Source organism: Labrus mixtus, chromosome 5 (genome assembly GCF_963584025.1).
Source record: "Labrus mixtus chromosome 5, fLabMix1.1, whole genome shotgun sequence".
Lineage (NCBI taxonomy): Eukaryota > Metazoa > Chordata > Actinopteri > Labriformes > Labridae > Labrus > Labrus mixtus.
In genome coordinates, this window is record NC_083616.1 from 237,501 (window position 1) to 363,601 (window position 126,101).

Consider the following 126,101-nt stretch of genomic DNA (forward strand, 5'->3'; position numbering starts at 1 on the left):
CATCACTCAAGTGCTTCAAACATCACTAGTCACGTGACCAAACCACGCCTCAGCACAGTGGTTCCATACATTTGATTCATGAGCTACCACGCATGTGTCAGAGCCTCGGGTGTCAGAGGACCATCACTACAGATGCTCTGCTCATGGTCTTTACTAACTCACTTTTTAAAGAGTTGTTCTGTGAGTATCGATACAAAAAACATGCTCACAGATGAAAGCCATTAAAAACTGGTAACCAAACAAACATGTTAAGTAATAACAGTGAAGAAATATGTTCTGTGGTATGGAAGTGATTAGTGATCAGAATTCAAATGATAAAGCTAATTTGAAAATGAAAATACAGTAACAGAAACATGTTTTAATTTTCAGAATATAGGTGCATTATTTGACCTATATTTAAAATGAATATTCAGTCATCCAGTTTGCATTATACTTTTACTCTCTATGTATGCATATTGTATGACATCATTCAAATGAAAACAAAAAGGTCTTTGGCTTTTCGTTTTCAAACTTGCCGTGCTAAAAAGTGATCACAATTCAAACCAACTCGAAAACGAAATGGTAAAGTGAACGGCGCAGGAAAGTGACGTCAGACTCCAGTTCCCAGGCAGGTGAACGTAATATTTACAGTCTATGAGGCGAGCGGGCAGAACGCGCAGTACGATGAGTAGCGGGGTGAATCTTTAACACTAGGGCAGACTTTAGTTCACACTGTGATACAGGTGGCGATCGGAGTGTTTTTTTTAGCGCACACTGAACTTTCAGCGAGCATGACGCAGCAGCTTTATGACCCGAGCTGCCAAGTCTCACGCGTGACACCATGCCCACTATCTCTGACCGTGAGAGTCACTCAGCATCTGCACGCTGTGAAATTCACACAGACGTGTCCTAAGACCGGTTTATTGATAGATTATAGATCACTCTCTTCTCTGCTTAACTTAGTTACATTAAAAAAGATTATCGATTGAATTTTCTGTTTCAAATAATCTCTCCAGCTCTGTGCACAAAGTGTCTCTCATCCTCTGTGCGTAATGGCTCACACTCTCCCTCTCGACCGACTGTATGAGCTCTCTCTCCCTTTCAGAGGTTGTTTTGTAGTTATTAAAAGAATAATCAACTACAAGGCTAAAACTGAATCAAAATCAGGGCAACAACTAGTTTGGAGCTTGTACCAGCGTTAAAGATTCACCCTGCCACCCATCGTACTGCGCGTTCTGCCCGCTCGCCTCATAGACTGTAAATATTACATTAGCCTGCCTGGGAGCTGGAGTCTGACGTCACTTTCCTACGCCGTTCACTTTGCCATTTCGTTTTCGAGTTGGTTTGAATTGTGATCACTTTTTAGCACGGCAAGTTTGAAAACGAAAAGCCAAAGACCTTTTCGTTTTCATTTGAATTATGTCATACAACATGCATACATAGAGAGTAAAAGTATAATGCAAACTGGATGACTGAATATTCATTTTAAATATAGGTCAAATAATGCACCTATATTCTGAAAATTAAAACATGTTTCTGTTACTGTATTTTCATTTTAAAATGAGCTTTTTTATTTGAATTATGATACAGATTTAGCGGGGCATTTTTTGAAAATGAAAAAGCAAATGTCATTTTCTTCCTCATTTTAATTCAGTCAAAGAATGTGCATTTTTGAAGTTGAAAACTAAAATTCAAATTAGATAAATTAATCATGATTTTATTTTTGAGTCAAATAATACACTCATATTCTGAAAATTAAAAAGCATTTCTGTTAATGCATTTGAATTTTCAAATTAGCTTTATCACTTGAATTCTGATCACTAATCGCTTCCATACTGTGGAGCTCAAAGGTTAAAGAAAGCATATCTGAAGTTCATTTGGTAAGTAAGCAAAGTGTACTTTTGCGATAGAAGAACAGAAGAATGCACCTTTAATGCAAATGTACCAACATACTTTAATTTAAATGACATACACTTTGACCTATAAGATATTTACCCTTCACATTTACAGATAAAAATCAGTGCGAGTCTTGTTGTCTATAGTCTTATTATAAGTAACTTATGAATAGAGCTTTCTGTGGGGAAACACTTCCACACAGCTCCAGTGTCCACAAAGTGTGAACTTGTGTGAAGTAGTTCATTAACACATCTTAATCTTACAAGTATATTTATGGTTTTCACTCTTATTTAACAGAGAGTTTGATTATTTCAGTCCATCCACAAATCTCAGCTGGTCCAGATCTCTGGACTCCTCTCATTCAGCAGCTTTATCAGGTAAATATAGAATTTCTAGACTGTGCTCCTCACTCTCTCTATATTACACATCTCACTTATATTACTGGCCCTGGTCTCATATGTAGAGAAGTCCAATAAGACAACATGTCTCAGAGTGGGTTGCTGTCCAATCAGGGGATTGGCTTGTTTGTTATGCGCTGACTAACTAACCCCTAATGCTTCTTTATGAAGAATAGGCCGTCGACACAGTCCTGTTGCCAATGTTTCTGCAGCATCTAGGTTTTTTCACAGGTTAAGCCTGACCATCCACCATTTCAATCTTCTGCTGTGTTTTGTAGTGAGTTCGTCCTCTCCCCTGAACTGTTGTCTACCAGGTCATGGATTACAGTCTCATACCACATGAAGACAAACAGGTTTGGGGTTGTGTACCTATGTCTCAGCATGTCAAGTCAATAGCTTTTATAGCTTCATGTAGGGTGAATTAGCCTAATGTGGGACGAATGTTGCGTTTCAGACTTCTGGAATATATTGCAATATGAAGCAATACATTAAATCCACACCCAGTACCATTTTGAAAACCCCAAGATGTGCCCTAATCAAACCAAAAGAGAAAATCCAGTTATCACACTCATTAAAGAAATAGTAGACATATCATTGGTCTTAGTGTCTCTTCCAATCTGCATTTCCTAATGTGGGACAGTGCTGTTCTAAATGTGGGACACTTAAAAGTCTATGTTAAAAGGCCTAAATCATCTTAATGCAGGTAATAAAAACCTCTCAGGTCTGTCACACTCAAGTCTAAAATGTGCAATCCCATAATCCATCATTTTACCACTTACAATGTTATTGGTGTTACAAAACTCTAATAAAGGACTATAATAGTTTTGATGCATTTAGTAGAAAGACAACACGTAGCCTATATGATCATATCTGAAATGCAGAGAAGGCAGACCGTAACGAACATTTTATGAATATATTTATTCAAAGAATTGCAATTTAACAATGTTTAAAATTGTTCTATTTCATAAGCCTGTCCTGAACAAAATAAATTCTTAGCCAACTAACACTAATAATATTTTGTTGACCAAATGATTAGTTGATAGACAAATCTTTCAAACTGTGTTTTTCCACAGAGAAATATGCAACATAACCTTTTTAATATTTATTCTCATCTTTACCAAAAATGTGCTATTACATTTCTTAACAATTCAGCATGGAAAATAAACAAAACAACCAATTAGTCAACAAATTCCGGGGTAGCTCCACTAAACAGGAAAAGCATACAATCATAACAGGCAAACTTGAATGCATACATCAAACCTGGAGCAACAAGACACAGCAAGACTAAAAAAACTAACGTGGGTAAGACCATTGCTTACACACTGCTTCATGGATAGTTACTGAATAACCTGTAATGCATGGGCCTAGAAATAACAACCTGCAGAAGTATAGCTCATTACATTTCTGCAAACAAGCAATTCTTGCATGTCAAGGAGCCATCGTCGTCTATAACCCCATTATCCTCTACATAGCTTTCATGGAACCACTGGACACAGACTGCACAGGAAAGCCACTCCTCTGTGGACTTGGGGTCCTCTCTGTCCCCATATGAACACTTGCAGATTGCACAGAGTTCCTGGTCCACTTGTTTCCTTTGTCTTATTTTTTTGCTTCTTCCCCTTTCTCTTTAATGAAAGAAAGATGCTCATCGCTGGTCAGATTATAGGAAGGAGGTTTGGCCCTCTGGCGGCTGGTGGTTGGGCGTTCTCTCACTGGAATTTTGATTAGAGATTGGAATGAGACTTCTGGCTGTGTCACCACTTCAACCTCCTCTGCAAGAGGTGATGGGGTAACAATGGTGGACAGAAGAAGGTGGGGTTGAGAGTGCTGAGGAGCAAAGATTGTTGGCTGAACAGCATCATGCAGAGGGTGATATAGGGTCTGCTCCAAAAGATCCCATGTTTGTGGATGACAAAAATCATCATCATCAAGTGGAGGATGACATGGGGTTGCTGGTGCAGGTTCCACTGGGTCTAATGGAGTCTCTTGAAAGGATCTCTCAGTTATTAAGATTCTCATTGATCTTCTCGAAGTTGAATGGGTATATCCCTGACCCCCGAAAGCCAGCCTTGGCATTTGATGAGGTAGCGGCTTGCACCCAGGCCTTTTAAAACAGTGGCATGAACAATACCCTGTCAAGCTGTTTCCCTCCACTCTCCCTGGTGATCCTTCATCCCTCAAGCTTCCAGTAGTGTTTTAAGCTCTTGAACAGTGCTCTGTTTGCTGGCTGCAGGTAGTGTGTTGTGTGAGGGGGTAGGCTAAATACATGAACTCTGTTCTCTCTCAAGTCAATGTTGTAGACATGAGAGGTGTGACCATCAACAAGCAGCACATGTGGTCGTGGATCATCTTTCGGAAGACCTTGAAGAAACCGCCTCCCCCATTCTGTGAACAAGTCAGCGTTTATCCACCCATTATCTGACATCTTCACAAAAGTATTCTTTGGAGCCCCGAAGAGCCAATCTGCTTGCCTTTGAGTATTATCATTGTGGGTCCATACCCAACAGCAGCATTGATTGAGGTGGTGGTTTGCCCTTTCTCTCCACCAGTAACCTCAAAACAGGGTGCCCCAACTTTAGCAACCACCCTGGTGGACAGGAAGTGATCCTGGAGCCCCGTTTCGTCACAATTCCAGATGTGGTCTGGAACATTTTCCAAACCCAGGGTCTCAATCAGGACTTTATATGTGTCAAACCACTTATTCACTACAGTAGGATTGAATCCTGCTGCCCTTGCAGCTGAGAGTGCCTCTGGTTTGTGCATTCCCACGATGGGGTTTCGTCTTAGGAACCCCTGAAACCATTTATAGCCAGCCTTTTTTGTGTTTTCGCTGAAGCCTTTTATACCCTTTTTTCCAGCAAACTGGTAGGCCAGTATACGAATGTCCTCCATCCTCAAGGGGAACCCACGTTTTCCCAGGAATTAAATCAACTCCCCCAGCTCTGCTTCATCCTCCACAGAAATGAATGGCTTTCTGCCAATCATGTGATGACAGTAACCTTTTACCCTGCGCTGGAGAGTGGATTTAGGAACTGTCCAAGCCCTAGCCAACATCCTCAGCTGAGGAACCCCACCGTCCTCAACGATCTGTCTATACTCTTCTAAGCCCCCCCCCCCCCCCCCCCCCCCCCCCCCCGCAGTGGTGGGCAATATTACGATCCTCCGTGACTTTTATGACTCTCATGAGCTGGATGTAATGTTTTTAACAGAGACTTGGTTGCATGGCGGTGAATTAGCGCCCCTGGTGGAACTCTGTCCTCCTGATGCCAGTTTCTTCAGCTCTCCTAGACTGACAGGCAGAGGAGGGGGGGTGGCCTCATTTTTTAAGGATAATTTTAAATGCAAACAGATTCTTAATTTTCCTGTCTTCACTAGTTTTGAACTGCAGCTTTTCACTTTAAATAACCCCTCTGTTGTTTTAGTTGCTGTTATCTACCGTCCACCCAAATACAATGACACATTTATCTCTGAATTTGCAGTCCTTTTATCCAGCTTCTTTCTGCAATATGAGAGGATTTTAATTGTTGGTGATTTTAATATTCACATTTGTTGTGAGGACAAGTCTCTGGTTAAAGACTTTTTAAATATTATTGAGTCTTTTAATCTCACACAATTTGTGTCTGGTCCAACACATCAGCGTGGACATACACTTGATCTAGTGTTGGGCTATGGGTTGTCGGTCTCGGTAAATGAAATCTGCGTGTTACCTGTTTTAGATCACTCACTAATTTTATTTGAAATTTTAATTCCAAATTCACTTACCCATGGGGAAGAAACAAGGATCACAAGATCTTCTCGTTATATCAGCCCGATTGCTTTACATGATCTTACTATGGGGTTGCGCTGCTTTCGATACGGTGGACCATTCTACTGGATAGGCTTGAGAACTATTTTGGCATCTCAGGACAAGTTCTGGAGTGGTTAAGATCCTACCTGTCAGAAAGATCTCAATGTGTTTTATATAACAACATACTCTCTGAGCCATGTGCTGTTAGGCATGGGGTTCCACAGGGGTCTGTACTGGGTCCATTGCTGTTCTCACTTTACCTATCCCCACTGGGTCAGATATTGCGTTCTTTTGGGATTGCTTTTCATTGTTATGCGGATGATTTGCAGCTGTACATGCCATTAGGTGTAGGAAGTAAGTATGATACAGCTAAACTTGAGGCCTGTCTTGCAGCTGTTAAGAGCTGGTTATCAAAAAATGTCTTGTTGCTTAATTCTGCTAAGACAGAAATGATGTTTATCAGACCAGCGAAACTGGGTCATCTTTTTGATCCTATTACTTTGTCTCTCGATGATTGTGTAATCAATCGCAGAGACCGAGTTAAGAATCTTGGTGTGCTTTTCGATCAGACACTATCGTTTGAATTACACATAAAGGAAGTGACCAGAGTTGCTTTTTTCCACCTGAGAAACATCTCCAAGATCAGATCAATCTTGTCGTTTAAGGATGCTGAGGTCCTCATCCATGCCTTTGTGTCATCTAGGCTAGATTATTGTAATGTCCTTCTGTCAGGTCTGCCAAAGAAAAGTCTGCGAAGTCTGCAGATGGTTCAGAATGCTGCAGCTCGTGTTCTAACCGGAGCCTGCAGATATGAACACATTACCCCGGTGTTGGCCTCTCTTCATTGGCTCCCTATTCATGCCAGAGCAGACTTTAAGGTGCTGCTGCTAACTTTTAAAATATTAAATGGTAGCGCACCATTGTATCTTACCGACCTGGTTAACCCCTATGTGCCTGCCCGAGCCCTGCATTCTCAGGGGACGGGTCTTCTGAGTGTCCCAAAGGTCAGAAAGAAGACAGTTGGTGAGCGGGCTTTTTCTTTCCGTGCACTGACACTTTGGAACAGTTTACCTCTGGCCATTAGGCAGGCTTTTTCTGTTGAGGTTTTTAAAGCAAAGTTAAAGACCCATCTGTTTACTGTTGAGTATGAGTCATGATTTCTCTGTATGTTTTTTCCTGTATTTTAACTGTATTGTTTTGTACAGCACTTTGATTTAAAGCGCTTTATGAATAAATGTATTATTATTATTAGATCGTGAAGGATTTTAACTTGCTGACGATCTGCCAAAGCAGGGAGATCGTAGAACCGGGCTTATGTGTTTATTCTATCATGCTGCAGTTTATGCTCCGACACAGATGTGTCCTCTGTTTTTAAAAATTACTTATCAAGCCTCTCCACCCGAAGCTCACCTGTTGTGATAACGGAACCTATTGGGATTAGGCTAAATGATGTTACAAAGCAGCAGGCCGGTGAGAGTGAGTAACCATGGTGACTGTCTGTCTGTCAATCAACAATGTCCCGCCCCCTCTATGAATTAAACACTTCTGTCAGTAAAACATACTTTGATCATGTGTCACAGAATGAACAAATTCTGTATTATGTTTGATTATATATAAACCAAACTAAAGTTAGTCCAATGATGTCATAAAAAACAACAAAGGCTGCAGAGCCTGTATGAAGCTACAGCTGTAGGAACTCTGCAGGGCTAAAATAGAACAGAAACACAAGAACTCGAAGCCTACATGTTCTTAAATGAATGCATCACTGCGTGAAAATGTTCCTGATGAACATAAAAAGAGGACACATAACTCAATCATTATTTCAAAGTGGTGAGGAAAACCTTCAACTTGTGCATAAATATTGATCAAATTGAGGGAAAGACATTTTTGATGCTAAAGATCTTCTGGGTGAGAGACCTCCAGACCTCCTACAAAGATGTTTTTCAAATAGACTAAACTTGTCAGCATCGTTTTTGTGCATTTAAAAACATTATACAGGGAAATAAGTTTGGTTGAACTGGTCAGTAACTTACAGATTTGTCTAAAGATCAGTATGAAAAAAATCGTGATATGATATTTTTCCCATATCTGCCACCTCTACCCCCACCCCCCCAACACACATCCTGTCCTGCCTCTACTGATTCAGTTTCCTTCCCTGCTTCTTTGACTGCTTCTCTCTCCCTGTCTTATTTCTGTCCTTTGTCATTATGATCGGAAATGCATTCCATTTGATTATTCAATAACATGCACAGAATTAAGTGGAATAAATGTTTTTATGTTGTGAATATTTAAATCTTAACATTATCCCTGACTTTAAAAAGGCAAGGGTACTCTCTTCACACACAAAAACTCATCATCACTAATTTAACAGAGATGACACCACGCTAAATGATTGAATATAATGAGCCCTTCATCTTTTATATCTAAAACAATGCATTTAAAGACTGACATCCTGTAAATGATCATGCCACTTTTTGCCGGACTGAAGTAGGCTTACTTTTACAAGTGTCCCACATTAGGCAAATCACACTGTCAATGGAAAATTTGATTAAAAATAACAAATATAGAGCTTTTTTTTTTTTTACCACCTAATATATTTTGATGAACAAACATATCATAAACACATCCTGATAAAAAAAAAAAATCAGGATTGTTTTATTTTTAAGAAATGTATACCCTTAACATTAAGTTTGTCTAAACAGTATGTCACTGACCTGTGGGTGGTCTTCCCGCTGTCTACTTCCTGTTGGAAGATTGCACATCCTAATCTGTGAGAACTCATGAGATTTTGACGTCACAACTTGTGTTAATCCTTCGTTTTATTGACTTTCATGTGTTTGAGGAAGACCTACACCCACTGGAGCTTAGGTGTCCCACATTCGGCTAATTCACCCTAATTGTCATGTGTCAGAATGAAATGTAACAAGTATAACAGTTCAGCTAGAGGGTCTTATCTATGCCTAGTTCATACCTCTGTATAAGGGGGTCTTCATGAAATAACTCGGTCTCGGTTAGTGAACTAGCCTAATAGAAGTTCTCTTAGTAGAAACCTCTTAGTCCTTGTTGATCTTGGTACTCTGACCCCTTTGAAGAGGCATCTTGTTAAAAAAATAACAAAAGACATTTTGGGGTTTTAACTTCTTTGTTGAGGTAAGCACAGGAACAACACAACAGGATCCAATCATCCATCCATCATCTTCCTCGTATCTGAGGTCGGGTCGTAGTGGCAGCAGGAGCAGTAAGTCCACCCAGACTTCCACCCTCTCCCCAGAAACTTTTTCCAGATCCTCCTGGGGTAAACTGAGGCGTTCCCAGGCTAGACGGGCTATATAATCCCTCCAGTGAACTCTGGGTCCACCCCGGGGTCTCCTCCCAGTTGGGTGGGCCTGGAAAACCTCTAAAGGGAGGGGTCCAGGAGGATCCTGATCAGATGTTGAACCACCTCACCTGGATCCTTGCAAAGGAGCAACGGCTCTACTCCGAGCTCCCCCTGAATGTCTAAGCTCCTCCCCCTCTCTCTAAAGCTGAGACGCCCTCCAGAGGTAACTCACTTCAGCCGCTTGTATCCTCGATCTTATTCTTTCAGTCTCTACTCAAAGCTCATGACCTCAGGTGAGGGGTTGGAACGGAGATCGAGCGGTAAATCCAGAGCTTTGCTTTCAGGCTCAGGATCCAATCAACCTCTCCTTAACAGATCATGCTTTTGTACTGCTGATTTCTCTAAAATTAAACATCTCTGAGGAGAGTTGGTTGAATGGACAAAACTCCTCCAAACCAAGCACACACGCAGAGTTCACACATATCTGTCACATGCAGGAAACAGGCTACTGCCAAATCATATTCTAAAAACACAACAGAGAAGAAAGCTCATCATATTTAAAGCTTCAAAACACAAAATGTGTCACGATCCATGCTTACAAGTAAATCAGATCATCACATTAGAAGTAAAAGAAAAATGCAGCATTTAGCTTGAAGCTAAAGGCTAATATGGATTATCATTATTTAGTGTTTGTAATTTCTAGTGATTTTAAAACTGACATGAGTTATCTATTTGTACTGCTTTGATTTGTCTTCACCCCACACAACATTAGCTTTCTAAAGTGCACTGAGTTTAACATATAAAGGCACATATGTTCCCTCCCCTTCCCTTTACTACCAGTTTCAAGTTATATGGTTGAAAAGCAAACTACACAAAGCATTGTCAAACCTAGTTCATTCAATATAAAGCAGAAACTTATCCTATGGAAACAATAAAGTAAAAGAGTAATTCATTCTTTTTGGAGCACAATGAGGTATTTAAACACACGTGTGTGTCTGTCTGTGTGTGATAACCTGTCTTTCATTGTCAGTAGCGTAAAGTGCACTCTGACTCACTGCTGCTGCTTTGTCTTCTCTTCTGCCCTCCACCGTCTGACTTCCAGCTTTGTTTCTTTGGAGCATTGACGACCTCCAAACCTGTCTCCATGCCCAACACCTGCCTCTGCACCAACTTATAATACAGTTCCCCATTCTCCATCAGCTGACTGTGACAGCCCTGCTCAGCCACACGGCCCTTGTCGATCACAATGATGTTGTCTGCCTTCTCCACCGTGCTGAGCCGATGAGCAATCACCAGCATCGTGCACTCCTTCATGACTGCATTCAGAGCCTGCTGAACCTGCAGGAGAGAAGAAAACAATGAGTCAACCCAACACACATTTCAAAGTCCTATACTGTAGAGTGCATGATAGGACCATGTGACTGTACATCAGTTGGCTTTAGTAAATGTAGCTTTTCACTTACAGAGTGCTCACTTTCTGCATCCAGAGCACTGGTCGCCTCGTCAAGTATGAGGACACGAGGATTACGGATGAGAGCTCTTGCAATGGCCACCCTTTGCTTCTGCCCTCCAGACAAGTGGGTTCCTTTCTCACCAACAACTGTGGAAGGACAAATCATTAAGCATCATGATGCATCATGATCAGTAATGTATGGCTGTTGATGTCACAGCAATGGTACCAAAGTGTAGGATAGCGCTCTTTATCTCTATGAATTTTCTGTAGTGACTTAATAAGAAGTTGGAATCTAACGGGCCTTTTAAACATTTTGAGGGTACATTTGAAGTGTTTTTGAATACTTGACGATAGAGAGAAGGGAAGCAATGCAAACGAAGGTCCCTATAGGTGAACGTTCATTTTACTCAAAAGCCGTACAGGCTGTAGGGGAAAGAAATACTGTATTATGTCTGCTGTAATTACTGCTTTTCAGATTTAAAAAATATAATCAACGAGTGAATAATGCATTAGTATGGATAAAGATTATGAATCACATCTAACCCAACCTTTACCGGCTGAAGAGTATATCTGCTCTGATGTGTTCTTCTCTTTGTGGAAACAGACATCACTATTAGAAAACACAGCATGGGGGTAGAATCCTCTTCTTATTTCAATAAAGGAAAGTGTATTTACGTGTCTCATAGCCCTTAGGGAAGGAGGTGATGAACTCATGAGCATTAGCTTTGATAGCAGCCTCCACTACAGCCTCCATGGGGATGTCAGTCAGGCCATAGGTGATGTTCTCCTTCACTGTCCGGGCAAACAGCACAGGCTCCTGGCTCACGAGAGCTACCTGCAGAAAGAACAAGAAGGTCAACTCAAACAGTAGAGAAGAGTCCTGTGTATTTTAAATATCCAAAGTAGGAAATGACTGAGAAACATACTTAAACATGTGTCTTTTAAATATTTGTAGAAAATCACACAAATGAAGGATATGTAGCCGATATTAGCAGACAAGTTTCACAACCTCTCTTTCTGCAGGACTCAGGAAGGTGGCTTAACATCTGGGTTACTTTGTTTTACCAAGAAACAAAGGAACTGAACAATGATTTAAGTCTCCCTCTCAGACAGGATGTTATGAACTTTTACAACACCTTGAATAAACAACCGAGCGGAAACAGAACACTCTGCTATCTATGAATTGACCCCAAAGACATGAACTGTGACCGAAACCAGTCTCTGCAAAGTCGTAAAATTGACCATCTGTTGAAGGACTGCTGAAGAACTGAATTAAACCACAGCTTTCAATTCTGCATCAAATGAACATTTATGTCTTTCTTCATCTAGATATTTGTAATTGTCACATTGAATGTATTATAATCATCTTTTTAAACTCAAAATCTGATCTTCAGAACAGGAATAAGAGTTATATTATGTTTAATAGGAATTTGACGTGGAGCACTATTGCCATCTAGTGTTAGAATCCATGAATACGTAACCTTCATAATTATATATTTAGACGTGTTATAAAGCATACTCTTTGATATTAGCTATAGAAGGTGTTATTTAAAGACACCAACTTCTTTTCCTACTTTATTAATATGTCTTATTAAGAATGTTGACTGTATAACATGGTTTTGTTCACCTACAGGCTGGGATTAACTGAGGATGTTCCCAGATGGTGTGATTTTCATCTCAACATGAATCTGATAGAAATGTTTGTCTAAATATATGACGTGAACCTACATCAACGTGGATCTGATAGAAATAATATCAAATCAATGTATGGTGACGTATATATGTTTAGATTCTTATTCTTAATCTTACTGAGTAAACTCGGTTTAGTTTAAACAATTGTCCTCCAGTCAGAATGGGAGTAACCCTTCTCCTGCAGGGCCCCACCCATCTCTCCTGCAGCTGATAAGAGTTCACACTCAGCTTAGATCTCCAGTTTAGTTTTAAGGTTTTAGAGCTTCAGCTCTTGCTCTCTTCTCTTCGGACTTCGGTCCGAATCACTTCTTTTAAGTTTGTGCCGTAGAGACGAGTCTCTGCTGAACTTTCTTTTTCACGCACAATTTTTGGAACATCAATTCTTTCTGGCTCAAGCAAGGTTTTTGAACTTTCTTCTCCAAAGTCTATGCTCTTCAATTTTCAACGCCAATTTCTTAATTTGAATTAATTGGTTAGTCTGAATTGGAAATCGACGTCTCAAAAGACTCTTTAATATTTTTTCCTGTTGGATCCTCTTGGAGCTTCTGAGACGACGGCTGAACCGACGTACAATCTCCATCCCAGCTGCACACTCCGACCAAGGTGTCAAGGCATCTAATCTGGCCCGTGGACCTCTCTGGGCCTGAAAAGAACTGCTTGCCAGAGACTGAAACGTGGGACCAGCCGGCGGAGTTCAATTGAACACATCTCACAGTAAGACTGCTGGTGGCAAGGGGTGTTGGAAGATTAAGTCTTGAGTCGTGTCTATTCAGAGCCCTCCTTTAAATCCAAATAGAATCCCAAAAATTAATTTATCAACTTTTTCTTTTTGACCATTTTCTGATTAAGTCATTCAAACAATACCGCGTCTTATCTCATTACTAAATATATAATGTCACCATACATTATAATTGCATTATACCAATCATAATAATCATATTCTTTATCTGTTTCATCTATACATTATTGTTTACCCCTTTTTATATTCAATTTTACACATAAAATTCAGGACTTTGTCTGTGTGTTTTCTGGTTTAACATTTGTAGAATTGACTTCTTTCAAGATATGAAACTAACTGATTAATGAATTAACTTATACAGTTAAAGTTAATTTCTTCCAATAAAGGGAAGTGTGCCCTGAATTAAATAAAGTCTATAATGTCTTAATAAATTAAAATAAGAAGTAGAATTACGCTACAGATAAGACCAGTCTTGACCATCAACCGTTGATCAAAGTGCCTGATAGGACTGACCTTGGAGTGGAGATAGTCATGCTGTAAAATGTGAACAGGCTCTCCATCCAGCAGCACTTGGCCTTCCTGAGGAGGGTAGAAGTTTTCCAGGAGACTTACACAGGAACTTTTTCCACTGCCAGAAGGTCCCACAAGGGCCGTGACCTCGCCTGGCCGCAGAGTAAATGACACTTCCTGTAACACACATCAACCCAGGAAATTATTGAATTTACATACAAATGTACTGCTATGAAAAGTTACACTAAATTCAGCGTTCATTAAATATGATATCAGTAGTGAATGAATGGGGGGGGCATTGCAAACATAAATAAACAAGATGTATACATGTGACACGAACTCTGCCTCCTGGACTCTAACTGATCAGTTCCACTTGTTTAAGAATTTTAACCCTCATGCATCATTATGGACATTTTTGTCCATTTGGTCAAATGTTTCCTCTTCATCTGGCCATCATTTTGTCTCTGTTAGTGCATATGGTACCCACCATTTTGGAATGCACATTTTATTTTTTTTAATAGATCAATAGAACACTGAGAAACATGTTTACTACCCTCTGAAGTCACTAAGGACAAAAATGTCCACTTACAAAAAACTGATATATAAATAGAACAGATTGATATTTTTTTCTACTTCTTTCTGCATAAATCTCTTAAACAACTTCAGCCCTGCTCAAAACTATCAAATACTGAATAATTATCAGGAATTTAACCCTTTAAATGCCAGTTTGATTACTTGATGTCACTGTTGTTATTTATGAAAAAAAACACAAAAATTTGTTATTTTCCATAAAACAAATATTTGGTGGCCGGGGGATTTTTTTAAAAATCAGTCTTGGATATGTCAAAGATTATCCAAGATATTGACTTTGATGTATTGTTAGTTTTTGTGTAGCATCAGATTTAAAATGTAGTTCCCTGTTTGGACATTGGAGAGCGAAAATGTCCAGTTTACAAAAACTGATATAAAAATAGAACAGATTGATATTTTTTTCTACTTCTTTCTGCATAAATCTCTTAAACAACTCCAGCCCTGCTCAAAACTATCAAATACTGAATAATTATCAGGACTTTAACCCTTTAAATGCCAGTTTGATTACATGATTTTGGCATTTAAAGGGTTAAATTCCTGATAATTATTCAATATTTGATCATTTTGAGTAGGGCTGGAGTTGTTAAAGAGATTCATGCAAAAAAAAGTAGAAACAAATATCAATCTGTTCTATTTATATATCAGTTTTTTGGAAGTGGACATTTTTGTCCTTGGTGACTTCAGAGGGTCATAAATTAAACTGATGCCTGAGGGTTAAAACAGTCATCAACACAGTTACATCCCTCTTAGCAAACCTTGAGAATTTCCGTTTCCGGGCGTGTTGGGTAGGCAAATGTGATGTTTTTGAACTCCACCAGACCCGTGTATGTGTCTGGAGCCTCTGTGCCATCAGCTGGGTGTTTAGGTGTTCTATCCAGGTATTCAAAAACCTTCTCAGCTGCTCCCACTCCTTGCATCAGTCCCGTGTAAACAGATGCAATACTCTGTCAGACAGACCACAGGAGATATTTGTTAAGGAGGGTTACGATCTTGTATTTTCATAGTTAATAATAAAACTAGTGAAATACCTCAAGACATTCTCCCAACTCCAGCATATATATGAAGAATGATATCAAGGCACCACTACTCATCTGACCCGTTACTACAAGGTGACCGCCATAATAGAGAACAGCAACCTCTAAGGCCAGCTCTGAGATCTGAAACACACACGTAATGACTTCAAAACATTTCTTTGAAAAAATCCAAATTCCATCTTTCCATATATACTGGAAGGAGCTGCTGGTACCTACACAGCTGGACCACATGTAGCAGGAGTAGGCCAGGGCTTGTTTCTTGTTGAGTTGGAACATTACCAACAGCTTGCTGTAGTAGTTGTTGGCCTCCTCGCTCTCGTTGGCAAAGCTTCTTACCGTCCTCATGGAGGAAATGGTTTCTTCTGCCACCTTGTTGGCTTCTGCGAGGGTTGTCTGCACCTCTTTGGTCAATTTCTAAAATACCAAGAAGAAGTTATTACACATCTGTCTGCTAGTTGAATGATCAACAGGGGCACAGCAGTAGTTTACCTTGTAGTATTTTCCATACAGTTTGGAGATGAGAGCGATGAAGGGGAATCCCATGATGGTCACCAGTGTGAGCTTCCAGGACATCCCAAACATGAAGATGAAGAAGCCGGCACCCTTGATGGTGCTCCTCAGAAAGATGTTGACATTTACTGAGATGAGGTCACTCACCTGGGTGGTGTCAGCCGACAGACGAGAAATGATGTCACCTACAGGAAGGTCATGATATTAGAAAGACTTGTTATGTAAATGAAGGAAGTTATTTCACAGCTGAAGGATGGATGATAAGTGTTTGTATGTCACCTGTATGGTTTTCATCAAAGAAGGCGATTTCCTGCCTCATCAAAGTGGTAAAGAGATGGTTCCTCAGTCGAAGGTTTAATCTAGCAAAGGTCAGGGTGAAGACTCCTCCACGTACTCCCATCGCAAGTGAGCTGAGGAGAGGGTCAGGCTGTTATTTAAGTCCTGCACCTAATCCTTCTGAGCATCAATTTAAACAAATCTACATTTAAATCAATACATTGTTCTATAAATAGACCCAGATCATAAAAAAACACACACACACACACTGACCTGGCCAGAGCCAGTATAGACACTGTGATCACAGGTTTAGCAAAGTGCTGCATGCTCTTGTCCACCACGATGCTGTCGATTGCTTTCCCGTAGTAGTATGGTATGAAGGCTTCACCTGCACAGTGAGGACAGACAACGTTACTATAAGTTTGACTTCTGGTTTTATTTAATAAGCTTTCCTAAACGTGAGGAATTCACTAAGATGAGATAAATCTTTATTGATCCTCAGAGGGGAATCTCGAGGATAAGAAGTGAATTAAACTACAGCTCTCATATCAAACTGCCCAACAAAACACAAATATTAAGCTATTATGAATAACAAACATAAAAGTATCTTGGAGATTCTCCTGGTAACAACTGCCTGCTTTTCTTAGTTTTACGTGAGAATTTCAGTGTTTTGAGTATTTTTAAATGAAAATAAAAACATTCTGAAAGGACCATAAAGAGGCACATGTTCTCCACTTTCTGACATCTCGTCAATCAAATTATTAATTGAGCCAATCATTGGCAGGTTAATGAACTAAAAGTATAAAGTCCACACAAAAGGCAGTTGACTTTTGAAGCTTACTACAGAGTTAATATGAAAAATGTCCTAAAAACACCCTGCACACATGACTGCATAGAATCTCAGCCACTTCTAGATTCATATAGCTGATTTTAAACTTTCATTTTGTGTAAGACCAATAAAAAGGATTAAAGGCTTCCCTTTTTTAAATATCATCATTGTAGCAAGAAAAGACTGTTGAAGCCATGACATATATTTTTTTTTTAATTGCTGCTGCTATTTTATTATAAATCTGTACCGGTATATTTTATTTAGACATGTCTATTGCTGCTACTGTGTACAGTATATTATTTGTATATAACTTGTGTTTTTTATATCTGTGTGCTGTTCTATCCTTTGGTGTTACCTGATGCTGGAATCTGAATTTCCTGAGGGAACCTTCCCAAGGGATTAATAAAGTTCCTATCTATCTATCTATGACACATACTGTAAGTGTTGCCCTCTTTTGAAGTAGGAAAGATGAGTGTGTGCTACATGGAGGACACTCACACACAGCAGAGATGAGGAGAAAGAGGACAGCTACAGACAGCAGACCACCGTCCTTCCTGCAGTATGCCAGCAGACGTCCTAATGTTGCCTCAGTGCTGATCTTCTCCTTCTCCTCCTCCTCACCATCTGCCTCCACAAGCTTCTCTGTGTCCTCAGAGCCTCCTTCACCTCCCTTGTTGCACATGTTGTGATGGCTTGCTGAGTTTGACTCCACCCCCAGCAGCCTCCACAGCAGCATGACGCCCAGACAGGAGGCACACGTCCAACAAACGAGGCTCAGGAACCAGGGCTGATGCTCCAGAGGACCCAGCTCGTTCAGCATCAGCAGCTTGGCCAACGTATAAGTGATGACGACGAGGCAGATGAAGAGAACCAGGGTGGTGAGTTTGGCTACCCTCAATGGGCCGTCTCTTCTATTCAATGAGACCCCCAAAGAGGCTCCTAACAGAATGGAGGATCTCATCAGTGCAGTCCCCCAAAGGTCCAGTGTTGACCGAAAGATGTTAAAGTTCTGTGCATCTTCTTTGAATACGCTCAGGTGTGAGCCATGTGTGTACAGGACAGTGGTGACACACACATCCAGCAGAGTATACAACACTGTGCAACTCACAGCTACTTTCAGGCCCATGCTGACAAACAAAACAGTTCAATTGAGTTATAATTTGTACCGAACGGACCCTTTATAAAAATTTAATTAAAGTGGTGAGCAGCTAGATTATATAGGAAATATGAATATAGGAAATATATAGGAATATAGGAAATATAGGAAATATAGGAATATAGGAAATCTGGTGAAAAACTTGAATCAGGCTTACATTTAGTACACATGCAAAAAATCCTTTCAGAAATTGTCATGGCAGCCAGTTCAGATAATAAAGTTTTTCTCATTTTGTATGTTGACTGTGGTCTATATGCTACAGTCTGTCTACATGGATTATGGCTGCAGACATAAATGATGAGTAGTTCTGCCACACGAGTAGGCTATTGTTTGAAGTATTGTAAAATACTTTAAATGATCGACCAGCAACAAGGCGACAACAGGCTGATTCTACAATGCGTCTAGCTAGCTGTGTTTGATCAGCTGAAATAAAATACATGGTAGAAGAAATCTGGTCATCGGTGAGCCACTCTAACCTTGTCCCGAAGCTACGCGGGGTTAGAGATCTTCAGAACAACGAGTGGTCTTTCACCGCCAAACAACAGCGAACCCTAAGCAGGTTAAGTCTTATGAATCGGTACCTCTTGCCCTTTACAGCTGTGTCTCATTTAGGGGGGGAGCACTCTTCGAAGGACCCAGCAGCCTTTCAAATCTGCCCGGACCGGTTGACAGAAGATTCCGCGTTTGCGTCACTAACTGCGCCCGCCTCTTACCATTTCCTTACTAAGCGCCGCCCCCTGTCGCCTAGCAACCTTAACAGCTGCACCGGAACAACCTAACATAATGTCAAGTATTTGCAGTTTATGGTCACGTTTCCTATCACTCTATTGTTAAGTTCAAAGTGTTAAAGACACTTTTGTTTTATATAACATTAGAACTGGTAGCTAGTTTACTGAGTTAAGACAAAGTACTTACATTTGAAATCGTTTAACTCGGCGGGGACAGGGACTCTCCCAGCCTACCTCACTGCCTTGTGCTGCATTCACGTGCTGCCCGGTGCTCCGAGTTTCCGGGTAGGGACGTCGTTTTTCCGACTTCAGTGTGTTCACTTGACTTCAGTACGTAAAGTCTGAATGTTGTAACAATAGCAAAAAAAAACATTGATGCTACGAAGAGTTGATGTGCAATACGTGAATTAATACAAAGTATGTTAACATTAACATAACATATCCTCCCAATTTAATGACGGTTCTGACGTGAAGTCGGGCACCTAATTCTTTTCCGTGTTGTTGTTCCGACTTGAGCAGGTGTTCATGTGCATTTTACAACTAGGAAACTCGTTTTTCCGATGTGTCCGACACCACTTGAATGCATCAAAATATACGTTTTATGGCTCCTCCCACCAGGTGAGCTTAGAAAACGTGGTCAGGATTCCTCCGTTAAAAAGAGATAATGCTATGCTAACTATGTACCTTGTCAAAACCTTTTTTTCCACAATCTGATAATTTAACATAGGTTAAAAAAGTCAAAACGATCATCACTGTTATAAAATAGTTTGCAATAAACTCATAATTGTACATTTTAGTTTGTTTCTCTATGAAAAGCAAAACAATGATTAAAGATGATTGGGTGAAAAGGTTTCTGTAGGATTAAGAGGGAAATGCATTTGTTGGTATAGAAATTGGGAATGTAATGGAGCAAGCAAACTGACACATTAACTTACAAATCCACCTCACTTTGTCTGATGGTCTAGCACTGAGACATTGCAAATGGTGGCATATTAACACCTTTTCAAACGTGAAATTTTTTTTTAAGTTAATGAACACATTTAAATAATTTGCATCAGTTTTCTTAAGAAGTGGTGTTAACCACCAGGGTCACTGCAGAAACAGGAGGAAAACACAGCAGTTCATATGGGTCACTGTCGACTGCCTTTTCTTCTGACAGATGGTTGAACTGATGCTTGTAATATTTATTCCAACTATAACTTCAATAACAAGCAGGTTCCCATCTCCAGCCATTGCCATCAGGCAGATCATGCTCCTCTGTGGGTTCTTCAGTCGTTCCACATCGTCCTGCTCAGTGGGCTTCAGACTCTCTTAAGTGAAACACTAACTCATTCTTCATGTGTTCGGAGCTCTGCTCAGTGGCCAGCACTGTCTCAACAGGAAAAGACAAATACAAACTATCTTTTGATTTTTTGGGAGAGGGTGAATCTCCTGCACAAAAGAGAGGATCTTGGATTTTAAAGTTCATGGAAGGGGTACGTGTCCTGCGTTTGGTGTTCCTCTTCTTGTCTTGTTTGTAAGATGCATTCATATTGGCTATAACCTGGAAGAAGAGCAAATATATATTCAGACACATCAGAAGGAATGATGAAAAAATAAAAGACATCAAATACTAAATATCTGTTTGAACACCTTTAAAAACACATTATAGTGTTAAAAATGTGCTATGTTGTATCAGATCTGTGAAGAGTTCTGTACCCTGATGGGGAATCATAAAATACTCACAAATGAACGTTTAGTGGAACTAGTTTCACTTGAATGAGTTATCGGTTCCAGATCAGATGATTTGAGTTTGTTAAATCAACTCTGAGTAGACTCACTGTGTTCAATGCGCACGCTCCACAACCTTATTTTAATCATATTTGATTTGGTGTGTATTCTAGTACTCTGTGTATGATGCTTGGTGTGTAATCTAGTACTGTGTCTGATGCTTGGTGTGTAATCTAGCACTCTGTGTATGATGCTTGGTGTGTATTCTAGCACTCTGTGTATGATGCTTGGTGTGTAATCTAGTACTGTGTCTGATGCTTGGTGTGTAATCTAGTACTCTGTGTCTGATGCTTGGTGTGTAATCTAGTACTCTGTGTCTGATGGTTGGTGTGTATTCTAGTACTCTGTGTCTGATGGTTGGTGTGTATTCTAGTACTCTGTGTCTGATGCTTGGTGCGTAATCTAGTACTCTGCCCACGCAGTGTGATGGGTGTGTCAGAGATAAAATAACATGGTTGATCAAAGGCTATTGTCATAACAGGTTATATAAACTTGATATCATAAATAACAGCTCTGTTGAGCGAGCTCAAAGCTGCTGTTTAATATGTCATACAAGGAAAGAAATATCGGCCAACATAAAAGTAGCTCTAAGAAAGTAGTTGGACATCAATATTTCAGTTTTTCAATTTTATCAAATCAGTCATATTTGTGTTTAATTACCCAACTGTTGAGTGAATGATTGAAATGCAGATTGAAATACACTGATAGAATAGATCAGGTACACAGATGATTCAGACAGTCAGCTCATAGTCTGTACCACGTCGTGGATCTAGCTTTTGTTCCGCCCCTTTTGGGAGACTAAAGGCAGGGCGGCAGACTTCTCATTCAAAAGGGAGGAGTGAATTCAAGCACAGATTATGACAGATTCTCTCACATCGTTATTTAAGACAACTCTGGACCAACTTTTCACAAGACACTTTGTTAAATAAAGATATTATAGATCATTATTTTAACTCCACTGGTCCACCATTGCAATTTATTTTGTATATATTATGCAAAAAGAATGACCTACACAATAAGTTGAACAAAAAGAACTACAGAAAACTCAGGGCAGTACAGTCCAAAGTCTTGTGACCTACAAAGCCTTATGGTCCAAAAGAAGTGTAGCCGTTATCAGCAGTCATGTTTACAACCTCTCTTCCTGCAGGACTCAGGACTGGGGATTAACATTACTTTTACCAAGAAACAAAGGAACTGATCAATGATTTAAGTCTCCCTCTCAGACAGGATATTATGAACTTTTACAACACCTTGAATAAACAATCGAGCGGAAACAGAACACTCTGCTATCTACGAATTGACCCCAAAGACATGAACTGTGACCGAAACCAGTCTCTGCAAAGTCGTAAAATTGACCATCTGTTGAAGGACTGCTGAAGAACTGAATTAAACCACAGCTTTCAATTCTGCATCAAATGAACATTTATGTCTTTCTTCATCTAGATATTTGTAATTGTCACATTGAATGTATTATAATCATCTTTTTAAACTCAAAATCTGATCTTCAGAACAGGAATAAGAGTTATATTATGTTTAATAGGAATTTGACGTGGAGCACTATTGCCATCAAGTGTTAGAATATCCATGAATACGTAACCTTCATAATTATATATTTAGACGTGTTATAAAGCATACTCTTTGATATTAGCTATAGAAGGTGTTATTTAAAGACACCAACTTCTTTTCCTACTTTATTAATATGTCTTATTAAGAATGTTGACTGTATAACATGGTTTTGTTCACCTACAGGCTGGGATTAACTGAGGATGTTCCCAGATGGTGTGATTTTCATCTCAACATGAATCTGATAGAAATGTTTGTCTAAATATATGACGTGAACCTACATCAACGTGGATCTGATAGAAATAATATCAAAATGAATGTATGGTGAGGTATATATGTTTAGATTCTTATTCTTAATCTTATTGAGTAAACTCGGTTTAGTTTAAACAATTGTCCTCCAGTCAGAATGGGAGTCACCCGTGGGCGGCCCCCTCTTTGCCTGCAGACCCCCCTCCTCCCATCCAGGTGATAAGAGCTCACACTGAGCTCTGATCTTTGGTTCTTTTTAGTTTTGGTTTCTTGAAGTTTAGAGCTTCAGCTCTTGCTCGCTTCTCTTCGGACTTCGGTCCGAATCACTTCTTTTAAGTTTGTGCCGTAGAGACGAGTCTCTGCTGAACTTTCTTTTTCACGCACAATTTTTGGAACATCAATTCTTTCTGGCTCAAGCAAGGTTTTTGAACTTTCTTCTCCAAAGTCTATGCTCTTCAATTTTCAACGCCAATTCCTTAATTTGGATTCATCAAGATGGCCATCAGGTTAGTCTGAATTGGAAATCGACGTCTCAAAAGACTTTTTAATACTTTTCCTGTTGGATCCTCTTGGAGCTTCTGAGACGACGGCTGAACCGACGTACAATCTCCATCCCAGCTGCACACTCCGACCAAGGTGTCAAGGCATCTAATCTGGCCCGTGGACCTCTCTGGGCCTGAAAAGAACTGCTTGCCAGAGACTGAAACGTGGGACCAGCCAGCGGAGTTCAATTGAACACATCTCACAGTAAGACTGCTGGTGGCAAGGGGTGTTGGAAGATTGAGTCTTGAGTCGTGTCTATTCAGAGCCCTCCTTTAAATCCAAATAGAATCCCAAAAATTAATTTATCAACTTTTTCTTTTCGACCATTTTCTGATCAAGTCATTCAAACAATACCGCGTCTTATCTCATTACTAAATATATAATGTCACCATACATTATAATTGCATTATCCTGATCATAATCCTATTCTTTATCTGTTTCATCTATACATTATTGTTTACCCCTTTTTATATTCAATTTTACACATAAAATTCAGGACTTTGTCTGTGTGTTTTCTTGTTTAACATTTCCAGAACTTACTTCTTTCAAGATATCAAACTAACTGATTAATTAATTAACTTATACCATTAAAGTTATTTTCTTCCTTTAACAGGAAGTGGTGCCCCTTCTTAAGTTAAATAAAGATATAACATCTTAATAATTTAATTACGCTACAGAAGGATGGATTGGTGCTCTGTTCAGGACATTGACCTCTCCATGGAGACATGTATTTTTTGTGTGCCTATGTGATAGTAACAGAAAACTCCAAACCACAAGTTTAGCTAGCTTTAGACCTTAACAGAACAGCTTGAGAGTATCCCACAAACAAGAAGAAGCTTGACTAGCAGCATCTGTTCCCAGTCTCAATATGAATTACCAGTTGCTTCACAGAATTCTTCGGCTCCTGCGTTGAGATCTTGTCCTTCGGGGAGGACTTTTCCTTCTGGTGGTCCTCATAATTCAGCAGGCTTGATCTGGTCTAGAGGAAAGAAACGACATAAGTAGGTGATTTCATGTCTTGTGGATTGAGAAGGATTATGATCAAGTCCTACCTCATGAGTTAAGTTAACGGTCCTGTTGAACATGAGGGAGTAAGGGCTGAACTTGGTCGTAGGATTAGAAGACATCCTAAACACAAACTGCACATGGTCGAGGAAATCGTCCCATTGGGTCTGTTTCTCTGAAACCATCTGCACAATGGCTTCCTTTAACAAAGGACTGGTGCAGTCGTGGAGGGGGTTCAGCTGAGGTTGTTCCAGAGGTGAAACCTTCTGCATAATGCTCCACTTGTCAAACAGCAGCTTTGTGACCTGAAAAGGCACCAACATTAAGTATTGATTAAAAATGATCCAAGAGAAGGCTTTAATCATGTTGATCTGTTCATCTCACCTCATCACAGAAATGTGCATTCTGCATGCAGACTATCGTTTTAGGGGCTCCAAACCTGATCCAACAGAGAGCAGAAACACGTCAATCTCAAGGTACTAACAATGATAACACCAAAGTCAAATCTAATGACAATACAAGCATGGTGATGGTAGACTTTAAGAGTGATTTAACCCTCATGCATCATTATGGACATTTTTGTCCATTTGGTCAAATGTTTCCTCTTCATCTGGTCATCATTTTGTCTCTGTTAGTGCATATGGAACACATTTTTTGTAAGAAAGTCTCTCTCTTGACAAATTTTGGAATGCACATTTTATTTTTTTAATAGATCAATAGAACACTGAGAAACATGTTTACTACCCTCTGAAGTCACTAAGGACAAAAATGTCCACTTATCAGGAATTTAACCCTTTAAATGCCAGAATCATGTAATCAAACTGGCATTTAAAGGGTTAAATTCCTAAAAATGATTGAATGTTTGGTAAGTTTTGAGCAGGGCTGGAGTTGTTTAAGAGATTTATGCAGAAAAAAGTTTTTAAAAATATCAATCTGTTCTATTTTTATATCAGTTTTTGTAAACTGGACATTTTCGCTCTCCAATGTCCAAACAGGGAACTACATTTTAAATCTGATGCTACACAAAAACTAACAATGCATCAAAGTCAATATTTTGGATAATCTTTGACATATCCAAGACTGATTTTTAAAAAATCCCCCGGCCACCAAATATTTGTTTTATGGAAAATAACAAATTTTTGTGTTTTTTTTCATAAATAACAACAGTGACATCAAGTAATCAAACTGGCATTTAAAGGGTTAAATTCCTCAAAATGATTGAATAATTAATAGTTTTGAGCAGGGCTGAAGTTGTTAAAGAGATTTATGCAGAAAAAAGTAGAAAAAAATATCAATCTGTTCTATTTATATATCAGTTTTTTGGAAGTGGACATTTTTGTCCTTAGTGACTTCAGAGGGTCGTAAATTAAACTGATGCCTGAGGGTTAAAGAAAGAGATTGATTTTGATGAGCACATTCTGTCAAAAGCACAAATTATTCTGCTTTAGACACAAAAACAGCCTCATGCAGCACAAGAGCACTAAATACTACACTGGGAAACAATTTCTAAATACATCAACTAGTTATGCTGCTGGTTTAGTTCACCATGAATAATACTATATTAAACATGCAAAATCCTTTCACCTGTATATGCATGTAGAAATACACCTTGCAACAGAGAGCACATCCATCTTTTGTACTGGAAAAGCTTCTGGCCATTTAGTAAAGTAATCGATGACGACTATAGCGCTGGCGTTTCCTCGTTGGGTTACTGGAAAAGGCCCTTGTAACAAAAAGAAGAAGCAGGTCTTAAAGTGTGAAAATTATACTGCAGAAAATATATTATGTGATGATTTGAATAGAGGCTAAACCTATGAAATCAATCCCAAGAATCTCCCACGGTGCATCCACTTTGATAGGCCGGACAGTCCTTGCTAGGATTTTATTTCTCTCTGTGTGTTGACACGTTTCACACACTTTTATCTGAAACAGAAACATTTCAACTTCATGTTTTTGTTACATCCCAGTAATGTCCAAACTCTGAATAAATAAAGATTTCAATACCCAGTCCACTACATCCCTGATGATGCCCAGCCAGTAGTATTTGCTCTGAATCCTATGGACGGTCTTCTTCTGGCCCAGGTGATGTCCCATTTCATTAAAGTGGCAGTCGAGAAAGATCTGCCTCTTCCTCTCAGCCTCTATCACGACCTCCCTCTTGATTTCATTCTTTGATCCCACATAGTACAGCTTGCTCTCTTAAAAACAATGGGGACATGTTGTGTAACAGTATTTTGATTATTAGACCTTTAAGACTGACAACACAGAGAACATCACACTTAATTCAATGAAACAGTTTTTTTATTCATTCTTCACTTATCTTAAACTTAATCAGGATGCTAAGAAAAAAGAAAACACTTGAGTTCATTACTTCAACAGGCAAGACGCTGTTGACTACTATACAATGGTTTGAAATAAGGATAGGAGAATACTTTATTTATCCCCAGAGAGTAAATATCGGGCGTTGCAGCAGCACAAAGACAAGTAGAAAAGATCATACAAAATCAAAAATGTAAACACAATAGATAATATAAATATAGATACAAATAGGAGGTATAACATGTACTATATAAATGGTGATGTTATCAGATCAATCAGACACTGTGCAGTGATAAAGTGACAAGTGATGGTTAAAGTGACCTGGTTTATAGCAGCATGTTCTGTAAACAGCAGTATTGTATCAGTGTAATGAAGAGTGCAGTTAAATAATATATGATAATATGAAATAAACACTCACCATCAGTGATAAACTTCCGAGCGTATCGCTTGAGATTCTTCTTCCGTAAAGGATTCATCGTCTGAGGAAAGGAGCCTTTAGTCACAAAAGTGTAAATGTCAAAGAGTTTATTGGAGCCGGAATCAACCACCTCCTCCTCAGCTACCTGCAGCGACTCCATGCTCACCAACCCCCCTACACGCTACAAGCTAAGCTAACAGCGGCCTAACACTAAGGTAAACATACTTATGCTCGCTGATATTCCGCACATTGAACGGAAAAACCCCCAAAACTAAATAATAACAAAGGCACAAAGAGTTAACTTCTTCTTCGTCGCCTTTTTTTTCCCCCTTCTTCTTATTCTTTGGTGTTTACTGGCGGAACGCTAACGAGTTTTAAGGAGCACTACCGCCACTAACTGGACGGGAGTATGGAGCAAGAAAGACACAATAATAATAATAATAATAATAATAATAATAATAATAGAGAAGCGCTCCATATGATTTTAACCAAATTAATATATTTTAAAAGCCATCCATCTCACTGTATATTCTGTCTAAACCTGAGAGAAGTAGTCCCAGTTCTGTTTCTGTGTCGTCATCATGTAAGTCCTTTTGCCCATGAACACCTCTGGGTTAACCACTCCACATCCCGTACACAAATGTTTTAGCGCACTTAACTATTGTCATGTTGATTTAAGTGGCTACTTTTTAAAAAAAATCTTCGTAAAATTATTAGATGGTTATAACCAGTGTTGAACTTGAAATGCCGACTTTTATTTTGACGTTTACGAACCGGATGTGAAACGCCATGAATTTGTGCCAAACTTCTGGTGTAATGTTTAGCAAACAATATAACTTCAAACGGTTTGAAATGACGGACGAAGAAGACAGAGATGTTCAGTTTTGGACGTGTGATTGTTTCGCTGAAGATAATATTTTTCTAAAGGACTACAAGCTCCATGTTAGCTTTGTATCCGAGGTGCAGTTCAGATTGGACTATGAAGCTGTGAGTTTTCATTGATTAAATTTATTTCAGACATATCAAATAAAATCAAAGTTTATATATTACTAAAACTATAAACAAAGGAAGTGTCTTCAATGAGATAAACGACGTGTATTTGTTTATTTACATCTGCTATGCAGATACTCAGGAGGCTGGGCTGCGTTACGGAGCAACAGTTTAAGGACGTGCTCAACGAGGTAACAAAGTTATTCTCTATCTCTCTCTATAGCTATATCTATGTCTAACTCTATCTCTCTCTGTCTCTTATCTCTCTGTGTCTCTCTGTCTGTCTCTATCTCTCGATCTGTCCAACTCACCCACTCTCTCCCTCTTTCTCTCGCTCTCTCGATATCTATCTATCTGTCTATCTCTCTCTATCTCTCACTCTCTCTGTCTAACTCACCCACTCTCTCTCTCTCCCTCTTTCTCTCGCTCTCTCTCGATATCTATCTATCTGTCTATCTCTCTATCTGTCTAACTCACCCACTCTCTCCCTCTTTCTCTCTCTCTCTCTTTCTATCTAACTCACTCACTCACTCACTCACTCACTCACTCACTCACTCACTCACTCTCTCTATATATATATCTATCTATCTGTCTAACTCTCTCTCTGTCTCTATCTCTCTCTGTCTCTATCTCTCTCTTTCTATCTGTCTAACTCACTCACTCTCACTCACTCTCTCTCTCTCCCTCACTCTAACTCACTCACTCACTCTCTATCTTTCCCTCTCTGAGTTCTTCACGTCTCTTTTTAGATTTCACAGGAAGTGGACAGGCGAAGACATCTGAGCGAGACGTCTGTGAGGAGAGCTGCTGCTATAAAAGATGAGTACCAGCCTCTCCATCCTCATGTCTACCACCTGCAGGTATGCACTTCACCAGTCACTGCACATTTGAACTTTGAACTCATGTCATTCAAACTCTGCTCTGACATAACTGCCCACATCCTCTCCTCAGGAGTCCTACCTTGCACCAAAGTTCAAACAGATTGTTGAGTACTGTCGCAGCGCGGACACGAGTATAGAAGGTCTCCTAGACCTGGTAGTGGAGGAGGCAGGTGAGCTGGAAAGTGCTCTCCTTTCAGAATCAGAATCAGAATCTGGGTTTATTGCCAAGTACATTTACACATACAAGGAATTTGACTTGATGTATTGGTGCTAAACAATTAACAAGGAAATAAAGCAGAATTAGCAACAACTTAAATAATACAGTATAAGAAGCTATTACAATATATAAAATATAAAATATAAAAAAAAAATATAAAATGTACAAAAGGTGCAGTGTAGGAGCTGTGCAGTGGACTATGAGAAAAAATCTTATTGACTCTGACTAAGGTTCAAATGAGAAGTGAAAACTCACTTTCAATAGAAAGAGTTGACTAACTTTAGTCCAGTCACAGCAGATACAAAAAAAACACCTTCAAATCCTCATTAAAAAATCTATTGAAGGTTTAGTTTGCTGTGCTGTATACAATAACTAAACTCTTTATTTTGAGCTCATTTCATGAGACTACATACAGGTCTCTATATGTGGTTCACTTACTTTCAGCACTGCATCCATGTGATGTTTCTCTCATGCTGCTTCCATTGTTGAGGACTCTTCAGATCATTTCCTCGGTTGTCTCTGGGTCATGAAACTCCAATAATTAGTGTGACATGTCCCTGACAGCGTTCCAAACCTCCACCCTGACCTACAAGAGGTAGTACTTTCCTTTCACCACAGACATTGGAAGTATATGTTGATATCTGGGCAGCAAATAAGAGAGAGGGTGCTTGTTCATGAAATTTTCATTTTGGATAAAAGGTTATTTTTAAGACTTCTGATATGAAGCAGTTATTGTGACCTCAGACATGTACATGTCATAGATTTGTGTTGTGCTTTATTTATATGTATGTATTTATTATGTGTGTTTAATTAATTTAATGATGTAGGACATGCCTCATTAAGCATTTTATCTCCTCTTTCTGTTGAAGCAACAAGAGTGTATCGTTTCCCCGTGTTTGAAAAAGGCTTCTGTGAGGAGCTGCTGGAGGAGCTGGAGCACTTTGAGCAGTCTTCTTCCCCTAAAGGACGACCTAACACCATGAATCAATACGGGGTAATGTATCTGTTCTCACCATCAGTCATGAACTATGTGGATCTGAATATAGAAGGTGTTTATAAGAGGACTGTCACAGACACTGTAAGAAATAAAGAGCAATTCAGGGCTCACAATGTCAGGCATTGAATACATGAAGAGGAAATAAACCTTTCTTTGCAAGCAACAAGCCTTTGAGCTCAACCTTGAAGTAGGACAAACATTAGCAAGATTCATGTTAAAGCCACTTTAAAGGCAGAATATGTCCCACTGTCTGTGATGTTTTCCGAGTTTTCAGAGTCCTATCTTCACTTTGTTTACATCGCCCGGACAGCGGGCCGGCTGACTCCTCCCCTCGTGTATAAAAGTTGTTTAATTGAGGGACTAGAGAAAAGAAGAATAACATACTGTACTCACTGCTTAACTGTGTTTCTAGATCACGCTCATTTCAGGTAAATTTACATGCAGTGTGAAGATACAAGCATAATAAAGATCACTAGCATTAGCATGCTAACACAACAATGCAGCGCGAGTTGTTTTGGTTTCATGCTGGTGCTCAAGGGCGACATCTGCTGAATCAAAAAAAATCACATATAAAGCCTTTAACAGCCGTTAAATTGTGACTGCACATGATGTCAGAAAATGAAACAAGAGGGTTACAAACAGTAACTTCATTCACAATGTCCTTCTCTTTTTCATTTCTCATCAGATCCTCCTTAATGAGATGGGCTTTGATAAAGACTTCATCACACCCTTCCGTGAGCACTACATGAGTCCACTGACCTCCCTGCTGTACCCAGACTGTGGGGGGTGCTGTCTGGACAGCCACAAGGCCTTTGCTGTGAAGTATGACCTGAATGAAGACCTGGACCTGAGCTATCACTATGACAACGCAGAGGTCACGCTCAATGTTTCCCTCGGAAAGGACTTCACTGAGGGAAACCTTTATTTTGGGGATATGAGACAGGTCAGCATAGGGGAGAATATTATTATGAGTCAGCATACAGTTAACATGATTGACAGCGCACACACGCACACACACACTGAATACATTTTGTATTATTGAGAAATAATGTAACATTAAGCATGTTGAATTATAATCTCTCAAACCTACTTTTTTTACTCTTTAACTTTCAGGAAGGTCTATTGTTGTAGAAATAAACCTTTTTTGTTACTTGAAAAGTAAATACACTTGACGATATGAATTGTTTTAAGACATGATCATTTCAATTTAGAAACAAATATTTCATGTACCACCTGACTGATGCTGAGATCACTTGTGATGATCCACGTGTGTCCTTGGATGGTTAAACAAGTTATCAGGGTGACTCCATTTCCATGATGAGGGGAACAATCTTTACGATAAACACTTGCTGAGAGAATCATCCACAGTAGTAATTTGGACCAAATGATTCATGTTAAATCAATGTTAATTCCATCCCATAAATGCTACATAATGGTTTGAACGCCTCCTGCAGGTGCCTTTGGGTGAGACGGAGTGTTCAGAGGTGAAACACATGGTGACCGAGGGCCTCCTCCATCGGGGCCAACACATGCACGGAGCCCTCCCCATCTCCTCTGGTCAGCGCTGGAACCTGATCATCTGGATGAGAGCCTCGCAGGAACGCAACAAACTGTGCCCGATGTGCAACAGGAGGCCGACTTTAGTGGAAGGGGACGGCTTTGCTGACGGGTTCACCAAACAAAAGTAAAAACCTTAATGTGTCTGCTCGCTGTCAGTGCTTTTGTTTTGCCATTCTCTGTTGGATTTAAATCCAGCCAGCCTGGGGTCCTCAGATAGTGTCTGACAGCCGGGCATGTTACATTACAAATATATTTGAAAATCAATGACTGAAGCAGTTAGAATAATCAGTGCTAGAACTGTAGAAAGATGTCATTGAATTGTATTTAAGCAAAATCTATTTTGTATTTACTTTTTTTAACTGATGAGGTTACAACAAAAAAAAAAGAATGAACCTTGAATACTAACTTTAGTGTCAGTTAACGAGAGTCCTCTTTTAAAATCGTCCATTCTCTTCAGACTTTGTGATGGGTTTTTAAGTCAATCAACCTTTTCTATTTTCCATAGCAGATTGTACTAGTCCAAACTGAGTGGATTGGGGGGGTGGGGGGGTCCTCCTGACACCGCTTTCTTATAATATGGTACTTTTATATTTATGACACAATAGTCTAAAAACAAAGTCCCTGTCTATTGGTTTAGTATGTTTGTACTGTAGTTTTGTGTCACAGATATGCAATAAACCTTTCATTAACAAATCCAACATAAAAAATCAGGACACTTTTTATTCTGAGTACCACTCTCATACCTGTGCTGTTTTCCTCATACAGTTTGTGTGGTTATTATAAAAGGTAACATGTAGACGATTTGACCCATAGTAGAAAAAAAGAAGATATTTGGATGAATGGAAACTCATGAGTGTTTCGTTTGTATCACAGAGACTAACTATAACTGTCCCTAATGGCATCTAGCACCACTGTTAGGAATCTAGGAGTTCAATATGTCCTTTACACATAAAAACACATTTCAAGAACAGCCTATTTTCACCTTCAAAATATATCTAAAATCAGGCATATCCTGTCGCAAACAATGTACGACCTGTTCATGCATTTGTTACCTCCAGATTGGATTATTGTAACTCTCTTTTGTCAGGGTGCCTCTGTCAAGTCTCTAAAGACTCTTCAGCTAGTCCAGAATGCTGCAGCTCGTGTACTGACCAGAACTAGGAAAAGGGACCACATTACTCCTGTGTTGGCTTCTCTGCACTGGCTCCCTATACAGTCTAGAATAGAATTCAAGATCCTTCTTCTCACTTACAAAGCTGTGGTGCCTATTCCAAAGATCGCTAGTCCGAGGCAACTAAATCATTTTAGACCGGTTGCACTTACCTCATTAATTAAGACCTTTGAAGAAATGGTAAAGAACCTTGTTCTCTCAACAGTGGAGGGTAACCTTGATCCACTTCAGTTTGCCTACCAGGCAGGGAGAGGTGCGGAGGATGCAACACTTTTTATCTTGAATAGTTTGTATAAACATTTAGAAAAGCCAAAAGCTCACGCTCGGCTCTTGTTTGCTGATTTTTCATCAGTTTTTAATAGAAAGAATGATCCGTGATTTTAAACTGCCTCATCAGCTTGTTCTGTGGATTATGGACTTTCTGACTGACAGAACTCAGAGGGGGTCTGTAAATGACCATTTATCAGACTCCTTAACCATTTCCACTGGCTCACCACAAGGGTGTGTCCTTTCCTCCCTCCTCTTCATCATGTATACTGATGCTTGCAGGAGCTCTCAGGAGGGCAGATCATGTGTCATCAGAAAATGTAACCAGGTTCACATTTTCTGATGACACAGCCTTGTTGTCTCTCCTCCAGGGTCCAGAGTCCATTAAGACCACGGGAGAGCTCTCCCTGATTTTATTTTATAGTGTGACGTCAACTTTTTGCAATTGAATGTTTCAAAAACAATGAACTCGTCTTCGATTTTAGACGTAAGATGGAGGAAGCTACAGAGTGCATCATACATAGTAAAAATGTGGAGATTGTAAAGTCATACAAATACTTGGGCACATATTTGGACGAGCAAATGAAAATTTGATGCTAACACTGAGGCTGTTGTCAAGAGGGGGCAACAGAGAATTCACCTTTTAAGGAAACTGAACTCTTTCTCAGTCAGTCCTGTAATACCAGTCTTTTATTGAGAGTCTCCTTTGTTTTTCTTTTATCTGTTGGTTTCACAGCCTCTCGGTTAACAACAGAAATAGTCTTACAGGAATTGTTCAAATCCGTTCTAAGATAATAGGAGTGAAACAGAGAGATTTGAACTCTTTTTGTAACCAGCAGATCCTCAGGAAGGCTGAGAGTATTTTAGCTTCTTCTGGTCACGCACCCTTTAGTGAATTTAGTCTGCTGCCATCACGTCGCTGTTATGTTTTACCTGCCTGTAAAACTAACCGCTACTCAAAATCGTTCATCCAATCTGCGATCAGATTACTGAATGCTCCTTAATGATCTTATCTTTTGGCACCACATATCTTTTATTTATTCTTTTATTTGACTGATCACTCTAGTGTGTTTTCATTTCGTCTTCAGTCTGGCTGACTTTTAATCAGTCTGTCCAATATCAGTGACTCCTTTAGGTCTTATCTATGTTTTAACTCCTTGTATAATCTGTTGCTTGTACATGAACTTGTCTTTGTTCGTGTTTCTTTCTCATGTGTACAAGCTGCTCCACACCAATTGCCCCTAGACGGATTAATAAAGTTGTTTGAATTGAATTGAATTGAAGCTCTAAATGGCCAGGCACCAGCTTATCTTAGAGACAAGATGTATTAGATGCATGGATTAAAGGCCTGCTTGTGGTACCTACAGTCTCTAAATGTACAATGGGAGGTAGAACCTTCAGTTATCAGGCCTGCTCGTGGTACCTATGGTCTCTAAATGTACAATGGGAGGTAGAGCCTTCAGTCATCAGGCCTGCTCGTGGTACCTACGGTCTCTAAATGTACTGTGGGAGGTAGAGCCTTCAGTTATCAGGCCTGCTCGTGGTACCTACGGTCTCTAAATGTACAGTGGGAGGTAGAGCCTTCAGTTATCAGGCCTGCTTGTGGTACCTACGGTCTCTAAATGTACTGTGGGAGGTAGAGCCTTCAGTTATCAGGTCTGCTCGTGGTACCTACGGTCTCTAAATGTACTATGGGAGGTAGAGCCTTCAGTTATCAGGTCTGCTCGTGGTACCTAGTTTCTAAATGTACTATGGGAGGTAGAGCCTTCAGTCATCAGGCCTGCTCGTGGTATCTACAGTCTCTAAATGTACTATGGGAGGTAGAGCCTTCAGCTATCAGACCTGCTCGTGGTACCTACGGTCTCTAACTGTACTATGGGAGGTAGAGCCTTCAGTTATCAGACCTGCTCGTGGTACCTACGGTCTCCAAGTGTACTATGGGAGGTAGAGCCTTCAGTCATCAGGCCTGCTCGTGGTACCTACGGTCTCTAAATGTACTATGGGAGGTAGAACCTTCAGTTATCAGGCCTGCTCGTGGTACCTACGGTCTCTAAATGTACAATGGGAGGTAGAGCCTTCAGTCATCAGGCCTGCTCGTGGTACCTACGGTCTCTAAATGTACTGTGGGAGGTAGAGCCTTCAGTTATCAGGCCTGCTCGTGGTACCTACGGTCTCTAAATGTACTATGGGAGGTAGAGCCTTCAGTTATCAGGCCTGCTTGTGGTACCTACAGTCTCTAAATGTACAATGGGAGGTAGAGCCTTCAGTTATCAGGCCTGCTCGTGATACAGTCTCTAAATGTGCTATGGGAGGTAGAACCTTAAGTTATCAGGCCTGCTCGTGGTACCTACGGTCTCTAAATATACAATGGGAGGTAGAGCCTTCAGTCATCAGGCCTGCTCGTGGTACCTACGGTCTCTAAATGTACTGTGGGAGGTAGAGCCTTCAGTTATCAGGTCTGCTCGTGGTACCTAGTCTCTAAATGTACAATGGGAGGTAGAGCCTTCAGTCATCAGGCCTGCTCGTGGTACCTACGGTCTCTAAATGTACTGTGGGAGGTAGAGCCTTCAGTTATCAGGCCTGCTCGTGGTACCTACGGTCTCTAAATGTACTATGGGAGGTAGAGCCTTCAGTTATCAGGTCTGCTCGTGGTACCTACGTTCTCTAAATGTACTATGGGAGGTAGAGCCTTCAGTCATCAGGCCTGCTCGTGGTACCTACAGTCTCTAAATGTACTATGGGAGGTAGAGCCTTCAGTTATCAGGCCTGCTCGTGGTACCTACGGTCTCTAAATGTACAATGGGAGGTAGAGCCTTCAGTTATCAGACCTGCTCGTGATACAGTCTCTAAATGTGCTATGAGAGGTAGAACCTTCAGTTATCAGGCCTGCTCGTGGTACCTACGGTCTCTAAATGTACAATGGGAGGTAGAGCCTTCAGTCATCAGGCCTGCTCGTGGTACCTACGGTCTCTAAATGTACTGTGGGAGGTAGAGCCTTCAGTTATCAGGCCTGCTCGTGGTACCTACGGTCTCTAAATGTACTATGGGAGGTAGAGCCTTCAGTTATCAGGCCTGCTCGTGGTACCTACGGTCTCTAAATGTACTATGGGAGGTAGAGCCTTCAGTTATCAGGTCTGCTCGTGGTACCTAGTCTCTAAATGTACTATGGGAGGTAGAGCCTTCAGTCATCAGGCCTGCTCGTGGTACCTACGGTCTCTAAATGTACTATGGGAGGTAGAGCCTTCAGCTATCAGACCTGCTCGTGGTACCTACGGTCTCTAAATGTACTATGGGAGGTAGAGCCTTCAGCTATCAGACCTGCTCGTGGTACCTACGGTCTCTAAATGTACAATGGGAGGTAGAGCCTTCAGTCATCAGGCCTGCTCGTGGTACCTACGGTCTCTAAATGTACTGTGGGAGGTAGAGCCTTCAGTTATCAGGCCTGCTCGTGGTACCTAGTCTCTAAATGTACTATGGGAGGTAGAGCCTTCAGTTATCAGGCCTGCTTGTGGTACCTACAGTCTCTAAATGTACAATGGGAGGTAGAGCCTTCAGTTATCAGGCCTGCTCGTGATACAGTCTCTAAATGTGCTATGGGAGGTAGAACCTTAAGTTATCAGGCCTGCTCGTGGTACCTACGGTCTCTAAATATACAATGGGAGGTAGAGCCTTCAGTCATCAGGCCTGCTCGTGGTACCTACGGTCTCTAAATGTACTGTGGGAGGTAGAGCCTTCAGTTATCAGGTCTGCTCGTGGTACCTAGTCTCTAAATGTACAATGGGAGGTAGAGCCTTCAGTCATCAGGCCTGCTCGTGGTACCTACGGTCTCTAAATGTACTGTGGGAGGTAGAGCCTTCAGTTATCAGGCCTGCTCGTGGTACCTACGGTCTCTAAATGTACTATGGGAGGTAGAGCCTTCAGTTATCAGGTCTGCTCGTGGTACCTACGTTCTCTAAATGTACTATGGGAGGTAGAGCCTTCAGTCATCAGGCCTGCTCGTGGTACCTACGGTCTCTAAATGTACTATGGGAGGTAGAGCCTTCAGTTATCAGGCCTGCTCGTGGTACCTACGGTCTCTAAATGTACAATGGGAGGTAGAGCCTTCAGTTATCAGACCTGCTCGTGGTACCTACAGTCTCTAAATGTACTATGGGAGGTAGAGCCTTCAGTTATCAGGCCTGCTCGTGGTACCTACAGTCTCTAAATGTACTATGGGAGGTAGAGCCTTCAGTTATCAGGCCTGCTCGTGGTACCTACAGTCTCTAAATGTACAATGGGAGGTAGAGCCTTCAGTTATCAGGCCTGCTCGTGATACAGTCTCTAAATGTGCTATGAGAGGTAGAACCTTCAGTTATCAGGCCTGCTCGTGGTACCTACGGTCTCTAAATGTACAATGGGAGGTAGAGCCTTCAGTCATCAGGCCTGCTCGTGGTACCTACGGTCTCTAAATGTACTGTGGGAGGTAGAGCCTTCAGTTATCAGGCCTGCTCGTGGTACCTACGGTCTCTAAATGTACTATGGGAGGTAGAGCCTTCAGTTATCAGGTCTGCTCGTGGTACCTACGGTCTCTAAATGTACTATGGGAGGTAGAGCCTTCAGTTATCAGGTCTGCTCGTGGTACCTAGTCTCTAAATGTACTATGGGAGGTAGAGCCTTCAGTCATCAGGCCTGCTCGTGGTACCTACGGTCTCTAAATGTACTATGGGAGGTAGAGCCTTCAGCTATCAGACCTGCTCGTGGTACCTACGGTCTCTAAATGTACTATGGGAGGTAGAGCCTTCAGCTATCAGACCTGCTCGTGGTACCTACGGTCTCTAAATGTACAATGGGAGGTAGAGCCTTCAGTTATCAGACCTGCTCGTGGTACCTACAGTCTCCAAGTGTACTATGGGAGGTAGAGCCTTCAGTCATCAGACCTGCTCGTGGTACCTAGTCTCTAAATGTACTATGGGAGGTAGAGCCCTGATCCTTTGTAACATTGTAAGGTCTTTTGCCTGTTCCTTTGTAACATCACTATGAGTAAGGTCTTTTGCCTGTTCTTTTGTTAAGTGAGATAACATTTGTTATGAATTGCCATAGACATTTTCAACAAGACAAGACACATTATTTGTCATTATTGAGTTTTAATAACATCATGACAAGTCATAAATATACACATGGTGTGTGCATTTCCTTTAATTTTATTATGCATGAAGTGTTTTGGTGGAAGTTGATTTTATGCCATACAGACAGTCAAATAACTAAATAAACCTGACTGCAACATCTTGCACAATAAAGCGTTCAGTTTGAGCAACATTAGAACATCAGGACTTTTGGTTGTTTCTTTTTGTTTGAGGTTATTGTGCCACTTTGGAGAGTTAAACCGAAGAGAAAAGGGAAAGGAAAAATGTTTCTCCAGAGCCAGAGGCACACTACAGCTTATTAAAAAACACAAATATGCAAGCACTTACATACATTGGTGGGCATGGCTTTGAAGGTAGACTTGACAACCTAATGGTAAATAATTACTTAATGAATTCATTTCCAGCCTGGACATCGAACTCTGCACACACAGGCATGTGTGTTATTGGACAAAATGTTTTGACATTGCACAGATTTCCGATGAATTTGATTTGAGGGGAAAGTAGTATATTTTCAATATATAAATAATTTTCATAAAGGTTCACATTTTCACATCCAAGATATTATATTACAGCCCCCATACAGTTATATATGTACACTCTAGCTATATACATCATACATGTAAATAAATTAACTTTATATTTATTAAATAATTCATATTTAAATCTGTCAAAATGTGCTGGTTTATGAGCACATTGCAGCTAAACCATTAAGTGTACCAGTCCCATATCAGCTGCTCAGTCAGTCCATGAACTCTTGATCTCTGTGTGGGTCAGCACAAGCTGCATCAAGCAGTTTCCCACACCTTGCTTTGTGTTGTTCTGTCAACAAGATGTTGAGTCTCAGCTCTATAATGTGGTCTCGCTGCTCATGTCCCGGGGGCGGTGGTGGTCGATGTCTGAGTCATAGTCTGACTCCATCTCGATCTTGACTTGGGGCACAGGACAGGCCATCCCTCGGCCCATTGGCACAGCAGGAGACGAAGGGCAAGAGATCTTCAGGTGGAGGGTGATGCTGAGGAAGGGCAAGTTCCAGTTACCATACACACCCACAGCTTGAAACACTGAGGGGCTTAGGAAGGAGAGGCTGGGGAGGGTGGAGGAGCTCCACCATCTGACATCATAACCAAGGTTGTTCACTACAGCAGTTCATTCAGAGATGAGTGAGACAAGAAATGAGCTGCTGTAGAGTTTCACTGAGGTCACAATGTCTTTCGGTGAAGACTGGGATACTCTGAGGCTGGGAAACATTTTTTTATGTCATGAACATAAACACAGTTTGTTGTGAGCCTTTGCAAACCCAAGGGATACTTGTTTAACACTACAAAGACTGAGCCACATTTCGAACCTCATCTGATAGTATCTTAACAGTCGAGCAATAAGTCTAATTCTTGCAAAAATAACAGAATTATTTTGTTTCAGACGCATCAAGAAGGAGACCGATATTACTCAAGGCTAAAGGGAAGACAGGACTCTTTTTGGAAACTGGGCTATAGTGATACCTAAAACTAAAGTAATGGTAAGCCTTAATAATTACACTTTATTTATTGATCAAAGCATGCTATGCCACATATATTTTATAGTGCCGAATCAGAGTACAGTTATGAATCAGAAATCAATGCCATTGTCAATTCCTAACCATGCCTCTTTCAAGCAATGCAGAACTGATAGGTAGTTTTGAACCCAACCCCCAAATTAAAAATAGAAAAGCAGAATCAAACAGAGCATTTGTGTTTTGTGTTTAATGTGTAGCATATTTAGCAGCAGCATTCAATGCAAGCCTTCCCATTGTAACGGCTGCTGCTACAGGAGAGGAGAGTGCAGAAACAAACACATCTACAGTAAGGCTACATTTCCTGTGCAGGTGTGAGCATTGATCTGATGAAGAAAATCAGCTCATGAAGAAAAAGAAACAACCAAAACAATGATGCTTGTTGCATGCAGATGATTACACAGTCATATACAAACTGAGCTACTATAAATCATCTTTATGTACTACATATAAAACACTCTGAATATATCACATGTGGTTCATCTGTTTACAGTCCCTGATCAACTGCTTCAAGACACACAGCAGACTATACATCAGGCATTTCAGGACATCACATTTCTACTCACATTCACTGCCCCTTCAACGCTAACTAAACATTAAGAGGTACAATATGCTGAGTGTGCAGATACTGTTCAACAGGAAGAGTGGCGAGATGATAACACAGTTAATAACAATACAATGATCTGCATTGCCTTCAAGTGCATGGAGAGGAGAGTGATCGAAACATGACAAAGAGAGACAGCTGGACTATGAGGACACTTTAAGTAACCTGTGTCCAATCATGGATGAAAAGGGAAGATGGGCACAATTCACATTTACTTTTATCATTATTATTATCTATAGATCCTGGAAACAAATGAAAAGAATGTGGGGTGTTTTATTGTTAGAGGCATTTAATATAATGATTAAGGAGCAAAGAGCACAGAGGGATTCATGCACTAAAGCCAGTTTAATGATCAACCCCCGAGAAACATGATAATACCTGTGACAGGCCAGCCCGCTGTCACCTTTCATTTGAGCTTCCCTAAAGCTAATCTAATCTTCCAAAGACATGGCAGGAGAGACTTGAAGCTCTCTACAATCAGACTGGAAAAAGTTTGTGTGTGTACTATGTATCTGTATGTGCCAAAATGAAACCAAGCTTATGAGACAAGAAACAAAAAAGAGAGATACTACAACTAAACATGCTTATATGGACACTTTGAACAAAGTAAAGGTTAGCCTTTGTCAACATTTTAAATGACTCAAATTCCAAGTAACATATTTCATCTTGGTATAAAGTCAAGACTAAAGTTTGAACTCTAATTGCTTTTCTCAAATCGGCATCATAGATTTCTATTCATGGTAAAATGAATAGAAATCTTTCACTCTGAAAGTGAATGAATTCACAAAAGGTGGTGAAATAAATGAAAGCGTTAGTTAGGTTACATCATGTGGCTGACTCAGCATCTTTTTAATCAAGGTGGTGTAAGAAGAATACCAGTGCTCCGCTAATGTTGCCTTTCTGCTCACCTGAAAGTTATGATGTCACTTCCTGTGACATTTCAAAATCCCCATTTCAAGCCAGAGTCTTCTTTATATTTTACAATAACATCATAAAGTACTCCACGATAATTGAAGGGCTAACCACCACTAGACACTTTAGACTTTTTGTATGTGTGTGTGTGTGTGTGTGTGTGTGTGTGTATTAGTGTGTGTGTTAGTGAGTGTATGTTTGTGTTAGGGAGCAGCCTGTGTAGTAGTGGGCTGGCAGTATGCCCCCCACTGAGACTGAACAACATCAGGGTAGACTAGATCTTTGTAGGGGATATGCAGTTTGAGGACACAGTACCTGCGATCCAAGTCTGACTCTGAGCTCGGAGAGTGGTTTGAGTAGTTATGACACTTGTCCTGCAAGAAGACAGACAGACAGGTTAGACAGACAGACAGACAGATCTTGTATTACTAGTAGAAACAGAAACTAAAGTAATGCTCCTCTAAACCTGCAGAGGGCGGTATAAGCCTGCAGTTTCTCACCTCGTCCTCACTGTCATTTGGTTTGGCCTTCTTCTTCTCCTTCTCTTTCCCCCCTTTCTTTTTATCGTCATCCTTCTTCTTCTTTTCTTTTTCAGGAAGGAGGTCGTCCAGCCAGGCCAGGTCATGCTGGGAAAAGATCATGTCCAGCATCTTTCTGACAACCATGAGTCCCAGAATCTGAAGCATTTACACACCAAGATTCAGTGACAGGCAGGCGGACTTCTGTTCCTATAACTTCATGCACAGACTGGACGTGCATTAGTGTTGACCCTCTGCTCTGAGAATGATCAGAATATGCAGGATGCTTTTATCAAGCCGTGATTTCAGGCCTTTAGTTTGTCACTCTGTCACATGATCGGATATCATCATGTGTTGAAATAGTTAAACAGTCGTCACACATTCTCCTCCCACTACAGCAACAAAAGGATTGATCAGAAGCTTTTTGAAGAAGTTTTTTTCACATACCATAACAGGGAAGATGATGGCCAAGAATGTGGATTTGAGGACCCAGAGGATAGCTAGACATATGATCTGGACCAGTGTGAAGAGGTGTACTCTTCTCAGAGGAACATGGCGCAGGTAAGAGAAGTCGGGCTGATGCTTGGACGGCATCATGCACAATTTAATCCTGTCCCAGAACTGTGGAAGACGATGGGGGGGGGGGGGGGAGACGACATAGAACAGAAAACATGTTTGTTTTTGTGTGTTTTTTTTGTGTTTTTTGTTGTTTTTTGGTTTTGTGGTTTTCTTTCTCTCTTCTCTCTCCTTTGACTCTTCTTCTCTTTCTTTTAATTTAATTTTATTCTTTCATTTTATATAACTTATTTGTTTGTTTGCCTTTCCTAAAGCTGTTAAATATCATAGAGAAAGGGAAGAAAACCTTGATGGAGGGAAACATTTATGAATTTATGTAACACAGATCCAAGCTACTTTAAACATACATATTTCTGTATTGTAAGTGTTCTTTTTAGTATTTCCACATCACTGGGGGGGACACAACCTTTTTGACACCACACCACTTAAAAAAATGTAAAATATTGAGTATATATTTTATATATAGGTGAGTATATATATATGGTTTCATATCTGGTTTGTCCACCTTGGATGATTTCCTCTCCGGGAGTCCATAACATCCTTAAAGAGTCCTAGATCATGTCTGCTGGAAAAGGACGCTGCTTTGCTTGATAGCTAGAAAACCTGTTTCCCACCACCCACCTCAATAACAAGACATACGCTATCAAGAAAGCAATAAGTAATCACTGGTAAGACAAACTCAACCTACCTGGATCCCACTGAGGGAAGCTACCCCCATGTAGAGGAAGACACCGTACAGGACAGGCATGGGAATGAACTACAAGGAGGAAGACAAAACAGTATTTAATCACACACGGACAGATGGTAGCATGGCATATATCATTTTAACATTTGGATTTTTATTTCTAAAACAATAAAAATAAGAAAGCTACAAAGTGACTCTGAAGTACACATCCACACATCCCATGCATTTAACTCGCTCTTCATGTTGACCAGTTATCAAAAATAAAGATAAACTTTATTGATCCCCCATGGGGGACATTTTTTCAGCTCAAGAAACAAGAAACAGGAATATAATTATCAAAAATAACAAGAAGTTAAAATCAAACATGTGTACATCAGTGATGATTAAACAGTCTGACTACAGATGGGATGAACGACCTGTGGCAGCGCTCAGTCTTGCAGGGTTCTTGTATCCTAACCAACATGACGACCTCGCTGTGGCGTCTTGTTCAGTAATGAAACTACATTTCAGTTGCATGTTGGTGCCCTGTGTTCCTTTGAAGCCCCCTGTTTGAATCCAGTACTGGTGTTGCTTTAATTTACAGGAAACAGCGAGCTTCATTTGGATCATTGTTAAGATGACAAGCTTAAGATGAGCATGAGATGATGGTGGGCTTCAGCCTTCAAAGATGGCCGACATGAACGCTCCCCTAAGTCTGAAGGCCGAACCATGAACAATATAAAACATGCACAGAGTCTCAGTGACGTCAGCCATTAGTCCCTGAAGAGAAGCTATGAAGATGATGATGGGAAAGGAAAAGTTATCTCAACCATCAGTCTAGAAACAGACAAAGACGTTGAGCTGATGCTAAGCTAAAGCCTCTAAACACATCCACCTGTCAGTCAACTCAGCCACACACTAAATTAATCAAATGTATGAAACACCCTTTGGCTAGTTATAAAAACTTCAGCCCCTGTACAGTGTGTACACATAATAAGGTAGAGGGTGAACTATACCAGAGATAAGAACACAGGATGATAGAATCTGAAGCTGTGTTTAGATATGTAAATCAGCACCATGAGGTCTTTCAGGCTGATTCATACCTTCAGTACTGGAGCAAGGAAGATGGAGACTCCAGTCAGAGCGAACACCACCAGGCCCGTCATTCTTTGTTCTCTGTCATTTGAAAATGGATTCAATAAACAAAAGAGGAAGACAAATCAATGTCAAGCTTCTCTCTGTTTCAACCACAAAAGAACTTTGTGAAGTGTGTGTCTGTGTCTAGCACAGATCGATGTTCATTTCTGTTTCTGTGGACTAACCTGACCCCGAGGAACTGAGGCTGCTCTCCTGGAGCGCTGGACTCACTCTCCATCTTCAGGGAGTCGATGTGGGCAATAGAGATGACAGTGGCAGCAACGTACCAGGGCAGGCCCAGGAAGGAGCAGACGGCCATCAGGACGCCCACCCAGAAGAGATCCAGGTGGTAGCCACAGCCTTTCTGCCAGAGACACCAGACGGAGACAGATATCGCTTTTCAGTGTTCTTCAGTCGAGATGTTTTTGATTAAGTCATCAGATTTGTAACAACATATAAACCTACTTTCAGTTTGTTCTCCTTGCGATTGACAATGACGGCACTGATCTGCTGGTCCATGAAGATGAGAATAGTAACCAGGAGAGCCGGGACAAAGCTGGCTAGATAGACCCACCACGGGTTCTTTCCAAAGGGCATCACCAGCCAGCCACGTTCTGGACGAGTCGGCTGGAATGAAACAAGAGGTTTTATCATTTACAGAATAACGACTGTGTGGATCATATCAGTTTAAAGACGAGGATCCATCACAAAGTGGTTTTACATTGTTTCACATTATTGTGATAAAAAGCTAGTTAGAGATTGTATTTCATCGATGGTAAATCAGGAAGTCAGTGTGATGTAGAGCCAAGAAGCAGAGACAATAACTACAGTCTTTCAATCAGAATCTCTTCCCCTCAGTAAGAAGCTCATTACATATAGGTTCAACACCCAAACTCAAAATTACACGGAGCGTCGGTAGACTAGCGGTTAGTTTGCTCGCTCTATGTACAGAGGCAGACCGGGTTTGAATCTGACCTGCAGCTTCTTTACCTCCTTCCCCTCTCTCTCTCCCTCTCTCTCTCTCTCTCCCTCTCTCTTTCTCTCTTTCTCGCTCTCTCTCTCTCTGTCGCTCTCTCTCCCTCTCTCTCTCTCTCTCTGATAATTAACTCTATCCACTGTCCTATCTTTACATTAAGGCGTAAAAAGCCAGAGAATACCTCTTCATAAATAAATAAATACCAAGACCATAAAGTTGATAAGTTAAATTTTCCATCGACAAAATGTCAAATGTCAAGGTCGGCCATTTATTCAAATGTTTATAATTGATATTGTAGTGTTGTCAGCGGGCTTGAACTGAACTGCAGCTAGAGATGTCCTGCTTGGTTGTCCTCACACTGACCCCAGTAAGGGACTTCTCCCAGCCAAGAAGTCGTTTAAACCTCGAGCTGGGCCTGTAGAGGGGCTCTCAGCTGATTTTATATAATATTTAATTTATGCTTTGGACAGCACTTCCAGCATCCTTTTCGAAGGAAAGATTAAAAATACAGCTCCCTAACAACACACAGAAGTTTGGAAGTGAACCACGCTACCTTAAATTCTGTGGGGACGATTAACTTAGGAGTCTTCAGTCCAATCAGCATATCAAGGCCCACGAAGGTCATGATGGACATGAAGATGGAGAAGTCGCTGATGAGTTTCCTCAACTGTATCCAAGAACAGACAACAACAATAATATTAAACAACAAATAACATTGTTAATGTGAGTTTCGAGAACTAAAGCAGAGAGAAAGGTTGATGTGATGCCACTAGAGCTCCAGTATGAACAGATACAGATGTTACCATTTTATGATGTTTGAAGCGTTAATGCAGCCGACAGAAGTAAAAAGCTAACGTAATGCTAAAGCTAACTACACCACGGTCAGATGATTGTAACGTCACTAGCGTTATGCTTCAGACGATCTCAGATAAACTAATCCACGTAGCTTAATAAATAGTTTACTAACATAATATTCACCTTAACCTAAAGATTAAACCTACAGGAGACATCTCAGACTAGTGAGAGAGTTCCCGTCCTCTGTGTCCGGCGTGATGACGTTTAATGTCCCCGACAACCACTGTAGTCACATTTAGCCACTTGTTAGCAACCGCCTTTTTAAAGACGTGTATAAACTTCAAAATTCACAAGTGGGGGTATTACCTAACGTAGTTTATGTGGTCTAACAAAACACCAACATCTCTTCAGCTTGTGTTGACCACAGACCTTATTTCAGGCGTCTAACCACAAACCCATTCAAAATCCCCATTGACTTTTAGACGTTAGACCCCATGACGCTACAATGCTAACTTACTTCCTAGTTATAGGACTCATTCCTGTGGCGCTCTATTCTGGTGTGAGTAACGGTTCATGTGATTCTCAGCACGATACTCTCATGTACATGCTTGTGTCGAAGCTGCTGAGAGGATCGTAAACAATGTAAGGATCTACTGCAGGACAAAGTCAGTGATGATTAAAATGTCTCAATCATCCGTTCTCTTGATCAAATCAGGACTGATATCTGGAGGAACATCACGTTTACTGCATTGTAAAACATCCACAGGTCATTCAAAATCAAAGCTTAATGCAACAAAATATTATTTTGATCCCGTTAGTTTCATCATGACCTGAGCAGGTTTTTATTCTCCTCACAATGCAGCACTACTATAACCACACTGGTAATTGTTTTTGGCCCTCTTACATAAAATCAAAGACAGATGTAGCTGAACAGGACGCCCTTTAAGTGTAGTTAAGCTACTTCATAAATCTTAAGAAACAGGAAGTTCTGGATGAGCAGCGTGTGGATGAAGCCTAAGAGTTCAAACTCTATGATTGATATTGTAGTGTCGTCCGTGGTATGATGGACCTTTTTTAGAATTGGATTGTGGTTGAGAAATGATTCATTCTATATCTATATTCCATATCTTTTATTGGACCTTTACCTTTGTTTTTAGTCAAACCTGACTTCAAACATTGACATAAAAACACAGATGGTTTTGGTCACCTTGGTGGGGAAGTAGCGGCTGAACTTGAACTTCTTGAGGGAGACGGTCATGGAGTAGGTGCCAAAGAAGAGGATGAACGACATGAGGGCCAGGTCTGGAACGTACTTGCAGGACGTTCCCACCAGAGAGCCTCCATACTTCAGACACTCCTTCTTGCTGAGCTGGCTCCAGTCCAGAGCTGTCACATTAAACTGGGTGGTAGGTGGCAGCGTTGGGGAGACATAAGACATGTTTTGAAAAAGACGTAGAGGAAAAATGTGGAAACAGACACAACAAGGCATGAATGTGAAGTTATTATCCGCCAAAGGAGAGCGACAGAGGATGACAGAGGAGATGATGATGGACAAAGGAAAGAAAGGAAACTCAATAAACGTCTCTGTCAGAGGTCATACCTGGATTAACTGTCAACAAAGCATTATGCTAACATGTAGCATTGTTCTCTTTTGAGCTGTAATACCCCCACTCCCAGTAGCTTAAAGGCTTTATATGTGATTTTTTGATCCAGCAGATGTCGCCCTTGAGCACCAGCATGAAACCAAAACAACTTGCGCTGCATTGTTGTGTTAGCATGCTAATGCTAGCGATCTTTATTATGCTTGTATCTTCACACTGCATGTAAATTTACCTGAAATGAGTGTGATCTAGAAACACAGTTAAGCAGTGAGTACAGTATGTTATTCTTCTTTTCTCTAGTCCCTCAATTAAACAACTTTTATACGCGAGGGGAGGAGCCGGCCCGCTGTCCGAACGATGTAAACAAACTGAAGATAGGACTCTGAAAACTCTGAAAGCATCACAGACAGTGGGGTGTCTTGGGTGTTACACCCATTGTAGACAGTCATGACTCACAGAGTTATTTTCAGAGGATATACTTGATTTATATTACATTTAAGTGTGAAAAATCGCATATAAAGACTTTAAATGTTGCTGATACTTTGAACAGTCAGCTTTGAATAAATTTGCAGCAAAATGGAAATGGAATAAATAAAAGCACTTACCCCAGAGACAGTAGAGCTGTTATCTGGCATTGGAGCTAAATCATGGAAGATCATTGCAGCCACTGTTTATGAGACGGGAAGGTAATAAAAGAATATGTTAAGAGGGATGGGTGGGAAAGAAAAAAAGAACCAGAATGAGAATCCAGAAAGCTCTCTGAAGCCAATGCAGACAAAGAAAGAATAAATCACTTACAAGAGATGGCAGCCATATTGTTTTGCATGGCGAAAAGACAAACAAGACACAAATCAGTTACAGAAATCAATGTGTAAAGAAATGACTGCAATAAATGAGAACAGAAGTGAACACAGACGGACGGCAGGAATGAGTCCAATGAAGGAAAATCATTTAAACATGAAATTACATATATCATAATTCCTACCTGTTCAGGGTCTCTTTCTGCTAATTATATCGTCTGTATGATTATAATTCTTTTATTTTTATTTTTTATATTAAATCCCCTCAAATCTTCACTGGTCAAAGTAAGATAGCTGTGACTTTTGTGACTACAGGTTCATCGTCGGCTAAACCCAATACACAAGGCTTTACCCTCTTCTACCACCTGGGGGAGTCAGTCTACCAGCCCTCTGTCACACTGCCTCCTTGTGGACAATCTGGCAGTATTTCCCTGAGCCAAGGGGTGAACTCACTCGGGTCTGGTGCCAGGCACTCGCACTTGTAAGCGGTGATGTAGTCGGGCTTGAAGTCTGTGTTGATGGGATAATATTTGAAGGAGCCGACCATCTTCTTGATGGCGTCAGAGATGAAGATGAAGGAGATAAGGCTGGAGAAGCCCTCCTCAGTGAAGCGTGTCATGTACTTGATGATGTAACTTGCGTCTGTAGCCACCAGGATTAAACACTGGAGGCAGGAGTGCATGCCAATCCAGAGACGCAGCTCCATGTAATCTATTCCATTACTCCTTTGGGAATGAAAAGTCAGAGAAGCAATTTATGTAGAAAATAAACATGTTCCACCTCTGTCATTACACTGTTCAACTGATAATGTATCTACACTCCTGCACTTTAACATACAGTATCTTTGATTGCACAGCCACTAATCTGCACAGCTCTGGACAACCCCCTATATCGTTATTGCACATTTACCACTGTCATCACTGTTTCTGCAAACTTACATCTCTTACCTCCAGCAAGTATTTTTACATTCAGTTGACAAGCCTCAATAAATGTTTTATTTCATTTTTCTTTTTTTTTTTACAACCAGTAAGAATGTTAAGTTAAATCCTTGATGTATAAATCTCTTCCTATTCTTATTTTTTATATTCTAAGTGCTTATTTATGTTTGTATTCTTATATTGTTTTATTTGCTTTGATAACCTGCTGTAACACCACAAGTTCCCAGTTTTGGATCAATCAAGTAATTCTATTCTATTCTTTTCTATTCTATATTCTATTCTATATTCTATTCTATATTCTATTCTATTCTTTTCTATTCTATATTCTATTCTATTCTATTCTATATTCAATTCAATTCTATTCTATATTCTATTCTATGCTATTATATATTCTATTCTATTCTATTCTATCTTATTCTATTCTATTCTATACTTAGTCATGAAACTTAACTGTGTGACCAATCACAAAGGTCACTCGGTTGAGCTCGTGGTCGACTAACGTCCCTGCTCTCCTTTACTTCACTCAAAGAACACACCTTTTCTTTCTTACTAGGTTCATCAAATAATATTCTGACATGTCAGCAGGTGTCTACAACACTCCACAGTCACTAACTAAGTTCGTCTGAAGAGTCTCACTTGCTGAATTCAAACAGGAGCTTCTCAAAGATGAGGATTGGTCCAGTGGAGCTGAGGATGATGAGGGGCTGACCACTGAAGAGACAGAAGACAGAGCCAGCCAGAGCTGTACCAAGGAAGCTCTCCATCACACCCTGAGAGGGGGGAGGATCAGAAGTTTATTCAATGCAAAAAAAGTTTGAGTGAATGACTTTGCTCTATACGTTTGTGTTGGTGCAAACATATTGCCTAGAAAAGTTCAACATAATAAGTTTAAATCCACAGTTTAGTGGACCATGAAGAGTACTCCTATAAAGATTAAGTTGATATCAAAGGCATCAGTGATTAACAACAGAAACATCTGGATGATTGACCTCCTGAACAACAAACAGCAGTAGAAAAACAACTGGATGCCCACAGGTGAAAACCTTAAAGAAATGTAATCTAACCTGACTGAACGTTCTGGGAGGCCACTGGTTACCAGTTCATTCAAACCTACTGCTATTATTTGCTTGTTTTTAAAAGTGGATTTCCAGGTCATGTTAAATGTAAGAATGTAACAATGCACTTATGTATCGGTTGACTATCGGTATCGGTGGATACTTCCCCTGTTGTCAGACACTGATGTGTACTGGTTGTGTCGCATCAATTTAATGCCGACAAGCTAGCACAGCTATAGGCTAATTCAGAGAAGATGCTTTTGATTGGGCAGAAAAATAATGTGTTGGACAAAGTCTATTGGTTTTCATGATAACTGTCAGTGAAATAATATGTAGTGAGATATCACATGGTGTCTGGGAAAGATCAGAGACATGCAGTTTGTGAGGCATGTTCTCATGACCTTTCAAAATGCATCAAATCTCATAGTTATTTAAAAAAAAACAGACATCGCTATCGGCCCCGATCTTCACAACGGGTGCATCTCTATTAAACATGAATGTCATTTGGAAATCTTTGCATGCTCTGAAAAAAACATTTTCAATCTTGAAAAACAAATCAAACTCATATGGATTGCTTCTTTTAAATATGTTTTTGACCTATGAGGGGAAAAGTTGTTTCTGTTTATTGTGAGTAACTTTCAGGTTAATAAAATGATACTGTGACTAATCATTCTCCAGCTGTATGTTCCTATCTCTGTCAAGAAATAACTTGTGTGAAATGAGAAGATGGCAACAGGGGGAAACTAATCAGCGTGGCTCTGTGTAATGGTAACAAAATCCTCAAAGTGTCACATGTTTTGGTTTTTGTCGATCTGATTGGCTGCTGGCTGTAATTGTACGAGATTGTCTGATCTAGCTCACATAGAGGAAAGCAAAAGGACACGCTGGACTATAATGTCCCCGCCTGTGGCTCAATGCTTTTACCTGGTAGTTGTCTGTAGCGTCTCCCAGCAGACCGCCGAACGTGATGGCGTTGGTGATGCAGCCCAAGTAGATGAAGAGCACTGCAGAGATTGACTGAATGTGGAAACCCTCGTACAGATCACTAGGTAGCCACGGCAGCTTCCTCTTTATGTCCAGGTACAGACCACCGCAGAAACTATTATGCACAGAAACACAGCCAGGCTTCAAACACTTTTCTAATGCAGGAGAGGACACAGTATGCCAACCAGGACTGAAGGTTAGAACGAGACCTGCATGAAGCCATGTGGATTCAGTAAGGTCTGCATTGTGTTACACTTTGTCAAAATGGAGCAGCAGATAATAAAGAGTGACCCTTTCTTATTTCCACATTTCAACTAAAGAAACTAGTTAAGAAAAATAAAATGCACACGTTCAAGATCAAAATGAAATGAACATTTGTTAACTCTTTGCATGCTTTGTTTCCTTCTGATCAGCTAATCAATGAGGGGAACATTTTGTTTTATCCATCCTTTAGATTTTGGCACAGCTTGCGCAGCAGACTCTGCCAATATTTGTTCACTTAGCTGAAGTGCTTCCCAGGAAATGTTATCTGTCTGAAGATATTTGTCCACTTTACCAATTATCCATTAATTCATATTCAGTTTTTTTTACAATGTGACCCTGACTACCCACCGTCCAGTGAATGCCAGCTCCTCTCCGAGCTCATGTTGTACTGGCATCTCCTCGTCCTCGGCAAGGCCCCCTCCTCCTCCACCTGTCCCGTTCATCTGCCCCAGTTCATTTAAGGAAAACACAGACTTTCTGCAGAAAAGACAGGAAATCAGACAGGAAGGAGACGTGAACAAGGACTCACCTGTGTTTATTAACCAGCTGGACCAAAATATTGTAAGATCTGTTTCTGTACGATGTATTCAACTTTGATGCGAGGGTTACATTCAGGAAACATAATTTTTAGTGACTCTTAATATTAGCCAAACAAATTCACTTTGGCAGGTGATTCACTTCCTTTTACTGCTGAGGGAATATGACTTAGTTTCAACACACAAAGATGTGCAGAAAAGAAGTGTATAATTAAAAACTCTAACCTTTTGTCAGCTGAGGGGACTTTCTTGGGGGGCTCAATCCTGATTTTAGGATCCCATTCTCCAGGTGGCAGCACAATCACCTCATCCAAGAACTCATCTATGCCTGCAATGAGGTCCTCGCGATCTCTGGCCTTGTAGGCGACATCACTGAAGAGCTGGGAGGGGGAGGGAGATACAAAGGGAGAGGATTAAGCCCGTTCACCTGTCAATCGGACTTTAAAACATTGTGGTTTTCCTTAACTTGTATCTACATTTGCCATTTACTGATACAGGAAGAAAAAAACCCAAAACAAATTCAGAATAAGCGACCACCTCCGGTCTTGAAAAATGAAGGCAAACAGGAAGTGAAAAAATCCTGCAGTTCGTCAAGTGTCCACTAGAGGCTGGCTCCAGGAACACAGGAAGTCACATACACATGACCAGCAAAAAAGCAGTTTTTAGAGCATAAATAAACCTGTTTAGAGCCTGGTACAAAAAACAAATAGATCTGATTAGTTATTGTCATCACTGGTACACCTGGTGGACTGTCACATGACATCCTATTTAATCACCTGTTTTATCTCTATCAATTATGTCCTGATGAAGACTCAGTAGAGTCGAAACGCGTAGACACATCCCCGTTCAATAAAGGATTTTTGTACAATATCAGAGTGCCTCGGACTTTTAGTTAAAGACTGCCTCTCCACACTTCAATCTTTGTTTGTCATCAAGACAGTCAAACTTTTTTTTATCAAATTACTATCTTACTTGGGACTTGTCTGTGGACCTGGCTGTCTTTAGTTGGGACTTGACTGTGAACCTGGCTGTCTTTACTTGGGACTGGACTGTGGACCTGGCTGTCTTTACTTGGGGACTGGACTGTGGACCTGGCTGTCTTTACTTGGGACTCGACTGTGGACCTGGCTGTCTTTAGTTGGGACTCGACTGTGGACCTGGCTGTCTTTACTTGGGACTCGACTGTGGACCTGGCTGTCTTTACTTGGGACTCGAGTGTGGACCTGGCTGTCTTTACTTGGGACTGGACTGTGGACCTGGCTGTCTTTACTTGGGACTCGACTGTGGACCTGGCTGTCTTTACTTGGGACTCGACTGTGGACCTGGCTGTCTTTACTTGGGACTCGACTGTGGACCTGGCTGTCTTTACTTGGGACTTGTCTGTGGACCTGGCTGTCTTTAGTTGGGACTTGACTGTGGACCTGGCTGTCTTTAGTTGGGACTTGACTGTGGACCTGGCTGTCTTTACTTGGGACTGGACTGTGGACCTGGCTGTCTTTACTTGGGACTCGACTGTGGACCTGGCTGTCTTTACTTGGGACTCGACTGTGGACCTGGCTGTCTTTACTTGGGACTTGTCTGTGAACCTGGCTGTCTTTACTTGGGACTTGACTGTGGACCTGGCTGTCTTTAGTTGGGACTTGACTGTGGACCTGGCTGTCTTTACTTGGGACTTGTCTGTAGACCTGGCTGTCTTTAGTTGGGACTTGACTGTGGACCTGGCTGTCTTTAGTTGGGACTTGTCTGTGGATCTGGCTGTCTTTAGTTGGGACTTGACTGTGGACCTGGTTGTCTTTACTTGGGACTTGTCTGTGGACCTGGCTGTCTTTAGTTGGGACTTGACTGTGGACCTGGCTGTCTTTAGTTGGGACTTGACTGTGGACCTGGCTGTCTTTACTTGGGACTTGTCTGTAGACCTGGCTGTCTTTAGTTGGGACTGGACTGTGGACCTGGCTGTCTTTAGTTGGGACTTGTCTGTGGATCTGGCTGTCTTTAGTTGGGACTTGACTGTGGACCTTGCTGTCTTTACTTGGGACTTGACTGTGGACCTGGCTGTCTTTACTTGGGACTCGACTGTGGACCTGGCTGTCTTTAGATGGGACTTGACTGTGGACCTGGCTGTCTTTACTTGGGGACTTGACTGTGGACCTGGCTGTCTTTAGTTGGGACTCGACTGTGGACCTGGCTGTCTTTACTTGGGACTCGACTGTGGACCTGGCTGTCTTTAGTTGGGACTCGACTGTGGACCTGGCTGTCTTTAGTTGGGACTCGACTGTGGACCTGGCTGTCTTTACTTGGGACTCGACTGTGGACCTGGCTGTCTTTACTTGGGACTCGACTGTGGACCTGGCTGTCTTTAGATGGGACTTGACTGTGGACCTGGCTGTCTTTACTTGGGGACTTGACTGTGGACCTGGCTGTCTTTAGTTGGGACTTGACTGTGGACCTGGCTGTCTTTAGTTGGGACTCGACTGTGGACCTGGCTGTCTTTACTTGGGGACTCGACTGTGGACCTGGCTGTCTTTACTTGGGACTCGACTGTGGACCTGGCTGTCTTTAGTTGGGACTCGACTGTGGACCTGGCTGTCTTTACTTGGGACTCGACTGTGGACCTGGCTGTCTTTACTTGGGACTCGACTGTGGACCTGGCTGTCTTTAGATGGGACTTGACTGTGGACCTGGCTGTCTTTACTTGGGGACTTGACTGTGGACCTGGCTGTCTTTAGTTGGGACTTGACTGTGGACCTGGCTGTCTTTAGTTGGGACTGGACTGTGGACCTGGCTGTCTTTACTTGGGGACTCGACTGTGGACCTGGCTGTCTTTACTTGGGGACTCGACTGTGGACCTGGCTGTCTTTAGTTGGGACTCGACTGTGGACCTGGCTGTCTTTACTTGGAACTCGACTGTGGACCTGGCTGTCTTTACTTGGGACTCGACTGTGGACCTGGCTGTCTTTACTTGAGACTCGACTGTGGACCTGGCTGTCTTTAGATGGGACTTGACTGTGGACCTGGCTGTCTTTACTTGGGGACTTGACTGTGGACCTGGCTGTCTTTAGTTGGGACTTGACTGTGGACCTGGCTGTCTTTAGTTGGGACTGGACTGTGGACCTGGCTGTCTTTACTTGGGACTCGACTGTGGACCTGGCTGTCTTTAGTTGGGACTCGACTGTGGACCTGGCTGTCTTTAGTTGGGACTGGACTGTGGACCTGGCTGTCTTTACTTGGGACTTGACTGTGGAACTGGCTGTCTTTACTTGGGACTCGAGTGTGGACCTGGCTGTCTTTACTTGGGACTGGACTGTGGACCTGGCTGTCTTTACTTGGGACTCGACTGTGGACCTGGCTGTCTTTACTTGGGACTCGACTGTGGACCTGGCTGTCTTTACTTGGGACTCGACTGTGGACCTGGCTGTCTTTACTTGGGACTTGTCTGTGGACCTGGCTGTCTTTAGTTGGGACTTGACTGTGGACCTGGCTGTCTTTAGTTGGGACTTGACTGTGGACCTGGCTGTCTTTACTTGGGACTGGACTGTGGACCTGGCTGTCTTTACTTGGGACTCGACTGTGGACCTGGCTGTCTTTACTTGGGACTCGACTGTGGACCTGGCTGTCTTTACTTGGGACTTGTCTGTGAACCTGGCTGTCTTTACTTGGGACTTGACTGTGGACCTGGCTGTCTTTAGTTGGGACTTGACTGTGGACCTGGCTGTCTTTAGTTGGGACTTGACTGTGGACCTGGCTGTCTTTACTTGGGACTTGTCTGTAGACCTGGCTGTCTTTAGTTGGGACTTGACTGTGGACCTGGCTGTCTTTAGTTGGGACTTGTCTGTGGATCTGGCTGTCTTTAGTTGGGACTTGACTGTGGACCTGGTTGTCTTTACTTGGGACTTGTCTGTGGACCTGGCTGTCTTTAGTTGGGACTTGACTGTGGACCTGGCTGTCTTTAGTTGGGACTTGACTGTGGACCTGGCTGTCTTTACTTGGGACTTGTCTGTAGACCTGGCTGTCTTTAGTTGGGACTGGACTGTGGACCTGGCTGTCTTTAGTTGGGACTTGTCTGTGGATCTGGCTGTCTTTAGTTGGGACTTGACTGTGGACCTTGCTGTCTTTACTTGGGACTTGACTGTGGACCTGGCTGTCTTTAGTTGGGACTTGTCTGTGGATCTGGCTGTCTTTAGTTGGGACTCGACTGTGGATCTGGCTTTCGTTACTTGGGACTTGTCTGTGGACCTGGCTGTCTTTAGTTGGGACTTGACTGTGAACCTGGCTGTCTTTAGTTGGGACTGGACTGTGGACCTGGCTGTCTTTACTTGGGGACTCGACTGTGGACCTGGCTGTCTTTACTTGGGACTCGACTGTGGACCTGGCTGTCTTTAGTTGGGACTCGACTGTGGACCTGGCTGTCTTTACTTGGGACTCGACTGTGGACCTGGCTGTCTTTAGATGGGACTTGACTGTGGACCTGGCTGTCTTTACTTGGGGACTTGACTGTGGACCTGGCTGTCTTTAGTTGGGACTCGACTGTGGACCTGGCTGTCTTTAGTTGGGACTCGACTGTGGACCTGGCTGTCTTTACTTGGGACTCGACTGTGGACCTGGCTGTCTTTAGTTGGGACTCGACTGTGGACCTGGCTGTCTTTAGTTGGGACTCGACTGTGGACCTGGCTGTCTTTACTTGGGACTCGACTGTGGACCTGGCTGTCTTTACTTGGGACTCGACTGTGGACCTGGCTGTCTTTAGATGGGACTTGACTGTGGACCTGGCTGTCTTTACTTGGGGACTTGACTGTGGACCTGGCTGTCTTTAGTTGGGACTTGACTGTGGACCTGGCTGTCTTTAGTTGGGACTCGACTGTGGACCTGGCTGTCTTTACTTGGGGACTCGACTGTGGACCTGGCTGTCTTTACTTGGGACTCGACTGTGGACCTGGCTGTCTTTAGTTGGGACTCGACTGTGGACCTGGCTGTCTTTACTTGGGACTCGACTGTGGACCTGGCTGTCTTTACTTGGGACTCGACTGTGGACCTGGCTGTCTTTAGATGGGACTTGACTGTGGACCTGGCTGTCTTTACTTGGGGACTTGACTGTGGACCTGGCTGTCTTTAGTTGGGACTTGACTGTGGACCTGGCTGTCTTTAGTTGGGACTGGACTGTGGACCTGGCTGTCTTTACTTGGGGACTCGACTGTGGACCTGGCTGTCTTTACTTGGGGACTCGACTGTGGACCTGGCTGTCTTTAGTTGGGACTCGACTGTGGACCTGGCTGTCTTTACTTGGAACTCGACTGTGGACCTGGCTGTCTTTACTTGGGACTCGACTGTGGACCTGGCTGTCTTTACTTGGGACTCGACTGTGGACCTGGCTGTCTTTAGATGGGACTTGACTGTGGACCTGGCTGTCTTTACTTGGGGACTTGACTGTGGACCTGGCTGTCTTTAGTTGGGACTTGACTGTGGACCTGGCTGTCTTTAGTTGGGACTGGACTGTGGACCTGGCTGTCTTTACTTGGGACTCGACTGTGGACCTGGCTGTCTTTAGTTGGGACTCGACTGTGGACCTGGCTGTCTTTAGTTGGGACTGGACTGTGGACCTGGCTGTCTTTACTTGGGACTTGACTGTGGAACTGGCTGTCTTTACTTGGGACTCGACTGTGGACCTGGCTGTCTTTAGTTGGGACTCGACTGTGGACCTGGCTGTCTTTACTTGGGACTCGACTGTGGACCTGGCTGTCTTTAGATGGGACTCGACTGTGGACCTGGCTGTCTTTACTTGGGACTCGACTGTGGACCTGGCTGTCTTTAGTTGGGACTCGACTGTGGACCTGGCTGTCTTTACTTGGGACTCGACTGTGGACCTGGCTGTCTTTAGATGGGACTCGACTGTGGACCTGGCTGTCTTTACTTGGGGACTTGACTGTGGACCTGGCTGTCTTTAGTTGGGACTCGACTGTGGAACTGGTTGTCTTTACTTGGGACTCGACTGTGGACCTGGCTGTCTTTAGTTGGGACTCGACTGTGGACCTGGCTGTCTTTAGTTGGGACTGGACTGTGGACCTGGCTGTCTTTACTTGGGACTTGTCTTTACTTGGGACTCGACTGTGGACCTGGCTGTCTTTAGTTGGGACTCGACTGTGGACCTGGCTGTCTTTACTTGGGACTCGACTGTGGACCTGGCTGTCTTTAGATGGGACTCGACTGTGGACCTGGCTGTCTTTACTTGGGGACTTGACTGTGGACCTGGCTGTCTTTAGTTGGGACTCGACTGTGGAACTGGCTGTCTTTACTTGGGACTCGACTGTGGACCTGGCTGTCTTTAGTTGGGACTCGACTGTGGACCTGGCTGTCTTTAGTTGGGACTTGACTATGGACCTGGCTGTCTTTAGTTGGGACTTGACTGTGGACCTGGCTGTCTTTAGATGGGGACTTGACTGTGGACCTGGCTGTCTTCACTTAGGACTTGACTCGAGACTTGCCTGTCATTAATGGGACATTACTCTGGACTTGAGACTTAACTCTGACTTGTTAAACAAAGACAATGAACCGGCCTAAAGTCTAAACACATTTTTTCTGTTTTCAAGAGAAGGCATGCAGTGGAGACATTTTGAAAACACGTCAGAGACTTACATCATCCACCATCAAAGTGGCTATGGCTCGGCCGATCTCATTATAGGACTTGGCCTTTCCTTGGGGTCCCAAGAGAATAAACAGGAACCTGCACAGTGGAGAGACATGTGAGGGGTGTATTTCTGGAAGGGAATCTGTGAAAAGGGCAGTGATGGGTGAGTGTGGGTAGTTTCACCTGGTGGGAACAGGGACTTCAGTCAGACCTCCAAGAGTTGTCGCTTGAGCCAGGCGAACAAAAGCTACAAAAGGTTTGGTGAGGAAATCAACTTCACCCACCAAGACGTTGGAGGCCTCTGCATCTCTTGGAATTTTCTTCATGAATTTATTTTTTAGCTACAGAAAAGTGAAGATAAAAAAAGAAACTATGGTGAGAAAACAATCTTCAATAAGAGGAGTTTGTGTTATTCCAATGGAATATGTGACATGTTATGCTTCTGCTTAGATTTTAAGCATTTAGATTTGAGATCGTATTTCCCTTTTGTCTTTTGTACCATTATGTTTCCAGTGTGATTGCATGTAAAGGTGTGGCAGGAAATAGGACAACAGTACAATAACACTCAATAATGAGGCTCTTGCCGAATACCCACAACCCCAATCTGTGGTTACATGTGAGGGCCAGGCACGCGGACTGAACAATGAGATCTATTTTTTATCCAGTGCCCGCTCAATATGGACACCGACAATGTGGTACACACACACACACACACACACACACACACACACACACACACACACACACACACACACACACACACACACACACACAGTATTAAACTATCACTTGTCCGTTGTCACATTTGACCTACTGTTGGACAGTGAATACACGTTGAACATTGAGTTAGCACTCATAACTGGGGCACTTGGAACTGCGCTGCATAGCCAGTGCTTTTCTCCATAAATCAACACACAAGCAAATATCACAGTCCATATCATACACTCCAAAACAAACTCTCTTTCATTCTTCTTTTGGCATTCATCATCACTGTAACGACACCTAATCCTGACCTCTGTGTTTCAAAGACTATAGCCTAATCAGAGCAACAGCTCACTCCTGCATTTGTCTGAGCGAGTGTCGCTGAGTTGAAGCCACATTGTGACGCTGACACCAGAGATGAGTCATGTGTAGCACTAGCTGCCACCTTCAGCTGTGTTTGCAGTGACCTCATCAGACAAAGCTGGCTCTGAGTAAAGGCCTTACTGACACAACACAGGCAGAAGAGGAAGATGCTGAGCCATCTGGCCTGCTAGCTTACAGTTTTTTATAACGGGGAATTTTGTGTTGATGGAGAGAGCACAGACTTGATTGATCGTATGGCACAGAGTGAGTGGGCAGTATGGGTAGTAGCAAAAAACACTAAATTTAATGTCAGGATAAGTGTTTCCACAGCAACAAGAAACATATGGTGTCATGGCAGATCTGTCGATGTGTCCAGCGTGATAAGACACGCCCCGTTACAAATCTGAAATGATGGCTTTGATAACTGATGGAAATATTTGAGGTGATGTAAGAACTCAACAAATATATATAACATAGGTTTAGTCCATTTTTAATGAGTTACTAATGACAACAGATCAATGAAAAATGTAAATATTTCAGTTACTGATGTAGAGGAGCAGACTTTAAATAAATAAGTTGGAGCTTCAGATTCTATTCAAGTACTGAAACATGTCACCTCTTATTAAAGACAGATCAGGGGAAGATGTGAGGATGCTTTTATGACTCCATATCTAACAGATATTTAGAAACACTGAGCTCAAAGTCACACACTGGGGGATCGAGCCATATCCAAACAACCCTCAAACAAGGACAAACCTGTAATATCTCATTTGATATCACGCTCTATGCTTACTGTATGTTTGGACGTGTCAAAGACAAAAAAAAAAGGAATCACCTGGTCCGTGCTGGGAGTATCTGCAATATCATTCATACTTCTACTCTGGGCGTGACCTGGAAGACAAAAACAACAATCAGGACAGAAGATGGATATTTGGATTTAATTAGAGTCATTTTAAGATATAATGTGATTCAACTGTTTAAACAGTCCAAAGTCAAAATATCGTACAAATATTTAAATACACTAAAAGTAAGAGAGAGAGAGATAGAGAGAGAGAGAAAGAGAGAGAGAGAGAGAGGGAGAGAGAGAGAGAAAGAGAGAGAGATTGTCCCTTTGTTGTACGCAGCAGCTAAGAAATAAAAAGGTGTCGGATACAAAGAGGTCCTTTTGTCATTTTTCTAGGTTCAGCTCAACAGTATATTTTCAACATGCTTGAAGTAGAAACAAAAGTTGTCAGCGAGTTTCAACTTGTAACTGTTTTTTTAAAAATAAATTTTCACAATAATGGGTAAAATTGTTTTTATATGTTTTTGAAAGGAATCTCGCGATGACCCTCTCAGTGTCTTGCGACCCCCACTTTGGGAACCACTGGCTTACGGCCCTGACACACCAAGAAAGATCGTCGGCCCTAGTTGGACCGTCTGTGAGCGATCGTCCCCCTAGTTTTTGAGGTGTGTCCGGCTCCATCGCTACCAGTCGGCCCCCGTCTGCCTTTTTTTGATTCAACATGTGGCATCGGTGAGAGGAATCTCTCTGATTGGCTGTTGGGAGGTTTAATTTCTCTCCAGCTCTCATAGGTTCAGGAAAGCCCTTTGAGCATGCCGCTGTAGTATCCATGCTTTCACCCATTAGTGCGGTTTCTCCTTATTTGTCGCCTCCGCCTCTTCTTTTCTTTTTCCACTAAAAGACCAAGAACTGACAACGCCAGCGCCATTTATTTCCTCTAACTCATGAGCAGAACGTACGTGGTGATTGGCCATCGGCTGTAGTCTTTGCGGTGTGTTCTAGTGCAACTTTTTGACCAAGATGAGAGGCGACGCCACAGTCTGTCTTCCTCACCACCAGTTCTTTGCCGTCTGCTTGGTGTGTCAGGGTCTTTAGACAAAGGGGTTTGCTGACGGCAAAGTAAAGCGCAAATAAAAAAGTAAAAAAACGTGCTCACTTACAGCTATATGGGTTTCTCTTGAAATACTCTAGATTCAGTAATGGCCCTGTCCATCTCCTACACTAACTATCAACAAATACATTATACATCCCGTGTCCAAACCAAAAACCATCCTCATCCCCAAAGGGATGGTTGGCATTGTTGAGTTGAACAGATACAAAGATAGAGACGCAGGAACGCCAGGAATACAAAGGAGAGGAAGACAAAGGAGAAATCCTTCCTGCATCTTATCACATTTTCTTTTGTAACATAACAATGAGTACGGCCTTTAACCTGCTCTTTTGTAAAGCGTCTCCAGATAACGTTTGTTATGAATTGGCGCTGTACAAATAATGATTGACTGATTGATTGAAAGATGGAGACTAAAATATTCTATTGCTTCAGAAAATAAATCCATATTATCCAAAGTTGGCAGCTCCTCAGTTTCCCCTTCCCCTCAGGTTAAGAGTCTGGGTGTCATCCTCGACAGCACACTATCATTCAAATCCCATATCAATAACATTACCCGGTCTGCATCCTTCCACCTACGAAACATCAACCGTCTCCGCCCCTCCCTTACCCCCCATACTGCCTCCATCCTTGTCCACAGCCTCATTACCTCCCGTATTGATTATTGCAACTCTCTCCTCTTCGGCCTCCCTCATAAGTCCCTCCATAAGCTCCAACTGGTTCAAAACTCTGCTGCCCGTATTGTCACCAAAACCCCCTCATACCATCACATCACCCCCATCCTACAGCAACTCCACTGGCTCCCGGTGAAGCAAAGAATTATCTTCAAACTCCTCCTGTACACCTTCAAGGCCATCCACAACCTCGCCCCTCCATATCTGTCTGACCCTCAGATCCCCCTCCTCCATCCACCTCACCGTGCCCTTTGCCCGCCTCAGCACCATGGGGGGCAGAGCTTTCAGCTGCCCAGCTCTGGAACTCTCTGCCACCTGACATAAGCAACATTGACTCTCTCCCCATCTTCAAATCCAGACTCAAAACCCATCTGTTCAAGATCGTCTACTCACTCTAACATTTTAACTGCGATTACACTGTCCTACATTTCATTTCTTTATTGTATGCTGATTTTATCCATCGTTGTTTTTTAAATGTTGATTGTTGTACAGTGTCCTTGTGTGTCCAGAAAGGCGCTTATAAATAAAATGTATTATTATTATTATTGTTAAAAGTTTGAGATCCTCTGGTTTACACAACAGATTAGATAAAGGCTCCTTTGTTTAGTCAGGAAACAGTTATTCCATTTCTATCAGAATTTAGTTTGAAATAAACATCTAACCCAAAGAAAAACACTACTCAGTGTGAAGGATTGACAAAAGTTTTATAATTAGTTTCAGAGTTACTAAAGGTGATTTTCTGTCACTATGTGATGGACAATAAAGTTTTTTTGAATCTTGAGTTCTGTGACGCTCATAGTGCTGTTATTGGAGGCTGATTTAAATGTTGAATATTAAACAAACCCTGGTTCCTTATAAAGAAGTAGGAATCATAGAAGATATTGTAAAACCTTTAAAAAACACTGATGTGAGTTGATACCACAACATGTGACAGACACTCACGCAGGCGACCATAGTTGGAAGGCTGTTGTTTCATCCTGAGGTCCTCTGTGGATCGGTTAAAGTTGGGCAGTGGTCCCGCAGCTGGCCCTGGACCCGGTCCTCCTCTGGTCCCTACATTGCGGTCTTGTGAGGAAAGGAACATAGAAACAGACTCAAACTGTTACAGAGTCCTGGCTGGATGAGATGAGGAAATGCTTCAGCTGTAATGAACTCATCAAACATTAATGCGTCCCCTCGTTGGCTGCAGGAGTGTGTTCACTCATTTACCAACTGACTCATATGTATATGTAACTGCATATGCAAAAAGCCTTCTGTGAGGCGTTGATGTGACGACTATGGACACATCCTTTATCATGAAATGTTGATATCAACAAACGTGATATTTGGTTTTATGGCATGTCATATAACTTGGTGTCAAACACTATAGGTACAATCATTAATCATAAAAAAACATTTAGAGTAACAAATGAACCCAGCAGTGTCTGATGACTCACCTGAACATCTTTATTATGTCAGATAAAAGTCAGTGAAATGAAGCTCTATAGTAAGTTCAGTCAGGAGGACTATATAATTCACCATCGGGTCTCTCTCATTCATCCTTTTTGCACGCTCACTCCTGTCATTATCGAGCTGTCATTTGGCTTTCATTGGATAATCAGCTGTCTCGTCAGCGGTCTCATCTAACCTTTGGCATGGCGGTCCTCCCTCATTTTCAACCTATCATTGTTCTGCACATCGCCAAGTCACATTTCCATGTTATTCATTGTAATAAATAATGTTCTTAATTCACTTGTCTCTCCTGGTTGAACTACCATAAACTGTGAGTACACATGATGTATGGTTTTCTCCTCTTATAGAACTCGATGATGGTTCTTAATAACCAGGAAGTGGACACTCACTGGTAGCTGAGCTGGACTTTCCCATGTCGGCGAGTGAGCGGTGGATTGGCTTCTTTGTCTGGTGTCGATGTTTCCTCAGAAGAACAAAACTGATCTTCTCTCTCAGATCAGGAGATATCATGCCTTCCTCGATCTGACGCTCAATGATGTCATCTGAAAAAAAACAAAAAAAACATCTATATGAGGATATTATTCATCTTACATTGAGTCTGACAAGAGACTGAAAACGGAAAATAAAAAAAAGACTGCATGCTGATCGTCACTCTCAATGGAAACACTAACAGAGTTTAGCTCAAAGTTTACAGAAACAGACTACAGCAGGCTAACATCTGCAGCGTTTGAAACACAGTCAACATACAAAATGAAATATCAACACGAGACCATTTTCTGTGTAAAAGTCTGAAATATTAAACAAAAACACATTTTAAAATACTTCAATGTCTTCCTACTTGTACATTTCCTCATGACATCAGAGAGTAAAGTCTTTGACCTGCTCTTTTGTAAAGTGTCTTGAGACAAGGTGTTTTGAATATGTGCTTTTCAAATAAAGACTGTTTGATTGATCAAGAATGTGTATGAATGGAAACGGGGTTTTTCTCTTAAAAGTACAACAAAACAAAAATAAGTCTTGTGATAAAAAAAGTATTTTCCCCCCTTACCCTTGCTGTTCCTGAAAAATTTGCCTAAAACTCCTAAAAATGGAAAACGCCAATCAGAACTGAACTGAACCGAAAAGCGTGACCATGAAGCTGAGGTAGGTATTAAACCACTGACGCTTCAGAAAGAATTAGAAAGGAGACAAGTGTTGTTTAAGATTACGTTAGCAGATGTGCTTTCTTGCTGAAGGTGTGACTGGGTCTGGTTCTGAATGTGAGTTTTATCAAGCAGCTGCTCTCCCCTCTGTCCAGTACTTTGTACCGGACCGTACCGGCCTACTTTCCACCCTGGATGTAACCTGGGTTACTGTGCAAACAATGCCATTGATTCTTTCCCCTTTTGATTATCTTATCGATTCATCAACCATTCAACACTAATGCATCTGCAGTTATCCTATGTGCTTTGTAATCTGGTAAAAACAAGCTCTGTCACTTCTTCTAGGAGTTAGGGCTCCTTCATTGTTCAACCTCAAGACTTTTCAGGAGCCCTCGGACCCTCTTTGGAACTAACTTCATTATTATTATGAATTATTATTATGTGGTAAAATGATGATAATGACATTGACTTGAGGTCAGCTTCATTGTTCTAATGCCAATCCAACATCTGAGGTCTCTTGTAGGTAAAACACTCATGGAGGCTGAGCCAGGAGGTCAGTGTGGTGGTGACTGGAAACAAGGGAACTACGTCTTGGATTCAAGCAAAGCCCTTGTTTTCACAAAACTAGATGTTGCAGAAGTTCTCTTAAAATCATACTATCACTGTAAAGGTGTGCATGTAGAGCCAGTGTGAAACCAATTTGTGTGCAATATGTATGGTGCCACTAGGGCGCCACAGGACTGAGTCCTAAAACCCTGAAGTAAGTTAGCATTTGAGCGCCATGGGGTCTAACGTCTAAAAGTCAATGGGGATTTTGAATGGGTTTGCGGTTAGACGCCTGAAATAAGGTCTGTGGTTAAGAAATGTTGGTGTTTTGTTAGAGCACATAAACTACGTTATGTAATGCCCCCACTTGTGAATTTTGAAGTTTTTACGCGTCTTTAAAAAGGCGGTTGCTAACAAGTGGCTAAATGTGACTACAGTGGTTGTCGGGGACATCATCACGGCGGACACAAACGCCTCTCACTAGTCCGCCTTACAGCCTCTAGAAGTGTTTTTCATGGCTCTTGCAAAAGTCTTTAGTATTTTCCAGACGGTTTTGCTGGCTTGTCAAAACTGCGGATTAGTTTATCAGAGATCGTCTGAAGCATAAAGGTAGTGACCTCACAATCATCCGGCCGTGGTGTAGTTAGCTTGTAGCATAACGTTAGCTTTTTACTTCTGTCGTCTGCATTAACGCTTCAAACATCATAAAAATGGTGTTCATCTGTGAAGATTATCCTGCTTAACAAAACGCCTACGCTTCAGAAACGTGAGTTTGCCACAGAGATTATTTTTTCTGCACAGAGATTATTTAGATTCTGCAAATCCAATCCAAAAATCCCATAGGAGAATTCTCCTTAGACCCCATGGTGATGGCCTACAAAAACACGTAATTTGGTTTGTTATGTCTATGTTGTAAAGGCCTATGGAAAAAAACACTAATATCCTTTTTAATTAAAGTGAATAAACATGAAAGAACTGCTCCAATAGTTAAAATAAGTAAATGTGTGACACTATTCAAATCTAAGAAAAAGGGTTATCCCTCATTTTCTGGGATTAAGCCCAAATTATCGCTTCAGAGCAGGAACACACACGGCTTTAACAAATCCACTTAATTAATGTAAAGTGTAATTTAGAAAGGTTGAGGCAAAAGGTTCATCAAGTTGAATCATCATTTTTCCTACAGGTGTGTCCTGAGGTTAAAAAAATCTGAAAGAGTTTGTTGATGTCATTTCCAGTCAGAGTTCAGTCGACAAGTCCCAAACAGTGTTAGGGAGGAGTTTGGTTAACATATTCATTCCAGCTGATAGTAGGGCGGGGAATCTTTGGGTGTCTCACGATTCGATTTCGATTCTTGGGGTAACGATTCGATTGAGAATCTATTTTTGATTAAAAAACTATTCTGAATTCATGATTCAAAGTCTATTTTTGAATTAGTCTATACTTCAGGATCTACTCCAGTCATCTGTGAGACTGGCTGAATTTCTTGTTGCTCCATTTGGCATTCTACTGAGTTACAGAGCTAGCATTAGCACTTAGCATGGAGGGACTGATTAGCCCAAAAAAAAAAAGAAAAGATTTTTGGAAGTTATGAATCTATTTAAACTCTAATAAGATAAGAATATTTTCCCCACCTCTCTCTGATATCTTTAACAAGTTTCCATGGGTTATACGAAGGACCTGATGGGACCTGCATGTCCAAAATGAACATACGTAAATATCAGTGATGCCTACTACATCCTGACACACATCAAGTAATCAGAAAAGGAATTTAAAGATCTCACCAACTATTTGAGGCAGTGAGTAGCCTTCCAGGTCCAGCAGCACTGTTCCTGTCTGGAGACACGTCCTGAGCTCAAAAAGACTATGCAGGGACAGGGTGGACACGTGTGGTTTACTCCACCTTTCTCCTCCCTCTTCCACCTTCTCTTCGAACTTCACCCACCTCGAGACAGCAAAACACATCACTGCAAAGGTCTGCATGTACATAACACACAAAGGTGCTGATATCTTTGAGCCTGGTATCTTAGCTCAGCTGGCCACTGACTTGAGCTCTCAGGTATGTCACTACATGAACGTGAAGCAGGAGATGAGTTACTTTTATGAATCTTTTAAGAAGAAGAAGAATTTATACTTTATTGATCCCGCGAGGGGAAATTCGTTTTTACACTCTGTCTAGTAAACATGCTACACAAACATGAACTGAAATACACACACATGCACACACAGGATCCTGTGGACATGCACTAATGGAGAGGTCTCAGAGTGAGGGGGCTGCCCACGGCGGGCGCTCCTGAGCTTGTGGGGGGGGGGGGGGCGGTTAGGTGCCTTGCTCAAGGGCACCTCGGCAGTGCTCAGGAAGTGGCCTGGCACTTCTCCAGCTACCAGACCAATTTCCGGACTTGGTCCGTGCCGGGACCTGAACCGGCGACCTTCCGATTCCCAACCCAAGTCCCTACAGACTGAGCTACTGCCGCCCACAAAACAACCAAAACTTCTGTCTCTCTTTTGATCCCAACTCAATCTACCACTAGTTTGGTAAACCAACATCCCATTTATTTTCTGTGAAGCAAACATTGAGGAGTAACTTAGATAACTGATGAACTTCTCCTGTTTCCACAATACATGTCATTAAATTTTAAAATGGACAGTGCTGAGTCAAACAGTATCCCATAGCATCACCAACCTGGCAGACTCCTTCCACTCCAGCTCATCTCCTTCTCGCTGTAACGTGTCCATCTCTGTGAAGAGGGTCGGTGTGGGCACGTCGTCTTCTTCGTTCAGAATGTAACGAAGCCTCTCTGCCGCTGGAGACACTTGATCGATGGAACAGAGGAATGTATTGGACAAGTTTACAATCTGTATATCATTTTAATCTTAAAACATTTTATTGAAATGAAAAGTGAAACATCGCTTTGACGTGGTCGTATACTCGGTGTTGAAGCCTTGGTGGCTTTTGGCCCTTTAGTGTATTTTTTCAGGCAGAAAACGATTGCACAGATTCTCAGGTGAAGTGTTTGTGCGCTGAGAGAAATACATGTTGCACCTGAGTTTTGTTTCTTTTTGTTAATTGTGCAAAGAAAGTGCTGTGCAGAAGCAACAACGAAGAAAGCAGTAGCACTGACAAAGAAAAACCAGCAGGCCAATTCAAAACAAACTAAATACACAAGGATGCACACAGTTTAAATGATCGACAACATGTTCCTTGGGGGGTAAGATTGGGATCCAGAGATGTGGAGTGAGGACCCCCAACTGGAAGGAACCGAAGGTATCAAGGTCAAGTGGAAGGAACAGGACCACAGCATTGACTGTGAGTTCACATGGACTTCAGAGTCCTGGTCTAGATGAGGTTTTTTAAGGATCCTGTTTGTGCATGTAAACTACATATCTGGACTTCAGAAACCAGAAGAAGTCTGGTCCTTATGCTGATTTTGGGAAACCGGATTTTGGTACCTGGAGCTCTCCAAAAGAAAACTTTGGCACTGTGGCATGTATATTCCGTACCCCGGTTTCTGACAGCTGCTGACTACCTGCACAGCCCCCTGGCCCCAAGTGACTCATCAGCAAACAAACATGGCGGCGGGAGGGGAAGCATCGTGTTGTAAAAAATAAACATTACAGGCGCCTGAACAAATAAGATGTACTTATCATGAAGCAGGATACATACATCATGTATACAGGGATATAAATAACCAGGTGTCTCTGAGTGCAGGTGAACACCATATGCTGTGTCGTCCCCACAACCAACGCCCAGCCTCCACCATCAGACTGGGTCGCCCCCATGACCACCACTCCTTCCCTGCACGGCCTGCTCCAACCTCCACCTCAGCAGAGAGGAAGTGAGGACAACAGGAAGTGAGGAATACAAAGGAGAAATCCTTCCTGCATATAATCCCTCTTTTGTAAAGCGTCTTCAGATAACACTTGTTATGAAATGGAGCTTTACAAATTAAGACTGATTGATGATCTACACCGGGATAAGACTCATAACTGGGACTCCATGAAAACAAACTATATTGTTTTTTTTTCCCATCCATTTATGCTTTTTGTATGTATCGATTCAAGTCTGTTTTTTGTTCCAATTATTCCAAGCGCTGGTGCTTTTTCTATTTCAGGATCTCCTTCAGAGGTTGTCTGTCTGATATCATAATAATGAATGCTCATAAATAGTATAGACTTTGTTTATTTAATGTTTCAGTTAGTCTTTTATCAGTTTTTTACCAATCTGAAAACATAAAACCAAAACACTCATCAGACAACAACCATCAGAACCGAACCAAACCGTAAACTGCGACCACAGAACCGAGGTGCGTATTGATCCGTGTATTGATGGCTGTATAGTTGCATCCCTATTGGAGAGCTTGTTCACCGGGCGGCTGCATTCTGCCACATATTCTCTTTCCTCATTGGAAACAAGAGAGACGAGATGATGGTGCTCAAAACCTCTACAGGCACAAAGTCCCAAATCTGCAGTTTCATTCCCTTTCCTTTGCTCAGAGTCTAAATCAAACGATGGATGTGAATAAGAATAAGAAATATGAATGTTTTGAGTCATTTTCACACTTTGTTGACATCCAGCTGTTAGCTCATGCAGCTCACATCCTGATCGCACATTGCTTCCGGATTATAGGAATTCAATTACTGAACAATCCATGTCATGGTATGGAGCTAGCTTAAGTGTAAACACATATTCATGAATGGGGCTGCAGGGTTATTATCTGTCAGCTGGCCTTGTGCTGTTAACATATAGACAAGGCTGTATGGTACAGCGCAGGTCAATAATATTGAAGTGCTTTATTGACAGCAGCTAACAGTAAATTCCACTTATATGTTGTTCTGAATGAAATGTGAGAGAGGAAGGGATCCTGTGAAAATGAAGATTAACAGTTGTAAAAATATTAAAGTTAACAAAATGTTTGACTATGTTAGAGATTACTTCTTCTTGCTACTCTGGATGCTGTCAGAGAAGAGCTCGCTGAACGTATTTATTTATCAGTTTATTTGTCAGGGACAATACATGGAGCCAGTGGTACTTCTAATTAAAGACGGATGTGATGTGTGTAGGAAATACTAGCCATGACTAATGTGCAGACCTGGTCCCTGTCTGGGTTTTAGGAAATAACAAACAGACATAAAAAACTGACAGTAAAGCAGACAGACAGGCGGCAACATACATGTGAAAACTCTAACAGTTAAGCAGACAAAGACGAGCAGATTGACGATAAAGACTAAGAATGAGAATGAAGAACAAAAACTGAAATAAAAACTAAGAAACAAGAAGAGGATAAATACTTTTCCCTTTTTGTTCAAGCCATCGCTTTACCTCGTTATTTTAAACTTTAGAGTCAGGTCATGTTTTATTTCTGATGGTCGGGTGATCCAGATCTGTGGGCATTGAACTGAGAAAGAGGACTGGACTAAATGCTGGTCTACAGTCTCCGCTAGCTGCACCTTCATCCTCACTGTTGGAGAAAGAATGATACTTTTCTTTTTCCTTCTACGGCCTCCAAGTAGTGTAAGTCACCCATTGCTGTCCAGCTATCCCCACTTCCACCCTACTTACAGGATGAAGTATTTTTCCACCGCGACACATGGAGCGTTCAAGGTCAAATTATCTGTTTCTGTTGGTCAATGGCTGCTGATGACATCATACACATGACTAATATTCATGTACTATGTCCATCACACTTTAGAATACTGAACATGTTGGGCGCTGGTGGTGAAGTGGTTAGTGCACGCCTCCCACGTACAGAGGCTGTAGTCCTCCAAGCGGGCAGGCCAGGTTCAAATCCCGCCTGTGGCTCCTTTCCCCGCATGTCAACCCCCACTCTCTCTCTCTCTCCCTGATTTCTGACTCTATCCACTGTCCTATCTCAGAAATAGAGGCACAAAAGCCCCAAAATAAATCTTTAAAAAAACCCATTAAATACTCAACATGTGAGTGCTAAAATCCAGACAAGATAAACTTCACTGCTGCTTTGCCATCGTTTTAAGAACAACAATTTAGCAAGATGTCAGCTCAGGTGTGGACAATCTTTTAAGAGTTTTTTTTTTTAAACACATATGAAGTAAAGTCAAATCCTGGCAGCCGTGTGTGAATATGTCATGTAGAGCAGACTACTGAGCTTCTCCATAAAGTAGTCACCATATTCACATCACACCCATAACAAGACAATACTTTAAATAACAGAAGAATCCAGAGGAAAGAATCCACATCTGATGTCAACAACATCCTCTGTCATCGTCATCATTTATACATGGTTCTGAGGAAGCTGCTGCTTGATCTAGTCTGACTCACTTGTGCGGTGAATGTCTTGTAGACTCTGCTCAGTTGAGTCCATGAGTCCCTCCTCGATGTCTCTGTAATGGTCTTGCTCGTGGTGTCTTTGATGGCTGTAGTGTCGCTCCCTGTCCATGTCAGGCACATCACGACTAGAGCGCCGTCTTCTGCGTTTGCGTCTGTATCCTCGAGGCACCGGGACACCGATGTAGATGGACTGATGGTCTGGGGACGGATATGGAAAGTTCCTGGATGTTAACAGGAATACACACTAGACTTCTTGATGGTTTAAGCAAAGATGGGTTAGAAGAAGAACAACATGGAAACATAGAGAGAAACACTTTTTGTCTGAATCAGTGTCTTGAATGAATGTTTCAATGAGATGAAATGCCTCAAAGAGTTGACTCATAGCCGCCAGCAGCATTAAAAGATTGTATTGAATGAATGCCTCATACCCAAGGAATACTTTTATAACTATGAAAAATAGTCTTTGTGGAACAGCTTCTCTTCAACAACACTTCTGTCAGCACAGTCTATAAATCCAGACATAATCCTACAATGAGCCCCATTATCTTCTGGAAATTAAGATTCCACTTTTACAAGATTGCACACAAAACTAAACATAAAAAAAAGCTGAGGTTAATCAATACTGGATAAAGAAGTGAACGTGCTAACCTGATGACCATACAAATCAAATAAACCAAACACCTAAAATACCCACTTAAAGACATCCTTCAATGCACTAACTTTTAATAACTCTGGGTTTGTAGGCAGCCAGTTGACAGTATCTGCCCACACACGTTCTAAGAGAACATTTTTAAAATAAAATAATAAAATAAAACAGTGTCAATAGAGTAATCAGCTGGCTCTTGGTAATAGTAAGAAACAAAGTGAGTGTAATGTTTGAAGGTCATCTCTGCAGAGGAAAGATCTGATCCACACACTCACCCTCCTCCTCCTCGTAGCGAAGATGGGAGACACCCATCCCTCTGTCTCCATGCTCCATCCTGGTGTAGACCAAGAGTTACTGTAAAGAGGACAGACCAAGAGTTACCGTAAAGAGGACAGACCAAGAGTTACCGTAAAGAGGACAGACCAAGAGTTACCGTAAAGAGGACAGACCAAGAGTTACCGTAAAGAGGACAGAGAGAGTCCAGGTGAAAAAACAGTTCCAAGTGATGTAACATGAGTCACAGCTGTGGGTGTCTGAATGTGTTGAAGATGTCCTTATAGGACCTGTAGGTCTATAATTCTGAAGGACTACAGACAGGAGGACAGACGGAGATATTGTAGGTATTGAAGGCTGCTGGGAGCCTCAGTCAAGGATCTAGGTGGTTTCTTGAGTTTCTTCTTCGTAATATAGCAATAAGTAAGGTCTTTTACCTGCTTTTTGTAACATAACAATGAGTAAGGTCTTTTACCTGCTTTTTGTAACATAACAATGAGTAAGGTCTTTTACCTGCTTTTTGTAAAGTGTCTTGAGATAACATTTGTTATGAGTTGACGCTATACAAATAAAAATTGATTGATTGAATTGATTGAGGGCTGCTGTATTCAGTGCATTTTTGCTGTGTTTTGGATGTACTTTTGTCTTTTTGCTGTCTTGTTCTGCCTTGCTGCAAAGCCAATCGCCTTTCGGGGACAAATAAAGTTGAAGTTGAGATATACAGTATATATACGTATATATATATATATATATATATATATATATATATATATGTGTGTGTAAATGTATATAAGTATATTGTTTATCTATACTGCAGTTTTTTGCACTCCCACATTGCCTATGAATAGTCGTCGCTCTATTTCTCTCAAGCCTCCAGCATTGGGAGCTCTTGTTCACTGACCTGCATGTTGAGTTACGATGCAGATCGATGTGGAAATAATTAAAAGGGGACCAAGTCGATGGAAATGTGCATAATTAAAACAAACGGTTGGAGCCTTTTGCACATGGCACCAGTTCACACATCGAATGCCACCAGCGAGGTTAAAGACCAACCAGTCGTCACTGGAGAGATGTCATAAGAACGTTTATACAGAGTGGTATCCCCACTGGTTTTAATGCAGACTTGATGCATTTTATTATTTACATTAGTCTGAATGTAAGATTGAAATGACTCAAGCTAATACAAGATAGCCAACCAGGCCTGAGATCACATCAACGAACATACCAAAGCTCAAAAGATGATTTGATTACTTCCTGTTCCAAGTGAATACTTTTTGTCAGCCTCCTTTAGTGAAGCTCATCTGACCAACTTTGATGTTGACCACCTGTCTGCTACCATGACGTTCATCTGAGGTTTTGTTGCCGGAGTGAACTAAAAGTGCTGCTGAAACACTGGAGCCGTAAACTTTGACCTTATTTTTATGCTCTTTTACACTTGAAACATCTGCTCTCTTACAGGAAAAATGAACGAGTACTGCCGATGTAATGGTTGAATCTGATTTCAAATTGATTTTATTTTGAGGACAAAAAAATGTGTTTATGTTTTAGAAACCCAACATTCATGTGTTTGAATGTAGTTGGAGATTTGGATCAAATGGTTTTGGATTTATTTCCACTGCTGCTGCACCTGATTGAAATCCTACAGATATTCAACGATTAAATTATAAACAATTGTTCGGATTTGCAGAGGCTTCTTTTTTTATTTCCGTTTTGTTGAAGTTTAACTTTTTCTAGTATGTCTGGTTTCTTTAAGTTAAAGCGCTGTCTCTTCTCTTTGGACAGCTGGGGGTGATATCTCACGTTGGCATGCCATTCTTAAAATACAATACAGCCAGGAGGGATAAGAGTTGTAAAGTGTCTGAGCTGCTGCTGTGAATGTTTATAGTGCTGGCTTCCTGCCTCTGTAATTATTGCTGTCACATCAGTGCCCTTCACACCCAGTGGGCAACTGGAGCGAGGGATGTGGGTTTGCCCCCCCTCCCATCCTGATCAATGGGCTTGTCCTGCCTCCAAAACCCACTGCTTCATAAAGACATGCGCATGCACAAACACAGACTCACATGCAAATGTGCAAACATTGGAAATGGGTTTCATGTGCTCTTCTAGTAGAATTGCAAACGGGAACAAGTCTCTGAAATACCAACAGACCAAACCAAACTCTCATGAAGAGAACACGGGCCATTTTGTTTATCCAGTCAGGAGCCATTTTCACATACGCACGCCTGGAAATCAATAATTTAGGACAAACTGCTCCTGACCAGGCAGTTCATACATGAACCTCACAGTGAGCGATTATCCCAGGGCAAGAGCGGGGGCGGAGAGGTCTCCTGAGGCCAGACATGATGTAACAAAACAACTACTAACAGAAGAAACAGGTGAAGCAGCAGAGTCCTCTAAATGACGCTATAATGAGAATATGTCTTTCTATCAATGCTACGTGAAGTTGGACAGAATCTCAATGTGAACTAAAGAGTTGAGAAGAACATACTGGAGAACAGAAAACATAATGCAGCAGGTTCATCAGAGAGATCGTTAATTTAAAGACATCAGGAAAGTAAAACTCATTACAAACACTGAGTTAACAGAGGCTATATGAATACATACAATATTTCATGGAGCAGGGAGGACCACTCCTGGGTACTGATAAAGTCAAGAGAAGGTTTTTCTGTTTTGCATCAATTAAAAACCAATCTGCTTTAATTAACATGAAGCATTGAGGCTCATCAGCCGACACAGTGTTGTAAAGTTGGTGTTATTTGAAACAGAAATATGATATTTTGGTGTCTTTGATTTGAAAAGACTCCAGTAGGTTGGTTAGGTTGTTTGATTCTGAAAACTGTTGGTAAAATATCCACAAGTGACTGCTTACACTTCTTCATTTAAAACCATCAAACCCTCTGTGATAGAAATCATGCTCACTACTGTTACTGACAAAGTTGATATTAGTCTTTTTAAGATGAAGACTTTATTCAGGACTTCTGATATCTTTGATTAATTCAGTCACAGTCTTGTCTGTTAGCCAAATACTGGCAGTCATAGAAGGTCATGCTTTTGTTTAAATTTGAGTTTATTCACCTAAACATCTGGTATTTTGTCCTCACACATCACTGACTGTGACGCTGTGATTGACCTTATAGTCCAGTTCATAACTTATCAAAACGCGTCATCTCATGGCTTGGATTATAAAAAGTTGCTGGGAGAGGAAAACCAAAAATTATCAATGGAAATAAGTAAAAATAATGAGCCATCTTACCTTATTGGTTGTCAGCTAGAAAGAGTGAAAGCCGGAGATGCCTTTGCTGCTCGTAGGGTCGCATCAATGGAAACATGCCAGTGGAGCTCCAACAAACTTCTGAGTGGTACAAAGTCAGCAAAGAGAGAAGAAGCTCCTTTCTATTCGTCCCCGTGTGTCTGTTCGACTCGCTCTCTCTTTGCCGCTCTCTTTTAAAGGTTGGTTCAATAACAGGCAAACTAGGACTCAGCAGCTCCAGGCAGGAAGTTGTTTCAGTGTATGATTGACACCAACAACCGATACGACATACCTCAATATACCAGCTGATCAATATATAGTGTGGTGGAAAAAGTGTTAGTGAACAGACAATGATGGGATGCTGGGTGTGACAGCACACCATGGGTTAACATGATGTAGATGTGAAGAGACGTATGTTGTATCTCTATCTCTAGAGTGGGGAATGAAATGCAGCAAAATGACCACAAGTTGGTTTTAAAACCAGAGCCGCCCGCTTTGAGGACTGTAGCATCTGTACATGGGGTGCGCAAACAAACCACTAGGCCACCAGCACCACTTAATATTTCATTTTTTTCATTTATTTTTTATTTCGAACATGTTTTAAAAATAAAATAAAAAAATACATTACAAACAAAGCAAACAGCAATCAAAGCATACTTTCTGTAGTGGCTCGATTATTTTTCCTTAACCAGTTCATTTTCGAAAAGGGTGTAGGATGAAGTTAAATAATTTATCCAGTCCTACCCCTTTTATCTTTTTAGTTTAATAAATTAATCCAAGACTAAGCTTTCAAAAATAAAGTCGAATAATACAGATAACGAAGTAACAAAAGCAACAGATATAATGTATTACACACATTAATTGGTAGACGGTACAGACCTTACAACTGATATTGATTCCATTTTTCTCATTGACTGTTCAATTGTATATTTATTAAATATGTTATTCTTGAAAATGTGTTTAAACTGTCCTAATGTTTTACATGTTTTCATTTCATCACTGCAGCTGTTCCATAAATTAAAACCCGTAGTTGTAATACAGTGTAGTTTCATGTTGGTCCTTACCTCTGTTTTTTTTAATATAAATATTCCTCTGAGATTTTGTTTACTGTCCCTCTGCTGAAAAGACTTTTGGATACTGTTCGGTATCTGGTCATTTTTAACTTTGTACATGATTTGAGTGGTTTTAATGTCGACCAAGTCCTTGAGTTTTAGTGTATAGTGACAGAGAGTATATAATGCACTTCTTGTCAAAAGTGACAGGTCTATTGTTCTCATTGTTCTGTTTGGACCAATGAGAATGCAGCATTAGGATGAATCCCCTCCCCCTTTCATCCAATGGGATGTTGCCACGTCACTAATCCTGCCTCCTGTCCATCCAATGAGAGGATAATCTGTCCATCCAATGAGAGAATGATGGTCATCATTCTTTCATGCAAGAAGGCGAGGTTACCTCATCATTCTTCTGACCAGGGGGGTCGATGATATTGTCTAGGTTTTTTTAATCTATACTTTTTTTAAATCTTTTTTCAACCGAATTAAAAAATATATTTTAACCGTATCGAAAAATAAACTGCAAAATATAAAAATGTTAAAAAGACGGCCGTTGATGGATAGGTGTGAAGCCGAGCGAGGCTCTCCAGCTTGTGGGGAGAAATTAAAAGAGGAGAAACCACAAACAGACGTGATCCTCAAGAAAAGGGCTGTGTAAAATACAAAGAAAATTAGGGTTCCCACGTTATACAGGTTTTGAAGAACGAATCCTTCCGTCTCGTCTCTGTATTCTAGCTGACACACACCCCGCAGCGCATACCGGTTCTCATAACTTCTAGGTCAAAGGTCACCACCCTTTTTAGCGTTATGCTGTGTGAGAAACAGAGAATAATATACATATCTATATAACGCAGACTTATACCGTATGGGAAAAAACTGCAAATAATAGGTAAGAGCAAAAATCCATCGAAAATGAAATGTTATAAGAGAGAGCGTAAATATACCGGAACCTGTTCAGAAGACATCTGGAGACAACTTCTACTACGTGTCAGAACCCTGAAACGCTCTTACGATGTACATGAACCATCCCCGTAAGTTATATTTATTTATTTATTTAATTTATTTTTTGCTAACACGTAATTTGTGACATATTTATGATATAATGACATTTTTGCAGAAATCGTGAGAGACTATACTCTTGAAGAACTGGAGTTCGTCTTCGATCATTGTAAGTGTGTTATTTTATTTTACCACAAATTCCAGTGTGTTTTTACATTATTATTATATATTTTATTCATGTTTCAGTGGAAGGTTACCCTTCTCCACCTCCGCCGTCTCCTCCTCCTCCTCCAGAACCCCTCATCACACCTGATACAACGGCCGGACCCCCCATCCTAACCGACCCGTCAAACGCTGTCGCCGCAAATGAGCCGGTCGGACCCCCCGTCCTAACCGGTCCGTCAAATGCTATTGCCGCTCCGTCAAGCGCAGTTGAAGGCCCGCCTGTTGAGGAAAATTTGACGCGACAACCAGACCCAGGCCCAGTTCTCGCCGGTCCATCAAGCCCCATTGTCGCAGGTGCATCACCAAATGATAGAGAAATCCCCGCCGGTTCCACCTCCGCTAACCGAGAAGAGAGAGAGACGTGCTCCAAGCAGCCGCCGGCCAAAAAACGCAAAAGCTCTCAAAAAGACAACCAGAAGACGGGACAGCTCCACCTCTGCATCGAGCTCCTCCTCTTCCTCCTCATCCTCCTCCGGGGGCCCGAGTGCCGACAATACCCGCAGGCGCAGACACTCCACGACCCCGACTGAGAGTAGCTCAGGATCAGACTACGATATTCGCAGAAACTGTAAGTTTTTTATAAGGTGTGTTATATTTTAAACATTAGATCTGTAATATAAATGTATATATTTATTTATTTTTATTTTTTAATCCAGGACGCCGACAGAGAGAGAGACGAGACAGGAGGAGAAACCGTTACACCCACGTACCGTGGGGTCCTGTCTGTAGATGTTGCCAAAACTTCCAAAGGGTTCTAGAGTACTTTTGCAACAACAACAATGCAAGAAGGGGTATTATGTTTTAGTGTTGTTTACACATTTATGTTTTAATGTTTTTTATTTTTTTTTTATTAGTAAATCATGGATCCTGAGGAGTACCCCGAAACTCCCCAGGACCCTTTTTTAGCTTTAAACAATGCATTAGAGGATTTGAATCATGCTCATTCCATTGTCGAAAGTTTAGATCATTTTCACTCGTTGTTAGAGACTGTCAGCTTAGAGAATGAAACCTCCAATTCATACCTCTCTGAGCCCTGCACGCCTTCACACAGGGCTGCACGCTCTCCCAACAATGAACCCGACCCTAGAGTATCTCAATTAGAGCGCTTCAGAGATTTAGATGATGCTCTGGAGCTTTTGGAAATTCAGACAGGGGGTAACACGGAGCAAATCCTATCACCCCGTCCCGTCTCCTCTGAAGATGGCAAACTCATTCTTGACCCTTTAACCCCAGCATTATCACCGCCTCGGCCACGACCACAGCAGCAACAGCAACAACAATGGGCAGATGAGACCATTGATGAAGTGATACAAACCCTTCCCCAGCAGGACCCTCAACCCGTTGTAGTGAATCGTGATAGATTTAACAACGTAGAAATAAGACAGATATTAAGGTTTCCCACTCCTTCAGGTGTGGCTGATTACGGAGATTTCTACGGCAGTGTCATGGGTACGGCGCAGGAACTGTGTGACAGAATTTTTTCCCAAGCGCAAGCGCAGGATATTATTCAAATGGAACTGAGGGGACAACACTTTAGTAAGAACGTGTCCCGCTTAGCGAGAACAAACGAAGATGACACAGGTCTAGCCACTTTTCAAAACTTGTTGGATGAACTCGTTCAGTCTAATATGTCACTCATGACCGATCAGGATCTAGAATTAGCGGTTCAGTTGATTCGTAACCCGCGTGGTGCAGGTAGAATAAAGTTGGATTCTATGCTAGACAGCAAAGTAGTGCACAGGAGGAGAAGATTTCTCTACGTTGTAGAAAACCCAGACAACAATCTGTGTTTTGCCATTAATCTGGCTCTCCTGCTACATCCGTCCATCAGTCACAGAGAGGCTGAGAGAATAGGGGCAGAGTTTCAGAACAGAGTGGGATTCACAGTTCACAGAGATGTGAGTTTTAGTGACGTGTCACTCTTTGAAAAGGCTTTAGACTGTAAGATTGTAGTGTTTTACAGAATCAAAGACAGCCGCACCCTCGCTAAATTTCACACAGCAACTCCCAAAAAAGACAAAACAGCGTATCTTTTTCTCCATGAAAATCATTACTATGGCATAAAAAATCTAAAGTCTTTCTTGGGCACTTCTTATGTGTGTAAACAGTGCTATACAGGATACGACAGCGTATGCAGCCATCGCTGTTGGGATCACTGCTTTGTGTGTTTAGACCCCCAGTGCTGTAAACTGACATTTCAGCCTGTTTCTTGCGCAGACTGTCACCGTACGTGTCGTTCGGATTACTGTATGAGAAAGCACAAAGAGCAGGTGGAGAGAACAAGCTCGGCTCCGCGAGAAACCTCCGTCAAACGCAGCCAATGCGATTTGTATAAGCAATGCAGAAAATGTTACAGGTTGTGGTACACTGGGATTGACGGCGCGTGTAAACCCCACGTGTGTGAAAAACTTAAATGTAAAATATGTGGACAAGTACTTCCCGAGGGTGATGAGAAAAAAACCCACCAGTGTTACATTCAACAGTTAAAACCCGACAAAGATCACAACCAAAACATTGTTTTTTACGACTTTGAAACATACACAGATGAGAGATCCGTGCACAGACCGTTCCTGGTGTGCACAAAATCCTTAATGGGAGAGAAATGGAGCTCTTGGGGCTCTTCGTGCGCCACCAACTTTGTTTTGCGTTTCAGAAACACAGCCTATCGCAACGCTGTGTTTATAGCGCACAATTCAAAAGGATTTGACGGGTACCTAGTTCTCAACGCTATGATAGCTCTAGGAATAAAACCTTCTCTTATCATGCAGGGGAGTAAAGTCATCTGTTTTACAGAACCGGATTTTCAACAAAAATACATAGATTCTCTGTGTTTTTTAACTATGCCTCTTTCAGCATTGCCCAGGGCTCTGGGTTTTGAAGATAAAGTTAAAGGCTATTTTCCTCACAGATTTAGCTCAAAAGCGGCTTTGAAGTACGTGGGTACTATCCCTATCCCTATCCCTCATCCCAAGCCTACGGCACAGAGTGCATGACGGTAGAAGGCAAACTTAAATTTGAGACGTGGTACGAGCAGGTGCGTCACGGCGTGTTTAACTTTGCAAAAGAGTCGCTCCTTTATTGTGAAAATGACGTCAACATTCTCGCAGAAGCCTGTACAACATTTAGAAAAGGTTTCATTGAGGAGACGGGGGTAGATCCATTTAGTCGCTCCACTATAGCCTCGGCTTGCATGAAAGTATTTGTCACTCATTTTCTGACCCCAAACTCGTTGGCCATCCCTTCACCCGACCACTACAAAAGACAACACAGATCATTCTCACACTGCAGCATACAATGGTTGGAATGGGTCTCTCACCAAGAAGGTATCTTTATTCGCCACGCGCTTAACGCGGGTGAAAAACAGCTGGGCACCTACTGTGTAGACGGTTATGCAGAGAGGGGGGGCGATAAGTATGTGTGGGAATTTCTGGGCTGCTTTTATCACAGATGCCCCCAGTGCTTTCAGCCGCAGGACCGCTGTCCGCTCACCCACACCACATTCGAAGAGCTTCATTCAAGCACCATGAGGAGGCTGGAAACGCTACAATCTGTGTATGGGGTAAAAGTGATAGTTATGAGGGAACATAGATGGAATGAATTGAAAAAAAGTGACGCGAGCGTGAAAGAGTTCCTCGGGCGTTACGACCCCCCGCAGCCGCTCCTTCCCCACGACGCTCTGTATGGGGGGAGGATCTGCGCTGTGAGACTGCGACATACGGCAGAACAGAATGAGAGCGTGCGTTACGTAGACGTCACGTCTCTCTACCCGTATGTAAACTGTAGCTTCCCTTATCCTCTAGGTCACCCGGAAATCATTTACAGAGATTTTAAAGATCCGAGCGCCTACTTTGGGTTAATCAGAGCCACGGTGTATCCGCCGAGGGGTTTGTATTTTCCCGTGTTACCTTACAGAACACTCGCTGGTAAACTGGTGTTTACACTGTGCCGCACTTGCGCTGAGTTGAATGCTCAAAGCGGACCCTGTAGTCACGACGATGAGGCCAGAGCGTTAAAGGGGGTTTGGGTCACCCCCGAATTTAACAAGGCTCTGGAGATGGGTTATCGCCTGTCACAAATCACAGAGGTCTAGCAATTTGAACGTCGTGACGATTCAATATTTTTAAAGTACATGCAGACGTTTTTAAAAGGAAAGCAAGAGGCTTCGGGTTACCCTCCCGAGGCTGTAGACCAGGAGAGCAGAGAAAAATACATCAGGGATTATCAAGAGCATCAGGGCATCTTGTTGGACGCTGACAAAATTAAACCAAATCCTGCCAAAAGACAAGTGTCTAAATTGTGTCTCAACAGCTTCTGGGGAAAGTTTGCGCAGAGAAGCAACCTCTGCCAGATGGTGCTCGTTACAGAGCCTGAAGGGTAGGATGAAGGGTGAAGGGTATAACACAGACGCACGCCTGCTGTGAGAAAATCAACTTTGACAGTGTAAAAAAGCTGGTGGAGGGTTTTGTGAAGCGTTCACGCAGACGACCCCCTGCAACGCAGGGTGCAGAGAGGGTGGAGGAGAAGGAGGATGAGGAGGATGAGGGTTTTTTTCTTGAAACCCCCCAACAGGGAATTCAGCGTGATAAGAAAGGTTTCCTTCTCAAAAACACGTCATTTCAAAAAAGGTTTCGTGTAGTGTTTGACAAGAGAAGGCTGCTGCCTAACGGTTATACTCTGCCTTTTGGTTTTTGAGGGGGAAAAAAAATAAAAATAAAAATAAAAAATGTCACATATGGCTGAAGAAATAGAGTTTGATCCTAGATTGTGTGTTCCCTTTTCATGTCAGATTGTAGGACCTAGTAGTTGCGGGAAGACCCATTTTGTAAAAAATGTTTTAGAAAACTGCAAAGATGTTATGCAACGAGTCCCTGACAATATTGTATGGATTTATACTTCTTGTCAACCAATGTATGATGAACTGTAACAAAATAATAAAAATATTAAATTCATCGAAGGACTGCCTGATTCTTTTGACGACCCTGATTTGTTTCCCCCTCATCAAACTCACCTTGTTATATTGGACGATGTGTTATTACAGGCAGCTGAGCATCCTGAAGTGGCAAGAATTTTCACGCAATACAGGCATCATAAAAATATGAGCGTGATGTTGCTTACTCAAAATCTTTTTTACAAAGGTAAATACAGTCGCACCATCAGCTTGAACACCAACTACCTGGTGCTCTTTAACAACCCGCGAGACAAGCTGCAGATCAATGTGCTGGCTCAGCAAATATTTCCAAGGAGAAAAAGCTTTTTTCTTCAGAGTTTTGAAGACGCCACTCAGAACCCCTTTTCATATTTAGTTGTAGATCTCACGCCGACTTGTCCAGAGCGTTACAGACTAAGAGCCGGCATACTGCCTCATCAGTGGCCCGTGGTTTATCTGCCTAAAAATGTCTGAGCGCATAAAAAGGAACGCTCCTCTGCTGAGCGCTTTATGTCACTGCACACCTCGGAAGCGGAGAGATATTCTCCGACGCTGCTCACCAGACTTTCTTCAGTGTATCAGTGAAATCTGTTTAAATCTATTAAAAAGGGAAACGTCCCTCTCACACCCTGGCAATATAAGAAACTGAAAAAGCAGAAAAAAACCATCAGACTGCTGGCTGATAAAAAAAAATCTCTGAAAAACAGACACGCTGCTTTGGTGAGACAGTCGGGAGGGTTTCTTTTACCGTTGCTCTCTGCCGTGGTGCCTATATTAGGCCAGCTTGTAGGAGGTCTGGTGAATAGAGGATAACTTTGTGGGCAGAGATGGCGAATCAGCAAAAAGCAACTCAAAAGATGTATCTGTTGAACGCTCAGCAAATGAGTCATCTGACTCATTCAAACCCTATGCCCACGATGGTCGGTGAAACTCAGACTCAATCGATGAGACGCACGGCTGAAGGTGATTTGGATGAACAAATGAGGGCTGTGCTAAACGAACCTGGACTAAATCCTTATAAAAAAATTAAAAATTAAAAAAACGCGCTGTTGCAGAGATATCTCGCATTCATCAAACAAGATGTAAAAGACGAGAAAAGTCACACAAGGCCGTCTAAAGTCTCTGAAGAAGAAGAAGAAGAAGGAGAAGGGGAGCAGCAGCAGCAACAGCAACAACAATGGGCAGATGAGACAATTGATGAAGTGATACCCTTCCCAAAGTGATACCCAAACCCTTCCCCAGCGGGATCGAAAAAACGCCTCTTATATCTTGAGAAAAATGAGTAAAGGCGCAGTGGACTGACAAGAGTGAATTTGTTTACAAGGGAAAAGTGATCAGAGGCTCCCATATGATGGATCTGATTAAACACCTGTCATCATCTTACAAAAGAGCCCAGAGATCTGAGCCCAAGGGTTGGTTGGGATTTTTAAATACTCTGAGCGTGTTAAACATCCCTCTATCCACCGTGAATAACCCCGATGCTCGTGAACAATACCGCAGACTGATATCGGACGAGGAGCGAGGGTCAAAGAGAACAATTGTTTTATCCCCAAAGTGGAGCACGCCTATGACCGAGAGGGCCGGCGGTGGAGAAGAAGAAGAAGAAAAAGAGAGGGGTGCATCTTTTGACGGGAGTACTACCCCGCGTATAGCTAAAGAACTAGGGGCAAAGAGAAAAAATAAAAATAAAAAATCTCCTTGGATTAGTTTTACTTTATAAGTTGTAACCTTGCTATTAATAATAATAAAAACTCGTCATTTCAAAAAAAGGTTTTGTCTTTCTTGTCTTTATTTCACAAGTTGTAACAATGTTTAAACATTTGTAAAGAACACACGGTGTGGTGAAAAGATTGACATTTATAACGCTTCACACAGCTTTGATATTTTTTCACAAACGCAGTTAGTCTCATCATTTTTTAATTCGTCCTCTTGATACAACGCTAAAACATTTTCAAAACTTTGCCCGCAGGCTCTATGACATAAATAATAAACACAATGTTGACTGCAGGCTGAAGAGAAGGTATGCTGCAACTGTCTGTTGTGATATAAAATAGCGCTGGAACAGTCTTTTAAAAACTGTAAAATGTGTTTAGGGTAGTGAGAAAAACGAGGAGGAAATCCAAAAGAGTCAAAAAAAGTTGCCGTTCTGTCTTTCTCCAGGGTCAGGGCCAGCCAGTCCCGGCTCATGCGCAGGGTGTGTGTTGACGATGAAGTAGGCGGGGCGGGGGTTTTAAAAGATGACGTCAGCAGCTGCAGCTGATCCGAGGCCCACACTCCGCAGAAAGCATCTCCCACTAATCGAGTCATTAGACTCTCTATTTGATGGCTGTTCATGTTCTTCTTTTTTAGTAATAATCCGCCATTACCTGCCTTTTAGAGTTGATCTCCAAAATAGACTCGTAGCAGGCGTACACAATCAGTGTAGTGGTCTGAGGTAAAGGCACTCTGAATCTCATCTCCAGCCTTAAATTCCCGTTGGAGACGGGGGATAGGGCGTCAGCATCCTCCCCGGCGTTGAGATTAAAGACAAACAGAGAGTATCCTTGTTCAAACTCTCTCCTGTTGATGCTCAGAGGTAAATCCTTCAAGTGTCTCCCTGTAGCTGTAAACATGTTGTAAAACTCTCTGACAGACACACCGTTGTTAAATTGAGGCTGAAAAGCTTTGGCCGGCACCTGTCGTCCATCCTGACACAAGGCCAGGTATTCCACATCGTTATGGATGAAATTGAAAGGAGACAGATTCCTGCTCCCCGTAAAAGCTTCGTGGTGTAACATGCCTATCACCACATACTTTGGCATAGTTCCCAGAAAGAGGTTCTCCTGGTTGCATATCCTCGAGTTTTGCGGGATGGAGTAGGTTTTCATGTTCACCCGTGACAGAGGGTAGAGAGCGTTGCCCTTCATCAAGGCGGCTGCGTGACCCAAACGCACGGGCGGGGAAACGGTGACTTTTTTCATAAACAGAGCAGCACCCAGTATTTTCAGATGGTAGGTGCTGTTGGCAACACCCATGAGACAAAAGGCGTCGGACGCTCTGGTCAGCTTAATTCTCAAGTCCACAGAGTTCAAAAGGAGCCTCTCGCTGAATAATATATCAGCGTGGAGAGGTCCCAACAGGTGGAGCTCTCTGGACTGCTCTGTAAATTCGGCTCTGTTGCGTAGACCGCGATTGGGACCATTGACGGTCACCACAGAGTCCATAGAGCCGGCGGTGTCTTTGTAAAACAGCCCTGAGCTAAACTGTGTTTGTAGAGTAGCTTCTGAAAAGTTGAGCAGGGCTTCAATCATAGCCCTGTAAGGATGAGTGGCACTGGACTGTGATATCAGTCTATCCCCCAGAATAATATCGCATTGGCTGAAGATTGTATTCAGAGGGTAATTGATTAACCCTACAGGGGCATCGACCACTAGGTTTGTGCCGTCGGCGTTGGTAATTTGCACCCTGAGATGGAGCAAGGTGTCATTTAGATCCAAATATTTTTCACCATCCCCTGGTATAAAAAACTCTATAGGACCTGTATCTGTAATGGCCGACAGAGGCATGACCTCTGTGTAGAGCTTCTCGTCGATAGACAACTGCGTCATGGGAGCTGAAAATAAATCCAGCTCAGCCATGCTACACTCTGTCGATTTGTGATGCAATAAAGCCATTTTATTTTTTGTTTTGTTTTGTTTTGTTTTTTCTCTGAAACTTTTGTTTAGAGAAATATGTCTCCAGAGTCTAGGTTTCTGCCTGCGACGGACCTCCTTCCCTTAGCAAGGCCTCTCCCTACTGATTTCTTCTTTCCCCCGCGTCGGTTATTTTTAGACCTTGCTAAAACACGGTCCCCCGGGGGTCTCTTCCTGGGTCTTCTGGCCAACACCATAATACCTCCGGAGCCTTCTTGAGAATCTCCTTCTCCGGTTATTCTGCTCATAGCGTGGGAGATGGCCTGTGAGGCTATGTTTTTAGCCGCAGTTTTTAGATGGGGTTTAGCAATGGCAAAACCTTTCTTAACCAGAGGCGATACAAAACGAAATAGCCTTGAAAATACAGAACCTATCCCTCTCCCGTACATTACAGGGGCCCCGTAAAAACCAGGGAGGGCTCCTCCCACCTGATTTTCACCACCGTCTTGCCAAAGGTAAACTTGAGCGGTTGATTTTGATCCGTTTTAATCTCGACGGAAATGTTTTCAATGTGGTTTTTGGCTACAGGTAGATAGTAGGATGGGTTAAAATGCTGGGTAATCACGTCCCCGAATGTACCTTTCACATCAACGATTCTCAGGAGAGGAGCGTAAGCATCACCCACCACCTGGTGCTTTACTATGTCACTGTAACAAAAGAGGTGATAGAATCCTCCCTTTATATCTGCCGGGTAGGGAGCCATCCTCTCGTTGAAAATAGCCCATTTCCCGGGAATTTCCCCTATAATGTAGGCCAAGGGGGGATAAAAGCGCAGATGAGTTGCACCCCCTGCCTGATATTCATATCTCTTTTGAATGTTGCTATAGACTACTTGCACATCCGCTCCAATTTTTTTTAGAAAGGCATTTAACTCGTGTGTAAATTGAGTCAGGTTACTGTAATAACCTCCTCTAATCTTTTGACGTTTGACCTCGGGCTCTGAAGCGGCACCTTCAACAGGTTTATCTCTCCATTCAAAGAATCCCGTGTCTATAGGCACGTTAAACCAGGTGTGAGGGTAGGAGATTTCCGTCAATGCAACCTGCCAGGGACCCTCTAAATCTATATGTTGGGCTAAATCCACCTGAAATCTAGGGGCTGTGTTATTTTTAAACACATTGAGGCTAGCGTTAGAGGGTAGGGTAATGTAAAAACCCTCCTTGAGCCGTTGATCCATGATGGAGTACTTGTAGTAACAGAGTGAAGGTTGTGGGGTGGTAGAGAAGCGGTTTTATGCGTCTTTCAGATCCTTGACCTTGACCCAGCTGTTGAACTTTTCGGGCCAATTTTTCCACCGTACCAAAGCCTGTTTTTCACCTCGTACTACTCTCCTGTCTAAAATTTCGTCCACTCGGTAGAGTTTGTCGGGAGCCACCTGTACTTTTTGCAACTCGGCTTCATAAAAGGTCCCCTTTATTGGTTCCCCATCAAAATCTTTGAGTTTGTAAACAGGGGGTAGACGAGGACTGCATTCAGATACAGTAAACAGCTTGTCGGAAAAGCTCTGTTCGTACTTTTTATCAAACACACCTCTCAGTTTAGATATTCTCACCAGATCCCCCTGCTTAAAATTAAGCTTAAACTTTTCTTTGTAGCGGAGAGGGAAAGAACCATACAGGTTTTGAAAAACTTGAGGTGTATTTTCAACCGTGACCTGCACAGGGGTCATTTTTATACTCTTGTGGTAGCTGTTGTTGTAACTTTTGAGCAAATCCTGCAACACATCCAAGTACCTGCGTGTATTTTTGGCTGTGAAATACCTCCACATTCTCGTTTTCAACGTGCGGTTAAATCTCTCCACCACCGAGGCTTTGAGATCGCTCCCTGTGGCAAAGTGAGTAATGCCGTGTTTCTTCATCAGGCTCTTGAAATTTCTGTTGAAAAACTCTTTACCGGCGTCTGTCTGTAACTTTTCAGGGCTCTGGCTCTCTATCAAAATAGACTCAAAGGCCTTGACAACCTCGGGGGCTGATTTTCTCTTTAGTGTCCTTACGTAGGCCTTTTTTGAAAATACATCTATAACGGTCAAGAGATAATTGTAACCGTTGTTGTGTTTCACCAAAGCCTGCATATCGCAAAGGTCAGCCTGAAATTGAACCAGAGGTCGGGGTACAAACACTCTATTTCGGGTAAAATGTACTCTGGCTGGTTTATGGAGAGTATAAGTGTCCTGCTCTGAGAGGAATTCTTTGACTTTTTCGATATTTACTTTTTTACCGGTTTCATCCTGCACAGCTCTGTGTAGTCTATCTAACCGTCCAAAACTCCCCGGGTGAGAGGGGTTATAATACACTTTTTTCATGACACGTTTCTCAGACATGTTTACCCCACGTCTCTCCAAAGTTTATGAAAAAACGACAAACATGATTAGCATTTTATGTTTTTATTCACACCACAATTATTTTCATTTTTAGCTACAGTAAAAGTAAGAGCAAAAACACAATCTGTGAATAACCTCATCGTCTCTAAACAGAGAGCAATTTGTCTTGTTTTTGATAACTTGATTCAAAACAGAGACTAAACGATCAACAATCATGTGTTCTTCTACACAGGCCAACATTCTTTGAGGAAGATTCCCCATGTTTTTTTTTTTTTGTTTTTTTTACACTTGTTTTCAGGAGAATATGAAGAAATCTTTAATCACGACAAAAACAACTTGCGGGATTTAGAATTCCACACGCACAATTTTACCCTCCTCTGGTTGTTTGTCTTCCCATATCTCAAACGCATCCTTCAACATGCACTGCTTAGCTCTGCTGTCGCCAACCAACGTGTCAAGTACCATTTGTATTTTCCTGCTAATGCGAGTGGCGTATTTCAGATCATACAGAAAGGCCTCCACGAGCCCGAGGATCCTGCCGGATGAGATACGAATGAACCGTCTCTCAAGAGCACCTGAGACGGCTGAAATAAGCGTCTCCTTCAACAGCCTTTTGTTCACAGGTTCAAAATGTGACATGTAAAAGTAGTCGGGTTCATCATCCAAACAGGGGTGCTGATGCTGGCTAGGATGACTCACCACACAGCCGTTGCAAATCTCCTGTCAATACAACTTCAGTACGTGGTCCAACACGTACACCACCACAGCTTTCACCGTGTTCATGAGAACGGCGGACAGATGACCGTCGGTCTCATTCTCTTTGTTGGCCTCCGAGCCGTCCTCTGATTCGTCCTCTCGCTGCTCAGGTGATGGAGGGTTTGATGGTGATGCCGGTGAATATGCAGGAGGTGGCACCGGTATTAGCGGTTGAGGTTCCGCCGGTGGTGATGGTTGAGAGTCGAGCAGAGACCCTGGCTCGATCTCTTCCTGAATGGTTGATGGTAGAGAAGAACAAGAATGGTACGGAAGGTCAGGCTCAGAAAAAAATTTCAACAAGTTCTTGCGACACTCTGGAAAAGGACTACTACTACTAACCCTTCTCCGTGGTGAAGCTGTACGCTTAGGTTTAAGCGCCAGGATGGTTGTTCTTGGCTGTCTACGCGTCGGCGACGGCGTTGACTCAGGGTCAGAAGGAGGTGGTTATGGAGGTGGCGAAGGAGGAGGAGAGGGCTGCGGATTTTCCTGAGTGAGCTCCATTGTCTCGAGGCGGGCAAAAAAAAGTACTTGTAGATGCAAATTCTCGTGTCTTTTAAACACTTTAGATTGTGAGGAGGAGGAGGGGCGAAGCTCCTGATTGGCTGTTGTAGAGAAGATGGGAGTGTCTACGGTTTACAAAACCGTCTTCACCCTCATTATATCGCTGAAGGTTCGGCTGATGACATATAGCTGCTTAACATTGCGGTCTTCTACCTCCATCACTTTCAACCATTCCTCGAGAGGAATGCGCAATGTTGGCTGAAATATCCCACATTCGCTGCTAAAGTACTCCAGGACAAAATACTCTTCTCTGCTTCTGTACACATCTGATGGCTAGCTCTAAAGTACCATTTGCCGGAGACTGGTTTTGGACTCCCACACCATGCTGGATACAATTCTTTCTCCATTTTCTCCATTTTGAGGGGCTTCTGGCTTCGACGTTGTTGATCCAAACACGCACAAGATAGACCGATCTGTGGAGGTAAGGTTGGCCTTAAACTCTGTCGAAGGGCTATAGTTCTCCCCTTCTCGAAGCTGATAAAAACAGGCTTCGTTAGAGCTATAGTTGAACGAGTAACCCCAGCAACCACCATATAACAACGGCCAATTTTTATGGAGAAGCATAGGCGGGGGTGCCTGAAGGCGGCATAGATGTGCTATACGTTTCTTTGGACTTTCCCATTTTTCCTGAAACCATGTCACGGGAGTTTCAGAAAGCACCCTGCTATCTCGTTTTGTAGAATCCAGTTTCCAACGGGTGTCTCTGTGTGTCTTTTTAACGGTTTCTGTTTACAACGCATCGTTGCAGTTTATTTTTCGATCCGTTTAAAATATATTTTTTAATTCGGTTGTAAAAAAGATTTATAAAAGTATAGATTAAAAAAACCTAGACAATGTCGCGTCTCATCGACCGCCCTGGTCAGAAGAATGATGAGGTAACCTCGCCTTCTTGCATGAAAGAATGATGACGTATCATTCTCTCATTGAATGGACAGATTATCCTCTCATTGGATGGACAGGAGGCGGGATTAGTGACGTGGCAACATCCCATTGGATGAAAGGGGGCGGGATTAATCCTAATGCTGCATTCTCATTGGTCCAAACAGAACAATGAGAACAATAGACCTGTCACTTTTGACAAGAAGTGCATTATATACTCTCTAGTGACTGTTGATTTAACAGCCCTTTCACTTTATATAAAATTGCAGTACATTTCGATAGTTTTGCCTTAATGTATTGTATGTGTGATTTCCAGGATAATTTATTGTCTACAATAACTTCCACATCATTAATCAAAAGTTTAGCTTTAAACCTTAGCAATTTTCATGTTATTTGGAAAGACACCATTTTTCAGGGATTGATTGCAAATACTGTATATGTGAAAGGTTTTATCATAGAGTTAATTATACTTTTCACCAATGTCATATCAATATTGTTGCAGTCTGTTGAGTTCTTACTTTTGAAACCTTTAACAACATCAATAATTTCTTTCATCAGTGCCTTTCAAAAACATGGTATCTATTATATTCATAGTTTTACTCTCTACTTCATTTATGTTGCTAGTGCTTGAAATCTCTCTTGCCAGACCTGGCCCGATGCCAACAAAAAAAAAATCATTGAATTCATTTGCTATTAAGGTAATTTCATTGATAGTTTCATTGGTTTTAGATAGGAAATAGTTTGGGTATCCTGTTTTTCCAGACCTTTTTCTAATAATTTCATTCAGTACATTCCATGTGTTTTTTATATTATTCTTGTTGTCCTTCAGTAAGTTGCAGTAGTAATTCCTTTTACTGATTCCGAAAATTCTTGTTAGTTTGTTCTTATATGTCTTATATTTGTGTTCTGCTTCATTCGTTCTCCTCTTTAGAAATTCTTTATACAACACATTTTTCTTACATGCATTTAATATTCCCTTTGTAAGCCAAGGTTTTTTGGCAGTTTTTTGGTTCACTACTTTCTTTACCAGAGGACAGTGTTTATCATAGAGAGTAGTTGTTATTGAGAGGAACTTATATGTCATATGCTTCTTCGGCATCTTCCACATAGACTTTGCTCCAGTCATGGCTCGTGAGATCCTTTTTAAATAAGTCCATTGCCCGTTTGGTTTTTTATTTATTATATTATAAGTCTTAATCTCTCTTTTGGTCTCTGTGTAACTCTGTGTGGTCGCGAACACTGGCAGGTGGTCACTTATGTCACTTATAATTATTCCACTGTTTACCTTCTCATCTATTACATTTGTAAAAATGTTATCGATTAGTGTGGCACTGTGTGTAGTTATTCAAGTTGCTCTTGTGATTGTGGGGTTTAAGCTTATTACATTATTACATTGAATTTATAAAATCAGTAGTGCTTTTATGCTGCTGTGGGTTTAACAAGTCAATATTAAAGTCTGCACAAACAAAAAGCTTTTTCTTATTATTCACTTTTTCATACATACCCACCAACTGATCTCTAAAAACATTGACACATGACCCAGGAGTTCTGTATACACAGCTTATTATTATGTTTTGGGATTTTTAGGGCCCGAGGACCCTCTTGAAACCCTAGTGATTCTTCTTCTTGTCTTCTATTGTTCCTCCTCTTTGCGGCCACCTTTTAGGGCCTGAACGTGCCAGAAAACTCATCAAACTTTCCACGGTCATCAGGTCTCACGAAAAATTTGATATTTTGGTGGTTTCGTGAAAAAAATTTGCAAAATGGCTCAGTGGCGCCCCCTTGAAATTTTCAAAATGGCCTCCCCATAAAGGCTTTTTTCACGTACACTCACGAAAATTGGTACTCATATTAAGCTTCTCGGGACGGACTAAAAATCCTCTTGCGGCATTTAAAAAAACCCGACAGGAAGTCTTCAGATTTCAGTCGCAGATTTCAGCCTTCCTATTTGAACGCACTTGCCCGAGGGCGCTCATCCGATCGACGCAATCTCAGTGTTAGTGCGTTCTAGACAGGCTCAACATATCTCGTTGTGCTCTGCACGTTATTTCGTCAAAGGGCATGGCCGTGGCGTGCGTTTTAAGTTTTTAGAGCGTTTTGGCAAGTTGCCAAAAAAGTAAATGCTTATATCTCTGCCATCTAGTGTTCAATCATATTAAAATTTCTCAGGCATGATACGGGACCCACCCTGAACACATCCATGATCGACATTTTTTGATTAGTCACAGCGCCACCTGTTGACAACAGGAAGTTACTGCTTCTCAATTAGCATTAGCCATTGCTACACGGTAGCTAATTTTCCCGTCAAAATTGGTGTGGACCATGCTAACACCTTGGCCATACAACACTTTCAAGCTCAAATGCCTACGTCCAACGCTGTCGCCGTACAGACGCGTCGCTCGCCATCAAACAGGAAGTCGTTTTTTCAGGGGCTTAACATAGTCGTACTGTCCCGAAACTTCATACATATAATCCTGGTAGTAAAGTCTTATACCGTTTAAGTGAGTGGGCGTGGCTTAATGGCTCAGTGGCACCCCCTACAATATTTCAAACATTCAGCCCCAGCAGCACGTTGAACCTACAATTCTGAATTTTTCTATGCATTTCCAACATGACAAAACCTACAAAAAAGCCTCTTCAACCCACGCCCAAAACTCAACAGGAAGTCCACAAATCACATCGCCATCAAACAGGAAGTGGCTGTAACTCTTATACACTTTGTCTGATCTTCTTGAAATTACATAGGTATGATCAAGGTTGGCCTCTGAACACAGTGACACAAAACAATAATAAAGTTTAACCATAGCGCCTCCTAATGCAAGGACTAAGTACTACATCATACATACTTTCTCGGATCTGCTTAAAATTTCCCAGGTATGTCACGGTTGGCCTCTGAACACATTGACATAACAATCATTTACTTTAACCTTATCGCCCCCTACTGCAAGGATTAAGTACTACATCTTATGTACTTTGTCTGATCTTTTTGAAATTTCTCAGGTATGTTCAGGGTTGGCCTCTGGACACAATGACAAAACAATAATAAACTTTAACCATAGTGCCCCCTACTGCAAAGAATAACTACTACCTCCCATATACAATGTCAGATTTGCTCAAAATTTCACATGAATAATGTCTGTACTGGCCTCATCACATCTAACTTAATACAATTATGCTATTAACATAGCGCCCCCCTACTGGAAAGAGGCGGTACTGTATCTCAGATACTTTGTCTGATCTGCATAAAATTTCACATGATCAGGGTTTGCCTCTGAACATTTTAACATAACAATAGTCAACTTCAACCATAGTGCCTCCTAATGCAAGGACTAAGTACTACATCATACATACTTTCTCGGATCTGCTTAAAATTTCCCAGGTATGATCAGGGATGGCCTCTGAACACATTGACATAACAATATTCAACTTTAACCATAGCACCCCCTACAGCAAAGAGTAAGTACTACATCCTATATACAATGCTCAATTTGCTCCATATTTCATAGCTATCATGACAGTGACTGCCTGAACTGCTCTAAGTATAAATTTTATGTGATCTTCATTACGTTGCCTATTTCAACATGCCAGTACTTTTACACAAATCGAACTGCACGGCCTTCTGCTTAGCCACGTTCCGCAGCTGCTGCACTCCCACGGTCATGACACACCCCGACATGCACCGGGGTGCGAGGGCCCTTCATCACCGCTTGCGGTTTTAATTCTGTTTGTATTTCCACTGTGACACATTCCATGATTTTATCAACTGCTAAAGACATACTTTCAATATTTTTACTAGTTTTTATCAATGTAGAGAGCTACTACTCCCCTTTTTGTTTCCTATTTATGCAATACTTGTCATATCCTTCTAACTCCATCATATCAGTTTGCTCCTGATTGAGCCAGGTCTCAGAGATAGCTATTGCAGTGAACTGCTTCTTTAATTGTTTTAAACATCGATTGATTTTTGAGAAGTTTGAGATCAGGCTCCTGCTGTTGAAGTGTATAATTGATATTATCCCTGCTGTTTGTAAGTTTTTGTTGCACTGATCTTCAGTATAGTATGCACAGTGCTTCTGCCTGTTGATGTAAAAATTGTTGTCAGGGTCAACTTCATTTTCAATATCATGATCTTTATAATCAGTGAATTCAAAGGTTTTTAGTCCAAGCGTTTCAAATTCTTGCATCAGATCTTGTTGATCAAAACCTCCAGTTGGAGGGAAATTACAGCTGTTTAGTCCAGTCATTTGATTTGTAAGTCAGGTTTTTTAGTTTTTTTGTTACCTTTACTGCTCTCCCATGGGATGATTCCTTTGGTACCTCTCCAACTCTGTGATGTCCTGGATGACCAACACTTTGGCCTCCTCTGGTGATCCATTCAGTTTTATGAATATCTTGCAGTTGTATGACCATGTTGATTGAATCCTGCCTTGTTTCCACAAAATGCGGGCATTCCTGGCGATGTCAGCGTTTTGCTTCGTCAGGTTATCATTTAGATACACATTTGTTCCTCTCAGTGTTTTCCCCTGTTTAAGAAATGCTATCTTCTGTTTCCTGCTCACAAAGCAAACTATGATGGCTGGTTTCATGCCTCAGTATCTCAGGTTTCCACATTCATCCCCTTGCTGTCAAGGAATTTGATCATCTGCTGTTCGAGGGAATCAAGCTCTGTGGGCTCTCCATCAGGTCGTACTGCCCTGGCATATGACCTGGGCTTGATATCCAAGCCGCTGACAATTACATCATTTATCCTTGAATATTTCTCCAGGTCTGACACATGGGCCTCCAACATGGCAATTTTTTTGTCCTTTTCGACATTTTGTTTTTTCAGTTCTTTTATTTTGCCCATTAAGTCCATGATGACTTTTTGTTGTTTTGATATGTTAGAAGTCTCCTCTGACATGAAATTAAGAGATTTCTTTATTTCCTCCTCTTCCTCCTCTGTGATTGTGTTTATCTTCTTGGGTCCCAAGTCACTTCTTGACTACAGTTGAAAGATCCAAGAAAGCTTGTAAGACAAAAGCTCCTGTAGGCCTCAGGGCCTACGCCTGGTGGTTGCTTCTGGAGGTTGAGCCTAGCCTTGTGGTTGTTGGCTGATTCTGGGCCTTAGCCTGGCCTGGCCTGGTGGAAGCAGGCTGTTAGGCCTGAGCCTGGTTTCAGTTTGTTCACAAATTTACACTTTCTATCACAAATATCACTTCTTCTTGATGTCAGAGAATACTTGACAGCAAGTAATACAATTTGGATTGAAAAAAAACTCAGGATCAGGCAGATTTCTGACAGATTCTACTGCTCACTTCTTCTGCTCAACACAAACCACATATTATTTTTAGTTCTCTTCTTTTCACAATGTGTTTAGGTTGTTACATGCTGCTTATGCTCTGTTGTTTGTTTGCACTTACTGACGTCGTTTCCTCCTCTCTAGATCCTTGCTTGTGTTGTTTTTACTCTCTGTCTGATGTTGGATAAAAGCGTCTGATAAATGAATTGTAGATGCAGCAATTTGATGTCATTATCTGGGCTCACTACTTGTGTTCTTTGCAACAGGTGATGTCAATGCAGAGCCTCCGCATATCCAAATGTTCCCTGAGAGATAAGGTTGCAGAGACTGAGAGCAGGAGTGTGTTTGTGTCTGTATCCCCTCCTCCTGATAAACACAACAACATCCATGTCCACATTATCTTAATCACAGCTTGTTAGGATGTGCGCACATCCTGCATTCAGGCCACTGAGTTTTTTTTAGCTGATGCAATTCATCTCCTGGCTTCAATTATTCCACCCACTGTCTCAATCATCATGATGAGGGAGGGAGAGAGGTGAGAAGTGAGTGAGGTGAGATGAACAGCAGAGAGAGAGAGACCTCTGTGCACTCATCACTGCTTGGGAACTGAATATTTTGGCTGGTGGATTTTCATCCAATCAGAGGTCTTCCAGGAGAACTTTGAGTGGCAGTCCAATGTGTTGATGGTAAATTGAAGCAGTAAATTCTTCTGTGCCTGCTTCCCTGGCCTGCAACATGTGCACGTATTGCAGGGCCCCTAGTATTTTTTCAGCAGCAACTCAGAGTGAGCTGATGTGAGAACACAGCAGGATATTCTCTGGAGAATTCACCTCGAGCCAATCGGAGGGGGTGGTGACGATTATCTACTGTGACTGCTACATGGTGCATAGAGTGTCTGCCCGCGACCGCTACGATCTCCGTGCACTTAATTAAACGGCTGCATTATGTTTCCTGTTCTCCAGTACCTTCTTCTCTGCACTTTGTTGCTGGTGTGATTCCATTTAACTACACATAGCATTGATATAAAGACAAATATTCTGATAATGGTGTTGTATAGAGGACTCTGTTGCTTCATCCGCTACTTCACGCCCCCCCGTCTGACAGGGATAGTCTCTTGCATGTGTGAACAACCAGATCAGGAGGATTACAGGAGCAATTCTTCTGAAATGATCTAGACCAGTGGTTCTCAAACTTTTTAGACTGCGTACCACCTCCGAAAATATTTGGCTCTCCAAGTACCACCATTATGTTAGATGTTAAAATACACTGTAGGCCTATTTCTACACACATTTTACACAGGAGGCAAATATATTCATAAAAAGAATATTATTTATTATTGACTGTTGGCAGCCACACTATAGGACTACTAAGGGCTGGCGCTGGAACAGGCACTCAAACAAAAAAAGTGCAGTACAATAAAAATGGCAACTTTATACCAACAACCTGTTTAAAAATATTTAGTCTCTAGTGACTCCCACACAGAGACGATAGCTGGGCTCACAGCCCTATGTTCCCACATTTCTAAGATTTTTTCAAAATTAGGCCCCATGTTCCCACATTTCCTTTTTCATGAATTTGTATCAGATTTTATCCCCCTTTCTCCCAATTTGGTAGCCAATTACACCCAACATATTATCCAGTAGCAATGGACTACAGATGGAATGTAGCTTTTAGCTAAATCTGGTGCGTCCATCTCTTTGTTTATTGCAAACATTTAATGTAAGTGCACATTGTCCTTTGAAATAAACAAACTAAACTAAGTAGCACAGAGGCCTCGCATTGACTAGCTTCTGGTCAGATCAGTTGAATGAAGCGCAGCAACTGGACAGAAACCATAGTTTGTAGTGCATCAATACCTCTGGAAAGCCGGGTTGGCATAGAGAGGGGGTGCTCCTGAGATGCTTGGAGTCACTTTCCAGCCCTCTGGAGGTTTCATAGGCTCATGGAGGACACGTTAAGGAAGGAGGATGTCTATTTGAAAACTCCTCTGTGTCAACCAGTCAGTGTCATCAAGTCTACTGCGCTACTCTCTTGGTTAGTATTTTTGGCACATAAAGGATATTTACATCTTGTCCTGTGTTTTGAAATCAATCGTCCCCCGGTAGCTGAGGGTTCGCCGCTCAATCCCACGGCTGGCGATTCAACACCGTTACTCCAACATGGGGTTGCTGTGGAGTGACGAACCCTAATACCGAAATTAAACTCACCTCCATGAGTTAGTGCAATTTAGACACAGCGCACATTTAACTTTCTATAATGAACAGTACACATTCAAACAATCTAAATAAGTAAAAAGTTTCACTATTGATGCAGTTCACTTAAAACTGGAAAGGGCTCTAGTACTTTTCAACCTTTTATGTGCCAGGAACAGACACTCTGCAAGTGATGTCCTTTGAAGACTATTTCGAGAACAAAAAAAATACAAAATACAGAAAAATACAATTCAATTTACTATAACGAGCTTCACTTTAGCAAAGGACGTGTCAAAATGATGCCAGGGAACAGCACATGTCCACAAGCCAGGGCAACTCTAAACAGCTTCCACAACACAGTGGCTGACAGCGCTCCAGTAGGACTCAATATTTAGTTTGCCATCATTATACTGTCCCTTCAGTCTGACCAGTGTGGCCTCTAAGATCCTCCACTTGCGTCACCGTCGGGGTGCATCGCCTCTCTCTGCCAGCAGATGCGTACTAATTGTACTTTAATTGGGAGCTTAGTAAATCAGGCACATAGTGACACCAGGGGTCGCCACAGTTGTTTTGAGCAGATTTTGCTCTCTTCCAGAAATATTTGGAGCTTCCAGTGCGGGGCTTGTCCCCATCTCTCTTTGCCCAACCTTCCTGGGATTGTGTGATGTCTTTGGAGATCCCTTGTTTGAGGAGTAGCTTTTCAGAGAGGTTATCACACATGATGTGTTCTCTATAACTTCCCTGGAGAGTCCCATACATTTTTCATTTATGACATTTATGAATGTCCCTGGTGTCAGTCGTCAGTGCTTGATGATACCGAACCATCTCTCCACATGGCAGTTTGTGTACCTTGTTTTCCTTGGGCCAAAGTTATTTTCATCCTTGTCTGATGAATACCTTTTCAAATCTCCCAACAACAGACCACTCCAAAGTGGAAGAATTCCCAGGTAGCTTTCGAAAAGGATCTCAACAATCCCAGGGCAGTAATATGGATTCCCATTGTGTTGAGTTTGGACATCCTCCTCCAGAACCTCCTTAAATTTATATGTGAAAGGAGATCTGCCAATAATTGTGCAGGCTTTTCTTTTTTCTTCATCATCTTCCTCCTGCTGTCAAGGATTGATAAGGAACTGGACCCAAGTGCAGATGCTTTACAAAAACTACTTATTTTAACAAAAAGAGTAGATGCAAAATGCAAAACAAAAACTTGCAAGAACAAAATCCAAAAAGGGAAAACAAGGAAACGTTAGAAACTCTGACATAGACAGACAACTGCTCTGAAGTACAATACTGACAAACAACAATGAACTGACACACAAGGGACGAAACACAGAGACTAAATAGACACGGGTAATCAACCACAGGTGAGACTAATGACACAGGTGAAGACAATGAGGGCAATCACACTGGAGGGAAACACACAGAGGAAGGAATGGACACAACACTGAGGACAACTACAAACTAAATCATGAAACACTGAAGACACACAGAACTCAAGAATGAAACAAAAAACACTAGAACGTAGAGGGAAACACCAGGGAAGAATGAGACCTAAAAGATAAAAACCATCTAAACTGTGAAAAACAAAACTAAACAGAACAAGTCATGACACCTGCCCTAGTTGGCTGTCCTCCAACTTTTCTGTCTCGTGCATGTCATGTGTCTTGCCTTTCTTTATAAACACCTGCATGACTTTCAGGTTAAGAAGGATGGTTTTGCTATTTGTGTTTTCTGCATAAAACACTGCACAGTGACCGCAAGATGTTGAGGGCCTCAGTCAGTGAAGTTGTGTTTTGCAACTTGGCAAATGTAAAGGTTGAAATAGCTCTTAAATCTTTGTCATGTGCAACACGGTAAACTTATTCATGTCCTTCCATGTCATCTGTCCTGAACAAATAGAGAAAGCCCTGTCCAGGTAGCTGGAAATGCTCTCCTTGTTGAAGGACAGAAGAACGCTATTTATTAGAGCCCCGCTGTAGATGGTTTCAACCTGATGAACTTTGAACTTAGTGTATTGTGACCAGAGCTGAGCCAGAATGTGATGGGTGGTATTGAATGTTCAGTAGTGAGCATCTCACAGACTGGAAGGGGAGGTGCACTCTGATCACCTCCAGGAAGAGTGAGGGAATAATAAAGAAGTCTCCTGGTCTGACCAGGAACTTTGGATGCAACATTACCTGTAGCATCTAGGTACAAGGTCAGTGGGGTCTTCTTTCTCAGATGTTGTACATGAATGCTGAGTCCGGTTTTTGTATACATATGTACACCAAAGGGATCAATTTGCAGGTGCTAAATGTACCCAGGAATTCTGTGAAATTGAGTGTCACATTCCTTGATGACTTTTTGTGTGAGGTACATTTCCATGAACACATCTTTTCATTTGCCACTAAATTTTTGTATTATTTTTTCAATAGAAAAACATAAACATCAGAATAATTGCCAGACATTTAAATATGTTCAATTTTAGGTCATAACCTAAGTAGTGCAGTTCACAAGGGGTCTTTAAATAGCTTCTCATAATTGACATGATAAAATGAAATAAAAAATAAAACAGTGAAAGGGAGGTAAACAACATAAGTTGTCAGAATGAGTGGGGCAAACCACCTGGCACCTTATCTATTGATCTGTCAAATTTTGTCTTCATTTTGCATTGTACAAGCCCTTTCTTTTTTCTTTCTTTTTTTTACTGGTTCAGACAGGTTTTATTGATTCACTGTTTTGTGAAAAATACAATACACTCTTTAATGTTGCATCTCTTCATATGATAAGAAAATAATTCTGGACTTTAAGGCAATTCACCAGAGGTGTTGAGACAACATGTTGTTGCAGGTTGAGTAAAGTGTTTCAGTTTTAGTTCAAGACACAGTTCCAAGTAAATCCATTTGATGACAGACTCCAGTCAGCTCCATGCAGAAACCAGGAGTTCATTTGTGATGCTTCCAATATATTGAATTCCATTTAAGCCAGTACAGTAGAACTTGTAAGGTATCAAATTACTTTCTTCATTGAGCCCTTTTCTTTGCTCCGGAGGCCGTATCCTTTTATTTTCGCACAAACATTTATTTGTCAGTGTTCTCAGACAGATCTTCACTCAGCTCACTTCCCCTTTTTTTCCTGTTTCTGTTTTTCTCCATAAATCGTTCTTTGTTGTCCCTTGGTGCTAAAATTAGAAGTGCAGGGGGACAGATTTAGGGTTGCCACTGTTTCTTGTCTCAACCTTGATGCTCTGGTATGTGTTTGAAGTGGCACTTGTCGCCATGAAAACAGCCTGTGGTCCTCCAGTAGAAGCACTCATCTCCATCTATTGGTGCGCATCCTTTAGACCAGGGGTTCCCAAAGTAGGGGTCGGGACCCCCTGGGGGTCGCAAGACCATGAGAGGTGGGTCGCGACTCAACACATGTATATGAAAAATTACTTAAAATTGCATATTTTACCCATTATTGTGAACATATATACAAAAAAAATAGATCAAGAGATTCATTATTTTCTTCTTCTAGCATTTCTTTCAATACATCACTAAAATAATATTTGCCTATAAGTCTTCCCGGGTTTTTTAACCACCTCCATGGACAGCGAGGGTCTTCATGTCTCTAGCACCTTATTTTGGGGGTCACATGCCGAAAAGTTTGGGAACCCTTGCTTTAGACCATGCAACCACTGAGCTCTGCTGTGTATGTACAGTGTCGGTCCTTTGTATTGAGGGCAGGGTCCGCTGGATCCAACGGTCAGGGTATCTCATCACAAGCTTACAGCTCCCGAGCTCTGCCCCCTGCAGCTGCTCCATGGCTTTGGCGGCCATGTGGGCATTCTTGAAGTTGACAAAGGCACAAAAACGTTCATGAAGGACTCTGATGCTCTCTATCTCACCAAACCTGCAACCATGGTAACACACAGCTTCTAAATCTAGAGCAAAGCACTTTGTGAACGATTTACATGCAAAATAACAGTATGCTGAATAAGCACTTTTTATTACTTCTGCTAACACTAAAACTTATGTCACTTTACAAAACTGACGATGACTCACCTACATACTTCTTCAAAAGCTACAGGATTTAGCTAAAACTACTAGTACTTCTACTGATTAATACCTGCTTTAAGTCTTACATGGTTTTTGTTTTTTTTCCTTTTATTCGTGAAATAACAAAACAAACAGTGACACAAAGGACAAAACGGGGAGGACAATTTTACAGGCACACAGAGAGAAAAAAGAAATGAAAACAAAACAAAACAACAACAAAAAAAAACAACAACTGGGGGAATAGAGTAAAGTAGAACTGGGAAAACAACAACTGGGACACACCTTAGCAGTGCTTACCACAACAAGGAGCTGTAGTCATGTTGTTGCTTGTTAAGTCTTGTTTGGGTTTTTATAGGTTAATTTATGTATTAGTATGTCCAAACTGCTTACAACAGGTGTCTGTTTGATTTAATGCTAAGAGGTAAGAAAAAAAACAGAAACAAAAAACAAACAAGCAAAGAAAAAAAGAAAAAAAAAAGAAATAAAAACATAAAACTCAAGTTTATATTAATACAGGAAGAAACAAAAACAGAAAAAACACTAGAGAAGTTGTATAAAAATTAACAGATACAAAGTAGTAGTGGTAACAGATATGGTGATAACAGAAGTGTTTTGTAGTTGATTGATTAAGTTGATTGATTAATTGGGTTGAGAGCTCTGGCTTACAGGTGGAGGTGTTTGTACAGTGGGTACGGAAAGTATTCAGACCCCTTTACATTTTTCACTCTTTGTTTCATTGCATCCATTTGCTAAAATCAAAAAAGTTCATTTTATTTCTCATTAATGTACACTCAGCACCCCATCTTGACAGAAAAAAAACAGAAATGTAGAAATTTTTGCAAATTTATTAAAAAAGAAAAACTGAAACATCACATGGTCATAAGTATTCAGACCCTTTGCTGTGACACTCATATTTAACTCACATGCTGTCCATTTCTTTTGATCCTCCTTGAGATGGTTCTGCTCCTTCATTGGAGTCCAGCTGTGTTTAATTAAACTGATTGGACTTGATTAGGAAAGGCACACACCTGTCTATATAAGACCTTACAGCTCACAGTGCATGTCAGAGCAAATGAGAATCATGAGTTCGAAGGAACTCCCCAAGGAGCTCAGAGACAGAATTGTGGCAAGGCACAGATCTGGCCAAGGTTACAAAATAATTTCTGCAGCACTCAAGGTTCCTAAGAGCACAGTGGCCTCCATAATCCTTAAATGGAAGAAGTTTGGGACGACCAGAACTCTTCCTAGACCTGGCCGTCCAGCCAAACTGAGCAATCGTGGGAGAAGAGCTGTTAACAGTGTGCTCTCATTGTATATTATGATTTTGTTTTGTTAAAGTCACTAATGAGGTAATGTTGTTTTGTTTCCTGTTTGTTTTCTTTATTGATTAATCTGATTGAACTGGCACGCGACAAGTAATGTGGGTGTGTACATTTATGTTTGATTGGTTGTTTAATAAAATCACCTTGAGTGAGCACAGCTGCTACTGCTGTGTTTTTGCAATCAGTCACGTCGTTGCGTCTACTCTGTGAACAAGAGCCTTGGTGAGAGAGGTAAAGAAGAACCCAAAGATCACTGTGGCTGAGCTCCAGAGATGCAGTAGGGAGATGGGAGAAAGTCAACTATCACTGCAGCCCTCCACCAGTCGGGGCTTTATGGCAGAGTGGCCCGACGAAGATTCTCTGGTCTGATGAGACCAAGATTGAACTTTTTGGCTTTAATTCTAAGCGGTATGTGTGGAGAAAACCAGGCACTGCTCATCACCTGCCCAATACAATCCCAACAGTGAAACATGGTGGTGGCAGCATCATGCTATGGGGGTGTTTTTCAGCTGCAGGGACAGGACGACTGGTTGCAATTGAAGGAAAGATGAATGCGGCCAAGTATGGAGATATCCTGGAAGAAAACCTCTTCCAGAGTGCTCAGGACCTCAGACTGGGCCGAAGGTTCACCTTCCAACAAGACAATGACAGTGAGCACACAGCTAAAATAACAAAGGAGTGGCTTCGGAACAACTCTGTGACCATTCTTGACTGGCCCAGCCAGAGCCCTGACCTAAACCCAATTGAGCATCTCTGGAGAGACCTGAAAATGGCTGTCCACCAACGTTCATCATCCAACCTGACAGAACTGGAGTGGATCTGCAAGGAAGCATGGCAGATGATCCCCAAATCCAGGTGTGAAAAACTTGTTGCATCATTCCCAAGAAGACTCATGGCTGTACTAGCTCAGAAGGGTGCTTCTACTCAATACTGAGCAAAAGGTCTGAATACTTATGACCATGTGATATTTCAGTTTTTCTTTTTTAATGAATTTGCAAAAATTTCTACATTTCTGTTTTTTTTCTGTCAAGATGGGGTGCTGAGTGTACATTAATGAGAAATAAAACGAACTTTTTTGATTTTAACAAATGGCTGCAATGAAACAGAGTGAAAAATGTAAAGGGGTCTGAATACTTTCCGTACCCACTGTAAATGTAATGCCCTAATAAGAGGAGTCCAGGTTGCTTCAAAGTAATGAGTTTGGTCTTGGAGTGAGGCTGAGAGCTTTTCCATTGATATGTATTCTGATAGGATGTTTAACCAGTGTGATACGTTAAGTTTGTGTCTAGTTTTCCAGTTCATCAATATGGTCTTCTTGGCAGTGCTAAGGGAAATGAGTATAGGTCTGGGGCTATTGGTTGCTGGGTTGATTACTGACAAGTCTCTCAGTAAGCACAGTAAAGGTGATGATGGCACCCCAAAAGATTGGACAATCTGTCCCAGAAGGTACGTACAGGGGGGCAATCCCACATGGCATGATAATAGTTATCTGTTGCGTTTAGCGTGCAGGATGAGCAAATGTCTGAACCTACAAGTCCCATTTTGTACAAGTCTTTTCTTACTCTCAATAAGAAAGTCAGTCTTTCCATCTCATGAATCTCTTTCATAACTTCAAACCAGTTATCTACTGTGGGCGGATCAGTCTGTAACCATTTACGGGTCATCGTTTTTTTTTTTTTTTGCTGCTACTGAAAATATTTTCAGAAGGTATCTGTCACCTCCTTTTATTTCGTCAGCGCAGATCACCCAAATAAAGTGAGATGAAAGTTAATGGTAACAGTTGTCCAAGAATCTGTTCCATGATTGTCCAGATATTTTCCCAAAACAGTCGTATCTTTGGATAAGACCAAAAAATGTGCTGGTGATCTGCCCCATCACACCCACAGTCTCTCCAACATGCACAGCTTCTAGCTACCAGATACCTTTGCAATTTAGGAGTGATGAAATAGCGTACATGATTTTTCCAGCTAAATTCACGCCACTACATAGAACAGGAAGTAGTAAAGATGGTTTCACACATGTTTTCCCACTGTTGACTGGTTATTTTTTCATTTAATTCCTTTTCCCATCGTTCCTTGATATAGTTTGTGGAGGTTCCTCTGCCCTTTGTATTCCCTTTGTAAAGTTTTGAAATGATTGATTTAGCACTATTACTGTATGCATTGATAACTAATTGTACTATTTTTCTCTTAGAATTTGAAAGCTTTGTAATGTGTTCTTTTTCTAATATTTTACAATAAGCAGTGAAACCTCTATTTGCACAGTATTTAAATCTAGATTCAATACAATTTGGTTTAAATTCTGTATCATATGCCACCCATCTCAGATATTTTAGTTGGGTCCAGAGGTGTTTTGTGACTTCAAACCAGGTCTGCAAAGTAAAAGTGATGTATGGACTCAGCTGTTCCTGATAAGTTAGCATTAATTTGTGGTCTCCAATCAGTGCTTGAACTGGAATGCCATTAAATTCACTCTCCATCTCCTTCCATTTTGCTTCATACTCACTTTCACACCATGAAATTATATTTTTCAGTTGAGCGGCGTAGTAATAGTCTCTCAGATTGGGGAGCGACATACCGCTTTTAGAACATTCTTATTCAGAATTCGGGTTGTTTCCAGAAATATTTTCAGCAACAGGTGTTTTTTAAGTTTGGTATAGAAAAGCTGACTCACTCCCTTGCGTAGAGCCCTTGCAATCCTCCCACTTCTGGTATATGTCAATCAATCAATCAATTTTTATTTGTATAGTGTCAACTCATAACAAATGTTATCTGGAGACACTTTACTTATTGCTATGTTACAAAAAGCAGGTAAAAGACCTTACTCATTGCTTTTATTATATATATATATATATATGTGTGTGTATGTTTTGATGTGCTGGCTCTTGAAAGCAAGCTGTTGTATAAAACATAGGGTCAAATGTCTTCTCAGTTTCATTGAACCTGGAAGCAGAAGAATTGTCAGCCATTTCTCTCCTTTGATTGTAATGGTGAACTTTTTTGATACCACTGGCATCGTTCTCCATTGTTCTATTTTTTGTTGAAGTTGGGCTTCAGTTTGTACATTTTCTTTTGTTTTTCATCTTCTTCAGTGTTTTGCTTGTCTTCATCTGTGACATCGTCCTCTGCTTGAATATTTCTCTGACCTCACCTCTCTTGTTCGTTTTCTTCAGTGTTTTGTAAATCTCCTTCTATGATTCTACTTTGTCTATGTCTTCCTGTTCTTCTGACTTCCTGTTGTGGGCTTATCAAATCCCTGACTCCGCTCTGATTTTCTGTCCATACTACCCAGAGCCAATGACGTTTTTTTGGATCATCTTTACCAAATAGGGCTAAAGAAATTTCCTTCCTTCCTTCTTTTGGCTTGTAATGTTTTTACTTTCCTATTAGCACTCTTTCCTTTTTTAAACTCTCCCCATTGTCTCCAATGAAATACTTGTAATCTAGAGAAAGGAAAATGCAAAGCTGTAACCTTTCATGGACAGTATGTGATATATGTATAAAGACTTTAGACAGGGATTATAAAGGATTTAAAAACTACAGTATTCACCAACAGTTATTAGATATATCAAAATATAACCTGATAAAAAAACATCATAAAAAGAAACAGCTTTTTTGTTTCAAGTCAAGATCTCAACTTTCTAATGTGGCAAACAATTCAACATATGGCTGAAGACAGGTTAAAAAAGAATATGTCAGGAAATCGATTAGGCACAAGCCTCAACTCATAACAGAAGTTACGAATCAAGAATACAAGCATAGCTCATTCATACCAATTATTAAAATGACAAGGAAAAAGAAAATCCTGTGCATATTTTCAAATGAATCCAAGGGGAAAATACTGAAGAACTTCTTATCTTAGCTTAATTGAGACCTGCTTGGCTAGTGCTTAATCACACTATGCATCCTTTATCTGATTGGTTTTAAATGCAGCAAAGGACGGAGTTCAGATTTGCACCCATGGCCGCTGCAACTAGGATTGCAGCCTCAGTACATGGGGCATGCGACATAACAACTAGGCTATCTGGCGCCCCCACAAACTTGTATTTTTGACCGACTCAGCTGAGCTGAAAAATGGGTGCAACTGTAAAAAATTGTCCATAGTTTTAAATGTTTCGTTTCTTTGTGTAAATATCTAACAAATCTCAATTGTTCTTTCAAATACAGACGTTTTTTCCTAAATCTAAATTCAGGAGATTTTGGTTTTATGTTAGACTTCTGTAACTAATACAGTGTGATGACGCTATTTGAGAAGCTGTATATATATATATATATTTACTGTATATGTGTGTCATACAAGAATGTTTAATAAAAGTTGTTTGCCCCATTTCAGTTAAGGATCTGTGTCTCTTTTGATTTGCCATTTATGGCAAAAAAAAGGTCAAAGTTATATAAAAGCATTAAGCATGATTTACTTTTTGTATGATGAGATTTTTCAGTGACCCTAGAGCCTACAATAGTGACTTTATTGAATAATATCCATATTAAAAAATCCCCCAAATAATGCAAAAACACAGTTTCCAAACTACGTGTCATAGTATTGCCTAAAAGAGACCCCTACTGTTCAAACTGAGTACTGCTACTAAACACCATAGGAAATAAATGATGTTGTTTTTGTAGGTAAAAGAAATCCTCAGAATTCAGTGAAAGCCAAAATCCCCAAGCAAAGTGCTGTAGTGTAAACAACATGATATGGAGTATCAATCAATCAATCAATCAATTTTTATTTGTATAGCGTCAACTCATAACAAGTGTTATCTGGAGACACTTTACATGAAGCAGGTAAAATACCTTACTCATTGTTATGTTACAAAAAGCAGGTAAAAGACCTTACTCATTGCTATGTTACAAAGATCCGGCCTATCCATCATGAGCACTTTAGCAAAGCAGCAAAAGTTACAGTGGTAAGAAAAAACTGCCTTACTTAAGGCAGAAATCTTGGAAAGGGATAGGGGGAGAGATGGGATAAGATGCAGGAAGAGGGATAGAGAGCAAGGGGGTGGGGGGAGGCAGACCGTCCATCAGCAATCCGGTGGGAGGGGGAGAGGGTGTGGGGTGGGGTTTGTTCTGGCAGGCCGTCAACCGACGATCTTGAGGAGCCTAGGAGAGCTCAAGAGCTCCCAGGAAAGTAGGTGGTTAGTGACTGAGATTTATAGATAGATACATGCAGTAATATGATGTACTGTATATGCAGAGAGAGAGAGAGTATGTCACCCTATAACTTATAATAGTGACTTTATGATAATTATACTAAATATATGGAAGCAAACTGTAATACCTAAAGCACATTTAATGTAAGTGTTGTAGTATAATCAAGAGGAGATGGTTTATGTGTGTTATGACTTTGATGACACTACAACATGTTATAGTACAGTTATTATAACTTATTTTATTAACACATTTAATGATAAAAAATTACATGATAGCCAATTTCCAAAGCAATGTGTTTTATTTAAAAGTATTATTTTCCAATCTAAGAAATGTAGGATGAAAAACATGAGATCACATATGTGATCACATTTGTTGACACTACACCTCTCCTGGTTGAAGTTATTGAATATTTTTGTAGCATCTTTTTTCAGTGTTGTAATTTGCAGACTAGTGATGTGAAAAGCAGTTCTTTTCAGTGTACTGAATCACTAGAATCAGTTCAGTAAAGTGATTCGTTCACCGAATCGTTCAGTACTTCTCCGCAGCTCTGTCTGTGTATCAGAATTTAATAAGCTGAAACACGGCCGAACGTTTAGTTCTGCTCGCGATCGTACTGAGAACAGCCGGTGGTGAATAATAAACCAATGAGCTGAGAATTTAGTTGGATAAAGTTACAGTTTGCAAACTGAAAGCTGCTAAAATAATCACATTTATTTTCCCTGACCGTTCTGTTCAGTACGTTCAGTACAAGAAGAGGAAGAGAGTGATTCATGTCGGAGCTCTCATTCAGTTCATTCACTGAACGAAAGCTCCGCTCTTCCTCTCAGTCGGTCAGTGAACGAAACACTGACTGAACGTGAACGAGCGAGACTGCGAGTCACCAGCCTCAGTCACACACACTGTACTGACTGAAACACGATCGTTAGTGGATGTTAAAACAGTCAGCTGAGTGAAATTAAGTTGGATATAAAAGCCGTTTGCAAACTGACAGCAGCTATAAAAAGCACATACATTTTCGCGACACCTAAATGTTAAATAATATATTTGCTACTTCCTCAATTTTGGAGACATGAGAGGGAGAAGTAGGGGCGGGCTTTAGCGACACAGAGCTCCCGACCGACTCCGTCCTGTTGGTTCAGTCAGTACGTATCACTGACATGAAAAGGAGAGGGAGGGCGGTCTTTGAGCGACTCTTACGGTCTAGAGAGAGAGACACAAGACGGGAGAGAGGAGAGCGCAACTGAAGTTGAGAAATGAACGACTCTTTTCAGTAAGTGATTCAGTTCAGTTCGTTCACCCAGATGATTCATTCATTTTGAACGTTTCGTTCACGAACTACACATCACTACTGCAGACGGTCCCTGTGCATTCGAGCACCAGCCGTCTCTGCGTAGAGGCCAAGTCAAGTTCCCCAGCGCGGAGGACGGCTCGTTTTGAGGAAAATCCGGTTGTAGCTCGCAGTCTACCTTGCTGTGATTGCAGAGAGGTGTCGGTTTTGTAAAAGCAATGTTCCACTGATGAGTTATTGATCCAGGGAAGCCGAATCTGTGAATATCTTTCTAACTTTACCGAAGTCAAGCACGGTCGATTAGGCTGTAAGCCGCCAGTTCACACGATCGCTGCTCTAACCGTAACACCGCCAGTTAACACCATCACTGTTTAAACAGAAACAGGTCCAAGCAGCACTGATCTATCTACTGGAGGATATACTGCTCCAATCCTGGCTATAACATTAGCCCAAGTTTATCCGGTGTAATTTGAGCTTTATTTTAAAGAGCCCATATTATGCCCTTTTTGGGGTTCGTATATTTAATCTATGTACCTACTTTTGTATGTTCACAATAGCTAAAGTCCGAAAAAAGTGTCTGTTTTCATGTACTGCTCCTCCTTGCTCCCTCTACGCTCTGAGTCTGTCAGCTACGCTCTGCTGAGCCCCCACGTGGGCCAAGTCTGCTCTGATTGGTCTGCCGATCCGCTCTGTCGTTATTGGTCAGTTGCTCAGCACGCTTCTCGGAAATTTCAGCATGAGCTGCAGGGCTTGCCACAACGAGCCAATGGACTTAGATCAGTGATCTCACACTGACAATGACGTTGCACTGACAAATTTTTATCGAGGGGGGCTAGAACCGAGCGTTACATGCAGCTAATGCTACAGCTAACAGGAGGACGTAGGAGAAGCTGCGTTTCCGTGGACTTTGAATTTTTGCACATAGATGTGCCTAAACATGCACAGGACACATCTAAAACACACTAAAGAGCATATAAAACCAGAAAAAGCATAATATGGGACCTTTAAGATGGTCTTTAAACTAGCTAGGTAGCTAAATGCTATTGCTAAATGCATTTTCATTACGTTACTACTTCGTCTCATGTTTGTCACATATGGATGTAGATGACAGACGAGTGTTATATTTTGCAACACTAGTCTGCTTTACGACAGACAGAAGATGCCTCACCTGAAAACTGGCTGTATGTTGATCTCCTACAATAAACCTGTGTGCTAATACAAAAGTTACTCCACCCTCCATCATTCTAAATGGTGTCAGAAGTGGTGTGATGAAATAAATTATGTTTTTCAGGATCTCATCAGGCGAGATCCATGATGGCGGTGTCCAGCTGCTAGACGAAAACAAGCCACTCCGATCGGACATTTAAGCATATTTTCTTCTGTATTCTTTCTACAAACGTAATTTTCTTTTTTCTTTTCTAAAACTGGAACACAATTCAAACCAACCTGGACCCCTTGGAGAATTCTTTTGACGACTTCGAAGACTTTTATGACTACTGTTTCAAAAGACTCGCCATCATGAGCACGACCACTTCATTCACCAAGAAACTTGGAAATTCCAGCCACTCTCCAGACTACAAAAGAGCATGTTCAGACTCACTGCCCAGCACAGGTACATCTCCATCCACTTCCCCGAAACCCCTCTGCTGCAATGAGGTAATAGACATTCTCCTCTCAATCGAGAACAAACTTACTGGCCTCGACACCTGAATTGCACTGATTGAAGTCCTACACCAGGAAGTTCAGTCTCTACGCCAAAGCCTTGAATTCAGCCAGGAGCAAATTGACTCCCTTTCCAGGGATAATAAAACACTAAAACACTCCGTCAACACCATTACCGACCATCTTACCTCTGTCACGTCTCAACTCACCTTCGTCACCAAGATAACAAAGTTATGAAAGAAACTATTTTGGACCTTCAAGCACGTAGTATGCAACTTAGTTTTCACAGGCATCCCTGAACGCACCACAGATGATGACCCCAAAAGAGCAGTTAAGGATTTCATGGCTAAACAACTCAAACTTCCCACGGACTCTGTCGACAACATAACTTTCCACCGCGTTCACCGTCTAGGACCGAAAAACAATCATATCCGACTCCGTCCAATCATTGCCGAAAGGAACGGACTTCGGACTGAATGATCAATTCCCCAAAGAAATCATGGACAGGCACAAGCAGCTTTTCCCAATCCGAAAACAACAAGCTGGACAAGCTTTACATTAACGGACAATTATATCGCAATAAGGACATTACCCCCTGGTTGTAGTAGCCCCCCTCTCTCTCAAACACAAACATTCATTATAATATAATATACACACACTTTCTATCCCACACACACGCATACATCCTCACCAAATACACACTCTCTTGCACACACGCACACTCACTCACATCCCTTTCAATCTCTCTTTCCTTTAGCTGCAGATATAACCCAGGCATCACCAGCTCCGCTATACTTATAACATAACTAAAACGATCTATTATACATTTGCACCTATGTCTCGCACGGCTCAGTATAGGTGGTCTGATATTTGTCAGACTCAGTGCATTTTTTGTTACCTCAAATTATTTTCTTGTTCGTTTCCATGTGTCTAAATCTGTCTGTTTTCTCTGTTTTTTGTTTTCTGTTTACAGGCCTTTCTGTGCTTCACATACACATACACATAGACACACAAGCACACATGCACATAAAATCACCCCCACACATACACATAAACTAAGATACAGTCTCAGATCAGCTTTCATAAGTCTCTCAACATGTCAGCACTAAGATTTGTCTCCTGGAACATCCGTGGAATGGGCTCTCAGGCAAAAAGAACAAAAATATTCAATCATCTGGCTAAACTCCAAGCGGATATCTGTCTACTACAAGAAACACACCTCTCAGAATAGATAAATATATCTATAATCTTTACAGGACATGGCAACATACTGTGATCATATAGTGGATAATTAAACTGAGGCGTACTGGCAGAATGTAAATAAATAATAAAACAAAAAGTATTTCTGTCATTCTTACTTTAAACAGCATAGACATATACAGAAAAATATAAAACAAATTATCGTTGTTTTTTAACTTGCATCACATCACAAACTATTAAAATTAGCAAAGGCTAATTACATGAAATAGTAAACCTTTGTGTTTTTGAACAACATTTCTTAACTTAAGGCACAGCACAACATACCTGCATTGTAATAAGACAAACAGAGTAGAAAGATGAATCTTCGACGTTACAGCACATACACCTGCCTAGAAGATGGTAAAATGCTAATGTTAGCTAGCGATCTTTTAGCGAACTTTTAAATGGACAAAACATACAAAAACAGAGCTTCAGCTTATCAAAAACATGGCGAAATTACTGTTGAAACTTATCACAATTAACCAGATATGGCCATCTTTACTTGTATGTGCATTAACGAACCTTTAATTGTAATTTCCCTGAGGCAACAGAAAGTTACCTTCGGTAAATCCTTCATTGCTGTTAAGGGATTACCCATAATACCTTGCGATTTCTACTCTGGCACTGAGCTGCAGTTGCTTATTTCTGACAACACGTGTCATTGTTGTGCAATTTAGCTAGATTTAATCCAGACCTTAACTATGTTACATACACCCCCCTTAAATCCTGCTAAATCGGGCTGCAACAAACAAGAAAACACACAAACAATTAAAAAATCTCAGCACTTTTACAGGAGCATAGTCTAGATCAGTCAGGAACCATCCCATACGGAATTAAGTCAGTAGGGGGGAGGCCAATCCCCATACTAACAAAGATACTCAGAAAGGTGCCGTTTACACCCTTATAAAGCAACAATGCTTCTACGCAAGCTGAGAGCTCAATCGGGGAAAAATAAAAAAAATGTATACCATGGATAAGGCACAGTGCATCAACAATCAATCAACAGCCTATCCAGAAAACATGGTACGTACAAAAGAAAACAAAGAGTCAACTGTAGACGCTGAGTCATCTACAACTTGCTCATTCATTTCACAAATAAGTCGAGCTGGTGGTCTTACAGGTCTACCTGACTTAGTACAAAGTGGAGGTGGCTGCGTGCAAATGGCAATGTCATGTGTGAGTGCATTTGGCTGTGTTTCAGCGGCAGGTACAGGGGAGGGGACATGCTGAGTGTCTCCAGCTGGAAGGTGGGAAGGAGAATCCTGAGACAAATCACACTCAGGCAGGGGTTTGGGGGAAGGTGACTCTGTGGCATGGACAGAAGCATCAGGAATGTGCATGACATCAGACATCGATGGACAAACTGCAGTAACATCAGCTTCCAAGGAGGGGCTGCATGGCGCTACATCAGAAGGATAATCAGGTAAGCTTGCAACAGAGTCTCTTTCGCTGGTATCATCCATTTGCAGAAGCCAGTCAATCATTTTTGCCACACTGTCCTGTGCTTCAATGGGAACCACCAGTTCATCCTGATCACTTCCAGCAACTGACGGGCAGTCAGATGCCGAAGTGCCATCATTTTCCTCAGAAAGAAAACTCACAGGTAGCAGTAGATTCCTGTGGACAACTTTTTCTCTTGATGTCACAGGATCTCTGATGTTGTACACATTGATTCCTGGTTTCACAGACACAACTTCATAGCCTGTCGATTCCCATTTATCAGCAACTTTTTGCTTCCCTCGCTCTCCACGATTCGTTAGCAGGACCCTGTCACCAACAGTGAGAGGTGACCCTCTGGCTCTGCGGTTGTAGTTCTTAGTTTGGCGAGCCTGTTCAGTTCGACTGTTCTGTTCTGGCAATGCGAGCTGCTTCAGGTCATGGCAGGTCATGTTTCAAGCATGAGACGAACTGCTGATGGTCAACAACAGTCTTGTTAGGGAGAACATGTTGGAACATTACGTCGACAGGCAGACGTGGGATTCTCCCAAACATAATGAAGAAACGGGCAAAACCGGTTTCATGCTCAGTGCAGTTGTAACAAAAAGTTAGCATCTGAAGCATCTGAGGCCACCTAGCTTTAGAATGTGGAGGAAGAGCTCTTATCATGTTTCCCAGCGTCCTATTGTATCGCTCTGTAATGCCGTTCCCCATTGGGTGGTACGGTGTTGTATGTGATTTCTGGACGCCTGCCATCTCAAGGAGCTCCCTTATAAGTTGGCGCTCAAAGTTGGCTCCTTGATCTGAATGGATACGTTTTGGGAATCCATAAATGCAGAAAAAGTCATTCCAGAGACGCAGAGCAACCTGTTTGGCTGACTGATTTTTACATGGGAAAGCATGGGCTAGCTTAGAGAAGTGATCTGTAACAACTAAAACATCAACACTCTTCTTGTCAGTGTGTTCTGCAGTCCAAAAGTCAATACAGACTAGTTCCATTGGTTCTGTGGAGCAAATACTTTCAAGAGGGGCACCGTCTTTGGGCTCAGGGGTCTTCCCAACCACACATCGAAAGCAGTTTCTCACATGATTAACGATGTCACGTTCCATTCCAGTCCAAAAGAATCTTTGCCTAGCGAGAGACAGTGTGCGTGCTTGGCCTTGGTAACCAGCTGAGTCATGGAGGCCTTGGAGGACCTGGCCTTTCAGGGAATCTGGAACGACAAACTGTTGGAGTGTCACGTTCATTTGTCTGTCCTTCTTTGTGTTATACAACAGGCCGTCTTTGATGGATAGCTTGGGCCAATGTCTCAGCAGTTTGACTACACCACAAGGCTCACCAGCACGTTCCCGCCTAGTGGGTCTCCTGTGGCGCTGGATGTAGAAGAGGGCTCTGCTCAAAACACCATCTTGCTCTTGCAGGTTAATCAGTTCACTCTTTGGAAGAGAGGCAGGCTGGTCGATACTGGAGAGCTGAGGGATATCAGGAGCTGCTCCTCTCATCTGACTAATGCCACCAGAATCATGTGCATCCAGTACAGCTCGGATGTCCTCTGAGGTGAGGGAACCCTGAGGAGACGATGGAGATGCTGTAGCCTCCTCTTCAGACTGATCAACAACCAGTTGGCAGTTAACTGTACATTTGAAAGCATCCTGCACTGTTCTGTCCAACATACCACTCACTTGGTTTAGCAACATTGCACAGGGTTCAGTCACTAGCCTGTGACTCATGCACAACTGGACAAACGGCTCTCTGCTCAGTGCATCGGCAACTACGTTATTCCTGCCAGGAACATATTTCAGGTCAAAACTGTATGCTGCTAGCTTTGAAACCCATCTTTGTTCGCAGGCATCTAACCTGGGCTTGGTTAAGATGTAAGTTAGAGGGTTATTGTTTGTCCAGACAGTGAAAGAGATTCCTTTTAGCCAATGGCTAAACTTGTCACAAATCGCCCATTTAAGAGCGAGAAACTCCAAGGGAGCGTGATAGAGTTTTGTTGGCAAACGGCACTGGTCTGGCGGTCTTCCCACCAGGAGGCAACTGTGAAAGAACAGCACAGATGCCATCGAAAGAGGCGTCAACAGCGAGAATGAAAGGGGCTTGAAAATCTGGGTGGGCTAACGTGACACTGTTCACTAGTTCATATTTCAGGATACTGAAGGCTTCTCTGCACGTATCAGTCCAGTCATCAGGGGTCAGTTTAACATGGCCTGTCTTGAATTTAGGTTTACGTCCTCTCCCTTTTGTGCGTGGCTTAGCAGGCTCAGCAACAAGGTTGAACAATGGCTTAGCTCTAGCAGAACAATGCTCAATGAAATGATAGTAATACAGAACCATTCCAAGGAAGGATCTGATTTTCTTGGCACTAGGTGCTTTCCCATCAGGCTCCATCAGGTCCACTTCCTGCACATCATTAATAGCCTGCACCTTACTTGGGTCAGTCCTAACTCCGCTTTCACATACTATGTGTCCCAAGAACTTTACAGTTCGATGAAGAAAATGACACTTTGGGGAGAGCTTCAAGTTGTTAGCAGCGAGGCGTGTGAAGACCACCTGCAGACGTTCAAGTGCAACCTGTTCTGAGGGAGCATAGACCATAAGATCATCCAGGTAGCACAGGCTTGTGAAGTTTTCAACGCCAAATATAGACATCATCATTTGCATGAAAGTTGCAGGGCTGTTCGTTAGGCCCTGAGGCATCCTGTTGTACTCATGGAGGCCAAATGGGGAGGAGAACGCAGTGTATTTTTTGTCATCTTCGTGTAGTCCAACCTTGTAGAAACCTGATGTAAGGTCCATGGTGGAGAAAAACAGATTACCACCTAGAGCAGCGAGGGCATCTGTCTGATGTGGCAATGGATGCGCATCTTTCACTGTCCTTGCATTCAACCATCTGAAATCATTGCAGATGCAGAGATCGCCTGTAGGTTTCACAACTAGGACAAGGGGAGATGAATATTCACTTTGAGATTTGCCAATTTATCCCCAATTCCTCCATCTCATTCAGAGCTGTCCGTAGCTTTTCATAATGGCATGGCGGAACTCTTCTGTAAGGGAGTCTGAAGGGTTTGTAATCCACAAGGCGGATTCTATGAACAAAGTCCTTTGCCTCACCGCAGTCCATTTTGTGCCTTGAAAAGATGGATTCATAATTTTCAATGATTTGCAGTAGCTTATCTTTCCACTCAGGAGAGACTTCACAAGATGAGATGTCCAAATCCTGCAGACCCATGTCAGCCAGGACTCGTGTCAACTCCTCTTCTGATCTTGGTGCATGAGATGAGCTTTTTGCGAACTGTGCATTGGATTGGATGGGAACTGGTTCAGGTAAGTCTTGCACAGAAAGATATGGGCATACATCCGCAATCTTTGCATTTCTTTTAAGGGTGAGTGGCTTATCTGTGGGATTCACTACTTTGACTGGTACCCAGCCGTCTCCCCATAAGGTAGTGACAACTCGCCCCACCAAGATTTGTGCTGGTCTGGATCTTGAACTGGTGGGTTCAATGACGACTGTACTACCTGTGACAGAAACATCAAATGCAGGCAGCTTAGCCCACACTAAATGCTCAGACATGGGCTGCAAGGTTACACATCTCTTAAGTTTGGTTGTACCAATTCTGGCTGGCATCGCTCCGGCTTCAGGATCATCTGAGTTGGAAAGCAGAGACACTAAGTGGGACAGATTGTCAATCTGGGTACTGTTCATGTCAGCTGAAAGGTTTATCATCAACCTTGGTCTTCATTTGTGAAATAAGCCACTTAATGGCATTGCTGCCCAGAATCATGTCATCAGTTTGACCTGGCACAACCAAAACAGGAACTATCACTTTGAAGCCATAAACAGTAACGGTGAGGTCATACATGGCAGAACGTGTGACAAGGTTACCACCACAGCCAATAATAACAAAGTTCTCTGCTGACTTTTTCTCAATGTTCTGGTTGGATCATGAAAGTTCACTTTCAGCTGTTTTACTTATGGTACATGCCATCGAGCCGCTGTCCACTAAGGCTTTAAGGACAGTGCCACAGTCAGTCTTAACATCCGTGTAGAATAGATCATCAGTGTTTGAGAGTCAGATTTTGCACAATCACAGTCTTTTGTGATGACACTGTGCTTGCATAGCTCCGATACAATGTCTCACAATCATCAAAGTCAGTTATGCTTGAGGTGGGAGGCTGACTGACCTGATCTACGCTGTCCTCCCCTGCGCGCAGATCATTCAGTTTCCCTGCTGACCACGGAGATGAGGGCGCCCGCTCTCTGGACAGTTGCGTCTTGAGTGGCCAGGTGAATAACACAGGAAACACAACTTGTTCTCTCGACAGTGAGCAAAAGAGGTGAGACATAATGCTATCAGCCAGTTGTTGCCCTATTTCCTGCACAATAGTAGTCATTTGGTTAGAAAGTCTTAGCGAGCAGCACCTGAGCAGAGCAGCGAGCAGCACCTGAGCAGAGCAGCGTACTACGGTGAGCGTATTGCATAATTTCTTGTTCTGTTCTCCTCTGCACTGTGTTACTGTGTACCTACTCTTAGCTTAGCTTAGCAGTTAGCTTTACAATGGCTTCTTTTTCTGTCTCTCCCTCTCCTGCTCTCTCTTGCTCTACGTGTCAGATGCTAAGTTACTCCTCGTCCTCCTTTAGTGATAATGATACTTGTAAGAAATGTAGTTTATTTTTAGCTTTGGAGGCGAGGGTGTCTGAGTTAGAGAGACGGCTCCGCACCATTGAGTCAGAGTCATCGTATGCGCAAATCGCATACAGTAGTTAGCCAGCCACCTGTAGCCGGTGCGGGCCGACATAGCTTGGCTTCCCCCCTGGTAGCTCCCGAGCAGCCGGGAGGCAGTGGCTGGGTTACTGTCCGAGGGAAGCATAGTCGAAAATCGAAACACACGGTTCCCCACCAACCACTTCACGTTTCAAACAAATTTTCCCCACTCAGCGACACACCCGCTGAGAATAAAACTCTGATTATTGGAGACTCCATAGTCCGAAACGTGAAGCTAGCGAAGTCAGCGTGCATAGTTAGGTGTATACCCGGGGCCAGAGCGGGCGACATCACATCTCATTTAAAGTTGCTGACAAAGACTAAAGGTAGATTTCCAGTCGGAAGTCACTAAGGTTAATGTGGAGTCGGTGTGTACTTTTGCTAAGACGATGTCGGACTCCGTAGTGTTCTCTGGTCCCCTCCCAAATCAGACCAGTGATGACATGTATAGCCGCATGTCATCACTCAACCGCTGGCTGTCGAGGTGGTGTCCAGCAAACGATGTGGGCTTCATAGATAACTGGCAGTCTTTTTGGGGAAAACCTGGTCTGCTAGCTAGAGACAGCATCCATCCCACTTTGGACGGTGCAGCTCTATTATCTAGAAACATAGCAGAGGTTATTAGTCCAAAACCCTGACAACAACACAGAGTTCAGACCAGGAGGCAGAGCTGCAGTCTTACACACTTCTCTGCGCCTCCCTTAGATCTGTCTCCCAGTCACTATAGCTGTAATTCTGAATCGAACTGTAGTTATACTATAGGTACTGTGTCTGTCCCCCGGCCCAGACCCGTTTTTATAAGTCATCCAAATGGCGTGAATCGTCAGAATCTGATTAGAATCAAAACTACGAATACGATTTTGCTACAAGATCGGAGGATTCACTGCGGACTTTTGAACATTAGGTCCTTAGCATCCAAGTCTCTTTTAGTGAATGATCTGATATCAGATCAGCACATTGATTTACTTTTTTTGACTGAAACCTGGCTGTGTCGAGATGAATATGTTAGTTTGAATGAATCCACTCCTCCCAGTCATTTTAATACTCATATACCTCGAGACACCGGACGAGGTGGTGGAGTAGCAGCTATTTTTAATTCCAGTCTTTTAGTTAACCCTCGACCAAAGCTGAATTTTTCTTCTTTTGAAAGCCTTGTTCTTAGTCTTCCACATCCAGTCTCAAGAACCTTTCAGCCAGTTCTAGTTGTTGTAGTTTACCGCCCTCCTGGCCCATATTCTGAGTTTTTATCTGAGTTTGCAGAATTTTTATCAGACTTAGTCCTTAGCAGTGATAGAATAATTGTTGTAGGTGACTTCAATATCCATGTGGATGTTGAAAATGATAGCCTGAGCACAGCTTTCATGTCACTATTAGACTCTATTGGTTTCACCCAGGGTGTAAACGAACCTACTCATCGTTTTAACCACACCCTGGATCTTGTTTTAGCTTATGGAATTGAAATCCATAACCTTACAGTTTTCCTAGAAAATCCTCTGCCATCAGACCATTTTTTTTATTACATTTGATTTTGTCCTACTAGAATTACCTCTGCCTGGAAGAGGTGTGCTCTCTAGAAGTTTGTCGGATAGTGCTGTGGCTAGATTTAAGGAAGCTATTTCAGCTGTTTTTGATTCAGTACCGTGTTTCAACCCAGTTGGAAACTCTTATGATAGCTTTAGTCCCTCTCAGCTAGATCAGTTTGTTGATAGTGCAGTGGATTCGCTGAGAGTTACTCTGGATTCGATTGCTCCCCTGAAACAGAAGGTTGTCAAGCGGCGGAGAGTGGCTCCATGGTTCAACTCAGAAACCCGTACTCTGAAACAATCGTCACGGAATTTTGAAAGAATATGGCGTTCGACCAAAACGGTAGAATCTCGTTTTTTCTGGCAGGATAGTCATAGAAGATACATGAAGGCTCTACGTCACGCCCGTGCTGCCTACTACTCCTCTCTAATCGAGGAAAACAAAGACAATCCTAGATACCTTTTCAGCACTGTAGCCAGACTGACAGAGAGTCATGGCTCCATTGAGCCTTATATTCCTCTAGCCCTCAGCAGTAATGACTTCCTGAGCTTTTTCAACAACAAAGTTCTAGACATCAGAGACAAAATTAGTAACCTGGTGCGGATACGTCTGATACGGCAGAGACAGTTCCAGGACCAGATATTAGTCTCGACTGTTTTTCTCCAATCGACCTTTCAGAGTTATATTCCATTTTTTCTGCGTCGAAACCGTCAACCTGTATTTTGGACCCAATCCCAACCAAGCTGTTTAAGGAAGTCTTTCCCTTAGTTAGCAACTCCATATTAGATATGATCAATATGTCTTTACTGGCAGGCTATGTACCACAGGCATTTAAAGTAGCGGTAATCAAACCTCTACTTAAAAAGCCTACTCTGGACTCAGGAACTCTGGCTAACTACAGGCCTATATCCAACCTTCCTTTTTCTCGAAGATCCTGGAGAAGGTGGTAGCTAAACAGCTGTGTGACTTTCTCCATGACAACAGTTTATTTGAGGAGTTTCAGTCAGGATTTAGAGTCCACCATAGCACTGAGACTGCACTAGTTAGAGTTACAAACGATCTACTTCTAGCCTCAGACAGGGGACTTCTGTCTGTGCTCGTCTTGTTAGATCTTAGTGTTGCTTTTGACACCATTGACCATCAGATTCTATTGTACAGACTGGAGCATTTGCTTGGAATTACAGGGACTGCTTTAAGTTGGTTTGAATCCTACTTATCAGACCGATCTCAGTTTGTACATGTTAATGATGAGTCCTCTATGCACACTAAAGTTTGCCATGGAGTCCCACAAGGTTCAGTGCTTGGACCAATTCTTTTTACATTATATATGCTTCCTCTGGGAAATATTATGAGGAAACACTCCATACAGTTTCATTGTTATGCAGATGATACTCAGTTTTATGTATCAATGAAGCCCGATGGTACCAGTCAGTTATGTCAGCTAGAAACGTGCCTTAAGGACGTTAGGACCTGGATGACCAGAAATTTTTTGCTACTTAACTCAGACAAGACTGAAGTTATTGTGCTAGGCCCTAAGAACCTCAGAGAGACTTTTTCTAGTGATGTGACTGTCCTCAATGACATCAGCCTGGCATCTAGCACCACTGTTAAGAATCTAGGAGTTCTTTTTGATCAAGATATGTCTTTTAGCTCTCACATCAGTCAAGTTTCAAGAACAGCCTACTTTCACCTTCGTAATATATCCAAGATCAGGAATATCCTGTCGCAAAGTGATGCAGAAAAACTAGTTCATGCATTTGTTACCTCCAGATTGGATTATTGTAACTCTCTTTTGTCAGGGTGCTCTGGCAAATCTCTAAAGACTCTTCAACTGGTCCAGAATGCTGCAGCTCGTGTACTGACCAGAACCAGGAAATGGGACCACATCACTCCTGTCCTGGCTTCTCTGCACTGGCTCCCTATACAGTCTAGAATAGAATTCAAGATCCTTCTTCTCACCTACAAAGCTCTAAATGGCCAGGCACCATCTTACCTGAAGGAGCTACTAGTGCCGTACTGTCCCTCGAGAGCGTTGCGGTCCCGGAGTGCAGGCCTGCTGGTGGTACCTACAGTCTCTAAGTGTACTATGGGGGGTAAAGCCTTCAGTTATCGGGCTCCTCTCCTCTGGAACCTTTCAGCCGGGGTCCGGGAGGCAGACACAGTCTGTATTTTTAAGAATAGACTTAAAACTTTCCTTTTTGATAAATCTTATAGTTAGGGCTGGTGCTGGTGTAGACCAGCTCTTAGTTATGCTGCTATAGGCTTAGACTACCGGGGGAACTGGCACCCTGAGCTCCTCTCTCTCTCTCTCTCTCTGCATATACAGTACATCATATTACTGCATGTATCTATCTATAAATCTCAGTCACTAACCACCTACTTTCCTGGGAGCTCTTGAGCTCTCCTAAGCTCCTCAAGATCGTCGGTTGACGGCTTGCCAGAACAACCCCCACCCCACCACTACCCCCTCCCCACCGGATCATGGGTTGGCGGCCTGCCAGAACAACCCCCCCACACCCCCTCCCCTCCCCACCGGATTGCTGATGGACGGTCTACCTCCCCCCACCCCCTTGCTCTCTATCCCTCTTCCTGCATCTTATCCCATCTCTCCCCCTATCCCTTTCCAAGCCCGGCGCAGTCTAGGCCTGTGAAGACTGTTTCGTCATGAGCCGGGATAATAAGGCAGTTTTTTCTTACCACTGTAACTTTTGCTGCTTTGCTAAAGTGCTCATGATGGATAGGCCGGATCTTTGTAACATAGCAATAAGTAAGGTCTTTTACCTGCTTTTTGTAACATAACAATGAGTAAGGTCTTTTTACCTGCTCTTTTGTAATGTTAACAGACAAAGAGTAAGGTATTTTACCTGCTTCTTGTAAAGTGTCTCGAGATGACACTTGTTATGAGTTGACGCTATACAAATAAAAGTTGATTGATTGATTGATTGATCTTCTTGGGCAGAAGCAGGACCTGATGTGTTTGTGCACTGTGGGGTGTGTAGCATGAGGTATTGTTTTATCTCTACACACAAAAGAACTTTGCACGGTATCATCACCAATAGAAGCTCCATACCCTACCTTATGGCCACTTAAGGAAAAAGGAACAGGTGTACTATGTATCCCTCTACCTCTACCAATACTGAGAGGTGTCATATTAGGACTAAACCTGTTTAGATCCATACTTAGAAAAGGAAACTAACAAAATGACAAGCTTATATGTGGCTAATTATATGGCTATACAGAGAGAAATAGCCAACAGTGTAACAGACTGTAGACATGAATGCAGCTCCAACACGATGCAGTGAAGAGAAGACGTCCTCCCGGTCCTGGCGTAGTCATGGACAAGTCACGGCACCAATGTGACCTATGTAATAGCAGGCCGTCTTCAGTGAATCAGTCTCTGGAGCCGCTCATGTGGGTTGTAACAGCCATTTATTACATCTGCATTGTAATAAGACAAACAGAGAAGAAAGATGAATCTTCGACGTTACAGCACATACACCTGCCTTCGGTAAATCCTTCGTTGCTGTTAAGGGATTTACTGTATAAAATAGATAAATATATCTATAATCTTTACAGGACATGGCAACATACTGTGATTGTATAGTGGATAATTAAACTGAGGCATATTGGCAGAATGTAAATAAATAATAAAATAAAAAGTATTTCTGTCATTCTTACTTTAAACAGCATAGACATATACAGAAAAATATAAAACAAATTATCTGCACTGTTACTTTGGCTATTTTTAACAACAGTATAAAAATAGTACATTGTTTTTTTAACTTGCATCACATCACAAACTATTAAAATTAGCAAAGGCTAATTACATGAAATAGTAAACCTTTGTGTTTTTGAACAACATACCTGCATTGTAATGAGACAAACAGAGTAGAAAGATGAATCTTCGACGTTACAGCACATACACCTGCCTAGACGATGGTAAAATGCTAATGTTAGCTAGCGATCTTTTAGCGAACTTTTAAATGGACAAAACATACAAAAACAGAGCTTCAGCTTATCAAAAACATGGCAAAATTACTGTTGAAACTTATCACAATTAACCAGATATGGCCATCTTTACTTGTATGTGCATTAACAACACTTTAACTGTAATTTCTCTGAGGCATTAACAGAAAGTTACCTTTGGTAAATCCTTCATTGCTGTTAAGGGATTACCCATAATACCTTGCGATTTCTACTCTGGCGCTGAGCTGCAGTTGCTTATTTCTGACAGCAGGTGTCATTGTTGTGCAATTTAGCTGGATTTAATCCAGACCTTATTAACTATGTTGCATCTACATAAACCCATCACTAGATGGCGCTTCAACACATCTCTACTTAAAGACTCAGATTTTGACAATCTCATTAAAAGAGAGTGGGCATCCTTCCTAGAAAGAAATGATTCCCCAAATTCATCACCAACACTTCTATGGGAAACATGGAAAGCTGTTTTAAGAGGAATTATTATCTCATTCTCCACTTACAAAAAAAAGAAAGAAAACCAACGAGAAGCCGAACTAGAAAAAAAAATCAAACAACTTGAAATCATTAATGGCATTAACACATCAGAAGACAATCTGAACACATTAAGACAGTATAAACTCCAAATTAATGACATTTTGAATAAGAAAACTCAATTTTTGATTACCATGACTACGTCAAGAAAGTTTCCACCACAACAATAAATCTGGCAAATACCAGGCAAATCAGATTAAAAGAAACAAGGAAAGATCCACCATCTCTACCATTAAGGACTCAGCAGGGAAGATGTAGACCTCTCCATTGCTCCCAATGCCGACTTCTGGACACAAATTTGCAAAAAGATCTATTTCATGTCAAAAAATTCCAATTTACAACTCATACAATACAAAATACTACACAGAACTCATTTCACTGGACAAAAAATGTTCAGAATGGGTTTCTCTTCTTCTCAAATCCGCCCACATTGCACACAGAACTGCACAGACAGCTACATTCACTTGGCACGGCTCACCTGTTTATTTATCCACTGGTACACTTTCTATGATTTATATTATAGTTGTTTTTGTTATTACTACTACTCTTATACTGTTTCTGTTGTCACCTTTC

At 41.8% G+C, this 126,101-nt stretch overlaps 5 protein-coding genes across 10 annotated transcripts; 1 reads left to right on the top strand and 4 right to left on the bottom strand.

The window, feature by feature from the left end:
- Positions 1-9,183: 9,183 nt before the first annotated feature.
- abcb9 (ATP-binding cassette, sub-family B (MDR/TAP), member 9) lies at positions 9,184-19,268 on the bottom strand. Of its 3 annotated transcripts, none has more exons than XM_061037173.1 (12): positions 19,085-19,268; positions 17,512-18,140; positions 16,458-16,572; positions 16,188-16,318; positions 15,888-16,093; positions 15,615-15,812; positions 15,393-15,521; positions 15,120-15,308; positions 13,777-13,950; positions 11,508-11,667; positions 10,843-10,979; positions 9,184-10,717 (listed from the first exon to the last, which is right to left on the bottom strand). In XM_061037173.1, the coding sequence occupies exons 2-12, from the start codon at positions 18,137-18,139 to the stop codon at positions 10,406-10,408; spliced, it is 2,379 nt and encodes a 792-aa protein (XP_060893156.1). In that variant the 5' UTR covers position 18,140; positions 19,085-19,268; the 3' UTR covers positions 9,184-10,405. The 3 variants fall into 3 exon arrangements, with proteins under 3 accessions (XP_060893156.1, XP_060893159.1, XP_060893157.1); XM_061037176.1 differs by lacking the exon at positions 19,085-19,268 and adding an exon at positions 18,751-18,822; XM_061037174.1 differs by lacking the exon at positions 19,085-19,268 and adding an exon at positions 18,646-18,798.
- A 137-nt stretch (positions 19,269-19,405) lies between these two features.
- Positions 19,406-42,469, top strand: ogfod2 (2-oxoglutarate and iron-dependent oxygenase domain containing 2). 4 transcript variants are annotated; one of them, XR_009673049.1, is made up of 9 exons: positions 27,450-27,751; positions 27,889-27,945; positions 28,504-28,614; positions 28,706-28,805; positions 29,722-29,846; positions 30,535-30,792; positions 31,304-31,533; positions 39,390-39,486; positions 41,631-41,765. XR_009673049.1 is itself a non-coding variant. In XM_061037180.1 (8 exons), the coding sequence occupies exons 1-8, from the start codon at positions 19,423-19,425 to the stop codon at positions 41,740-41,742; spliced, it is 1,086 nt and encodes a 361-aa protein (XP_060893163.1). In that variant the 5' UTR covers positions 19,406-19,422; the 3' UTR covers positions 41,743-42,469. The 4 variants fall into 4 exon arrangements, 3 of the variants coding, with proteins under 3 accessions (XP_060893163.1, XP_060893161.1, XP_060893162.1); XM_061037180.1 differs by lacking the exons at positions 27,450-27,751; positions 39,390-39,486 and adding an exon at positions 19,406-19,515 and having other exon boundaries at positions 41,631-42,469; XM_061037178.1 differs by lacking the exon at positions 39,390-39,486 and having other exon boundaries at positions 27,442-27,751; positions 41,631-42,466.
- On the bottom strand, positions 19,647-27,086 carry zgc:113436 (uncharacterized protein LOC503528 homolog). Its single transcript, XM_061037177.1, has 8 exons — positions 26,765-27,086; positions 26,032-26,225; positions 25,839-25,950; positions 25,612-25,750; positions 24,412-24,466; positions 24,075-24,332; positions 23,900-24,001; positions 19,647-20,440 (listed from the first exon to the last, which is right to left on the bottom strand). Exons 1-8 carry the CDS (start codon positions 26,922-26,924, stop codon positions 20,189-20,191), a joined length of 1,272 nt encoding a protein of 423 aa, XP_060893160.1. The 5' UTR covers positions 26,925-27,086; the 3' UTR covers positions 19,647-20,188.
- Positions 42,470-48,481: 6,012 nt separating the features above from the next.
- Positions 48,482-75,902, bottom strand: slc4a5a (solute carrier family 4 member 5a). Its single transcript, XM_061037772.1, has 15 exons — positions 75,746-75,902; positions 72,495-72,573; positions 71,565-71,771; positions 67,953-68,082; positions 67,051-67,211; positions 63,971-64,123; positions 63,072-63,194; positions 60,357-60,454; positions 58,682-58,839; positions 58,507-58,594; positions 52,105-52,259; positions 51,692-51,820; positions 51,020-51,194; positions 49,677-49,810; positions 48,482-48,827 (listed from the first exon to the last, which is right to left on the bottom strand). Exons 2-15 carry the CDS (start codon positions 72,550-72,552, stop codon positions 48,482-48,484), a joined length of 2,115 nt encoding a protein of 704 aa, XP_060893755.1. The 5' UTR covers positions 72,553-72,573; positions 75,746-75,902.
- A 9,388-nt stretch (positions 75,903-85,290) lies between these two features.
- On the bottom strand, positions 85,291-86,562 carry LOC132974077 (uncharacterized protein F54H12.2-like). Its single transcript, XM_061037881.1, has one exon. The coding sequence runs from the start codon at positions 86,560-86,562 to the stop codon at positions 85,291-85,293; it is 1,272 nt and encodes a 423-aa protein (XP_060893864.1).
- Positions 86,563-126,101: the final 39,539 nt, after the last annotated feature.

Bases quoted from the DNA above. Each gene is read 5' to 3' on its own strand.
- abcb9 (XM_061037173.1), bottom strand. From the start codon at position 18,139: ATGGGCCTGAAAGTAGCTGTGAGTTGCACAGTGTTGTATACTCTGCTG. The intron at 15,813-15,887 runs GTAAACTACTGC...TTGGTATTTTAG, and splicing joins TGTATGGAAAATACTACAAG to AAATTGACCAAAGAGGTGCA. The intron at 10,718-10,842 runs GTAAGTGAAAAG...TCTCTCCTGCAG, and splicing joins ATGCAGAAAGTGAGCACTCT to GTTCAGCAGGCTCTGAATGC.
- zgc:113436 (XM_061037177.1), bottom strand. From the start codon at position 26,924: ATGGAGTCGCTGCAGGTAGCTGAGGAGGAGGTGGTTGATTCCGGCTCC. The intron at 25,951-26,031 runs GTATTGAAATCT...TTTCTGTTTCAG, and splicing joins TCAGGGATGTAGTGGACTGG to ATAAAAGTGTGTGAAACGTG. The intron at 24,002-24,074 runs GTAGGACTTGAT...TCTTTCCTCTAG, and splicing joins CCGTTAACTTAACTCATGAG to ACCAGATCAAGCCTGCTGAA.
- ogfod2 (XM_061037178.1), top strand. From the start codon at position 27,554: ATGAATTTGTGCCAAACTTCTGGTGTAATGTTTAGCAAACAATATAAC. The intron at 28,615-28,705 runs GTATGCACTTCA...TCCTCTCCTCAG, and splicing joins CTCATGTCTACCACCTGCAG to GAGTCCTACCTTGCACCAAA. The intron at 28,806-29,721 runs GTGAGCTGGAAA...TTTCTGTTGAAG, and splicing joins CCTGGTAGTGGAGGAGGCAG to CAACAAGAGTGTATCGTTTC.
- slc4a5a (XM_061037772.1), bottom strand. From the start codon at position 72,552: ATGGAGCATGGAGACAGAGGGATGGGTGTCTCCCATCTTCGCTACGAG. The intron at 58,595-58,681 runs GTGAAACTACCC...TCCACTGTGCAG, and splicing joins GAAGTCCCTGTTCCCACCAG to GTTCCTGTTTATTCTCTTGG. The intron at 49,811-51,019 runs GTAAAAGCATTG...CCCCCCTCTCAG, and splicing joins ACGCTACAGACAACTACCAG to GGTGTGATGGAGAGCTTCCT.
- LOC132974077 (XM_061037881.1), bottom strand. From the start codon at position 86,562: ATGGCTGAGCTGGATTTATTTTCAGCTCCCATGACGCAGTTGTCTATC.